The sequence below is a fragment of the Staurois parvus genome, unplaced genomic scaffold, assembly GCF_062004578.1.
Source record: "Staurois parvus isolate SC_StPar_1 unplaced genomic scaffold, SC_StPar_1.0 ptg000578l, whole genome shotgun sequence".
Taxonomy (NCBI): Eukaryota; Metazoa; Chordata; class Amphibia; order Anura; family Ranidae; genus Staurois; species Staurois parvus.
In genome coordinates this window covers 5,499,127-5,643,305 of record NW_028318374.1, presented here as the reverse complement: position 1 = coordinate 5,643,305, position 144,179 = coordinate 5,499,127, and the positions used below count along the sequence as shown (strand labels likewise).

Here is a 144,179-nt window from a genome sequence, read left to right as displayed (position 1 = left end):
CCTTCATCCCACTGACATAAATGCCAATCAGTCAGACTGACACTACTGATGCAGTACCATTTTTTCCCCGTGGACACTGATTCACCACCATTTTTCTTCTTTGTAACACCACTGGCGCAGGACCATTCTTCCTTCATGTGACACCACTGACGCAAAGACATTTTCCCGTCAAGTGAAACCATTATTGCAGGGGCATTTTTTTTTCAGTGACACCACCAATACTGACACCACTGATGCAGTACCATTTTTCCCCACTGATGCACCACCATTTTTCTTCTTAGTAACACCACTGATGCAGGACCATTTTTCCTTCAATTGACACCACTGACACAGGGCCATTTTCCTTCAAGTGACACCACCTGACGCTAGGGCATTTTTCCTTCAGTGACACCAGTGATGCAGGGACATTTTCCTATTAAATGACACCACTGTTGCAGGGATATTTTTCTTTTCAGTGACACCACCAATACTGAGACCTTTTTCCCTTCAATGACACCACTGACACAGGGACATTATTTTCCTTTGTCACTGTTAGCCCCATATTTTTGCAACAACTTTAAACAACTCAGTGTGCCACAACTATCAGTACTGTATCAGTGCATGTCACATACATTACATACATTTCACTGTATTCCCTGCTATTGGCCCCCATCCCCCTTAAATCCGAGATAGAGTAGAGGGTGGACAGAACATAGTTTGCCATCTTCACCCTGGACCCTGGGTAACCTTGTCCTAGCATTTGGTGGCTGCATTTGTTTTCCTTTTCAGGTTAAGAACCTTTTCGGCAAGTACAATTTGTTTCTGTAGCAAGTACAAGAAATACCAATGTATTCTTCCAGAAATGCAGTGTCTTCATCCCTTCTGGTGAGCTGAAAGTAAAAGCACAGACAGTGTTATCTTTCTTTTGTAAACTACTGATCTGGTCATCCCTTATGTATTGAAGATAAATATAGGAAGACAGGTTTGTAGTCCACCTTGGATATCAACCATAGCTCCATTCATAAATACATTGGAGGAATGAGTATAGCCATGGAGGGGCAGGAAATGTTATTATCAAGTGAAAATTAAGGGAAAAATCCTGAAAATGAATGTATCCACTGCATCTAAGGACTGGTAAGCTACAACATATTATAATTTTGCGTGTGGTTTTATAGACACTTTAAAGCTCTTCTCTGTGTCCTCTTAGGGTGGTCACTCCAGATGTTGGTTAAGCATTTGCATTTGGAGCAATCATACTACCCCTTAGAATCCCCCCAATTTTGGCAGTCCAGTACACACGTTGTTCAACATTGCAAAGCCCTGATAAAGGGGGACCCTTTGGACTTGAAACGTGTTGGGTTTTTACAGGGACTTTTTCTCAGAGAAAAGGTGCAGGAACTCCCCCGTTCTGAATCCACCCGTGTGTCCACCCCCTACTCACCTCCGAACACTGTTCCTTGGTTCAACCTTCTACCCACCCCCCAGTATTGCCCCTTTTACAGAACACAGAACCAAGTATAATTTTGTGGTGCTAAGTAATTTGTATGGAATATGTTAATGATAACAAGAAAAGCAGTAACATAGGTCCCCTGTAGCTAGCAACAATAACCCCCCCAAATAACAATGGACCCCCCAAACAACAATAGATCTATCCCAGCAACAAGAGACTCCCAACAGCCAACATCAATAGACCATTCAGCAGCCAGCAACAGTAGACCCCTCCCTCAACAGTAAATCCCTCCTAGCAAGGATTGACCCCCCAGCAAGGATTGACCCCTCAGCAACACAAGGCCCATGTTATGCAACAATAGATCTCCCACCAACAGTAGACCTCCACCACAAATACAGATCCCCTCCAGCAAAAATAGATCCCCCAGCAGCCAGTATCAATACTGGGCCCATGTTATGCAACAATAGATCTCCCACCAACAGTAGACCTCCACCACAAATACAGATCCCCTCCAGCAACAATAGATCCCCCAGCAGCCAGTATCAATACTGGGCCCATGTTATGCAACAATAGATCTCCCACCAACAGTAGACCTCCACCACAAATACAGATCCCCTCCAGCAACAATAGATCCCCCAGCAGGCAGTATCAATACTGGGCCCATGTTATGCAACAATAGATCTCCCACCAACAGTAGACCTCCACCACAAATACAGATCCACTCCAGCAACAATAGACCCTCCAGCACACATCAGCACCCCCTGCCAATACATACATTCGGTGCTGGAACTACATTCCCCCATCTTCCCTTGCGTTCCCCCTGAAAAAAGTTGTTTAGAATATAAGAATCTGAATAAATTCAAATCTGGACTTTACGCAATGTTTTTGGCATTTGCTACTAAACTGGTTCTAACTCCACTGTTACCTTTTTTAAAAAAAAAATATTTTTCTTTGTGTCTCTTTTGGAAATTGTACTAAGAAATTTATCTCACTTTCTGTTACATTGACACTATATAATGGGGCAAATATACCAGAGGGGACACTGTCCAAAAAAACTCACCTATCAGACCTTGTTCTTCGCTCTGTCCACATTGGCACACACACAAAAAAAGATTTGGATACAATTCCTGTTGAATATCAACTGAGGAAAAACACTGGTTCTAAGCTGTAAATGGAACTGTCATCAATTCATTCCATATAACTAGGTAAAAGACAACCGCACACCTAGCAGAGCCCTAAACCTCCAACTAAACTCTTCTTCTCTCCAGAACTTTTCTACAAAAACTTGGGGATATTTCATATGTTGTGTGACAAATAATGATTGGATTTGTATGCAGGAGAGACCGCCCCAGATCCTAGATGACTCTTTCAAAAACAATTATCAGACGAACAGTTCATTGTGCGGCAGAATGTTGGTGCTAAAGAGCCTCGTAAAATGTTTCCTAAAATCCTTGGCTTTAGCAGAAAACATTCATTCCAGTTCATTTGGAAAGACTTTAAAAATGTGTTTTTTTTTACACACATAAAAAGACGCTTTTCAAGCCAGACATTGAAGATGAAAGAACCTTCTTTTACTGAACTCTAGCCTTCCTTTCAGTCTTGCACAGTTGTACAGGCTCCTGACATGTACTGAAATTGCTTGCTTTAATTTCACTGCACACTGTGAGCTTCACGTTGTGTGCATTAGAAGCTGCAACAAATCGGATAAAGCCCCCTCATTTCCTGGTTGAAGGACGTCTAGCCATAATCTAGCCCTGCCCTTCTCAACTACTGGTACCCTAAGGTTCCTCCAGAGGTTGCTTGAGCAATGAGCAATTTCTTCCTCTCAGATAAGTAACTACTGACACCAGCAATCTGTAAGGGGCAGTCTTACTACTAAAAACCAATGTATGGTACATTCCTCCAACTGACAAGGAATTGTAATGGGCTCCCTCTTCCTAGGAGCACCAATGGAAGGTGGTAATTCTTCCACTGAAGACCAATAAAGTATCCCTTCTTCACTGACCACCAGTATAATGAGACAGCCTTTCTCAACCTTTTCAACATAGAGGAACCCTTGGAATAACTTTCTGGTTTCAGGGAACCCCTGCTAAAAATTACTATATCTGCAACTCAAGGTACAATATTGTGATTGTAAGTTGGAAGAATGTTCCTTACACTTCTGGTCACTGGGAAGAATTACCCCATATAGATAGCTAAGAAGATCAATGGTGTCAGTGGGAACTTGTCTGAGAGGCAGAAATTGCTTATTGCTCAAGGAACCCCTAGCAACCTCTGGATCAGCCCTATGATCATCAATGTAAGCTGGTAATTCTCCTACTGAAGACCGATTGTAAGGATCCCTTCTCCACTGACCACCAGTGTAATATGTTCCCTCTCCCTATGGACACCAATGGAAGCTGGTAATTCTCCCACTGAAGAACAATACTAAAGGATCCCTTCTCCACTGAGCAATAGTGTAATGAGTTCCCTCTCCCTATGATCATCAATGTAAGGTGGTAATTCTCCCACTGAAGACCAATCTAAAGGATCCCTTCTCCACTGGCCAACAGTGTAATGAGTTCCCTCTCCCTATGCACACCAATGGAAGGTGGTAATTCTCCCACTGAACACCATTCTAAAGGATCCCTTCTCCATTGACCACCAGTGTAATGAGTACCCTCTCCCTATGATCACCAATGTAAGGTGGTCATTCTCCCACAGAAGACCAATCTAAGGCTACATTCACATCGGCTATTACAGCTGGTGAGAATAGTAGTGACAGGAATCTTTGGATTCCTTCTGTGGCTCTAAGTGGATAGGTGCGGCCACTGGCCCATTTACAATAAAGGCAGGTCACCAGCGGTCGCATCTATTCACCTCTCTCCGCCCAGTCAATGATTACCTATGGGGATCTCTGCTGGATGCAGACAAAGTGCATCAAGCAGCAATCACTGAAGCTAATTGGTGGCTGTGCAGCCAGCAGTGAATAGCTGTGGCTACTGGTGACTTGTCATTATTGTGAATGGAGTCGGCAGCTTCATCTACCCACTGAGCGCCACAGCCGAAATCTGATTCCTGCCACTCCTATTCGCACCAGCTCTAATCTTTGGTGTGAATGTAGCCTTAGTGTGGATTCACACATTTTTCACAGTTAATTGACACAGTAGTACAGCGGTTCAGATCAGGTTTACACCAGGTTCAGGACAGGTTTAGATCAGGTTCAGATCAGGATTTTATCCTGTTCACAACTGATGACATGTGCGGTTTAGAAATGGTTCCCGTAGAAGTCAGTAGCCTGAAATCCGCACGTGAACCGGATTGCACTACTCAGAAGTTGGACAGGACTCTTTTTCAATCCGCACTACGAGTGCACCGGACATATGTGAACAGACACCATAGGATGCAATGTTATTTCACATGCCATGCGGATTGGATGCAATTCAAACCACATCTGATCCGTATATATGTGAACCGGCACTAAGGGATCCCTTCTACACTGACCACCAGTGCAAGGGGTTCCCTCTCCCTATGACCACTAATGTAAGATGGCCATTCTCCCACTGAAGAGCAATCTAAGGGATCCCTTCTCCACTGAACACCAGTGTAACAGGTTCTCTCCCCCTATGATGATCAATGTAAGGTGGTTATTCTTCCACTGACCACAAATCCAAGGGTTTCCTTCTCCACTCACCACCAACATATGGGTACACTTTTCTATGGACCACCAATGCAATCGCATACTATTTTTGGGGGCAAGTAATATTGTTTCCTTTCAGTATTACTGAAAATAATTTTGTTATATATCCCTGAGTGTCAAATATTGTAAGCATACCACATGGTTGCACCAATGTACCATGAGCTGTAGTTATAGTAATTATTAGCAGGGGTTCAGAAACTATGATCTAGCCCAGGGGTGGGCAAACTTTTTGACTTGAGGGCCGCAATGGGTTCATATATTGGACCCGGGGGCCGGACCAAGAGTAGATGAATGATGTGTATGTGTGAATTAATATAAATTAAATTAAAATGTGTAACATTAAATGTTTAGATTAATTTAAGGTAGAAAAGCATAAAAAGAATTATTTTACAAAACTTTTATGCAATGTATTTCTTTCATAAAATAGTGCCTTCAATCCGTACTCCCCCACAGCCCCGCCCCCCACTAGCTGCTGGCCGGCCCAGCCACTACCATGCCATCCATAGTAAGTATAGTAATATTCCCCCATAGTAAGCATAGTAATTAATCCCCCATATAGTAATTCATCCCCCATAGTAATTCATCCCCCATATAGTAATTCATCCCCCATAGTAATTCATCCCCCATATAGTAATTCATCCCCCATATAGTAATTCATCCCCCATATAGTAATTCATCCCCCATAGTAATTCATCCCCCATATAGTAATTAATCCCCCATATAGTAATTCATCCCCCATATAGTAATTCATCCCCCATATAGTAATTCATCCCCCCTATAGTAATTCATTCCCCATATTAATTCATCCCCCATATTAATTCATCCCTCATATAGTATTTCATCCCCCATAGTACTATTCCCCCCCAAGTAGTAAGCCAAGTCCCCCCTGTGTCAATTTACTTACCTTTGCTCCGTGCGTTCCTCTCGCCGTGTTCCCGCGCCGTTCCGGTCTTCAGGGCGGACTGTGAGAGGAGCCTAGCTCCCCTCACGTTAGTCACGCTGCCCCGCCTACACACATCCTGACAGCCAATGTTTGCCTGCCCTGGCTGTTTTTTTTTTGGATCACGCTCCGTGGGCCGGATTAAAAGGTCCGCCGGGCCGTAGTTTGCCCATTGCTGATCTAGCCTGTACTTCCCCAGCCTGACTGCCCCTGGCCCACCCTGTTTATTCGTTAGATTTCAATCCTTTCAATCATGGAGGCTCAGCATCACATGTAGGCATTACCTATGATGGTCTACATGCAAATGCAATCTTCCTAGGAACACCCACTCCTCCAGAGAAAAAAGGCATTTTGCTATTTGCATAACTCCTCCCAAGAGCCATCCCACTGCTGGTATCACAGCTGATGTTTCTCGAGGAGTACTGCGGCAGGGTGTTTTGATGTTTTCAGGAAACTATGTAAAGCACCCTGCTGGCTCCTCCCATCAGCTCTGATCTACCTGCATTGCATAGAGAAGCACAGAGACTTAGTAATGACGTCACTGGGTCTAAAATAAGATATTTATTGGAAACTGAAATGTGTTACTTAAAAATGTCATTAGCATGTTAATAAGGGGAGAAATGAGAAACCATGGAAGGCAAACTATAAGCAGATTAGACTTCAGCTTTAAGGTCCGTGGTTTATGGCTATGGCTGTAACTTAGTCATATGATGCTCTGAGACACACACAGTACCAGGAACCTAGCCACGGACATTACAGAATAATTGACATAAAGAAAGCAATTTCTTGACTTGATGTAATTACAAGTACACTATCCTGCCAGACTGCACTCCTATCCAACAGTGACATCTGGAGAGTTGGCTATTTAAGTGGTCCCTGCGAGTATTTAATTATCTTACCCTTTGATACTCGCTGGTGAGGGAAAATAGAAGTCTTATTATATTTTTTTTTTTTACTAAATTAAATCTCGGCAATCTAGGCTGGAAATTCCAGCCAGTGTAAAGAACAAATGTGAAAACCTTGGTGCGGGTCTCAAGGCTTTGGACAGAATTCCCGCAAAACTCAATTTTGATAAAGTTAATATGCAATAAAACAGGTTATGAAAACTGAATTTCATTTTATTTTAACGTAACACAACTTTATTTTAACTACTTGTTATTTTTATTAATTTTGTATCCTTTCTAAAAAAAACAGCCTTTGTAACATACCATTAAAAGGAACACTCCAAAAAAACAAACTATGTTTAATGCCCATATCTGGGCTTGTGACTGTTCCCTCACTATCCAATCACAAGCCGGGGCAGGTCCTCTTTATGATCCATGGGATCAAATAAAATATTTTTGTAGCTATTGAATACAGTTATATTACTCCGCTTGGATTTTCAATTAACCACTTTTTGCAGGCAGTATTGCTCTTGTCATATTGCCATATTTTTTACCAGGTCAATGATGACCTGGGCTCAAAGGAAGTGGGTTTAATGGTGCTGGCTATCAGACAGAGGACATTTAACATCACAAAAATTTACCACGGGGGAAATCTCTTCAGGAAAGCTGACTATACCAGGTTTTGATATTTTATCTTTTAATGGGCTATTCATTTGTATCGTGTTATTTTTGGCTGGATTTCTGCTTGAAATCAGAAAAGCAATTAAAACTTGAGAGCAGTATTTACTATTTCCAGGTCTTTCCAAAACTAAACTATAAAGCTTTGATTGGAGTTGGATTTTAAATATTTAGTTGACTGGGGCAAACAAGAAGCCTGAGGCAGTGCTTAGCTTCCTCAAAAATCAAAAAGCCCATCATGCTTTGCATTCTAAATCTCATATCTGTAACTTGTAAATAAAAAAATGTCATTTACTAAGATAAAGTTTACAAATATTTAAAAAAGACATAAAATTATGGGAATAATGGAAAAGGTGGCGCCACCATCTAAGTTTAGATTTTTATTAATGTACTTTTTTTTTAATTATTATTTATTATTCATTGTTTTTATTTCAATTATTTCTTTACTTATTTCATACTTTTCAGTAGGGTTATTATGCTAGTTTTAATATATTTCCCCTCAACAGATCCTCGGATATTACCATTATTTCTCCCTTTAAGCCCAGACTTATTTGTATACAATATTTAATATATCCGCAATGTTTTTGATATATTTACTTTCACCTTTTTTTTGGTCAATTTTCTAATTTTCATTCCTGATTTTCAATTTTTAACAATTCTTTTTCATTCAGATTGTGTATTTTGTGTCTAAGTTTACATCCAGATTCAATATGCCATATCTCCATGAATATTTATGAGGAGATCCGCCCATGTTCCTCCCCTATACATCCCGATGGTTCTTTCATGCTTCTAGGCTTGGGGTGTTTCAAAGCCCTGAAATGCGTAGCCATGCCTCTATGGGTGGCATCATCCCGCTTCCTTGCTCAGACACTTGACATCATCGAACCTCCAGTTTCTGGCCTGGCATTGCACTCCACGCTGACTTCATTGGCATCAGAGGCGGACTGACCATTCGAGCACTCCGGCACTGCCCAAGGGCCCGGGGTCAGTAGGGGGCCCCATGAGATGCCCCTGGCACCTTTCATAGGCTTTTTTGAGTGTGGTTTGAGTGTGGGCGAGGACACAGGGGCCCTATGATCCCCTATTGCCCGGGGGCCCCATGAGTTGTCAGTCCACCCCTGATTGGCATCCACACACCCTGCAGCTTCCTGCATCATACTCATTGCCTGGCAATGCTTCCCTGGGGAACTCTGCAATATCACTTCTAGATATTACTCTGCCATAACCAGCAGCTTCCCTGAGGAGCTACGCAGATGCCCGCATGACTGATGGACATGCAGAATATCAAGGCTAATACTTACCCCTAATCCATAACACCACCACCACCCTTCAAACCTCCCCCACCTAAATGACCGCGCGACTCTCTTTTTGGTGTAAAACCGGCCATAGCAGCCATTTATTTAACATAACTCTAACATAACACTTCTTACAGTACACTCAAATACTAACTGACAGTAATGATCCCAACCGGGTCCAAGGTCTTCGAAGGCACCATTACTCACATCACAAACTCGGCTGTATCTGACACCCAATGAAAAGGCCCCCAGCCGCTACTACACCGCCTCGGGGACAATACTACAGTTACGTAGTCCCAGATACAGCCAATGAACTCCCACCTTACCAACATGACCTTATAATTGGGAAGGAACACCCTACAATGGGCCCAACCCATAATCCACCAAAGTGTCACTCCAGCACTGCCTTCAAAGACCCATTGATCCCTTCCGGCTGCCATGACAAAACAAACAGACAAACACCTGGGGACACAAAAAGCCGTTCTGAACAAGAAACAAACTTAAGGAACCCACACAAAACAAACAACAGGGCAAACACAAAGAGCAAACCATAACCAAAACAGCAAAACAAAATACGAAACAGCTCCAGGGAGGGAGGGCGGGAGAAACCACCTCCGTGCTGGCACAAGGTCCGACTGACCTCCGACAAGACCCATCCCCCCTCCTAGTCCTGGCAAGACCACCCCTCATGGTTGCGTACTCCAATCAGGTAAGTATCCACCCCCTTACCTCCTGCATATATTCCCACCCAAATACACGCTCCGCCTCGTCTGCATGCCCCAGTCATGCTGGCCCTCCCTTTTAGCTTTGCTCAGTCCAGGATTTGACTGGATTGATTGACTGTGACTAACTGTGACTTAATTCAAGTGAATACATATTGGTTTTAATTCCTTTACTTTAACCCCTTCAATACCGGGCACTTATACCCTCTTCCTGCCCAGGCCAATTTTCAGCTTTCAGCTCTGTCGCACTTTGAATAACAATTGCGCTGTCATGCAACACTGTACCCATATGAACATTTTATAATTTTCTTCACACAAATAGAGCTTTCTTTTGGTGGTATTTAATCACCACTAAGTTTTTTATTTTTGATAAATAAAACAAAAAACACCTGAAACTTTTGAAAAAAAAAATTACTTTTCTTCGTTTCTGTTATAAAATTTTGCAAATAAATAACATTTCTTCATAAATTTAGGTCAAAATGTATTCTGCTACATTTCTTTGGTGAAAATTTGTATTTTTTTTACTGTTTTCTTTTTTAGCTTACTGTGACCAAAGCAATATAATGTTACCATAGTAACATTGAACTGTATTTCATTGATATTTGTATTCATTGTAACTGAATGAAACTGATTCATTCAGTCTTTTGTTGTGATTAGCTGTGATTGGGCAAAGCTGATCACATGATACAGATGGGCTGTGATTGGCCCTGTCTGTATCATGTGACTGCTTTGACCAGTCACAGCTAACATCATAAGTGTATACAATGGACGCCATGACAGGAAGCCATCCATTGTATGCAATTGACATGTGATCTGCTGTGATTGGTCACATGACACTGGCAACGGGCTCTGCTGTGTCCCGTGGACACAGCCCGTGACAGATCGCACCACTACGTGGCCCCACGGCCGCATGAGTGGCTTGTTTTGACAGGATGTCATATGACGCCCAATCACAATGGCGAGTGTCCTGCTCGGCCATCAATCTGCTATAGGCCGGGCGGGAAGGTGTTAAAGTGGTTGTAAAGGCTCAAGATGTTTTACCTTCATACATTCTATGCATGAAGGTAAAAAACCTTCTGTGTACAACAGCCCCCAGCCCCCCCAAATACTTACCTGAGCCCCATCACGATCCATCAATGCTCCTTCGTTCCATCCATCCATCGTGCACAACAGCCTTGGCTGTCTCGGGACTCTGCCTCCTCATTGGCTGAAGACGGATTACATTTTATACCACACACACCAACACTCTTGTATGGTATGAACAGGATACACAGTGCAAGTGATCAATGCAGGCTCAACGCCACTCAATGCACCCGGTGAGGATGAGCCCAGAATGTCCCCCTCCCCAAAGTACAGACTTAGGCAGGCCATAGACGGATCGAAAACCGTCCGTTTAAAAAAAAACGAAAAATCGGTCGTTCAATTTAAAAAAAAAAACATCTGATTTTCGTCCCATCTATGGCCAGCAAATATAATAGCGGTGTCCCTGCAGAGAGCTCCGCTATTATATTTGACATTTAAAAGTATAGCAAAGTTGCAACATTGTATCTGTTTGTATCCACTTCGGATACAGATGGTTCTATTCGGATACAAATAGATACAATGTTGCAACCGTAATACTTTTAAATGTCAAATATAATACTGGAGCTCTCTGCAGGGACACTCCACTATTATTTTTGACATTTAAAAGTATTGCGGTTGCAACATTGTATCTATTTGTATCTGAAAAGAAACATCTGTATCCGAAATGGATACAAATAGATACAGATGTTCTTGTTTTTCTTTGTCTTCATCTTCTGCTTCTTTTCCTTCTTCTTGCAGGTCATGGCTCATGCGCATTTTTTTTAATCGGTAAAAATATCGGCCAATTTGCCCATCATTGCCGTGAAAATCGGCCGATCGACAAAATCGGCGGTTTTTTTTCCAACATGACCGATTAAAAAATGTTAAACCACGATAAATGTCCGACAAATTCACCCACTAATGATCCGAAAATCGTCCGATTATACTTTTAGATGAATTTTTGGCCGATTTTCGACCCATCTATGGCCTGCCTTACTGTACCGTTCTTTCAGTTCTCTGCCTCTTCTTTAAGCTGCCAAGAGTGGGGAAAGTAAGCTCTGTGTAAATTCTAAATCAATCTAATCTGATTTGGCACAGGGCGAAGGACTCTCTCTGCCTTCATTTGATAGTACATCTAAAACAAGCCTTTAGCAGGCTTCAGTTAGCTGTAGCACTACTCCCACGAAAACTGTAATCTCCCCCATCCTCCCCCAGCGGATACAAGATTTAAAGTACAGTAGTCAATAAAATAATATGAAAAAAGCATATCCCTCTATAGTGTGTGCTTGTCTCATTCCAGAGCTTTAAGTGTCATTTCTCACTGCTGTCTTGTTCCTTTGCTATCAGCATAAGTCACTTTTGACAAGTTTTCCTGACACCAAGAGAAAAAAGGTGACAGGGGAGGTCCGTGTTCCTGTGTGATTCCTGTGCGACTCAGCGCGGTGCAATTTTCAACCTGTCCCAGGGAGCTGGGACTGGCCGATCTGCCATCTGATCCTCTGCTGCTCATCCTGTCATACCTGGACTTCTGGGAGCTTCTCAGATTTTTGTTTGGTGGCTTATTCATTGAGCTACTTAAGGTTGATACCCATTGTTACTAACCTAATTTGATGCCAGGCAGGGGTGGACTGACAACTCATGGGGTCCCTGGGCAATAGGGGATCATGGGGCCCCTGTGTCCTTGCCCAAACTCAAAAACGCCTATGAAATAGGTACCAGGGGCATCTCATGGGGCCCCCTACTGACCCCGGGCAGTGCCCGAGTTTCCAAATAGTCAGTCTGCCCCTGATGCCAGGTGTAAGTGATACCAAGGAGCAGTCCCTGTATGCTGTGAGGGTCCCACTAAGAGGTCTGGAGTCCTTCCCTGGGTGTGTTAAGTGCCAACGGAGTGCCTCATCCTTACGGGTTCCTAGATGACCACCAGTGCCCTTCTGATTAATACATACATGCGCAATAATATTGTGTGTCCGGTGAGTGTAAGCACCCCTCTTTTCCTTACCACGGAAGTCACGAGCACCTTAATATTTATGCATTTCTAGTGAGAGTGACCTGTACCCCCAAACACTGGATTGTCGATGCACCTATGTGAAATTTTCAACACGATTATTTCTGGACTTGTATTCATATACGTTTATAGTGTACGTTTATGTCATTTTATCCATCTGATCTAAGACGATACACTGTTGCCACTTGATAGCGCTCACCATTAGCGCTTGAATCTATCACTTATCACTTTATATTTTATTCATTTACTTATATATTGTAGCGCTGCATTCTTGATATATAACCTGTTTATTTGAATGGGCTGAAAATGCTCACAAGTAATACATGCCCTCCTTTTCAAAAATGCACTGCACCAAATTACATAGTACTGCGGTACAATGCGATCCGGGGCAGCCAAACGTACTGCATTTGGTATCTGCATTTGGGGTGTCACCCACACCAATTCACATGCCCAGCGTGTTTTGAATGCAGTGCAGAGAACATGAACAGAACGCGGGTTTCCCGCACTGCATTCTGGTGTGCACGAACCCTTAATGACGCACTTATGCCCGAGGCCTACACTATTCCAGATACAGGTGTACCTCAGTTTACGAATGCCGCGGTTAACGTAATTTTCAGTTTACGAATAAAAATCCATTCAAAATAATGCCTCGGTTTACAAATTTTTTTTGCAATACGAACAGATTAATTGGTTTTTAATGCATTTACAATTTTTTTTAATCATGTCCCTGTACAGTACTATGCCTTTAAAGTGCACTTTATAAAGTGTTTTGAACAGATAAGTCTTTTTTTTTTCACTTTTTTTCTGACCTCCGGAACGGATTAATTGGTATTCAATACATTTACAAATTTTTTTTAATCATGTCCCTTTATGCCTTTAAAGTGCACTTTATAAAGAGTTTTGAACAGTTAAAAGACTTTTTTTTTTTACTTTTTTCTGTCCTCCGAATTAATTAATTGGTATTCAATACATTTACAAATTTTTTTTTAATCATGTCTCTTTATGCCTTTAAAGTGCACTTTATAAAGAGTTTTGAACAAATAAAACTTTTTTTGACTTTTTTCTGACCTCCAGAACGGATTAATTGGTTTTCAATGCATTTACGATTTTTTTTTTTAATCATGTCCCTGTACAGTATTTATGCCTTTAAAATGCATTTTATAAAGAGTTTTGAACAGATAAAGACATTTTTTTTTACTTTTTTCTGACCTCCGGAATGGATTAATTGGTTTTCAATGCATTCCTATGGGAAACATTGTTTCGGTTTACAAATTTTTTTGCAATTTGAAAAGTCCCACAGAACGAATTCAATTCATAAACCGAAGTACGCCTGTACTCAAAGACCAAGGGGGGAAAAAACTCCTTCATTTATTTGTATTGAACTTTCTCCACATCCTTGAGCCTTTTTCTTGAGACAGTTTTCCTCTCTGATGCTCTAGAACCGTACATCATCTCAGACACGGCTTAGCATGTAAGATGTACAACACAAACACGTGTGGCATACAGCTCGGCCTAGTCATTTTTCATCCAGCGCTTACACTTGACATTCAAATTAGAGAGACAATGAGGAAACTGGGGAGCCACTAAGGGAGAATTATCTGCTGCTGCCGCTCTTCCGCGATAGAATGTAAAGAAGTTTTGCTGCATTGTCTCCTTCTGGGTCTGTCTAAGCAGGTTGCTAAGTGAAGACAGGTCTCCAGGGATGTTCTTGTGTGCCGTTCGCAGGTACCATATTTATGATTTAGGGAAATGGCTTGGGAACACTAACAGCTGCTGATAATATTACTGACCAAAATAAACTGCATTTATAACCTTTACTAAGTATGGAGATTGGAAAGAAAAATCTGCTGTATACTCATCTGCATGCACAGACCACAATGCTTGCACTATTAAGACACGCAGTGAATTCTGCCTACCAGGGCCGGGACAAGGGGTGGGCAAGAGGGACAGCTGCCCCAGGCGCAGAAAAGTAAGGGGGCAAAGAATAGATGCAAGGTGTTACACCCATTCTATTACATGCATTTACTGTAGGGGAGGTGGCGCAATTCTGGATCCTTGCCCTGGGCAATGGACACCCTTTTCTGGGTACTGCCGCCCACAGACTACATCAGGTCTATCAGTGACTGGGTGGTCTTGCCCAGACCCTGATTACTTACTGAAGTGGCCCACCCAAACTCTGCCTTTAATTTTTCAAGGACTGCTCACTTGGACCACCATTCACAGTAATGAATAACCCAAATAAGAGTGACACTGTGATTTTGTGGTATTGTTCGGGACCGAGATCATGGCCTGTCCCTGCAAATCTGGGAAAGCCACCTAGTATGTAGAGGACCCTGGCCATCTTTATGGCTCTTGCACACACTCCTCAATTATCCCTTCCCCCTTGAATAGTAGATGGCATTTTTTGAACAATCAAATTATATGAACTTCTATTACACCTCTTACCAGGGGCGGACTGACCATTTGGAAACTTGGGCACTGCCCGAGGGCCTGGAGTCAGTAGGGGGACCCATGAGATGCCCCTGATTTCTTTTTCATAGGCTTTTTTGAGTTTGAGCAAGGACACAGGGGCCCCATGATCCTATTGCCTGGGGGCCCCATGATCCCCTATTGCCCTGCCTCTTACTGTAAACATTAATTCACATGAAGCGCTGTGAACTTGGCAATAAGATATATAAATACATTTAAATCTCAAATATGAATAGCCACCCAGTATCCAGTCCGTGAAAGGAAAAGCAGTTGTTTCGCTGTGAGTAATAAATTCAGTGCATTCTATACTAATCTCCACTAGTGACACCCCAGTGCTCACAGACTTAGGATATAACGAAACGCGTTGAAACTTGACTTGGCGGATACCATACCCAAAATGACCTCTTGCATACAAGTGCCAAAAACTCCACATTTTTAGGAGTTCAGGTTCTGATCTAAATGCAGCTCATTGCCTTCAATGGGCCTTTATAAATTTCAGTAACTAGCTCCACAGATGCTTTAACCTGTCCATTGTGCTGAGCTGCTTTTTGCATCCACCTCAGAGCTGTGTGCAGGCAGCCCATAGAAGTAGATGCAAATGCAGTTGCTGCATGGACATAGTCATACGTCAAAATCTGATATGCGGGCAGGTGCAGGTTCATGGATCCAAACACAGACACTGCATTCGGATCTGAATACCCGCTGCTGCTCGCATGTCAAATGCAGAAGATCCGGAGCTCATACATTAATACTGCTTTTAAGGTCCAGGATTGACTGTCATAGTGGTCACATGATCAGAGCCTGGCTCCTGATCATTAGCAGAGACCGAGATCTGTCTTTGACAGCTTGGTCACTGTGCTGGGAGCATACAATAAGCGCAGGAAGCTCTGGATCAGGGGCAGACTGACAACTCATGGGGCCCCCGGGTAATAAGGGATCATGGGGCCCCTGTGTCCTTGCCCAAACTCAAAAAAGCTTATGAAAAAGGTACCAGGGGCATCTCATGGGGCCCCCTATTGACCCCGGGCCCTTGGGCAGTGCCCAAGTTTCCAAATGGTCAGTCCGCCCCTGCTCTGGATGCATATGTATGGGGCATTAAAGCCCACCCCCTATGCGTTATGTGAGTGACAAGAGGTTAAAGCAACTGTATGGTCATGGTCAGGGCTTTTTTTCCCTCGAGGAATAGGTGCAGGAACTCTCTTTCAGAGTCACCCCCTGTCTCCGTCCCGTACCATCCATGCAATGCACCCCTTACCTACCTTCCAGTACCACCCTTTTAGAGATTACAGAACCAAGTCTCAATTTGTATGAAATTTGAAATAATAGCAAGAAAAGCAGTAAAATGATCCTCTGCAGCCACCAACATTAGATCCCCACCCCCCAGCAACAATGGACCACCTGCTACAAAATACCCCCCAGCAGCAATAGTCCCCCGACAGCATCAACAGACCTGCCCACAGCCAGAATCAATAGACCCTCCAGCAGAGAGCAATGATAGATCCCTCCCTCAACATTAGATCCCTCCCAGTATCAATTGACCCCACAGCAACATAAGGACCCCAGCAACAATAGATCCCCCACTAGCTACCGTATTCCTCTCCAGTGTCAACAGATACCACCCCCCAGGGGCAGACTGACCATTCAGAAACTCGGGCACTGCCCAAGGGCCCGGGGTCAGTAAGGGGCCCCATGAGATGCCCCTGATACCTTTCATAGGCTTTTTTTGGGTGTGGTTTGAGTTTGGGAGAAGACACAGGGGCCCCATGATCCCCTATTGGCCGGGGCCCCTATGAGTTGTCAGTCTGCCCCTGACCCCCCCCTGCAAAAATAAATCCCTTCTACCCACCCACAATAGATCCCCCAACAGCCATAATCAATGGACCCTGCAGTACACCCCACCACCCCTTGCCATTACATACATTCAGTGCTGGAGGTGCCGTAACTGCGTTCCTGCTGAAAAACAAGCCCTGGGCATGGTAAGGCCTACCACTGCCTTATACCTGGGGCCCTAAACATCAGATTGCAATAGACCCAGGAGCCCAGCACTACAATGGAGCAGTCTTGATCATCATCCTCATCCACAGCATAACAAATGTTTTCCACGATGGATCCTGATTCCCTCCATCCACTTCCCTCATCTCCCGGCAATACTCCTCTCTCCCAGTGATTGCCGCACTCAGTCACTGCTCTGTATCTAATCAACAGATATCTGTTCACCAAGAAAATATCTACTAACTCAACGTGATTGCTTCATTATGGAAGAAATATGGAAATTCAGCCCCAATTGAGCAGCATCTCAATTAATGTCTGTTTTCTATCTTTTTTATGTCCCAATTTAAAGAAAAAAAAATAATGCTTACAATGACCTCTACCGACGTTTGAATTATTCTTGGTCCTTGGTCACCTTCCACCTTGGAATGTACATGCTGTAATAAGGAAAGTGTGACTCCGTTTTCTCAGTCTGCAGTTTTCTGACGGTGTTGTCACTGGTTAATTCCAGACTTCCGTATGCTTCTTAACCTCCCTAGCGGTCTGATTATGTCCATATTTCTGTGCTCAAAGCGGTACATTGTTTTTAATGGAAATATGTTGTTTTTTTATTGTAGGCCTGTAATTTTTAGGAATAACTCACTGAAATCTGTCCGAACAAGAGTCTAGTAAACATCCCGGGTATGATACAATTTGAAACACAAAATCCTAAATTATAATATAATAAATAATCATAAAAATAATAATATAATAATACATTTCATTCAATAATGTAATCAAACCAAAAACACTGAAATTTGAAATAGAGCGCCAAGTTTGCACATCACTGAGCTCAGTCGCAGAATCGTTTTCAGTGTCTGATGACGAATTTCCCCACAAATCATTATCACTCAATTCTGCAAGTGGTTCTAATTTACTATCGCTGTTCTCTAGCCGGTCTAAAACCACTTTGACCTAAAGGGACGCTTTTTGGACGCCATGGACGTTTCTCAGTTTGAAGGCAGAAAGAATGGTAAAAATGCAGGCAGGGCGCAGGACAAAGCACTCGGGACAAAATGTATGTGAAATGGTTTGATACAGTAATGTTTTACTATCAGATTTTAGTGTATTATGTGTATGTAAAATTTTGACATTTTTTAATTTCCCGCCGGTTCCGTCCCCCGTACGTTCCGTTCCAGGGAACGGAACCCAGAAGACGGATGCCGGCACCGGCCAGAGTACCCCCACCATCAAGATTCCCCCATCCTCCCTTACATCACAGTGCACCCCCTTATGTTGTGCTGCTGTTGAGAAGACACTGGGGGGGTAGAGCTGAGAAGCAAGTGCTGCAGCTGCGCAGAGAGGCACAGGATCTGCAGGAGGAGTTCTGCCCTCCTCTCTGCTGCCAACTGCTGAGACAAGGTGGAAGCAGAGACAAGGGGTGTGTCGTAGCTGCAGGACAGGTGTGAGGGCCACATGAAGGCAGCACACTGAAAATCCACTGGTGTGAACCTAGCCTTACACAACAAGAGTGTTACTAGCCGGATCTTCAGGTGAAAATAAAGGAAGAAAGACTAAAAAAATAGTCAAACTAATGCAGCCATACACATCTAAGGTTTAGTAAGCTGCAATATAATGTTTGTTTTTGGGTTTAATACCACTTTAAGTTTCCTGACGTAAGGATATGAGAATATATAACAAGCATGTTATATAGCCCTTCACGTTACATCCACGATAATTACAACACCGAGGGTGGATCTCATCATCTGAACAATTTCCTTTTAATTTCTGTGAGTTATCATTAACCACCCCTGAGCCCACATGGAGAAGATTGTGATCGTGGGGGGGAGATTGAGCTCATCAAACATCGCTGTATTGCTTTTGTTCTGTATAAATGGAAGAGATTTCTAATCCCAGGCCTCTGAAGAGCCGCTATGTGGGGATCAGGGGTCATGTCAAGGAAACACAAGGTTGAGAAGACGTTACTCTGACCATCTAGATGAGACCACCAGCCACCTCCGTTCACTCCTTCAGTGTCTTTTCTACAGTTCTGATTGTTAATGCATTATATCATCATCACCATCATTATAATGATACATAATTAACACAAATGTAAATGCTTTAAAGGCCAACCCCTGGCGAATTTATTTAAAGTAGGATTAAACGTTTCTATTTTTGACAGCATGCCAAACAGCCTGGTAAACATTCATCATTACTTAAAGTGGTTGAAAACCTCAGACGTGAAATATGAACAAAGCAAATCCCTCTATAGTGTTCACTTGTCTAAATTTAAAGCACTAAGTGTCATTTCTGTCTGCTGCTTCATTCCTCTGCTATCAACATGAACCACTTCTGACAAGTTTTCCTGACACCAAGACAAAAATGGTGACAGGGGAGGGACCTCCAGCATATTGGCAGCCTCAGCTCTGTTCCTGTGAGCTGTGTGAAGGGTTGGGGGGTCCCTTTAGTCCAATCAGCTCTCAGAGCACTCCTCTCCTGTAACTTCAGCTCTCCACTCCCTTTTTTCTGAACCTTCAGACAAGCTTTATAAATTCTGCACTTTGAGCAGATATAGAGGAGAGAAGATTGCAGATAAACAGGTAGAACTTATGAAGGAGGATTTGCCTAAGGCCAGTCACTTTGCTGGGTATATGTAAGGATTTACATATATAAACATAAGGATTTAACCCCTTCTCACTGATGCTTCCCGGCCCTTTGAGACGTTTTAAATGCCGGGAGGCATAGGCAGGCTTACTGCCATGATTGGCTGTCGCAGCGGCCACATGATCAGAAATCTCCCAATTGCAAGTAGACAACAGGAGATTTCCGTTACCCTCCAGCAACTGTGCTGGGAGAGCGCAGGGCGTGCACTCTGAGCACAGCATGGTGTACATTCGAGCAGCTTCTCGTCATTAAAGGCCACATATATGCGTACAGCCAGTGGGAAGAGGTTAATGTACATTATATGTAGGCAAAAATATACTACTAATAACTTTCTCTGGGAAGTTAAGGTCCATCAGGTCCATCAGCACAGTTTTAAGGTCCACTCCAGGTCCATCAGCACAGTTTTAAGGTCCACTCCAGGTCCATCAGCACAGTTTTAAGGTCCACTCCAGGTCCATCAGCACAGTTTCCACTTGGGTAGAGCGTGCACCAGGTCTAATGGTGGTAGGGTCAGCACATCAGCAGTCAGTTAGCTTGGAAAAGAGAAGTGGTTTTCACGGGCTTTCCCAGCCAGAAGTGTGCATGCAAGGATGACTCTGTAGGACCCTGCAAGGGAAAGGAATCACCCTAAAAACCAGGGACCTGCTGAAGCAGGGGCAAGAATGACTTTAGAGAATCAAGAGGTAGCATGTATGGTAGGTCATCTCCCGAGTAGCTAAATTAAAACAAGGCTTTAATATGACTCAAAACTCACTTCTTCTCCGTTGTTGCCCCCCCTCAGAGTACATTTTTTTCTGCCACAAGATGTCCTTAGTCTTTTGGGTTGAATGACACCTGGAATTGGGATTCAAAGCTTAATTTCTGGCAAAAAGGCTAAATACGTACAGTTGGTGAAATGCCCATACAATATGTGAATTAGTCTATCTGCTAAAGGATTTGTAATTTGGACCATCCACCTTTGGGATTCATACATCAGACAGGAGCCTTACCACTTTAGAATGAAAGCCCAACTCCAGGAAAGTGTAAAATGATCCCTCATAGCGGGGCGATCCTCCCTGCTAGGGTAATTCCTCTTTTTGTCTAGCAGAGACATTTATACTTACCTGCTCATTCATCATTCATTTTTACTTACCTGATCACTTTCCCTTGGAATCCTCACACTCAGTGTAGGGTTATGGACCCTCCTTTTTGGTCTTGATGATGTCAGGATCTTAGACTGCTAAAGTATAGAGGAGAAGAGGTTGTGGTTATTGGTTGGAGGAGTGGAGGACCGGGTTAGTAGGGAGTAGTTAGGACTGCAGTATATACAGAGGTCTCTTGACGTGGGCACTGTGTATTTGCAAATGTGTGCAAACAAAATCCTCTGTTTTTAATATATACTATTAGACAGACTCGGTGTAGAGCTATTCACCCTGAGGTCATCACAGAGGACAAGGGGGCACTCTTTACGTCTGAAATTTAATCTCCAAACACGGAAAGGTTTCTTCACAGTGAGAGCTGGGAAAATGTGGAATAGACTCCCTCAAGAGTTGGTTCTGGCCAGCTCAGTGGATTGCTTCGAAAAGTCTCTTAGATACACAGAAGTCTCTTAGATACACAGAATATAACTGGATACTAACATTTATAGGTAAAGTTGATCCAGGGAATATACAATTGCCTCTCGGGGGATCAGGAAGGATTTTTTTTCCCAGCAGGAGAAAATTGGATCATGCTTTGCTGGATTTTTTTTGCCTTCCTCTGGATCAAGTCTGGGTATAGGATTATACCTTTTTTCTTTTTTTTTTTAATGGTTGAACTGGATGGACTTTTGTCTTTTTCAGCCAGACTAACTATGTAACTTGCTTCAACTTCAACACACATTAAAGTGCCTAAAGCTTTAACATGTTTTGATGCTTCGGTGATGCCGCAATTCTGCTTTTTTAAAGCTTTAATGCAACTTGGAAAATGTCCTGCGTGAATGTTGATTTTTATAGGATTATAACATTTTTTTTTTTATGGTTGAACTGGATGGACTTTTGTCTTTTTTCAGCCAGAAGAACTATGTATCTATGTGACAGGGCAATTTAGTTGTTTTGCAGGCTGGCTGGTAATTGTACTGGGAAATCATTTGTTTGTTTGCGATGTGCATTGACTTTCCATGTGCACCTTGCTGTAAAGGCTAGTTATAGTTTGGGGTGGTTGCCGTTTTTGTACAATTGGTTGAATTGGGTGCAGGGACACACTGGATGGCTTTGCTGCCATTTAAAGGGGGATTCCTGCAGATTCTTGTTCAACATATTGTGCATTAATCATGCACATCTGGTGAGTGCGCATTTCTTAAATCTTTCGCACGGATAAAGCCACATGGATTTATTGGATATCACTTGTGCATTAGGACTTATTTGGAGCACTGTATGCTGACCTGATTTCATCAAGCCTTCACTATTTCATGAACACTTTTTTGTTATAAGACTTTTCACAGCTTCACAGAATCTTTTTGCGCCCATCATAGCGCTTCATTCTTTTATGTTGATTATCACTATTTAATAATGATTTATTGATCTAGTAATATAATTGATTATTATTCTATATTTATTTATATTATTTATTCCAACTTACACTGTCTAATATTATAGCGCTGCACTGTTTTTTTCTGATCATTGAGGTATTGGGCGTCACGTACCTCCCTGTGCATTTAAGGAGGGGTGGGCTCCCTCTAGGCACACCTCCCCTCAACCTTTCCATTGATATACAGTATGTCCAAATCAATAAAAAAAATGTCAGCGCTCAGTAATAAAGATTAGCTGCTAGCAAAAAGTGTTCATATACAAAAAAAACACCAAAATAACACATAAATACAATTATTTGCAGCGCTTAAAAAAAACACAAATTAAATAGTAACCAACAACACCTGTGACAAGTGTGTTAAAAAAAAATAAAATATATAAACAGTCCAAGAATTTCAAATATTTAAGCACAGTCTTTTCCTCTGTATGTTATCCACATACAGTGACGTGAATAATGCTTGCACAGTCCAAGTCCTTCTCAGCGTCTCAATGTCCTATATAATCCTTATAGTGAAACCAAACATGACATTTAGTCTTCCTATCCAGTGTTCTTCCTTCACCTGTGATACAACTTTCCTATTCCACTTGTAACCTGTCATGTATTGAGAGAGTTTGGATTATTTGAACTTTCAGCTTCTCTGCACTCTCTGGGACCATTGAGCAGCGCCCAAATCTTGGATAACACGGCAGTGACAAGGCTGAGTGCCCACTTCCCAGCGTGTGAAGTGCTCTCCCTCCTCTCCAAGCAAAATCCACTCCGGGTTTTCCCGCCAACCCGTGTCAGCCAGCTGACAGGGTTTGGGGTGCAGGACACCCAAAAAAAAAAATGCAGATTCTTTAAGATCAGGCACTTGGTAATTCCAAAACCGAGCTCCTGATTTTCCCCCCAGCCTGTGCCCCCCCCACCCTCTCAATCACGACCAACAACGCCACCATCAGTCCCACCCCACAAGCCAAAGTCCTAGGTGTCACTCTTGACTCAAACCTGTCCTTCCAACCCCATGTCCAATCATTGCCAAACTCATGCAGGCTCCACCTCCGCAACATCTCCAAAATACGTTCGTTCCTAACCCCAGACACTACTAAACAACTCATTCACTCCCTTATTATCTCACGTCTGGACTACTGCAACTCCCTCCTCACCGGCCTACCTCATCGCAGACTATCCCCGCTTCAGTCTATCCTAAACTCAGCGGCCAGACTCATCCACCTTACCAATCGCTCCCTATCCGCCACCCCCCTCTGTCATTCCCTCCACTGGCTCCCGACTGCCCAACGCATTAAATTCAAACTACTAACATTGACATACAAAGCCATTCATAACGCTGTCCCAAACTACCTCACCGACCTGATACCCAAATACCACCCAACCCGTAATCTTCGCTTCCTACAAGACCTCCTACTTTCTAGCTCCCTGGTCTCCACCTCCCATGCCCGACTGCAAGACTTCTCCAGGACTTCCCCCATCCTCTGGAACTCACTACCCCAATCCACCAGACTGTCACCTACCCTCCTCACCTTTAGGCGCACCCTGAAAACCCATCTCTTCAGGGAAGCCTACCCCGCCCTCACCTAACAGCCAATCTCCTCCACTCCTCCTACCACTCCATCCCCCACAGCTATTTCCTCCTGTACCACTATCCCCTACCTCCCAGATTGTAAGCTCGAAAGAGCAGGGCCCTTGAATCCCTCGTGTTTTGTTTTGTTACTGTATTGTCTCATGTACTGTCCCCCACTATAATGCACAGGCCTGGTTCACACCTATGCGTGTTGCAATTGATGTGTTTTCTGCTTTTGAACAAGCGTTTATGACACATTTTTACGTGTTTTTGATGCATTTTGCAGTTTGTTTGTTTTGTGTGTCTATGTTCTTACATGCATATACATTATATTGCCAAAAGTATTGGGCCAGCTCTCCAAATCATTGGATTCAAGTGTTCCAATCCCCTCCATGGCCACAGGTGTATAAAATCATCACCTAGGCATGCAGACTGCTTCTACAAACATTTGTGAAAGAATGGGTCGCTCTCAGGAGCTCAGTGACTCCAAGCGTGGTCCTGTGATAGGTTGCCACCTGTGCAATAAGACCATCCATGACATTTCCTTGCTACTAAATAAAAGTGGAATTTTTTTTAGTTGCTGGACAGAATAAAAATGTGAAACACGGCAAAAACGCACTACCATGCATTTCAGCAGCTTCTCCATTGAACTCTATTGTGGCACAAATGCTGCATTTTGCTTTTTAAAAAGTCAACAGTAGCAAAAACATTGGCAGCGGCAACAGTAATAAGTAAATTGGCAGCGGCAATAGCAGTGAGCAAATTGGAGACAGAAACAGCAGTGAGTAAATTGGCAGCGGCAACAGCAGTGAGCAAACTGGCAGCGGCAACAGCAGCAAGAAAATTGACAGCAACAGAAGTAAGCAAATTGGCAGCGGCAACAGAAGTGATCAAATTGGCAGCGGCAACAAAAGTGAGCAAATTGGCAGCGACAACAGAAGTAAGCAAATTGGCAGTGACAACAGAAGTGAGCAAATTGGCAGCGACAACAGAAGTAAGCAAATTGACAGCAGCAACAGAAGTGAGCAAATTGGTAGCGGCAACAAAAGTGAGAAAATTGGCAGCGACAACAGAAGTGAGCAAATTGGCAGCGGCAACAAAAGTGAGCAAATTGGCAGCGACAACAGAAGTGAGCAAATTGGCAGCGGCAGCAGAAGTGATCAAACTGGCAGCGGCAACAAAAGTGAGCAAATTGGCAGCGACAACAGAAGTAAGCAAATTGGCAGCGGCAACAGAAGTGAGCAAATTGGCAGCGGCAACAAAAGTGAGCAAATTGGCAGCGGCAACAAAAGTGAGCAAATTGGCAGCGACAACAAAAGTGAGCAAATTGGCAGCGACAACAGAAGTGAGCAAATTGACAGCAGCAACAGAAGTGAGCAAATTGGCAGCGGCAGCAGAAGTGAGAAAATTGGCAGCAACAACAGAAGTGAGCAAATTGGCAGCGACAACAAAAGTGAGCAAATTGGCAGCGGCAACAAAAGTGAGCAAATTGGCAGCGACAACAGAAGTGAGCAAATTGGCAGCGACAACAGAAGTGAGAAAACTGGCAGCGACAACAGAAGTGAGCAAATTGGCAGCGATAACAGAAGTGAGCAAATTGGCAGCGACAACAGAAGGAAGCAAATTGACAGCAGCAACAGAAGTGAGCAAATTGGCAGCGGCAACAAAAGTGAGAAAATTGGCAGCGACAACAGAAGTGAGCAAATTGACAGCGGCAACAGAAGTGAGCAAATTGGCAGCGGCAACAAAAGTGAGCAAATTGGCAGCGACAACAAAAGTGAGCAAATTGGCAGCGGCAACAGAAGTGAGCAAATTGGCAGCGACAACAGAAGTGAGCAAACTGGCAGCGACAACAAAAGTGAGCAAATTGGCAGCGATAACAGAAGTGAGCAAATTGGCAGCGACAACAGAAGTGAGCAAATTGGCAGCGACAACAAAAGTGAGCAAATTGGCAGCGATAACAGAAGTGAGCAAATTGGCAGCGACAACAAAAGTGAGCAAATTGGCAGCGATAACAGAAGTGAGCAAATTGGCAGCGATAACAGAAGTGAGCAAATTGGCAGCGACAACAGAAGTGAGCAAACTGGCGGCGACAACAGAATTGAGCAAATTGGCAGCGACAACAAAAGTGAGCAAATTGGCAGCGGCAACAGAAGTGAGCAAATTGGCAGCGACAACAGAAGTGAGCAAATTGGCAGCAGCAACAGAAGTGAGCAAATTGGCAGCAGCAACAGAAGTGAGCAAATTGGCAGCGGCAACAAAAGTGAGCAAATTGGCAGCGACAACAGAAGGAAGCAAATTGACAGCAGCAACAGAAGTGAGCAAATTGGCAGCGGCAACAAAAGTGAGCAAATTGGCAGCGACAACAGAAGTGAGCAAATTGACAGCGGCAACAGAAGTGAGCAAATTGGCAGCGATAACAGAAGTGAGCAAATTGGCAGCGACAACAAAAGTGAGCAAATTGGCAGCGATAACAGAAGTGAGCAAATTGGCAGCGATAACAGAAGTGAGCAAATTGGCAGCGACAACAAAAGTGAGCAAATTGGCAGCGGCAACAGAAGTGAGCAAATTGGCAGCGACAACAGAAGTGAGCAAACTGGCGGCGACAACAAAAGTGAGCAAATTGGCAGCGATAACAGAAGTGAGCAAATTGGCAGCGATAACAGAAGTGAGCAAATTGGCAGCGACAACAAAAGTGAGCAAATTGGCAGCGATAACAGAAGTGAGCAAATTGGCAGCGATAACAGAAGTGAGCAAATTGGCAGCGACAACAAAAGTGAGCAAATTGGCAGCGATAACAGAAGTGAGCAAATTGGCAGCGATAACAGAAGTGAGCAAACTGGCGGCGACAACAGAATTGAGCAAATTGGCAGCGACAACAAAAGTGAGCAAATTGGCAGTAGGTACAGCAGAAAGCAAATTGACAGCAGCGAGGAACTTGGCAGTAGAAACAGCAGCAAGCAAATTGTTAGCGGCAATAGCAGAAAGCAAATTGGCAGCAGGAACAGCAGCAAGCAAATTGGCAGCAGGAACAGCAGCAAGCAAATTGGCAGCAGTAACGGCAGCAAGCTATTCAGCAGCAGCCAATCCTACTTTTCTCTTCTGAAGGCCACCATCCATTTTTGCCTCTGCCTACCTCGTGTATGTAAATGAAGACATAAGTGATGGATTGCTGATAACACGCTGTATGCAATCAATAAGTAAACTTACTGACGCGTGATAGAAGCAGCCTGTTCATATCTCAGAGGAATAATTGTGCGAAGGAAAAATGACTAAACATCGACTGCAACAACATGTTTAAATTGATCTATTGGTCTGTCCAGATGTATAGCCGCGACTCAGCACCTAACTGGGCTTTGCCGCCATGGAGGGAAGAAAATGCTATTTCCATATATCTTACTGATATTTAAATCATTCCACATGGGAGGAATTGTGAATTATGCGGGCGGAATGGTAAATAGAAATAAATAAAGCATGATTTACAGAAATAAATATATTTGAAAAAAAAAAAAAAATCGCCAGCTTTTGTATACTGTACATATTCACTGGCAGTATTTTGAACAATAGTCTTTCTTTATGTTTGGAATGTCTTCATAATTTGAAAGATTTCTACAGCACTTGTAAAAAAACCCAAAAAACTAGATTTTGTACCATTTTATTCTGCTTTCTCCCGTACGCTAAAGCCCAACTAAAACCATTTTTTAAACTTTAGATGTAGTGGGGAAAACTTAAAAGTTGAACTTCAAGCAAATATAAAAGATACTTATGTGTGTCCCTGTACAGCAGAGATCAGCAGCACAAGGAGCTAATCAGGTATTCTGCATTGCGAAAAGCATACTGATAGGAGGACAGAGCAGGGAGACAGAGAGATAAGCTCATCAGTATGCTGCTTCTTCTTTCACTGTCCAATCACAGGCTGGGGGGAGGGAGGGGGGGTAAGACTTGTAAGTATAACTGAACTGTAGTAGGAAACAATCAGGTTTCCTATTCTACCATACAGAGCTGTATAAATGTCAGGACTGGGTGTACAGAAAAACAGACCCTTTGTCAGGTGAAACATTTCCCATGTGTGCATTATATCTGTGTATTTAGTCGTTTCCCCAGCTTTACATGTAACTCTGCTTTTGTTGGAAAAAAAAAACACTCCTCTCTGTCTGATCAAGGTACAGTACATTTCAGCAATTTTAACAAACTTAATGCAGATTCCTACCTGTTTCTGCTCTAAAGAAGTAGCTGTTTGTCTCGCCATGTCCATTGGATGTGGATTCTGAATGGGAAGGTCTAATTACATAGTTACATAGTTACATAGTTAGTCTGGCTGAAAAATGACAAAAGTCCATCCAGTTCAACCATTTAAAAAAAAGTTATAATCCTACACCCACAGTTGATCCAGAGGAAGGCAAAAAAAAACCCAGCAAAGCATGATCCAATTTGCTCCTGCTGGGAAAAAATTTCTTCCTGATCCCCCCGAGAGGCAATCGGATATTCCCTGGATCAACCTATAAATGTTAGTATCCAGTTATATTCTGTGTATCCAAGAAAGAATCCAGGACTTTCCTACAGCAATCCATTGAGCTGGCCAGAACCAACTCTTGAGGGAGTCTATTCCACATTCTCACAGCTCTCACTGTGAAGAAACCTTTCCATGTTTGGAGATTACATTTCTTTTCCTCCAGACGTAAAGAGTGCCCCCTTGTCCTCTGTGATTACCTCAGGGGGAATAACTACACCGAGTTCACTATATGAACCACTGATGTATTATACATGGAGATCATATCCCCCCTTATGTATTATACATGGAGATCATATCCCCCCTTATGTATTATACATGGTGATCATATCCCCCTTATGTATTTATACATGGTGATCATATCCCCCCTTATGTATTATACATGGAGATCGTATCCCCCCTTATGTATTATACATGGAGATCATATCCCCCTTATGTATTATACATGGTGATCATATCCCCCCCTTATGTATTATACATGGTGATCATATCCCCCCTTATGTATTATACATGGAGATCATATCCCCCCCTTATGTATTATACATGGAGATCATATCCCCCCTTATGTATTATACATGGAGATCATATCCCCCCCTTTTGTATTATACATGGAGATCATATCCCCCCTTATGTATTATACATGGAGATCATATCCCCCCTTATGTATTATACATGGAGATCATATCCCCCTTATGTATTATACATGGAGATCATATCCCCCCTTATGTATTATACATGGAGATCATATCCCCCCTTATGTATTATACATGGAGATCATATCCCCCCTTATGTATTATACATGGAGATCATATCCCCCCTTATGTATTATACATGTAGATCATATCCCCCCTTATGTATTATACATGTAGATCATACCCCCCTTATGTATTATACATGGAGATCATAACCCCCCCCCCTTATGTATTATACATGGAGATTATATCCCCCTTATGTATTATACATGGTGATCATATCCTCCCTTATGTATTATACATGGAGATCATATCCCCCTTATGTATTTATACATGGAGATCATATCCCCCCTTATGTATTATACATGGAGATCATATCCTCCCTTAATCTCCTCTTCTCAAGAGAGAATAAATTCAGTTCTTCTAATATTTCCTCATAGCTGAGCTCCTCCTTGTTCAAATGTTCAGAATGAAACCCTAGTCACATGCACATGCTCAGTTTAGTGTGTATTGCTATAGAGGTTTTTTTTTTTTTTCTTGGAAGAGTGCATTTGATCAGCACAGGGCCAATCAGCACTGTCCAAGCACAGGTCAGGGGTTCTGCATCCCCCTAGAGCAGAACAAAACTCCTCCTACAAGCTTTAACCAGTGCTCTGCTGAAGTCACAAGACTGCTCCAACTGCTGATGAGAAAAGGTATTTAGCAGTTTATATTTACTAAAATAATTGCATTTCCATGTTGTGTGTACTGTGGGAGACCAGATATAGTGAATGCAGGGTCCTGGGGTTAGTAACACTTTAAGGCTGCTTTTGCACTGATCAGTCTTTCTTCCATTTTTGCATTTTAAAAAAACAGAAGAAAAACGCATGAACATTAAATCCTATGGAACTTTTCACAATGGTCACTTGTGGGTCCATTGGTTTTTCAAAGTCCTGCAAATGGCACCAAAAAAGCACCTCCCCATAAATGGAAACTGCATCAAAAACGTGGCAAAAGGCATCAAAACTGCATACGCAGTGTGTTTTTTGAGTCACATGTCCTTTTTTCGCAGGTGCAAAACACACCAGAATTTCAGCAAAAATGCATATGCATTTTTACAACGTTTTTGCAACAGAGCAGTGTGAAAGTTGCCTTATACATTGCTTAGCATCAGGACTTTTTTTCTCAGGGAATAGGTACAGGAACTCACCCCTTTTGAGTCACCCCTTGACTCCACCCCCCAACCCAACTTTGAGCACTATGCCTTGATTCCACCCTCTACCCACCTACTAGTACTGCCCCTAGCGGTCTGATTATGTCCATATTTCTGTGCTCAAAGCGGTACATTTTTTTGCATGGAAATATGTTGGTTTTTTATTGTAGGCCTGTAATTTTTAGGAATAACTCAGTGAAATCTGTCCGAACAAGAGTCTAGTAAACATCCCGGGTATATTACAATTTGAAACACGAAATTATAAATTATAATATAATAAATAATCATAAAAAATAATAATATAATAATACATTTAATTCAATAATATAATCAAACCAAAAACACTGAAATTTGAAATAAAGCGCCAAGTTCGCACATCACTGAGCAAAGTCGCAAAATCGTTTTCAGTGTCTGATGACGAATTCACATAGGTGTGAACCGGAGGTTAGGCTCTATGAATGGCTCCTGCACATACTCAAGAAGTGACGTCATCCTGCACCCGCCAATGAAGATGGCTGAAGACCGGCACACAGGAGGAGATGCTGGCACCTGCAGGGGACGGGACAGTTGGAAGAAAGGAAAGTTCCGCACCCTATAGTCCCGCTTTAAGCTGCAATTGATGACATTTTCCTGGATTTAGATATACACGCCTTTAACAGACCTGCAACTTATTTATTCCTTACTTAGAAGCAATATATTTAACAATGAAAGTGAAAAGGAAGAGAGTAATGACTGCTTTTACCGTGTCTACATGCTGAAATTCCATTTGTGTAAATCTAAATTCCTCCATCAGTTTCACTTGGCGGTCCTCGGTTGTGCTTTGCTGGCAGTGGAAATCTTTTGTCTAGATCCACGTCTCGCTGGCAGGTAATTGAGCGGATTCTGTCCCTCCATCTGTATTCTCAGACCTGCACGTGGTCAGAATGTTAAGCGCGGCAGGATTTGGTTAATGCAACGCTCACCTGAGCCCGCACGGCCGCGCAGGCGATTGACTTTATTTAAAAGGCAGCAGGTCAGCCTACAACGCTGAATGTAGATTAGAAGATCAACTGCTTCTGCCGAAACCCATCCTCCAAATTGTGCTGATAATTACAGGTCTGTTGGCGGGAATACTAAACGGACACGAAAGCCCCGTATACACGATGAGAATATCGGACGAACGATCGCCCGTTTTTTTTCACCTGCTAGTCTCACATCGAAAGTGAAAAGGTTACTAAAGATACAAAAATTCTCCTATGAAAGAAAAGAATATCGAAAGTGATGTCATGTATTGTATTTATATTTGTATTGTATTTTCGGACGACTACTGTGCCGATTAAATGAAAATCATACGATCTGGTATCGCACGAGAAACATTTTTGCGCTTGTCCCTTCGGATATAGTCATACTAATTGTGATCGGCTCTCGAAAGCTGTGTACTAACAATCCAATTATTGGATGATCGGTCCTCGTATGAAAATTTTCGTATGATTTTCTTAGTGTGTAAGGGGCATTAGGCTGGCCATACATTATACAATTTTCTTGAGATTTTTGCTTTAGATTTACCAAAAAGCATATAATATGAGGTCAAACCTAAACAAAACTTTCAGTTGTATCCAATCAGGCAGGCCCTTACACTACACAGTTGAAGGTAAAGCTAAAGGAAAATTGTATAATCTATGGCCAGCCTTAGGCTAGGTTCACACCTACAGTGAAGGAAATGCATATTTGATCCCCTGCTGATTTTGAATGTTTGCCCACTCACAAAGAAATGATCAGTCTAAAAATCGAATGTTCGGTGTATTGTAACACTGAGAGACAGAATAGCAACAAAACATTCAGCAGAAATGCATATCTAACAAATGATGATCTGATCTGCATGTTCATGAGGGAAATAAGTATTTGATCCCCTTCACAAAACATGACTTAGTACTTGGTGGCAAATCCCTTGTTGGCAATCACAGAGGTCAGATGTTTCCTGTAGTTGACCACCAGGTTCGCACACATCTCAGGAGGGATTTTGGCCCACTCCTCTTGACAGATCCTCTCCAAGTCATTAAGGTTTGGTGGCTGACATATGGCAACTCGAATTTTCAGCTCCCTCCACAGATTTTCAATCGGATTAAGGTCTGGAGACTGGCTAGGCCACCCCAGGACCTTAATGTGCTTTGTGCACTGGTGTGCAGTCATGTTGGAACAGTAAGGGGCCATCCCCAAACTCTTCCCACAAAGTTGGAAGAATTAAATTGTCCAAAATGTCTTGGTATGCTGACGCCTTAAGAGTTCCCTGCACTGGAAATAAGGGGCCAAGTCCAACCCCTGAAAAACAAGCCCACACCACAATCCCCCTCCACCAAACTTTACACTTGGCACAAAGCAGTCAGGCAAGTACCGTTCTCCTGGCAACCGCTAAACCCAGATATGTCCACTGGATTGCCATTCCTTCACAAATGTTTGTAGAAGCAGTCTGCATGCCTAGGTGCTTGATTTTATACACTTGTGGCCATGGAGGTGATTGAAACACCTGAATCCAATGATTTGGAGGGGGTCCCAATACTTGGCAATATAGTTTATACAGTATATATATATATATATATATATATATATATATATATATAGTACACTGTATACTGAATGTGATGTACTTGTAATTCTAAAAAAAATTAATTAATTCTCTCTAGATCCCCCCAATAATATACTAATATTATCATCCACTGTGAATTGTTAATTGTGCAGAAAACAGAAAAAAATTCCCAAATCCCTCAACAAGAATGAACACAGCTCCAATAATGTGATTCTGTTAAAAAAACACTTTATTTAACAAGTTCCCGCATGGCCTATTGTCAAATGATGGCTGGGGGGAACACTCGTCGTTCTCGGTGGACAGTATATGATGTCCTCCCTGGAACGCAACTTGCGTGTACCCCACAGGCGGAGCTGCGGCACGATGTGCCACCAATCAGTGTACCGGCCACTGCCGGTACCATGTTATTACTGTGACCAGTCACAGCAAATCGCATGACAATTGTACGCAATGGATGACATGACATTCCATTGCATACAGTTGTGTTGATCACACTTGATCACATGGTACAGACAGGGTCAATCACAGCTAAGAATAGTAAATATTGAATTAATCCATTTAATTTAATAAAAGTGGTGGCTTATACCAGTGAAATAAAAAAAAAATCCTGATCACTTCTCCAGAGTAGTACAGTGTTGTTATGCTAGCATTGTATTGCTCTGGTCACAGTATGAAAAAAAAAATACTTAAAAAATTGAAAAACAAAAATTTAAAATTTTTGTTTTTTTGTGTCCCTGATCACTGCCAAACCAGTTATATAATGAGGCTGTACTGTACTGGTGACAGTATGTAAAAAATAAATGGGGGAAAATTTTTTTCTTTACTTTTCCAAAAAATTGTGACATAAAACTTACAACTTCAAAAAACTCGCCATGCCTCTTACTAAATACCTTGGACTGTCTACTTTCCAAAAACAGGTCATTTGGGTGATATTTGCACTGTCCTGGCCAGGGGTGGACTGACCATTCGGAAACTCGGGCACTGCCCCCCCACAAGTACCCCCCACAAGTAGTGCAGTGTCACCATGGTGACACTGTACTGCTAGGGTGACAGTATGTAAAAAATAAAAAAAACATAAATAATAATATAAAAAAATAAAATAAAAATGGAAAAAAAATGTTTAAAAATTATAATTTTGGGTTATAAACTAATTTGGGTTATTTATTTATTTTTACTAAAAAGATAAGGGAATACATTTTGGCCAAGATTTATGATGAAATATTATTTATTTGCAAAATTTTATAAGAAAAACACTTTTTTTCCAAATTTTTGGACTTTTTCATTTACATAGCAAAAAAAAAAAAATATCACCAAAATAAAGCTTTATCTGTCTCAAAATGCTAAAAAATTCATATGGGTACAGGGTTGAATGACCGTGCAATTGACATTTAAAGTGTGATAGCACTGAAAGCTGAAAATTGGCCTGGACAGGAAGGGGTTAAAAGTGTCCAGACTTGAAGTGGTTAAATAAATGGGTTTTTACACAAAAACAATCCCCTATGGGTGATCTATGCCAACTGCAAGGATCAAACGTTGTAGCCGATTTCTACCTTTTTCCGCTCTGAAGAAACAGCTGTTTGTTTCATGTCCCTTCTGCCTGGTTCTGAATGGGAGAGTCTGGTTTATTACAATCACCCGATGCACTCTCAGTGTTCTGATAAGAAAAGCTTGTGTAGCAAATATATAGCAATATTATTTTTTTATTTGCTATATTTTTTATGCGAAAGTGGAGTTGCCCTTTAAGAAAATCAGATTCCTTGTGGAAACATACATCTAAAGGGATCAGAACTGCTGATCTTTAAAAAATATACACATACAAGGAAAGAACATCAGGCTTACAATGAAACTCCATCTCATCGGGGTGTCCCAATTTTGCTCCGAAAATATCTGCTACTCAGACTCTGGATAATTAGCCTCGGGCCTATTAGAGATGTGGGTCATCCATCTTTCCTGTATATTTGGCTATTTCCTCTCCAATAAGAGGAAGGGAGTGCAGTAAATTGCACTTTGATTCAGTCTGCTGACAGTTTTGTGATATTAATGATATAACAGACTTCCAGAAGCTCTGACAACCAGCTGTAGCTCTTCAAAGTGGCATCCGACGGGCAATACAAAAGCTTCTCGCTGCCACTTCCGTCATCAGTCCCTTTGTCTTGGAAAATATAGAAGCACAAAAGGGTCTCAATCATTTTCCAAAACACAATGCGATGACTTATAGCATAGGCTGGTTCACACTCTGGTGCTATTATGTATGGTCAGGATACATAGCTCCTAACTGTCCCTGATTTCAAGGGACTGTCCCTCTGTCCCTCATCATTTCTCATTTGTCCCTCATTTCGGTCTGATATATAGAGTTGTATATAAAATGCACTATTTATCTTTCAAAATGTGTTTCACGGTGCTAAATCTTTTATCCAGTGTAAAGGAATAGTAGTGGTAAAAAAAAACACTTATGGGTTTAACTAATTTTTTTTTTGTATAATTCTCCTTTAACCACTTCCATACCGGGCACTTTTACCCCTTCCTGCCCAGGCCATTTTTCAGGTTTCAGCGCTCTCACACTTTGAATGACAATTGCGCGGTCATACAACATTGTACCCAAACTAAAATTTTATAATTTTCTTCACACAACTAGAGCTTTCTTTTGGTGGTATTTAATCACCGCTGGGGTTTTTATTTTTTGCTAAATTAACAAAAAAAGACCAAAAATTTTGAAAAAAAAACAAGTTTTTTCTTTGTTTCTGTTATAAAAGTTTACAAATAAATAATTGTTCTTCATAAATTTAGGCCGAGATGTATTCTGCTACATGTCTTTGGTGAAAATAACCCAAATTAGGATGTATTTTTTAGTTTGTAGGAAAGTTATAGAGTTCACAAACTATGGTATAGATCTGAATATTAATCAATCCTGAAGTACTGACAGCCAATCTAATTTCTTGAGGTCCAAGAATGTCAGAACAGTACAGATATCCCCCAAATGTCAGAACAGTACAGATATCCCCCAAATAACCCTTTTTGTAAAGTAGACAGTCCGACGTACTTCATAAGAGGAATGGCGAGTTTTTTGAAGTTGTATTTTTTTTGTTATAATTTTTTGGAAAATGAAAAAATAAAAACAATTATTTTCACTATTTTTTTTTTACATACTGTCACCAGTGCAGTTCAGTGTCATCATATAACTGGCATGGCGGTGATCAGGGACACTGACTGGTGACAGTATGAAAAAAAATATATATTTGCATGTGACCTGTTGTGACCATTCACAGCTAGACACTAGTATACAATGGATGGCATGAATGAAGCCATCCATTGTATACAACTGTCATGTGACCTGCTGTGATTGGTCACAGCAGGTCACATGGTACCGGCAACAGGGGTTGGTACTCAGATCTGTCATCGGCCGTGTCCGAGGTACACGGCCGGTGATAGATCGCGCCGCTCCGCGGCTCTGCAACCGTGCGAACTGCGCATGTGCGGGAGGACGCCAAATGGCGTACACCCCGGAAAGCTAATGCATTTTTGCGGCCGCCAAACGGCTATAGGCCGGGTGGCTAATGGTTAAGGGGGCGTGGCAGGGGTGTGTGTCCTATTCCTACATACTTTTGCTAATAGGTGTCTCTCGTTCCCATTTCAAAAAGTTGGGGGGTATGAGGATAGGTCATGCAGCAATAAAGTGGAACACCAGCCAAAACTCTCCTGACCTCTTCACTCCATACATTATGTTGTTCATTACATACTCCTGACCCATGCACTGTTTATGCTATATTGTACATTACATGCTGCTGACCAAAGTGTTCATCGTCCCAAAGTGGCAGGTTGCTAAATAGTCCCTGACTATTTTAATGGAGTTCTATTTTAACCCTTTTGTACGGACCTGATGGTGGGGGGTTTTACACACATTGGGGGAGATTTACTAAAACTCGAGCACTCAGAATCTAGTGCAGCTGTGCATAGTAGCCAATCAGCTTCTAACTTCAGCTAATAGGTGTCTCTCGTTCCCATTTCAAAAACTTGGGGGGTATGAGCATAGGTCATGTAGCAATTAAGTGAAACACTAGCCAAAACTCCCCTGACCTCTCCACTCCATACACGATGATGTATATTACCTAATCCTGACCTCTGCACTCCATACATTATGTTGTACATTACATACTCCTGACCCATGCACTCTTTATGCTATATTGTACATTACATGCTCCTGACCAAAGTGTTCATCGTCCTAAAGTGGCTGGTTGCTAAATAGTCCCTGACTATTTTAATGGAGTTCTTTTTTAACCCTTTTGTATGGACCTGACAGCGGGGGGGGGGGGGGGAGATTTTCTAAAACCAGTGCAGCTGTGCATAGTAGCCAATCAGTTTTTAACTTCAGCTTGTTCAATTAGGCTTTGGCATTAAAGCCTGGAAGCTGACTGGTTTCTATGCAGAGTTGCACTAGATTTTGCACTCTCCAGGTTTAGTAAATAACTCCCACTGTGTGTAAATCTGATAAGCAGACTCCTGCTACACTGCAACCCAAATTGCTTCCACACCCTTCCCCCCTTTGGCATTACCCCCCCCCCCCCCGATTGCAAGCCCCTGTGTATCCCAGGCTCCACTCTTGCCCAGGTTTGCACGAGGAGGAGATGGTGTTGTATGTGACACTGAAAGTACAGTTAGGTAGGGGAACCAGGAAAGAGCAGACTCATGGAGGCCAAGGGAGTGGAGTTTGTTGAGGAGGAGCGAGTGGTCAACTGTGTCAAAGGCAGCAGAAAGGTCGAAGAGTATGAGTATGGAGTGCTGGTCATTGCTTTTAGCAGTTAGAAGGTCGTTGGTGAGTTTTAGTAGGGCAGTTTCAGTGGAATGTTGTGGGTGGAAGCCAGACTGTCGGGGATCAAGAAGGTTGTTGTCAGTGAGGTAGCAACTCGTACCTTTGTGGACAAAGCACTCAGTTAGGAGGCAAACGGGAGCAGGGAGATGGGAGATGGGTCCTAAATTATTCAAACAGGTGGGGTCCAGTGAGGGTTTTTTTAAGTATGGGGGTGACCAGTGCATGTTGGAGTGGGGAGGTAAAGGTGCTGGAGAAGAGGGAAAGGTTAGAGAGAAGATGTGGATTTGAGAGTTTAGGATGGAGTAGGAATTGTGAGGGGACAGGGTCAGGGGACAAGTTATGAGGTGGTCAGCGGAAAGGAGTTTGGCAACTTTCTCAGTGGTAAGGAAAGTGTAGTGTTGGACCTGGTGTGTTGTTTGGGGGAGAAAGCTGGATGCTGGCTATCTCATCACGAATTGTGTCAATTTTGTTTTTGAAATGATTGGCAATCTCCTAGGCAGCAAGCAAGTTGGTGGGTAGAGGCAGTGGGGGACGAAGTAAGGAATTAAGGGTGAAAGGAATTGATGATGTTTGGATGAGAGGGGTTTGACGAGAGTGGTGTAGTAGGTTTGTTTAGCAGTGTGGAGGCAGGAGTTGTATTGGGGAAGGGCAGATCTCTAGAGTGTGAAGTCTTGCAAGGATTTCATTTTATGCCATGCTCACTCAAGAGCTCAGCTGCATCTCTTGAGACTTCTGGTGCCGTCTGTTTGCCAGGGTTGTAGCAGGCGAGGCCTGGTTCTGCACATAGAGAGAGGAGAAAGTGTGTCCAGGGAGGATGACAGCATGTTATCGCCAGGTGTGGCCAGGGAGGATGACAGCATGTTGTCACCAGGTGTGGCCAGGGAGGATGACAGCATGTTGTTGTAGACAGAAGTGGCCAGATCTAGGCAGGTCTAGGCCAGGGGTGCAATTTTATCATAAATGCAGTAAGTAGCAGAATGAGGAAGGTAAGAGTTGAGGTTGGGACGCTTTCTGAGGATAACCGTTTGCAGGTTGGCAGCATGGGAGGTAGGAGACAAGAAGCATGTGAAACTGATAAGGTTGAAATCTGAGAGAGGAAAAAGCGAGGTTACAGGGAGTGCAGAGGTTAGAGAATACAAGGTTGAGGGTGTTGCCATTGGGCTGAGTGGTGGTTTGTGTCCATTGTGTCAGGTTAAAAGAGGAGGTTAAGTTGAGTAGTTGGGAAGTGTTAGCATTGATTGGAATGTTAAAGTCATTGAGGATGATGGTGGGTACCTCAGAGGAGAGAAGTAGGGTAGCCATGCGGAGAAATCATCAAGAAAGCATGACACAGGGCCAGGAGGTTGGTAAATTACTGCAATCCTCAGACAAACTGGAGAAAAAAGTGGCATGCAAAGTGGCTTAGTGTTGCAGGGAAGAGTGAGCCAGTTTTCAGTGATTACAGAGAGGCAGGTGTGGATTGCAGGCATGGAAAGTGGCTACGTTCATTCTCCATGGCCCCACTCCATATAGAAATGTAGCCACCTTCTATTGTTTGCTCCATAAATGGAATATGGGATTTGCAGTGTGCATAGAGCAGTGTACATGAACGCAACTAATGTGCACTGTTCATTCCAAACAAATGGAAGCGACAGGGAAAATGAGAGGTTCAGGAGCTCACAAAGGAAGTTACAAGGAAGCAGAAAAACACAGTAAGAAATAACTTCATGAAAAATAAAATAATCAGTGGATGTCTGTGGAGTTTTTTTTTTTAAAATAGGGCAGCACTGTGGCTAAATGGTTAGCACTTCCACCTGGCAGTACTCGGGTTGTTGGTTCGAATCCCAGCCACGGCACCTCCTGCCTGGAGTTTGCATGTTCTCCCTGTGTCTGTGTGGGTTTCCTCCGCGTACTCCGGTTTTCTCCCACACTCCAAAGACATGCTGGTAGGTTAATTGGATCCTGTCTAAAAAATTGGCCCTTGTATATGAATGTGAGTTAGGGACCTTAGATTGTACACCCCCTGAGGGTTAGGGACTGATGTGAATGTACAATATATATATATGTAAATTGACAGCGCTATATAAGTACCTGAAATAAATAATATTGTTTAGTGTCACTTTAAGTCTTGAAATAATCCCTTTTGATGACCCTATTCCACGTCTTACTACAAATCGCTGCACTGACAATTCGTGCCGTCCGCCTGCAGATGCAGATATCTGGATATTTATAGCCCAATGTGTAAACAGAAAGCATAGCATGATCATGGCTGCAGAGTAGGCTCACAGATTCCGGTGGATCGTCATTACAGCTTGGCAGTTGGGACTGATAGATACAGGCATCTGGCTGCAGTAACAGATCAATAAACACACTCGAGCCTAAAGTGGGGGCGATCCTCACGTTTCATCATCCTGAACTCCTGGAGGCTATCCAATCTTCTCACTTGATATGAAAGGCACGCTTCAGCTACATATTTTGTATTTAGACTTAGGCTGGCCATACATTATACACTTTTCTTTGGAAAATTGCTTTAGACTTACCAAAAACCATACAATATGAGGTCAAACCTGAACAACACTTTAAATTGTATCCAATTAAGGCAGGCCCTTGTACTACATAGTTTAAGATAAATTTAAAGGAAATTGGGCAGATATTGGACAAAAAATTGTATAGTGTATGGCCAGCCTAAGCGAGCTGTGTGGTTTTCACACCACCACCCATCTTACTTAGATACAAGTTGTGGCACTTGACCATCATGTCTATATGAGCTTGTTGAACATCCCTTTATAAAACCATGGACATCATTGTGGAATACCCCCCCACACACCTTTGAGTCTATAACTGCCTCCACTACTTCATCATTTTCTCAACGAACTTCAAAGGAAGATTGCCTTTTGACAGAGCTGTGTTCAGCGGCATGCGCAGTGGAAGAGGTAAGTATTTCCTGTATGTTATCTCTTCTTTTACAAGTGGATCTATATTTTTGACAGGGTCTCTTTAAATTTGAATTCCAGACATGTTTATATATATATATATGGTTTTTTTCACTTGGTATGGATCCATTGAAGTCTACTACATGCAAAATGCATTCTGGTATGGGAAAAAAAGTCCCCGACACTTAAAAAAAAAAACTCACCAGGTCAAAACACACAAATGTGAACTAGATAAATTGGAAACTATGTTAAATGGACTGTAGTGTGTTTCTGCAACACGCATTAAAAAATGCATAGGTGGGGCAGTGGGGTAGTGGTCATGGCACCAGCTTAAACTGGAACCAGGGGCAGACTGACCATTTAAGCATTGGGCACTGCCCGAGGGCCCAGGGTCAGTAGGGGGCCCCATGAGATGCCCCTGGTACCTTTCATTGGCTTTTTCATAGACTTTTTTGGGTGTGGGCCAGGACACAGGAGCCCAATGATCCCCTATTGCCCAGGGGCCCCATGAATTGTCAGTCCGCCCCTGACAGGAACATAGATAAAGATTCAGGCTGGGTTCACACTGATGCGGTGCGGAATTCGCAGCGTTTTCTGTGCAAATTTCGCACCGCATCACAATTGCACCCCATTCGTGCAAACCGTTGCGGGTGTGTATGTTAAGTTAACAACACCCCGAAATTGGTCCGCAAAACACGGTGCAATGTGCAGAATCAGATCACATAGGTGTGAATACCCATGCGATCCGATTCTAGTGCAGACTCAAAAAAGGGTCCTGCACCTTTTCGGTGTGGGTGCGGTGCGATTTGAGCCATACAAAATGTATGGTTCCAATTGCACCGCACACAAATAGCATGTGATTTGCACAGGAATGCGGTGCAGTTCCTGTGTGAATCACATGCGATGTACTGCACCGCATTAATGTAAACTTAGCCTAAAGATAAAGAAGCTGCATACCCAGTAAGAGACTCCCACCTCTCCTTCCTACCCCACATCCAACTGCTATCTAGATCTTGCAGGCTCCACCTCCGCAATATCTCCAAGATACGCACATTCCTCACCCCAGACACCACCAAACAACTCGTACACTCCCTCATCATCTCACGCCTGGACTACTGCAATTCCCTTCTCACTGGCCTACCCAAACGAACGCTATCCCCACTCCAGTCGATCCTAAACTCAGCGGCCAGACTCATCCACCTCACCAACCGCTCCACATCTGCCTCCCCCCTCTGCCAATCCCTTCATTGGCTCCCGATTGCCCAATGCATCAAGTTCAAGCTGCTAACCCTGACCTACAAAGCCACTCACAATGCCGCCCCGAACTACATAACTGACCTGATACCCAAATACTACCCTACCCGTGCCCTCCGCTCCTCACAGGACTTCCTGCTCTCTAGCTCCCTGGTCTCCTCCTCCCACGCCCGATTGCAGGACTTCTCCAGGACTTCCCCCATCCTCTGGAACTCCCTACCCCAATCCATCAGACTGTCACCTACCCTCCTCACCTTCAGGCGCACCCTGAAAACCCTCCTCTTCAGGGAAGCCTACCCCAACCTCACCTAACACCCGACCTCACCTAACAACTAACCTCCTCCACTCCACCCACCACTCCATCCCCCACAGCCATCTCCTCCTGTGCCACCTTCCCCTCCCTCCTAGATTGTAAGCTCAAAAGAGCAGGGCCCTCGAACCCCTCGTGTAGTGTATTGTTACTGTCTTGTCTCATGTTCTGTCCCCCTTGCTACTGTACAGCGCTGAGCATACCCTTTGGCGCTATATAAATACTGTATAATAATAATTAAATCAGCTACCGGAAGTTTTATTTATTTATTTCAGGTACTTATATAGCGCCGTCAATTTATGCAGTATATATTGTACATTCACATCAGTCCCTAACCTTCAAGGGGCATACAATCTAAGGTCCCTAACTTACATTCATATAAATATTAAGGACAATTTAGACAGGATCCAATTAACCTATCAGCAAGACTTTGGGAGGAAACCCATGCAGGAACAGGGAGAACATGCAAACTCCAGGTACCATGGCTGGGATTTGAACCGGTGACCCTAGTACTGCCAGGCGGAAGTGCTAACCATTTAGCCACTGTGCTGCACCTAGGAAGTGCCTAATAATTGAGGATTTAATCTATATGTACAGTATATTTGTACATTTCTCACTGGGCTGTTGCTCATGTATTATATTTGGCACTCTTAGTTTACTTTTGGTTCAAGTCCTCCATGAAAAACTTTTCTTCATTTTAGGACTTGTAAAAACTTTTCAAATTAGAGTAAAATAGAGAGTTCATCAGTCGCAGTATATGCCTGCTAAAATAATGATAGGGATATGTTTAATACAATCACTGTTAGATTGGCCATAAAACTGCGCTGTGTTTAATTACATGCTCTCACTTTAAATCCAGCAGGGTTTAAATAGCTTAAAAGACTTCCTTATTTTAATTGGTGTGCGCAGCGTGTGTTGATACTTATTTCAGTGTAGAAAGGAGGGAGATCCAGGTTCCCCCAAAGGGGAATGTCTAGAAATCTGGTTAATAGGGGCACCGATGGCATTTCTGATGTTTGTGAAATGAAACTCCAGACAAAACTGTTTATTTTTAGTTATCGAATGAGTGGGTTCCTGGTCGGGGGTAAATTCCAACACAGAGGAGAAGAAGAAGTATAAATTCTTTATGTAAGGCCCCGCTCAGATCTCGTGTAGCGGAAATGAGTGCTCCCGCTTGCGATTTTTTTAAGCACGATTTACACACATTTCCATGCATCACGGCAGGCCATTCACCTCCTTTTTGGGCGACAACCTTCATGCCATTTTTAAAGGCACATTTTGCATGCAATTGTGTTCGGGGAAAAATCACACCACATTAGTGGGGCCATTAAAAATAAATGGTACCCAAAACGCACAGCGAGCGTTTTACCGTGCAGATAGAACTGCTGCGATTCTGACAGTGGTTACTAATCACAAAGAGCGAATGGGGTCTAAAGGGTTTTGCAAAAATGTTGTGCTCTGTCTCTGATTGGTGGACGTGTCTGGATGCAACCCAAAAGAAAAACAAACGAAACCAGCGCTCCAATCTTCATGCAAACCAAGGGATTTGTCAAATGCCAACCGAAGAGGTGCTGCCCTTCTGAGATCGGGAAATCTGACCACTGGAGAATAAAAACAAACAAGGGTGCACTCTCATCGTGCATTACCGTGGTATAACATGTAATTTATTAAATAAAAAGGATGTATACTCACAAACCAACGTGATAATGGACAGTATAGGTGATCCACAAAAACAGTCACAATACAACTGTGTCTAATGATGCGGATAACTGACGCGTTTCGGGAGCTGAACCCCCTTCCTCAGAGCCTCCAGAGTGTCTGGATGCAAACTACTGCATGCAGCGGATTTCTCATGAACAATCAGGAATTTTCAGGTGGAGAAAAGAAGATTAAATTGAAATTCTGGGATAACCCTAACTACTCTTAAATCTCAATAAACAATAAATCACTCGGCAATTCCTTAATTACATAAATCACATAAGGACTAAATGTAAAATCCCCTAAGAAAAGTCACACTTTGACCCTTGAAAGCAAAAATCAATGCTAGAACCTTTTCTCTATAAAAACTCCAACCCCTAAACCAAAAATAACAATAAAATAAAATAAATAAAATATAGTCCAAGAAATAATGTCCAAAAATTACTATCCAAATATGAATCGTCCACCAAAATATTCCAATATAGTGCATCCAACTTTATCCTCCATTCCAGATCACGTGATCATCAATCATATCCCCCTGATGAAGTCACGTGACCCGGTGACGTAACGCGTAGAGGAGGGGTTCTGACATCACGACGTTGTCTTGGACACAGCACAGCACGGCAAGCATAGCAGAAACTGCAGGACAGGCTGAAATTGCCTTACTCTGAAGCCTATGCTAGAAACTCTGTATGGAACTTGCAGCAACAAATAAAGCCTTAGTTTTAAAAGGATAAAGCACTATGATGGTTTTGTTTCTTCATACAATCATCCTGTGATATATTGGAGAGAAATCAGTATAGGAGGAAGGAGACCTTTGGAAGAAAAAGCGAAATATCCATCCAGCCATCAAATCCTGATCAGCAGCAGGCATAATCACTCCAGAGATCCCAGGTGGATTAAGATCGAGCATAATCATCCCATTTGCCATCAGGAATATCCTAAGCAGGAGGATCATCCCAGCAGTCCTATAAGGACAAAAAGCTAGTTTTCCCTTTTTATAAGGCAAAACCTGAGGTGAGCGCATAATAAAATCACACTGCACGTGGATTATGGGAGCGCCATTGCATCATCATAATTTAAATTGAAAGAGGACTGTATGAGCACTTTTTTCATATATATTGTTTTTTATCACTATCACTATTTACTATTGTCACCAGCACAGTATGCGGTATTTATTTATGATGTTATAAGCAGAAGATAATTGTACACTAGATATAAGTATATATATAATTTTATTATTTTTTCATATAATTTTTTTTTTTTTTACTTTGGATTGTCATTTGAAATAGTGAATAGTGTAATTATTTATACACAGGAGCGCGGCACAATTTATATATTTAATTTTCTACCAGATCACATGATACCTCCAAAAAAATAACTAAAATAATGTGTTACCTTCAAAACTACCTTCAATGTATATACTTTTAAATTTAGTATATACTTTATTAATGAAAAAATAATTATTAACAGATTCAACTGTGAGTGACACGTGGATCATGCAAAAATCACTCTGTACACTCCAATAAATATGTATACTAAAACAAACACACAAAAAAAAAATAAAAAAAATAAAAAAATAATAATAAAAGGAAATTAAATGAAATAAATCAAATAAACCACATACAGTGACAAACAACAAATCAGTGAAGTGAACACTCCGTGATCACCCGTATGGTAAGATTAAATGCAATTACCCTCATGGAGTAAAACCAAGCTTATCAGGATGTAACCAGCAGTCACTCCCAAGCTTCCATCCACCGTACATATAGCACCTTCAATTTCCCAGATTCCTCATGAGGTAAAAGTAGAACCCATGTAGCATGTATATATGAAGAATATAAAGACTTTTAATACATATCTTACTTTGGGGATAATGAATTGCAGCATCACATATTTAAACCAGTCTCATGTTTTTCCAGTTTACAAAAAGGACACAACATGGTATTAAAGGAAAGTAAAGGTTGTCCCCGAAACAAGTGTTCCCAATGGAAGACTTACCCTCTTTTCTGGTTTTAGAGAAAACTCTAAATTTTGTATTTTCCTTCCCTTCTAGTCCCAGTGGCCATTTAGAGTGGGTAAAACACGCTAGTAGGACACAGACAGCAATAAAGGCCTGTAGAAAAAAGAATGGAAGTGCTGGGAGCCTAGGGTTGTCATTTTATTGTAAGGGTATCTGGAATATAGGTAATATCATGGTCAGGGATAAGGCTTGGAGATCAGTAACTATAGGAGTAGAGAGACTCACATCAACCAGCAAGTTAGGTATACAAGCATGTCACCACGGTGGATGAAGCGGGCTTACCCGAGGTGCAGGGTCTAAGTACTAACCAGTATTCACCACAGCTCCTGATGGTGAAGATAGATCTGCTGTGTGTTAGTACCAGGTCCCGGTCCCAGTCCTCAGGATTGCCCACTTGGAGGTGAGCAAGCCGGGGTACAGTAGCAGGTATAGCAGGCCAAGATCAAACAGAAACAGTAAGTAAATAAGCCAAAGGTTGGAAATAAGTAGTTGTAGGTTGGGATCAGGTAGATGCAGGGGTGGACTGACCATTCGTGCACTCGGGGGCCCCATGAGATGCCCCTAGTACCTTTCATAGGCTTTTTTGGGTGTGGTTTGAGTGTGGGTGAGGACACAGGGGCCTCATGATCCCCTATTGCCCAGGGGCCCCATGAGTTGTCAGTCCGCCCCTGGGTAGAAGCATAGTCAAGAAACAAGCCAAAGGTCGGGAACGAGTGGTAGCAAATATATGAATGGCAACAGGAGAGGCAAGAGAGAGATATTGGCTAAAGAAAGCACAACAATCTGGCAAACAGAAAGTTCAAGGGCATAGCTTTAATAGGAAGATCATCGGAAGAGAAAAAGGGTTCAAGATTTAAGACAAACAAGGTTCAAAGCAGGGTCATTCAAGGAATTGTCCAGGGAACTGTCCAGGTGGCTCAGCAAGAAGAGACATCGCCAGACACAGCAGAGCTTGCAGGTTCAGAGCCAGGTCCTGGCACGCAGATAGCTTCTACATGACATGGGATCTTTACTATTTCCCTGGCTTAAGTTTAAAAGAAAGCTTTAAACACCACACCAAAAATTTGAATGTCCAGATGTAGATTTGTTCCAAAATGAGTAAAAAGAGTTTATCACAGATCCAACGCATTTGGGGGTTAAAAAGTGCACCCTTCATCAGGGTTAGTCCTGCCCAGGGGCGGACTGACTATTTGAAAACTCGGGCACTGCCCGAGGGCCCGAGGTCAGTAGGGGGCCCCATGAGATGCCCCTGATACCTTTTTCATAGGCTTTTTTGAGTTTGGGAAAGGACACAGGGGCCCCATGATCCCCTATTGCCCAGGGCCCCATGAGTTGTCAGTCCGCCCCTGGTCCTGCCGGCTACAACTCCTGTTCTGCTCTCCCATGGCCTGGCTCCAGTCCTCTTGTAACAGTACAAGAGGGCTGGAGCCAGGTCATGCAAGAGGTGGGGTGCATGACCAGCCGTGATTAAGGGGGTCTGTGACATACTGGGTTTTTTTTTTCATTTTAGAATAAATCTATATCTGGATAATTAAAGGTTTTTGGTGTGGCACTTATATCTTTTTTTTGGAAATAAAGGGCTGACAGGGTTTCCTTACCTCGCCACCACTATATTCAACCCCTCAAAAAAATGCTTTGAATACACTTGGAACTCCAATGGAAAAATCCCCCCATTGCCTTTTACATAACTGTTTGCTTTATTGAAGAAGCTGATAGCTATTCTCGGTAACATTATTGGCGGTGTTGTCACCCTGCTTTGGCTACTGTGGTTTTCGGCACATTGCAGTTTACTTCATTGAACTAGCCATGTTCTCAGTTACACTATTGAATGTTTTGCACGCACTGTTGTGGTTGGACTATCCAGGTAATTATATTGATGGGAAACCCATTGATCGATAACACAGCAAATACCACGTTTCCTATTAGTTCATTACATTCCACTTCATTACCCCCATTGGACGGATCACGTTTTAATTGCTTCATAAGAACACATTGAAGTTACCTTGAAACCTTCCTCTCTCATTAATTAATCAAAGCTCATTTATACCGCTAGCATTTTACTCAGTATTATCATCAATTAAAGCGGCTGGGCTCAGCAGCTGCTCTGGACAATGGAGGAGGAAATGAGCAAACATTTTCTAAATGCATGGTATTTCATATGTGATAGTTGTACAGAATGAGTCACCGAGAAGAAGAAACCAGAGAGGATGTGATACTTGAACCAGTCGCATTCTCAAAAACAAAATCTGAAAAATGGGAATAAATGGTAGCTGAGGCTACGGAAATCTTAATATGACTGAAAAAACGGGACTCTAGACTCCTCCATTGTGTTGGTCAGGGTGGACAGTACCAACAGCTAAAAATACTGTAATAACCTATACACATAACCAGGTGTGTCCCCAAAAACACCAATATAGTTAAAATAGACAAAATACAAAAGGGTTACAGCACAGGGAGAATAATTATTTGCTCCTGTTAAACCACAATACAGAAATTTCAGGCATGCCTGCCCTTTTTTTTAAATTATACTGTATATAGAGTGCAGACCCCAAGCTGGTCTCGATGTTTGTTCCAGGTTCTATTCCCTATTGGTTGCAAGGCAGCCAGGCACACAGCAGTTTCTCAGCCTCTCCATGTAATAACCAAGCAGAAAGTGTTGTTTTATGATTTATTGCTTGAAGAACTAGGATAGGGTATAGGATAAGCCTTGGTATATTCCAGAACTAGTGCAAACTTTAACAGATGATGCCTTTAGTAGTAGTCCGGTCCAGACACTTTTACCCCCTTCCTGTCCAGGGCAATTTTCAGCTTCCAGCGCTATCACACTTTGAATGACAATTGCGCGGTCATGCAACACTGTACCCATATGAATTTTTTACCATTTTTTTGAGACAGATAAAGCTTTATTTTGGTGGTATTTATTCACCGCTGGGATTTTTATTTTTTTTGCTATATAAATGAAAAAGTCCAAAAATTTTGAAAAAAGTGTTTTTCTTATAAAATTTTGCAAATAAATAATATTTCATCATAAATCTTGGCCAAAATGTATTCCGTTATCTTTTTAGTAAAAAAAAAATACGCCAAATTAGTTTATAACCAAAAATTATAATTTAAAAAATTTTTTTTTACATTTTTATTTTATTTTTTTTATATTATTTATGTGTTTTTTTTTTTTTACATACCGTCACCCTAGCAGTACAGTGTCACCATGGTGACACTGTACTACTTGTAGGGGGTGATGAAGATTTTTTTTTTTTCCTACAGTGATTGCTTTTACACCCATATAGGCTGTAAAAGCAATCATTTCTTTTTCTCTCTGTCTGCATTCTTGCAGCCATTGAGTAATACTGTGTGAGCTGTGATTGGTCAGAGCTTATCACACAGTACAAGGCTGTTGTGAATAGCCTTGTACCATGTGACCTCTGTGATCATTCACAGATTTCACACGTAGTAAGCAATGATGTCACAAGTGACATCTTGCTTACTACTTTGCATGTGATCACTGATTGGCCAATCAGTGATCACATGAGCGTGACCTCGTACAGAGGTCCCGTCCGACGATCGGTGTTTCACTGTGTCCGGAGGACACAGCGGGCACCGGAATGCGGTGCTGCGCGCTCCCAGGGAGAAATAGCACAACTAGAAATAGCAGGTGCTGTTTATGAATGCAACCCACCCCTGGAGTGCCACCGCCCTGCCGTTTAAAAACAGCAGGCGGACAGCAAGTGGTTAAAGCAGAGGTCCACCCAAAAGGGGAAGCTCTGCTTGTATGCCTCCTCCCTCCTCTGCTGCCACATTTGGCAGCTTTTGGGGGGGAGCGGGTACCTAATTTTGACGGGTACCTGCTCCCACTTCCGGCTCAATTCACCACGGCGAACTGACCCAGATCGTGTCGTATTTTTCTCAAAATATGCAGTATTTTTTGGTTTATAGTGGAAAAAATAAAAAACCCAGTGGTGATTAAATACCACCAAAAGAAAGCTCAATTTGTGTGAAAAAAAATATACAAATTTCATATGGGTACAGTGTTGCATGACCACGCAATTGTCATTCAAAATGCGACAGAACTGAAAGCTGAAAATTTGCCTGGGAAGGAAGGGTGTAAAAGTGTCCGGTAGGCAAGTGGTTAACCTCTTCAAAGTAGGCATCTAGTGTAAAAAGATGTGGACATATAGCTCAGGGAGATCTCACGCTGGAAACAACCCTAAACCAGAAAATATGGAACACTCTCTCAATAGAAGGTGAAGTGTATATGGATACCTCCTTCCAGTACCAGCCAGACCCTGTACTGTGAGCCTCCAAGCCAGATCCTCAGTAGACTTTCTCCTGACTCTTCTCAAAGCTTTGGTAATAGACTCCCCCGCTCTCCCTGAGCTGGGACCTCGATGAACCTCCTACAGTCTTCAACTAGATGGCCCAGGGGGGCCGAAAGCCCTTCCAGGCTAGGTCTCTCTCCACCAGTTTTAGGTCCCAGATTCTTTATGCACACCTCAGCCCCCTGCTAGTCACTCTCCTGACCAGGGATTGGTTGAGGCTGCAAGAATATTCAGCCCAGTGTATATCACTATCAGTTCATCACCAGCGTATATCCAATTGCCAGAGGTAGCCTAGAGTCAGTTCTTCTGAGCAAAGATACCTTTACATCGTCTTAGTTACTATTTTTTGTCATTATTGAGCACACTATATGGCCACACATCTATGACCTGATATCTGTTTGAGCTTGTTGGACATTAATTTGGAAGTGGTCGCCCTTTAGTTGCTATAAAAGCCTACACTCTTCTCGCAAGAATTTCCAAAAGATTTTGGAGTGTGTCTGTGGGAATGTTTAAATTGTGATGGTTGGGCAGGCCCAGACTGGCCATAGGGTGCACCAGTCATGTGTTCGTTGGGCCGGGGCCGCATGTACATGAAGATGATGTGGGGCTGGGGCGCAATGCAACGCAGATGCGGTGGCTCAGCTGCCTCCCGCCTGGAGCCTACCCTGCTCCACGGCGTGGCACGGTTGCTCAGTCCCTCCAATATGGCCGATGGAGCAGGGGGAGGGAGCTAGCGGTCAGCTGATCACTTTTGCCTTATGGCAAGGTGCTTCATCATGCTGGAAAAGGCATTGTCCGTCACCAAAACTGTTCTTAGATGGTTGGGAGAAGTTGCTTTCGGAGGATGTTTTTGTTCCATCCTTTATTCATGGCTGTGTTCTTAGGCAAAATTGTGAGTGAGCCCACTCTCTTGGATGAGAAACAACCCCACACATGAATGATCTCAGGATGCTTTACTGTTGGCATGACACAGGACAGATGGTAGCGTTCACCTTTTCTTTTCCAGACAAGGTGTTTTCTGGATGCCCCAAACAATCTGAAAGGGGATTCATCAGAGAAAATGACTTTACTCCAGTCCTCAGCAGTCCAATCCCTGTACCTTTTGCAGAATATCAATCTGTCTCTGATATTTTTCCTTGAGAGAAGTGGCTTCTTTGCTGCCATTCTTAACACCAGGCCATCCTCCAAAAGTGCGTGCTGATGCAGTCACACCTGCCCAGTGGCGGACTGACCATTTGGAAACTCGGGCACTGTCCGAGGGCCCGAGGTCAGTAGGGGGCCCCATGAGATGCCCCTGGTACCTTTTTCATAGGCTTTTTTGAGTTTTGGCAAGGACACAGGGGCCCCATGATCCCCTATTGCCCAGGGGCCCCATGAGTTCTCAGTCCGCCCCTGCACCTGCCTGCTGCCATTCCTGAGCAAGCTCTACACTAGTGGTGCCCCGATCCCACAGCTGAATCAATTTCCTGGCACTTGCTGGCATTTCTTCTGCGCCCTGAAGTCTTCTTCACAACAATTGAACCTCTCTCCTTGAAGTTCTTGATGATCTAATAAATGATTGATGTAGGGTCAATCTTAGTAGCAGCAATATCCTTGCCTGTGAATCCCTTTTTGTGCAAAGCAACGATGACCACACATGTTTCCTTGCAGGTAAATTAATATTTATGTCATTCTCAAAACTTTTGGCCAGAGCTGTATGTGTAGCTCCATGCTAGCTTGTGGGTGAGACTTGTAGTGAATGCCTGAATACAAACAGTCTGTGGTAACCACAGCACTCTCCCTAGCATACATTAAGCCAGTAAAAATAAAATGACATCAACAAAATTTTGAACATCAAGGAATTAAAAATGAGAAAGTACTCAGGCGTCAGATTTATAAGTCAGATATGCCATTTACCAAATGAAGGGAGAATATGCCCCAATCCTACATTACATAAACTATACAAAAAATTCGTCATCGTTTTGCGGCTTGTTGGTTGTGCAGGATGTAGGTTCTCTGTGACTGAATACCCTATGGGCTTGATTTATACTCGTTTGAATACACTTACATATTGACACAAGTCCTCCTTATTTATATTTGGCATCCCCCACTGGGACTTTAAACTTATATGGTGTTTTTTTTTTGGCGTCCCTTGTGTTAACGTTTGGATAGTTATGGATCTTTTTTTTTTAATCCAAACAACTTTTATTGTCAAGATAATAGAGAAAATGGAACAGTACTTACAGAATCCGCAATGACATTACTGCATCAGCAGGATTATGCATAAATAGAACAACGTGAATACGCAGATCCCGTAATAAACAGAATAACAGAAATGGTAATCAAACAAAACAGAGACCACAAGGATCCAAAACTTTCTTGAGAATAGCTTGCTTTTTTCTTTTTACATCTTATGCCTTCCCGACCAGATGTAAACAGAAATGGGGGAAAGGAACAAAGCCCAAAACATGTCTTCAAACAATAAAAAAAGCCACATCAACAACAACCTCTGGTTCACCTGAGACGTCTCATCAGAAAGAATGGAAGATACACATGAACTCCCCCAAGGGGAGGAGTGGAGCCATACACCTGATATAAAATGTCACACCTGCAGAAGTCGGTCCACTATGAAGTGAGGAGGGGCGAGCCCAGGTGTATCCAGCCAACCCTGCCATACCTGCTGGAACTTCCGATAAGCATGTGATGTTGGTATGTGAGTTTCTCCCATGGGAGTAAAGAATTACCATAATATATCCATTGCTTACCAGTCGGAGGAGCTGATGATAACCAGTACCTTGCTTTCAACTTCCTAGCCAGATATAAAAGTCTAGATATTGTGGCAGTGCGGTATCCTGCCACGGTGGAAAGCACGATGGAGACCCAGGATTCTCAACCATAGAGGATGAGGGGCTCCAGGCAGATCTCCTAATGCAGAGGAAACTGGTTTATCAGTTTCCTCTTTGGTTGATAAAGCCTGTTTTGGGACCTGTAGCCTGGAGATTTCTTAGAGATTTGGGAGGGATGAAATCTCCAATCCTGGGCCCATATTTTGGGAGCAGCCAGCGTGCTGATTGCACAGGTGTGTGCAGGCCTTTTAGGGGAGGCCAGGCCATGGTTCTGGGCTCCACCCCGGCAAACGGAGTCAGGAGGGCTCCACCCCGGCAGACAGGAGGTATCTGCCTTGGAGTCAGGTGGAAGCCAGACTAGCTGTGTGCTGGTGCCATATTTTGGGAAGAGTCTGCAGGAGGCAGACTTAAAACTGCGTGCAAGCCAGGAGGCTGAATACTATTGATTTGCTTGATGTTGGATACCCCTGCGTGGGAAGCATTTGTGTTTCTTGAACTTTCTTGTAAATAAAAGTGGGCAAAAAAACCCTTAAAAGAAGCGAGTTGCTGTGTGCTTTGAAGAAGCTCTACCACGTTGAAGCGAGTTCCCACATAATCATAATATACCCTCCTGGTTGGAGCAGTTCTTGGTCAAGTGCCCCCAACAGACAATGCAAGGGATCCTGGGGAACAGTATATTGCGATACTAGAGAAATAAGTTGGAGAACCTCACTCCAATATCTATGTAACTTGGGGCAACCAAGTTACATATAACCATATGCCAGAGCATATGAATGAAATCACCCTGTTGGACCCTACACAATCAAATGAATAGTTATGGATCTTAGAATACTGTACTTAATGATAAAGAGACAATGGTTCATATAGAGTACAATTTTTCAGGCCCTTTCACACCTCAAGGCTCAAAGCTCAAAAACACTGAACAAGCAAAAACCTATTGTATTCAATAGCCCTTGTTCACATCTGAGCACCCTGTTGCTTGTAGCTGAACACTTGTCACTCAAAAAAAGTACATGATCTACTTTTCAGGAAGAATTTAGTGTTTTGGGCCCCATAGACTTCAATGGAAACGCCTGAAAACAGTTGATTTTCAGGCATCTTTTAGCCTATATTAACTGATCTCCTCCCCCTAGTGATTCCATTGGCTAAAGTGAAAAGCTTGAAGCTTGAATATACATATAAAATGCATGTAATACTCTTCTAAAAACGTCTGTATACACACTTGCAAAAATGCTCAAAAAAGTTGATATAAAAAAAAAGTTGACTGTGATGATTTTGTCCACATGCACTCCTGAAAAGATAAAGGTGTTTGAAACGCATTGAGTTGCTCATGTGGATCTTTCTATCTTCTAACAAGAAAAAATGTGAAAAATTTGTCTGAAACATGTAGCTATAGCAATATGTATGTTTTTTATCCATTTGTAATAAACAAATTATTTTAACAAATACTTTAGATTGTAAGCTCCATGAACAGGGCCCTCCTATTGAACTGTATTGTAATTGTACTGTCCCCCTTTTATTGTAAAGCGCTGTGCAAACTGCTGCCGCTATATAAATCCTGTATAGTAATAAAATAATAATAATAATTAAAAAAACTGTATGAACCTAGCATTACCACATTTGTTGTAAATGTGCCACTATAATTTCTCTGCTAGATGTATTATTTTTTTTTATGCTCAGATGTGTTTTAACCACCTCTGGTCCGGCCGTTGTATATAAATGGCCGGACGATGGCAGTGCAGGGTCGGGTGGCCATTTATAAATGGCCTCCCCGCCCCCTGTTTGTGCATGCTCCCTGTGTCCTCCAGATCATTGTACGGGACCTCTGTGTTAGTGGACAATCAGTGATCACATGCAGAGTAATAAGCAAGAAGTCACTTCTGACATCATTGCTTACTACGTGTGAAATCTGTGAATGATCACAGAGGTTACATGGTACAAGGCTATTCACAACACCCTTGTACCATGTGACAAGCTGTGACCAATCACAGCTCACACAGTAGTTCTCAATGGCTGCAAGAATGCAGCCAGAGAGAAGGAGAAATGATTGCCTTTACAGCCTTTATGGGTGTAAAAGCAATCAGTGTAAAAAAAAATAATAAAATCTTCATCACCCCCCACAAGTAGTACAGTGTCACCATGGTGACACTGTACTGCTAGGGTGACAGTATGTAAAAAAAAGAAAAACATAAACAATAATATAAAAAAAAATAAAAATGTAAAAAAAAGTTTAAAAATTATAATTTTTGGTTATAAACTAATTTTTTTTTTTTTACTAAAAAGATAACGGAATAAGTTTTGGACAAGATTTATAATGAAATATTATTTATTTGCAAAATTTTATAAGAAAAACACTTTTTTTTCAAAATTTTTGGACATTCATTTCATTACATAGCAAAAAAAAATAAAAATCCCAGAGGTGAATAAATCCCACCAAAATAAAGCTTTATCTGTTTAAAAAAAATGCTAAATAATTCATATGGGTACAGTGTTGCATGACCGCGCAATTGTCATTCAAAGTGTGATAGTAGTGAAAGCTGAAAATTGGCCTGGACAGGAAGGGGGTGAAAGTGTCCGGACTGGAAGTGGTTAAGAAAGAATGGCTTGCTTCTCCATAGTTTTGTTTGTATTCACATCTACATGTGGGGGGAGAGGGGGTCTAAAAATTTGTTTCTAAATAGCACAATTAAACATATTGCATTTGCAAATAGGCCCAGAGAAACCTGTCAAACAAGTCAGCATTGCTCCATAAGATCCAAATAAAAAAAGAAGCCTTAGAGGTGCTTGGACATGGCAGCGTGGCTTTACATGTATTTGCAAAAAGATGCAAACTTTTACTATTATATATACGATTAAAATTGGTTAATTAGGCTTTTGTGCTGAATAGCGGGAGAGTGTGGTGGGGAATTTTTTTTTTTTTTTAATAGAATAAAAAAAAATGAGTCCATCAAGTCTACCCAATCTTTTCTTTTCTTTTTTTTGGTTTCTATTTTGTGTTTTTTCTTTAACCTTTTTGTTTGGCATTAGATCTAGATTTGTTCCAAGTTGGTGTGCTGCAGCAACTGCCTATGTATATATATATATATATATATATATATATACATATGTATGTTGTAAACCGGCTCTGTATTTCTATGTTTCTATTCCAGCTCTGAGGAAGGGGAAGCAGATTCTCAAAATGTGTTGGCTTATTTGCTTTAAATAAAAGTATAATCAATACCATTATACCTTCTCAATCCTAAATATAAGGGTGGGATAGCTTACATTTTGAGTGGTGTGTCCATTATTTTCATTTCTTTTGTGTCTCCTGCACACACGACCAATACTTTGGCATTTAATTTAGTAGATTGACGGCAGAAAAAGACCAAGTGGTCCATTAAGCCTGCCCCCCTGTTTTTTACCCTTTTGTTTGAGTATAGCTTTGCAGAGGCGTCCCTAGGGTTGGTGTCACCTGGTGCCTTAACAAATTCCAAGCAGGATGGACACAAGATATGGCAAGCTGTTTGATCTCAGCTAAGGCACTATGAGACTAAGTTAACCTATTACAGGATTCATGCATGCGTGTGCTTGACGTCATCACGCCGACGTTGCGCCTCAACGTACGTTCCAGATGCCATATTTAGGAGATTCCAGTTGCCACTATTCCCTGAGCGCAGACACAGATGTCACAGTCATTCTTCTACTCCTATGAGACTGCACCTTATTAGCCTGTTTTATTATGAATATATGTGAGTTGTTCTACATTTGATACTAAATGTTGTTCATACTGCACTTAGAGGAGCTTCTTTTCTTTTTCACCTGGTGCGGTAACACATGGTGTCAACCCTCCAGAGAGGAAGGAGTGGTGCCCCTGGTATAGCGGTAAAATGAGTATCCCGGACCAGGGGCGGACTGACCATTTGGAAACTCGGTCAGTAGGGGGCCCCGTGAGATGCTCCTGGTACCTTTTTCATAGGCTTTTTTGAGTTTGGGCAAGGACACAGGGGCCCCATGATCCCCTATTGCCTGGGGGCCCCATGAGTTGTCAGTCTGCCCCTGTCCCGGACCCATGAAGATATGTATCCCCTGAAGCAACTGCACATGTGCCGGTTTTAGGCCGAAGAAGCCGATCTCCAACTTTAGCACAGAGCTGCCACAATTAACCCCTTACAGCTTGCAAACCACTGAAGCTGATCACGTGGATCACTATGGGTTGCAAGATCAGTTAACCCCGTATAGGTTGAACCTATACGGGGTTAACTGATCTTGGAACCCATAGTGGTCCGTGGGATCAGCTTCAGCGGTTTGCAGCCTGTAAGGGGTTGACTGTGGCAGCTTCGGCCTGAAACCGGCACATGCGCAGTTGCTTCAGGGGATACATATCTTCACGGGTCCGGGATACTCATTTTACCGTTACACCGGGGGCAACTGTCACCGTGCCGGGAATCTCGGATCACCCCAATAACTGGCCAGGACCTTCACAGGGCCCAGAAGCTCTGCTGGCATCCTGCTCCTGCATCCCCATGTGGTGGTGTCACCCGGTGCGGCCCGCACCCCCCTAGGGATGCCACTGTAGCTTTGTGTATGTCCCAAGCATATCTAATTTCATATACTGTTGACTGACTCACTACCTCTGCTGGAAGTCTATTCCAAGCATTGACTACTCTTTCAGTAAAAAATTACTTTCTAAGATTAGTATTGAACCTTTCTCCTACAAAGGGAGGTCAAGCCCTGTCACTTTCTATTACTTCTCTATAAAACATTGGAATGACTACAGTTTCCCTTTAAAGCTTAGTTGATTAAGGCTTAACAGCTCCCAGTATCTCAGGATCTCTGCTAGGCCAATATTGATCACACTCCCACACTCTTCTGCAGATTCCAGAACCTCTAGATTGCTTGGTTTGAAGGCACTGAATTTTTGCCTTATCATTTCTGTTTATAGCACCAACATATTCAGTAGGGTTGTAGAGAGTGCGGAGAACCATTCACTTTAATGTTTCCCCCGTGATGAGTTGATGCTCCTACTACAGCCAAACAGAAAGGTCATGACTACGGCATTAAAGATGATTTGCCAACGATACTGATTAACCAACACTCCAGTTATCAATATCTAAGTAACCCGCACAGAACACAAAATGGTGTTTAAAGTGTTACTAAACCCACAGCAGTAAAATCAGTCTATATATGCAGTAAAGCATGCTTCTTATACTCACTGTGGAACCTAAGGGGTTAATCCTCCACATTGTGTAAAAAGGATGGTTGATCCTGTCTTCTCTGATCCTCCCCTTCTTCCATTGTCCCCTAAATATCGTCTGATACAGCAGAGGTTTGGAGTCACTCTGCACAAGCTCAGTTTGGTGTGTATTGCTAGAGAGGTTTTTGATTCTTGGGAGAGTGCACGTGATCAGCACAGGGCCAATCAGCACTGTCCAGACAGAGGTCAGGGGTCCTGCATCCTCCTAGAGGAGAGGTAAAACTCCTCCTACAAGTTTTAACCAGTGCTGTGCTGGACACTGCTAGAAGTCACAAGACTGCTATATGCTGCTGATGAGAAAAGGTATTTAGCAGTTTATATTTACTAAAATAATTGCATTTCCATGTTATGTGTACTGTATATTTTAAATATATTCTCTTTTCTTACTTTCTTTTTTTAAGATACTGTGGCCAGAGCAATACTGTGTTGCCATGAACTACTCTGGGGAAGTGATCAGGATTTTTTTTTTAACACACTATGATTGCTTATATCAGTGAATTTCTCTGGTATAGTCAATCATTTCTACTGAATGAAATAGATTAATTCAGAATGTATTATTGTTGTTAGCTGTGATTGGCCATAGCTAATCATATTGTATAGATGGGCTGTGATTGGCCCTGTCTGTACCATGTGATTACTATGACCAATCACAAAGATCATCAGAAATATTGTAAGCTGATACCTTTCTGTGCTACACTCTTATCAGTTACATTGTTCCTAGCTATCTCTGTGGACTACAAAACCACTTCCTTATTTGTAATGGAGAAAATGATAGGCACAGGGGTCCCCTGGTCCTGTCCAAGGGTGACAATGGTGCTTCTCCCATAAAGCAGCTGTGAGCATACAATGCTATAGACCAGTGGTCTCCAAACTGCGGCCTAGGTGCCGGATGCAGCCCTCTGCTTGTCTTTATCCAGCCCTTGGGGCACAATTTCATTCAATGATACCAACAATGGGGCACAATTCCCTCCACTGATACCAAGGAAGGGGTACAACTCCTCCCAATGATATCAATGATGGGGCACAATTTCTCCCAACGACACCAATTTGGCCCAATGACACCAAAGATGAGGCACAATTCCTCCCACTGACACCAAAGATGGGGCATTCTTTTTTCTAACTGATGTTGGGACATTTTCTGCTCCTGATGGCCACAGTCTGGCCCCCCTAAATTCTGAAGTCTAAACTGGCCCTTTGTTTAGAAATTTTGGAGACCCCTGCTATAGACACTGCCTAATACAGTTATAACTATGCAGGCACCATAATTGCTTTTTTTATGCACCTCTTCCTGATAATGGGGGAAGGCGGGGTTACAGGACACTGTGCAGACACACAAATGTGCCTGGCTGTGATTGGGAGGCTGTGACTGGGAGGGGGTATGAGCCAGGGGCAGGCTGCGATTGGAAGGGGGTATATGCCAAAGGCAGGCTGTGATTGGGAGGAGTTGTGTGCCAGAAGCAGGTTGCGATTTGTCAGGGGGTATGGTGGCTGAACAAACTACCCAATACAGGCATGCTGTGTGTCTGCACCTGTACCTCTGAATGGCCAGCCAAAGGATAAAAACTGACCACACTAACACAGACAAGCTTCTCTGCTTTGTGTGGTCAGTTTACAACAAGAAAAAATGGTGACTGGCGGGAACAACCAGGTACTTCAGATGGAAGAAGTACATGAAAATGATAGAGACTATGATTTATAAAATACATATAGGTGACCACACATATAGGAAAAAATTATTTACGGTAACAGCCCCATGGGGAAGTGTTTCCTGCTAAGCAGGATGACCAGGTAAAAATAAAAGGAAAAAATGTACAAAAAAAAAGCAAATGCAGCGACTACATCTAAGGACTGGTAAGATGTGATATGTTACATTTTAGTTCTCGGGTTTCTATACAATTATAAGTATTCCATTGTCAGTCCCAAGATGCACCAGAGTGCTCAAACCCCATTTAACAAAACTGCTTTGCTTTAAAATGCCAAGGGAAGGCTCACATGGCAATATAATTGTGCAGATTATATAGATTATACATCACCAAGTAATCAATGCAATACACCTTGTTCCCAAGATATCTCCCTGGCTGTCTCTGTAAGTTATACAGTGATAACCCTCCAGCTCAGGAAGGCAATGCAAAATTAACGCCTCTTATTTATGCTGCCGTGCTAAAGCTGCAAGGCAGACACATATAATTTAACTGGAGAGAGAGGCAGATTTTTCTCTTTTCTTTTGTCCTTTTTCACTTTTTTTATGTCTTTCATTTATTTCCCTTTATTTCCTTTTTTTTAGCATTTCCAGTATTTTTTTTTTCATTTGTGCTTTTTATCATCTGACCTTACAGTAGCCAAATAAACGTAATAAATTGGATGATAGATGGAAGCGGGCCAGCTAGCATTTCATGTTTTTACCTTCTGTCGGTCTCGGCATCTTGTCTGACGAGAACGTGCCATTATTTTTTTTTTTTTTCCCTGTGAAAAGACTGATTGAAACATTAATGTCTTCTATATTGCGCTGCTTTGTGAAAATGTGATAGATTCCTCAATTGTTTGGAAATGAAATCTTTCAAAACATTTCATAGCACTGACATTCATTTTTCACCAGTAAATCTTACTGCGAGTGGGATCCTAATCAGTTTAGATTTTCCGCTGGCAAAGTAGAAAATTGCAATAACGCTAGACAATCCGCAAGTTTTTTTCGGAACACCGAATTATGCATAGGTGTACGCATCTGAATGCAAGGTGTACTTATTAAAGGCGCTGTCACTTCTGCATTCATCAATCAGTTTGAAGCAAGCTAGGAAATTTTCTAATATATTGTATTTGCCAGAAATGTCTATTACCTTGTTCTACAGAAAACGTCGGCCCAAATCTCAGCTGAAAATGTGGAAATGTGTCCTAGGTGACATTTTTCTCTTCTTCAGCTAATGTAATAAATATGTTAAATGATGTCAGACAGGGGAAGAGAGGAGAGGTTGAGCATTCATTTAAAGGGCAACTCTTTAGTGGCCAAAAATGAGCAAATAATAAAAAAAAGATATAAAAAATCACTATAATCCCACCAACACCCCAAACCAAAAGCACTCCACCACCCCACAAACAAAAAAAAAAAAGAAAAAAACTGAATGTGGCATATACAAATACTACACAAGCCATATTGTATGTGAATGTTAATAAAATGTACTTTTCCTTTTCAATCTGCAGTGCTGTAGTTTTCTGTAAATTCCAACACAATATGGCAACCTGGAGTCACACCCCCAGAAATGTAATTTCCTGGTTTGTGTGCTTAGCTTACTGATTTTCCCAGAACCCTGTATTAAGGTACAAATCAGATTTTAGCATCATCTGCAGCAAAAAATTCATTTTTGGTGAGATACTCCCAAAGGGTTAAAGCAGTATTAAACCCAAAAGCAAAAATGTATTATATTGCAGCTTACCAATTCTTAGATGTGATGGCTGCATTTATTTTCTTTTTAGGTTTTCTTTCTTCTTCTGATTTTCTCCTGAGGATCTGTTGTTTTCAGAAGCTCAAGCTTAATCTGGTTATATGGATGAGACAAACCATTTTACATTGTCAGGGGTGCTTACAATAATCAGCTTTTATTTATTCAAGTAAAACCTTTATCCCAAAAGCAAAAAAAACTGATTATTAAGTGTACCATGTGATTACTATGACCAATCACAGAGATCATCAGAAATATTGTAAGCTGATAACTTTCTGTGCTACACTTTTATCAGTTACATTGTTCCTAGCTATTTCTGTGGACTACAAAACTGCTTCCTTATTTGTAATGAAGAAAATGATAGGCACAGGGGTCCCGTAGTCCTGTCCAAGGGTGGCAATGTTGCTTCTCCTTTAAAGCAGCTGTGAGCATACAATTCTATAGACCAGTGGTCTCCAAACCGTGGCCTAGGTGCCGGATGCAGCCCTTTGCTTGTCTTTATCCAGCCCTTGGGGCACAATTTCATTCAATGATACCAACAATGGGGCACAATTCCCTCCACTGACACCAAGGAAGGGGTACAACTCCTCCCAATGATATCAATGATGGGGCACAATTTCTCCCAATGACACCAATAGGTGTACGCATCTGAATGCAAGGTGTACTTATTAAAGGCGCTGTCACTTCTGCATTCATCAATCAGTTTGAAGCAAGCTAGGAAATTTTCTAATATATTGTATTTGCCAGAAGTGTCTATTACCTTGTTCTACAGAAAACGTCGGCCCAAATCTCAGCTGAAAATGTGGAAATGTGTCCTAGGTGACATTTTTCTCTTCTTCAGCTAATGTAATAAATATGTTAAATGATGTCAGACAGGGGAAGAGAGGAGACGTTGAGCATTAATTTAAAGGGAAACTCTTTAGTGGCCAAAAATGAGCAAATAATTAAAAAAAGATATAAAAAATCACTATAATCCCACCAACACCCCAAACCAAAAGCACTCCACCACCCCACAAACAAAAAAAAAAAGAAAAAAACTGAATGTGGCATATACAAATACTACACAAGCCATATTGTATGTGAATGTTAATAAAATGTACTTTTCCTTTTCAATCTGCAGTGCTGTAGTTTTCTGTAAATTCCAACACAATATGGCAACCTGGAGTCACACCCCCAGAAATGTAATTTCCTGGTTTGTGTGATTGGCTTACTGATTTTCCCAGAACCCTGTATTAAGGTACAAGTCAGATTTTAGCATCACCTGCAGCAAAAAATTCATTTTTGGTGAGATACTCTCAAAGGGTTAAAGCAGTATTAAGCCCAAAAGCAAAAATGTATTATATTGCAGCTTACCAATTCTTAGATGTGATGGCTGCATTCATTTTCTTTTTAGGTTTTCTTTCCTCTTCTGATTTTCTCCTGAGGATCTGTTGTTTTCAGAAGCTCAAGCTCAATCTGGTTATATGGATGAGACAAACCATTTTACATTGTCAGGGGTGCTTACAATATTCAGCTTTTATTTATTCAAGTAAAACCTTTATCCCAAAAGCAAACAAAACTGATTATTAAGTGTGAGCTGGAGTCTGGCTTCAGATTGTTAGTGTATTTAAATCTGCTAATACATTTAACATTCTCCTCCCCCCAGACCAACAATGCTGCTGTTTGCTGTGCCTGCTGTGCTCGTTCATCCAGAGTGGGGGCACACTAATACAGGAGGTGTGTTACTGGCCAGGTCACCAGGTGAAAAAGAGATGGAACAAAATAAAGAACAAAATGATGCAGCCATCACATCTAATGATCGGGTAAGCTGCAATATATTGCATTTCTGGTTTTGGGTTTAATACTGCTATAATCACATCTAAAGGGATGCAGGCCCTGCAACTTTACTCATTAGGGGTATAGCCTGCCCAATTTGATTGAAGAAATAAAAGAATGAGGAGGTTTCCTGCTCTAGCACACTTAGTAAAAAAAAACAACAGACACTTAACTGCATCCCTGCCAGAACCATTATAGTCCTTAGTAGGAGCCTAGTGTCCCCTGAGTGGATTTCTAGAAATGGGACAATGTGTAGGAGCTCTTGGTCCCCTCGGTGCACAAAATACCAGTCCACTTGACTGTGGTATCTGATCCCAGGACAAGAGATTTGGAAAGCTTTGAACTATCCCCTGAAGACTTGCCAGACCTTGCATCCAGCAGACCTCTCCCATCTAGGCCCTGGGGTGTAGAGGTTCTCACACTGTCCTTGTCCTGCATCTGTGGATAGAACTGCTTTCAGGCCTTCTAGCTGGGCTGGTTCCTCTCCAAGCTTTGCAGGCTGTCCTTCACCGTTGGACTGCAGGGCAGTGGAGCTCCCTCTTTCAGCTTCTCCTCAGCTTCCAGCTTTCAGCCTGGAAGCAGAACACCCCCCATCTCTGGGGCTCCCTCCCTGGCCACACAGCAACACCTCTCAGTAATCCATCTTCCATCCAACTCTCCTGCTAGCATGGCTGTATGACATCATTGAGCTAATATGTTAACATGACCATATTAGGTCAATGACATTGACCAAGAATGGCCATGTGGATCAATGACATTGACCCGATATGAACATGTGGCCATCTTGGGTCAATGATGTCATGAGCATCCCTGTCCCTTTATGTATGTGCAGAAGATGATTGGGCGAGCACTGACAGCTTTCTGAAGGGTTTGACCAAACATGGGTTCAGACCCAACCCAAACTCATTCCTAATGGCAATAAATTCTCCAACAACTCTGTAATCCAAAAGGCTTTACCAGAAGAGATGGAAATAAGCACTCTTTGCAATAATATCTTCATGCATACTCCACATACCGCTGAGCGAAAAAGAGCTCATTAGTACAATGTCATGCAATGTAATCCACAAGGCATATATTTTTCTAAAGTTCTCGTTTAAGTAAAAATCCACGTTTTTTTCTATCTGTTGCCTAACTAACCATCAACTCTTCAGATCCAGCTGAGCTGAAGCAACGAACGTTGTTCAGATATTCCATGCCTTTCAACTACAAAGCAAAGATCTGCCTGACTATCACAGGAGGATTTTACTGAAAGAGACCTACACTTACATCCAACAATAATCTCATGTGGTGCCTGGGTCCCAGCTGGTGAAATTCTATTATACAAGGCTGGATGCTTTACCCAAAAGGACAAAAATCGATTAAACATACCTTGTAGTCATATCAGGAGGGCTATCATGCTGGCCTGCAGAGCACGGCGTACATTGTGTAAACAGTCAAAGAAGCCTCATTTTCAGTAATTACATACAAACTTTTGCCTTTTGTGCTCTTCTCAAAGAACTCTGGTAAGAAAGTCACTCGGGATTCTCGACATTTGAAAAGAAAAAAAAAATGCTGCTCACTTTATTGATCAGATTATTTTGAATTCCTTCAGTAGTAGCTTAATACCATGGTTTTATTTTAAGAACCTTTTCAAAAGATCTTGGACAGGTCGGAGAATCGGAGGTCCTGTGGGGAGGAAAAGAAGGATGGGGAAAAGAATATGCCGTCTTTGTACTTCTTCCGAGACAGGTGCCACATGTGAAGAGTGCTCAAAGAGATTATAGATAAAAAACAGAGGTATTGTGACACGGAAAAAAGATTAAATGTATTTCAAAGAACTATAATGGTTTTGTATAATGTTTATTTGATTTTTGTTTTTAAGCTGAACTCCAGCTAGATAAAAAGACATAAATGAATGCAGCTCTGTATTGATCAATACATCATTAAGCCCCTTAGCGCCGACCGTCTCCTGGCCCTTTAAGAGTTCTAAAAGATGTGAGCCGGAGGTGGGCATTCGAGTCATGTGACCACTGTGATTGGCTGTCACAGTGTGATTGGCTGTCACAGTGGTCATATGATTTGAAAGCTCACAATCACAAGTATGCATCGGGAGCTTATCGATCCCCACTGGCTACCTGCATGCTCCCAGCACAGAAGTGCGCTGTCAGCACAGTAAGTTGTTTTAACAGGGCCGCATATATTTGGTGTTAAGGTCTACCAGCCGAGTGACCGCATATATGTGTACTGCTGGCAACAAGAGGTTAAATGTAAGTTTTAAATGCACCGGCTGGACCAGGACAACCTGGGCTCAACAAAAGTGGCTTGAATGATGAAGCAGAGAGACCCAGTGATGATATTAGTGGGTCTACAATAAGGTATGTAATGAAAACTGAATGGTTTTATACAAAAAAAAAAAAAAAAAGAAATTAGCCTGTTTAGGGTGACAAAGAAGAAACCAGGGAATGCAAAATATTAGCAGATTACTCTCAGCTTTAATGTGTTAGTAAAGCCTAACTCTAGCAATTCCTAAAAATGTTCCTCTCTCCTCCTACTTATCCTGCTTACCCTGTACAAATAAAGTACTTACCTTTTTGTTCTGCACCTTTGGCTTCCTCTGTGTAGGGGAGCACTTTTTAATCCCAGGACCCGTGACATCACTCAAAGACTCCCATGCTCAGCTGTTATCAGTGTTCCCTCCTCTACCCTGCAGCAGCTGCTCACTAAAACAGGAAAGCTGGTGCTGCAGGATCACATGACTAAGACAAAGTCAATTAAATATAGGTATGTACACAGATTTTGATATAGGAGATGCAGGTCCTTTGCTAACTATAATGTTTAAACCTATCACAAATAATTTTATATGTTGGTAATGATTTTATTTTCCTACTACGACATGTGGTTAATATCAGTTGCTATGAGACAGAGTAGTATTGATGAAACGTGTCAATACATTCCACGAGAGTGCTTGTAGTAGCATTTTAGCTCAAACAAGGATTGATTTATTTTTCATACGTTATTAACTTTTTCCATCCAGGGAACTGAATTAGTGTTGAAAGCCTGCTTTGGAGTTGAATTGAATTGATAAAATTTGTAGGAGGAGGGGGGAAGGAAAGGTTTTAAGAATAGTTACAATAAGGCTGGCCATACACTATACAATTTTCTGTCCAATTTCTGCCAAATTTTCTTTAGATTTACCTTCAACTATGTAGTGCAAGGGCCTGCCTAATTGGATACAACTGAAAGTATTGTTTAGGTTTGACTTCCTATTATATGGTTTTTGGTAAATCTAAAACAAAATTCTCAAGAAAATTGTATAATGTATGACCAGCCTAAGGCTGGCCATACACTATACAATTTTCCTGAGATGTTTTGCTTTAGATTTACCCAAAACCATATAATATGAGGTCAAACCTATTGTATTGCAATTAGGCAGGTCCTTGCACTACATAGTGGAAGGTAAATCTAAAGGAAATTGGGCAGATGTATGGGCCTTAGGCTGGGCCTTAGGCTGGCCATACATTATACAATTTTCCTAAGATTTTTGCTTTAGATTTACCAAAAACCATGTAATACGAGGTCAAACCTAAACAACACTTTCAATTGTATCCAATTAGGTAGGCCCTTGCACTACATAATGGAAGGTAAATCTAAAGGAAAGTGGGCAGAAATTGGACAGAAAACTGCAAGAACATTGTAAAATGTATGGCCAACCTTAGGCTTTTCTTTCACTTTAAGAGGGGGATGAGCATTCTAATCAGTGAGAGGCTCTCTGGAGTTTCAGTTTAATTTTATGGCAATGAGTCTCATGTGCCTTTCCTGCACGGCAGAACACCGCATATAAGTACATCATTTCCCAACACTAACATTTTAATAATACATTTGCTTAACCAATATCTGACAGTGCAACAATTAAAAGTTTTATCAACTCAATTCAACTTCAGGCTCCAAACACTATTTCAGTTCCCTGGATGGAAAAAGTTAATAACGTATAAAAAATAAAGCACAATCAATCCTTGTTTGAGCGAAAATGCTACTACAAGCACTCTCGTGGAATGTATTGACACGTTTCATCAATACTTCTCTGTCTCATAGCAACTGATATTAACCACATGTCGTAGTAGGAAAATAAAATCATTACCAACATTTAAAATTATTTACGATAGGTTTAAACATTATAGTTAGCAAACGTCAAATGGTCAGTCAACTCAAAACTGATATTTTGGATATTTGGACGCAGATAGATGGAATCACTTCCCAGCATTTTTAATTAATCAAGGACTTCAGTGACAAAACCAATGCCCTCTCTCTGGCAGGAGAAGACAAAGCTGGAAAAATAAATGAAAAATGGTAATGCTGGAAATTAAAAAAGGATAAATTAAGCCAGTTGGCGTTTCTACTGACCAGTATCCACCTATATCTCACATACAATTTTTCTTTTTTTTTTGGTGCACCAGTCCTGGAAGTACTACAATACCAAGTGGATGATTTGGACTGGACAAAGCATGCTCTCCTTCCATCTCCCTGTTCTAAAATCTATTTTATATATGTCCTTAGCTATCAGTAAACTGATAACAACAGATACTAAACTTGATCTTAGCCAAAAGGCTGAGAAGGGATCACATATCAGTTTTAAAGACAATGATACTTAACAGTGCCACATCACTGTAGTGACTACATTATGAAACTGATTATACCTACCAACTATCAGTCTCTTGGGAAGACAGCCATGATTTTCAAGCTCCAGGACAGGGGTCTCCAAACTTTCTAAACAAAAGGCCAGTTTATTGTCCTTCAGACTTTAGAGGGGCTGGACTGTAACCAGCGGGAGCAGAAATTTTCTTTGCATCAGTGGGATTAAAAATTGCCACACTTTGTATTAGGAGGCAGAATAGTGCCCTACCGTTGGTGTCATTGGGAGTAATAGTGCATCATTATTGGTGTCAGTGGTAGAAATGGTGCCCTAGTGTTGGTGTCAGTTAGCAGAATTGTGTCTCGTATCAGTGGGAGGAGTAGTGCCCCAAGGGCCAGATAAAGGCAAGGAAAGAGCCACATCCAGCCCCAGGGCCATAGTTTGGAGACCACTGCTCTAGGAGGTAACATGCAAAGTGTGGTTTGTCCTAGACATGCATATAGTTTAAATCAGCCAGGGTTCCATCAATGATTGCCAGGGGTCCCTTGAGCTGTGGCTGAATGATCTCCTAATCAATGGTGCCTGCATAGTTCCAGGGTAGAAACCATTTGGCAGAGTCATGCACATGACCACAATGATATTTTTTTGTTGTCTGTAAGGATGGCATTCTGACCACTACTGTAAAGGGGCATTTTGGCACTGACAACCAATAAATTGGTTTTAGCAAGGCCTGAAAAATATTTTCTAGGGTTAATCTGGGGTAAAAAGGGTGAGAGAAGGCTTGTTTGGTCCACCTGAAAGTGTTATTTCAGAATGGATAAAGCTTGAAAACAACAAATATATGTTTCTTTATACAAAGCTCATAGGTTAGTTTTGGCAATGTAACATATTTGCTGTTCACCCACCAATTTTGTCATTTATATGTAATTACCTCTCCCCCTTCCCTTTTCAAGATCCTTTTCTTTTGCTGTCTCCTTAGAGCCGCATTCTAAATTCTTCCACAATCTATCTGCCTTGTAGCTGTTGTATAAAAAATGACAGTGTAATTGCATCAACCAGGGCTTGACTGCTTGGTTGGTACAGTAGATGAGTTGATAAATGTCATGTCAGTAGACAAGTTGATAAATGTCATGAGAGCTACTTGACAACGATAGTGAAACCTACTTAATACAGAAAGCAAGGCTTAGTTGGTACAGGAGGTGGTAAGACCTAGTTCATACACAAGATAAGACTTGGTAATAAAGTACATGAGACCTACTTGATAAATGAGATGAAAGTTTGTTGGTATGTAGCACTCATTCCTGAAGGAACAACTAAGTGTATTGGGCCCTTCTAGTCTGTCTAGGGTTAAACGGTTCCATAGTTGCCCCAGTTGCTGAAGCACCAATAATAGATTATAGTGACTAATAGATTGATTTTCACATTGTGGATTTTTGCTTTTAATGTATTCAACATTTTTTGAAGTAAAGAGGTTTCAGGTCATATCAGACTCCAGTGGTTAAACTAAAAAGTGAAAAACATACTCTTGACCTTCATTGATATCGAACCTTTAGGCTAACCTGGCTTTCTGTGCGTTTACGATTCTGTCTGCTGAATTAGTAATGTAGTAATAAGCTCTTGGGTAAGACACCTTACTTCAGACAAGGTCCCATCTGTTCTTGCCAAAGTTCCTCCATGGTGTTCTATATTTAGAAACAGTTTCACTCCCCGTGGGAAGATCACATCCAGCAGGGTGGTGAGAGACTAGGTCCTAGACTCTGGCCTAGTCTCTTGAGCACAAGGCCGCTCTTCCTAGGCAGCAAGCCTAGGAGGACGAGATATCCAGTATCTACCCTCCCCAAAGTTGGAGTCTGATGGGAGAAGAGAGCATCCCAAGATCACACCAAATGATCATGTTCTCTTTCATCCTGCACCCCGAGCAATAAACCTCCTAGTGGTTGGTCAGGGGGAACATAAATATTCATAGCTCTGCATTATTATTTGTGCTTTAATGCCAGGGTCACTTCACACCAGCAGGCATAAGCAAACAATTATGCTGGGCTTAGGGATGGCCAGTTGAATGCAGAACTATACATCTCAGCCTAGGCTGATTTCAGCCAAGCAGCATTAAATTTAAAGAGTCACATGAGGTGAGACCTAGCTATACTTGATACAAGAGGTGGGATTTCAATGGAAAAAGAAAATGGTTATGAAACTTTGTTGATATAGGATGTAGGATTAACTAATAAAGGTTGTGAGACACAGTTGATTTAGAACAGGGTTCTCCAAACTCTCTAAGCAAAGAGCCAGTTTACTTTCCTTCAGAAATTAGGGGGCCAGACTGTGGCCAGCGAAAATAGAATTTCTTTTTGGCATCAGGAGGAGTAAACAATGTCCCATCTTTGGTATTGAGGGGGAAATAGTGCACCATTGTTGGTGTCAGTGGCAGGAATGATGCCCATTTTTGGGTTTTAGTGAGCAGAATAGGGTCTCCTATCTGTGGGATGGCCCGGATAAAGACAAGCAAAGGGCTGCATCTGGCCCCTGGGCCACAATTTGGAGACCACTGATTTAGAAGATGAGACTTTGCTGGTACAGAAAATGGAAATTGCTTGGTCTTGGAAGTAAGACTTAGTTCTTACAGGAGGTGATAAATAGCTGGTAAAGGTAGTGAGATTGTTGGTACAGGATATGAGAGTTACTTGGTACAGAAGGGAAGATTTAGCTCAAGCAGAAAGTGAAATCTAGATAATCATACATCACTTCGTTAATACATGAGTTAAAACCTTGTTGATACAGTAGATGAGAATCTAGTTGAAGGTTTTGAAACAGTGTTGGTACAGAAGGCGAGAGTACATTATACAATAATTGATATTCAATTGGCACAGGATGTGAAACCTAACTAATGAAGGTGATATGATTTAGTAGATACAAAAGACAAGATTACTTGTAAAAGGTGGTGAAACTTTGTTAGTACAAGAGGTGAGAATTAGCTTATAAATGTGGTGAGACTATTAGTACAGGAAATGGATAGAACTTGATTCAGAAGGTGAGATTTGGTACAGGATGTGAGATCTAGCAGATAAAGGTGGTTGGTAGGACCAGCTAGGTGATACAAGATGTGAGAACCAGTTGATACAGAAGATGAGAATTTACTGATATAGGAGGTGAGACTTAAAGGAGAAGTATGGCCAAAGCTTTTTTGGCTATACTTCTCTTATGGATCACATGGGTGCAGCCAGTTGAACACAGTGGGGGCAGAGCAGAGAGCTGGAGACTGATTTACCGTCTCTCTGCTCAGAGCAGAGTGGAAGAACTAAGTGATCGCCATCTTTGATCGCTCAGTTCCCTATACAGAGCAGGTGGGGGACAGTTGCAGCATCCACCTAGGGGAGGGTAAATTCATTTGGAGTTGCTATCAGAACAGGAATATTCACCAGTTCCTGTGTCAACTGTCTAACAATGGACAACTGTCCCTCACGTTTGAAAGATATCCTCTTACTTCCAGTTCAGTCTACAGGATGGGGCGTTAAGGGAAATCTCCCCAATGAGACAAAGATGTGATCAAAGAAAAACCAGGATTTCAACCCTTTCCTACTCTATTAACAAAAATGGCTTTAGAAATCAGACCGGGCTGATAAATGGTGATGAGGATGTTGGTACGGGGGACAGGAGTTTTTTGATAAAGGTGAGATTTGTGAGATTTAGTTGACACAGGAGGTGAAACCTAGTTGTTACTGAAGATAAGGCCTAGTTGTTAAAGGCATTGAGACATTGTTGGTACAAGAGATGAAATTTGGTTAGCATAGGAGTTGAGTAAATGAGTATGACAGAAATATTTGTATAGTTTTAGATTCGTTAGTTAAGTTGCTAGTTTCCTCATACTCGTTATGTTACAATGATTAGTTTTCGGAATTTATTTCATATATTCAGATTCATTTTGTATATTCATTATTTTCAAATTGATTTGAAATTCAAAATTGAAATTTTGAAATTCAAATTGTGGAAGACGGCTATATTTGTTCTATTTTATTCTATTCTAATTTATTTTTTTCTATTCTATTCTATTTTCTAGTCTATTTCTATATTTTGTATCTTATCTATTCTGTTTAATTATATTCTACTTTTAATTTTTTTTTTTTTAATACCAAACTTACCTACTGTGTGCAGTGGGTTTTGCACAAAACAGCCTGGATCCTCCTCTTCTCAGGTTCCCCGCAGGCTCTCCTGGCTCCTCCTGTCTGTTGGGTTCTCCCACAATAAGCGGCTTGCAATGAGGTCACCTGCTGCTCTGTGTCCATTCACACGCAGAGCTGTGGCTTGGCCCAACCCCCTCTCTCTCCTCATTGGCTCATACTGTGATTGACAATGGCTCCCGCTTGCTGTCTCAGCCAATAAGGAGGCAGAGACCCTGGACAGCTGAGGCTGTCATTCACATCGCTGGATTGCGATGAGGCTCAGGTAAGTTGGCTGGGGGAACTGCTGCACACAGAAGGTTTTTTTACCTTCGTGCATGGAATGCACGAAGGTAAAAAAACCTTTGCCTTTACAACCACTTAAATTCTGTTTAATTATATTTTATTCTCTTCTTTTATATTCTATTCTGTTCTGTTTTATTTTATTCTGTTCCTTTATATTCTGTTCTATTCTGTTTTATTCTTTTCTATTCTTTTATTTTATATTCTATTATATTTTATGCTATTCTATTCTATAAAGTAGCCTAAGTAGGAATCATCTTATTTTACTTTTATACTGTACTGAATTTATTGCAATATGTTTCCATTTTGAATTTGAATTAATTTTCAAATTCAAATTCAGGTAATTCCATTCGTTCTAATTTATTTTCTATTTGTTGAAATTCGTTACTATTGTGAAATTCTGATACATCTGACTCTCCGAATATAGAAAATTTCTTCAAAATTTCAACTTGTAACAAAAAAAATGGCACATGTCTAATAAATGTGTTGAGGCCTTTTTGGCACAGGGGGTAAGACTTAATTGGTACAAAAGGTGAGAAAGTCTTTTTACAGAATGTAAAATCTAATTGATTAAGGTAGTAAAACTTTGTTCATACAGTTGAGGAGTTTAGCATCATTATTCCAAATTCTTTCATAATTGAAACACAGGGGCATTGCCTACTTCCATAACTACCTCCTTTGTAGTTGATTACTTGATCCAGACTTACAAGTGCTCATTAAACATCTTCCAGAATTCCCATCACCTTTTAGAAAGGCAGAAACAACAAAAAGGAGGGGAAAAATGACAAGTTTCAGATTCAGATGTTAGCAGCAGTTAGGCAGTGTTTGAATAACAGCCACATTCACGTAGGTATTCTGATGAAACATCCCATTGTAAAATGTTTCTGTAGTGGAGGAGTAAAGATTTAGCTTAATGTTTAATGCTTGCAATTATGGCAAAAGAATAATGAACCTATTAGGTGGGAGAATTGGCAATTACTCTGAAGCTTATTGGAATACAGCTGTGAAGCAGTTATTCGTCTGAATACTTAAAGGCAGTTATTAAATAGAATAATGCATAGTGTTTATAGTCTAACAACCGGTGCTTCTTCCGAAGACATAATGGGACTTGTAGATGTTCCATCTGAGACAGGATAGAGATCTCTATGAGTAACTACCTTAGCGCAAAGACAAAAACTTCAATGTCAGGACAATGAGCAGTTTCTTCAAGAACAAGTCCAGACAAATAAAAAATATTTCCTTCAGTTTTATAGGTCAGCCTTTTTCAACCAGGTTGCCTTGAGATTTATTCAGAGGTGCCTTTGCAAAATGCTCAAAAATTGTATACAAGCCAGAGGTGGATCAAGCCCGCCTTTTAGTTGCACAAAGCCACAGGTTCTCATTGTGCACCATTAAGACCTTCTAGCCACCGGCGTCCTGACAACCAATGACATCATCAGTTAATAAGGAGGATGTTGGTTATCTGCACAGCATCCTTGTTTGACCCTCCCCTTCCTCTCTCTTAGAGCGCTGGGGTCACATTAGCTGAGTGAAGGAAGAAAATTTAAGAACAGAAACACTGGAACACTGGTCAGTACCAGTGTGCAGAAGTGTATTTGATTTGGAAGAATAAATTGCCTCTAATGTTAGGTATCCTACATGTGTGGATGTTGATGCATTATGTAAACTATTAGAATAGGGTTTTTTTTACATTTTAGAATGGGGTGCCTCAAGACTGTCCATAATTTTAGAGGGTGCCTTGAGATTGACCATAATCTGAAAGGGTGCCTTGACTGAAAAAAGGTTGAGGAACACTGGTATAGGTCATTGACTAAAGCAGTTGGATCTTGGTTGTGTATGACTCTTCATGTCATACATCTACTTCATGCGGATTCAGTTTTCTCGAGCTGCCGTTATTTGTGTGGTGGTTGTCCTCCACCCTCATCCTCATACTTGCTGGAGCTTTTTGTGTTGCCTAACATTCTCCAACCTTTTTCCACTCTCTGGAATTAGAATCTGTAATGCAGCAGTGGTCAACTTACGAGTTATAGAGACTATGGTCACTGATATTACCATGGTGCAACAAATTATATTCGGAATATGCAATGCTACAGAAGACTGCCAGAAACTGTGGAAATACTACAGGAGATGGTCAGAGACTGTGGACATGGTGCAGATGTGGTTAGAGAATGCAGGACATCATCATATGGGACTGGGAACTTGTTATAAGAGATTGCTAGAGATGCAACTAATGTGCCCACTCTTACTACTGACTGCTGGGGTCTTGGGGGCACACAGCAAGTACCAATGGGCTTCAGGTGGCCCTCAGGCCTCAGGTTAGGCATCATAATTATAACATCTTTGACCTGTGTACTTTAGCCATCCCTACTGGGAAATGGTTAGAGATTGATTGAATCCAGCACTTTTTTCTTTTCTTTCTAACGGTAAGGGCCCTTTCACATTGGTGGACTCCACCAAGCCGATCCACCTGCTCATTGGGGGATCTGTCCACTGATCCCCACTGAGCAGGCAGATGACAGGTCCGTGTCCACTTTGCTTGTGCCCACTGTTCTCTATGGGGAGGATGGATGTAAATGGACTTCCTGTTTGTTAACATCCAACTGTCATCCAATTCGCTATACGGATTGGGAATGGACCCCCATCCAATGGACCCCCATTTTTAGAGGACAGGATCAGACCGGATGATGGCAGATGTAAACAAAACAGACACATGTCCGTTTACAACCACCTTCCCATATAGAACAATGGGTGGTCCAATCAGATCTGCCTGAATGAAGACAACCTCTGTCTGCAAGATTTAAAAAATTTAATCTGGTGGACAGGAGATTTTTTTTTTTGGAGAAGGATGACGTCATCTTAAAGGCACTAGACAGCAGTTCAAGAACAGATTTTTATTGATAAAAGCTAGAACATTTTTCAAAAATTATATTTTTTTAAACTTTATTATTGAAGTATAGAAGTGTACATAGACTAAGTGCCTGCCAAGGCCCTCATGGGGGTACGACACACGCACCGAAAATTCTTGGAAACAGAAAGCTACAAATAAAATAAAAAAAAAACACAAAATACAACTGAGATCTGGTGTGAGGCTATATGGTAGGAACCAGGAAAACAATGCATACATAATACACATCTGTACACTGCTGGGCGGACCCTCCGCATAAATTATCCAGGAAGGAGAAAAAAGTCTAGTAGTAACCTGAGTTATAATTCTTAGGCACAGGATGACAAAACACGTCAGATCAGGGCTATACGATGACCGAAAGTGATGCCAACCATAGGAGGTATGCTTGGCAGAAGCGGTGAAATGCTGGAAACACCATTCGACCTTGAGAGTGATCCTGATGATCTTCCAAAACTGATATGCTTTGCTGATTTTTTATATTTGTGGGTGTGATTTTAGCTGGGAATTCAGTATTTAATAAATGGTCTGAATGGGATTAAGCAATTTGGGCTGTTCTTTCTTTGGAGGATAGAGACCGATGGTGTGGAGCCGGTTATCCTAAGAGAGATCTATGAAGGTAAAGGCTGTGCCAATTATGCGGTGTATGCTGAACAGTAAACTGAGAGGCAATTGTTATCGGTGAGTCTTATGGGGTGTGGGTGTAATCGAGTGGATAATTCAAAGGGGATGTTAGGACTGTGATCTATGAACATTTCATTTTGACTCTCTATTTGTTATATTTAACACAAAGGTGGACTTGGGCTTCTCACGCTTGCACATGTAGTTGTAGAACACTGCTCAAGAGCTGTTATAAGTCATTGTGAACTACTCTTTATTGTTATTTTTCATGTTTTAATTGAGTATGGTAGCTGCTCACTATCATTAGGAGTTGTATGCACTGTTCATTTCTCTAAGCGCAGAGTTTTGTTGAATTATTCCTATTTAAGATAGTAAGTTAATTCAGCTCCAATCAAGAAATATTATTGAGCATTTGACAGTGTAGCCATAGAGGGGTCTTCAAGCCAACCTGCCCATACTCTATCGAATTTTTTAGAGCATCCTCTATTACTGTAAGTAGCTCTGTAAAGAAGTGAGGTAAAGACTACTAAGTGCTTCCAAAAGTGAGGAAAAGCAGCAGAAGGCTTTTTCCAATGTAATGTGGTGGCCTTTCTCAAATAAAATAACAGGAGGCAAAGCAGAGTCCAAGCTGAATTTGTGGGAACCAGATTATCCACTAATCCAAGTTACTGTATGTTGTGTCATGTTAAGAACTTAGGCCAAGTCCCGACTTGAGCAGTGCATTAACACACATTATGTTGTGCGCTAACATGGTTGCATTCAGGCAGTCCATTTACTGTTAAGGAATTGCCAATGCCAATGCACCTAATCACAGCCCAAATTGTTTCTCCCCCTGTATATTTGTGTGACTCAGGAATGAGAAGGTAAAGTGAAGTCCTTAGGGATATATTGTATGTATATATATATATATATATATATATATATATATATATATATATATATATATATATATTGAACACCTTCTGGGTGTGTGATGCCTGTTTTAGGAATGCTACACATAGTAGTGTGTCCCATTATCAATTCAAAAACTAAAAACATTTTCAGCAAGTACATAAAATACCTGTTGAACCTGCCAGAAAAGTAATGTCCTTGTCCCTTCCTTTAGGATGAAAGATAAGCAAAAACAATGTTATATTTATTTTGTAAAGTTCGATCAATCAATGTAATGGGGATGAACAAAGGCAGACATATTTGATGCCTAACCTTTGTAAAGAAAACCATGGCTGTCCCCCATAAATGCAGTGGAGAAATGTAGGGACCAAAACAAAGGGGACAAACATTGGTTATTGCCATATCACCAGGTAAAAATAAAAGGGAAAAAAAAGGTTGAAATAAAGAAAACTAATTCAGCCTCTACATCCAAGCTGCTATAAATACAATTTTTGCTTTCAGGTTCAAATACAGTTTAATTGACCAAAGAGCCTGCATCCACCTTTCCTGTGTTTAAAAAACAGAAGCCCATCTCTAAAGGAAGAATGGCTAATGGAATGGATGCAAGTTTCCTCCTGCATTTTTGTGTGACTCAGGAATGAGAAGGGAAAGTGAAGTCCTTAGGGACATATTGTATATATATATATATATATATATATATATATATTGAACACCTGCTGGGTGTGTGCTGTCCTGACCAGTTTGTGTATATATTTATATAATTATTATGATTATATTATTATACAGGATTTATATGGCGCCAACAGTTTGCTCAAAGCTTTACAATATAAAGGGAGACAATACAGCACCGATACAGTTCAATACAAGAGGGCTGGGAGGGCCCTGATCCTTGGAGCTTACAATCTAAGATATATAAGAAATATGTTTTTATATATATATACAGTGGGGCAAAAAAGTATTTAGTCGGCCACCAATTGTGCAAGTTCTCCCACTTAAAAAGATGAGAGAGGCCTGTAATTGGCATCATAGGTAGACCTCAACTATGAGAGACAAAATGAGAAAAAAAAATCCAGACAATCACAGGCTGATTTGGAAAGAATTTATTTGCAAATTATGGTGGAAAATAAGTATTTGGTCACCCACAAACAAGCAAGATTTCTGGCTCTCACAGACCTGTACCTTCTTCTTTAAGAGGCTCCTCTGTCCTGCACTCATTACCTGTATCAATGGCACCTGTTTGAACTTGTTATCAGTATAAAAGACACCTGTCCACAACCTCAAACAGTCACACTCCAAACTCCACTATGGTGAAGACTAGAGAGCTGTCGAAGGACACCATAAACAAAATTGTAGACCTGCACCAGGCTGGGAAGACTGAATCTGCAATAGGCAAGCAGCTTGGTGTGAACAAATCAACTGTGGGAGCAATAATTAGAAAATGGAAGACATACAAGACCACTGATAATCTCCCTCGATCTGGGGCTCCACGCAAGATCTCACCCCGTGGGGTCAAAATGATCACAAGAATGGTGAGCAAAAATCCCAGGACCACACGGGGGGAACTAGTGAATGACCTGCAGAGAGCTGGGACCAACGTAACAAAGGCTACCATCAGTAACACACTACGCCGCCAGGGACCCAGATCCTGCAGTGCCAGACGTGTCCCCCTGCTTAAGCCAGTACATGTCCGGGCCCGTCTGAAGTTTGCTAGAGAGCATTTGGATGATCCAGAAAAGGATTGGGAGAATGTCATATGGTCAGATGAAACCAAAATAGAACTGTTTGGTAGAAACACAACTCGTCGTGTTTGGAGGAGAGAGAATGCTGAGTTGCATCCAAAGAACACCATACCTACTGTGAAGCATGGGGGTGGCAACATCATGCTTTGGGGCTGTTTCTCCGCAAAGGGACCAGGACAACTGATCCATGTACAGGACAGAATGAATGGGGCCATGTATCGTGAGATTTTGAGTGCAAACCTCCTTCCATCAGCAAGGGCATTGAAGATGAAACGTGGCTGGGTCTTCCAACATGACAATGATCCCAAACATACCACCCGGGCAACGAAGGAGTGGCTTCATAAGAAGCATTTCAAGGTCCTGGAGTGGCCTAGCCAGTCTCCAGATCTCAACCCCATAGAAAAACTTTGGAGTTGAAAGTCCGTTTTGCCCAGCGACAGCCTCAAAACATCACTGCTCTAGAGGAGATCTGCATGGAGGAATGGGCCAACATACCAGCAACAGTGTGTGCCAACCTTGTGAAGACTTACAGGAAACGTTTGACCTCTGTCATTGCCAACAAAGGATATATAACAAAGTATTGAGATGAACTTTTCATATTGACTAAATACTTATTTTCCACCATAATTTGCAAATAAATTCTTTCCAAATCAGCCAATGTGATTGTCTGGATTTTTTTTTCTCATTTTGTCTCTCCTAGTTGAGGTCTACCTATGATGCCAATTACAGGCCTCTCTCATCTTTTTAAGTGGGAGAACTTGCACAATTGGTGGCTGACTAAATACTTTTTTGCCCCACTGTATATATATATATACTTTTATGTTTTTTTAAGATTATTATTATTAACAGTTATATATTACTATATTACTAATTATTATTAACTTCACTAAGATAAATAATTAAAAAAAATAAAAATAAGATTATAAAATGTTTTAGATTATTATTATTGTTATTGTTAATAATAATAATAATAATAATAACTGATATTATCATTGTTGTTATTATTATTATTATAAAACTTTTAAAATCTTTTTTCTTTTTTAATTATTTATTTTAGTGAAGTTGGCCTTTATGCTGCAATGTCACATTTGCCGTTGGTGTTTTTAATGTGGCCATAATGCAACATTTTTTTTAATATTTATATTTTTCAGCGCGGTAACAAGAAAACATTACAAGCTGCCACCTTTGCACTAAACAATATGCAACATCATTAAACTGAACTGAAAAAGCTTTATATTTATATAGATCCAGTACTTGAGCACTAGAAATCAGCAAATCCAGCAATATGTGTCATGTCTCCTTGACACTAAGTCGTTTATTTAGACGCCTGTATATTTTTATAAATGTCTCCTTTGTTGCCTTAGTGGCATCCATATGACTAATATTCCTTCCCAGAGATGGCTGACATGTTTTCACTTCTATGTATTACTTAAACAATGTTAGCTTAAGTGGATACCTCTTAGGGGTATGTTGGATGATGACAACACCTAGAATTACATCCTCTGGCTTGTCGTAGTAATGCGCTGTAAGAGGCGCTTGACTCAAGATGGATTTCTGCATCCTTGCTCACAAATACATTTTCATAGTTTAGAAGGAACTGGGCAATTTCCATTAAATCGGCTCAGAAGGACAGAGCAGAGCCTGTTCATTACCTCCGCATCTGCAGCTCTGGGAGGGGATGCTTTAAAGGCCACTAAATCTGCCAAGCTGCCATGTGTGAAGCTGTTATTACAGGTTATTAACGAAAAATCCAAGAGAAGCTAAATCTTCCATTTAATACGTATAAGATTATTATCTGCGCACCAGCCGAAATTTTAAATCTGGCTGACGGTGGGAGCGCATGCACTGGGTGCTGAAAAAAAAACCCAGGAGATTAAAGTGGAACTCCAGTTTAAAATAGAAATCCAGAGGCCGGCACTTTTGAAAAAATAATAAAATATTAAAACCTGAATTATTGCTTTTATCTCATATTATACCTGCAGTGATTCCTATCTGACCCTATGTTCACACCCAAGCATTTTCTGCAGCGTTTTGCATTTTCCAGAAATGCACCACAGTCCATTTAACATGATTTCCTACGGGACACATTCAAATCTCCGTGTTTTCACCCGGTGCATTTTTGCAAAGGGTCAGGGACTTTTTTAACCACTTCAAGTCCGGACACTTTTACCCCCTTCTTGTCCAGGCAAATTTTCAGCTTCCAGTGCTATCACACTTTGAATGACAATTGCACGGTCATGCTGTACCCATATGAATTTTTTAGCATTTTTTGAGACAGATAAAACTTTATTTTGGTGGTATTTATTCACCACTGGGATTTTTTTTTTTTTTTTGCTATATAAATTAAAATGTCCAAAAATGTTGAAAAAAAGTGTTTTACTTATAAAATTTTGCAAATAAATAATCTTTCTTTATAAATCTTGGCCAAAATTTATTCAATTATCTTTTTAGTAAATAAAAATAACCCAAATTTGTTTATACCCAAAAATTATAATTTTTCTAAATAGTTTTTTACATTTTTATTTTTTTTTATATTATTATTTATTTATTTTTTACATACTGTCACCCTAGCAGTACAGTGTCACCATAGTGACACTGTACTACTTACGAGAGATGATGTTTTTTTTTTGTTTTTTTTAAACTGATTGCTTTTACACCCATAAAGGCTGTAAAAGCAATAATTTCTCCTCTCTGGCTGCATTCTTGCAGCCATTGAGAAATACTATGAGAGCTGTGATTGTTGTGAATAGCCTTGTACCATGTGACCTCTGTGATCATTCGCAGATTTGACATGTAGTAAGCAATGATCAGGAAGTGACATCTTGCTTACTACTCTTCATGTGATCACTGATTGGCCAATCAGTGATCACATGATCGGGATCTCACACAGAGGTCCTGTGCAACAATCACTGTATGTGTGCTTCCAGGGAGCGTGCACAGGCAGGGAAGTGGGAGGACGTTTATAAATGGCCACCCACCCATGCACTGCTCCTGTCCGGCCCATGTATATAAACGTCTGGACGGGAGCAGTGAAGGGGCGGGTGGCCGGACAGGACGGGAATGGGCCCGACGGGAAGTGGTTAAGGGCCGGTTCACATCGGGATTGTATGGAAATTGGCTGCAAAATGCACTGCACAATAGAAAAATAGTCCTTGCACTACTTTTAAAAATGCACTGCAGCTTGCTATGGGGGCACCCGCTGCTCCGTGTGACCATTCACACATGGAGCTTGGCCCGGTCCCCTCTTTCTTCTCATTGGCTTACTGGCTGTGATTGACAGCTCCCATTTCTGTCTCAGCCAATGAGGAGAGGGAGTCCCGAGATAGGCAAGACTCCAGTGCACATTGCTGGACCGAGAGGGGGCTTGGGTGCTGGGGGGGATGCTGCACACAGAAGGTTTTTTACCTTCATGCATAGAATGCACGGAAGCAAAAAATCTTGAGCCTTTCGAATCACTGGCAGGCTATTTATTATAAAAGGGAGTTCAATGCATCACAATGGATGAAAAAATGTACATGATCCAATTTTAGTGCACCAAGGGGAGCCGCAGTGCATTCTGTGTTGGGTTCTAATGTACAGTGTGTTGGGATGCCGCAGCTCACAAATGAAAATGGGCCTTCAAAGTGCAGCCCACGGATGAAGGTGAGACCGCAATATGGACTTGAGTTTGACATGCTGGATTTAAGGTGTGTATAAATAGAATTTTTTGAATAGGCGTGTGTGTGTGTGGGGGGGGGGGGGGAATTACAAGGTAGAGGTGGTGGTGGAAAAATCCAGAGATGAGCTTTAACTAACTCGAATTATGACGGAGCTGCGCTGCTGGATGGAGCCATGCACAACCAGATTCCTCGGCACTGTCAGACGCAGTTCATTTTTTGAAATGCTGGCAGACACTTATTACCCATTCATTTGATCAATGTCTTTTAAAACACATTTCCACCTGGCAGGGAATTGGAAGATATTTTTTTTACAGCACTTGAACTGAGATACTTAATGGTTTTGCTCTGAAAAATGACAAATTTTGTTATCTGCTGTGATCTAAAAGAGGATTCTTATTGACAGTAAAGAAAGTTTTCTTGAAGCTTTCAGGAAACATTGAGCAGACTGGAAACTAGGCGCTTGCTGACCTTTAGTAAAAGTACACAATTTTTTGAATTCTTGGGTGTAAATAAAGAGGGAGCAGTTGCTACAGGACCACGAAAAATGAGGAACCCAAGCCCAAAGTGTATATCTAGCCATATTTGCCTACCGTTGGGTAGCATTGGGAAATGTTAGCAATCTTGTCTTTTTTTTCTTGTCAATGTGACCGATGAAGAGATCCACTCTCTCTTTTTGCCCCGTTGATCATTGTAACAGGAGCAACAAGTAATGGGAATTCCAACATTTTACAGTTGCTATCAATACAGAAGATGATGGAAAATATTCCATTGGCGATACCAGTGACAACGTTGTAAGAGAGCATTTTTCCTCTCTGTTGTGTCTCAGGAAGTGAAGGAAAATCTCAGGACAAAAATCATTATCTATTAATCCCTCATGCCACCAAACAAGCATCACCCAACCAATTCACAATAATAATAATAATAATAATAAAAAAATGAAACCCCATTTTTACTTAGCTAAGTCCACAATGAGGATCTCTTCACTCTCTAGGACCCTTTGAGGTCCAGCCAAATGGAAAATATCATGTCTTCATTGTGGGCACTCAAAGAAGGAGTCTCCTCCACTACAGTAGAGAAGAAAAAAAATCAAGCCTGGCCTGTTGTGCTATTCATATGGGTGAGCACATTTAAAAAAAAAAATTATACTAAATCCTGACTTTAAAATTCAGAATTCTCTGTTCAAAAGTCAAAATTCTGCATTTAAAGTTAGAATTTTGAGAATAAAAGTCAGAATTTTTAAATTAAATGACAAAAATGTGAGACTGAAAGTTACAACTCTGAGATTAAAACTTCTGACTTTATTATCTAAGAATTCTGACTGAATAAGTATTCTGTAATTAAACTCAGAATTTTGATTCAAAATCAGAATGAAAAAATTAGAAGTCAGACTGAGTTTTAAAGTCAAATTTCTGAGATTAAAATTCAGAATTCTGCATTTGAAAGTTAACATTCTAAAATTAAATGTCAGAATTTTGACTTATTCTCAGAATTCTTATTTATTGAAAGGTCATAATTCTGGGATTCAAAGTCAGAATGCTGAGAATAAGTCAGAATTATGTGTTTAAAAGTCAAAATTCTTCATTTAAAGTTAAACTTTTGGGATTAAAAATCAGAATTCTCAGAAGAAAAACTCTGAGTCTGAAAGTTATAATTTGGAGATTAAAACTTAGAATTCCGACCTTTTTAACTCAGAATTCAGGCTGAATAAAAACACATACATTCTGTAATTAAAGTCATAATTTTGAGATGATCAGAATTCAAAAGTTAGAACTCAGAATTCTGATTTTTGAGATTAAAAGTCAGAATTCTAAAATTAATATTTTTACTTTATTATTTGATAATTCGTATATAATTAAAGGTGAGATTTCTGTGATTAAAATTCAGAATACTGACTTTCATAGTCAGAATTTTGAGATTGTAAATAAAGAGTTTCGTGATCACAAATCAGAATTCTGCGATCAAAACTTGAAATTCTAAATTTTAAAGTCAGCTGTCTAATATTAAAACCCATAATTCTGAGTTTTAGCCTAGAATTTTCAAAGTCAGAATTTTATTTTAAAAATCTCTATTAGTATGGCTACAGGTTTCCTCCATAGATTCAGTTTCATGTATGGTAGGTATGTAATGCTTGGGAAGGGGTGGGGGAAGTTCAGTAGGAGGGGCCAGAGTTCAACTTTAACTATTCCCAACTATATCCAAAACAAACGTTTTGGCTTTAGATAGACTTGAGGGAATGGATACAAATCTGTTTAAGAATTGCTGTAATCAAAGTATGGAACAAATACGTAATACATGCTGATGGTGTAACTCCCACACATAAACATTTGAGTACACTGACATGTGCTGAGAATGTACATTGAGCTGCACATGCACAGCTCAGTTTATATTCAAAATCATCTTGCAAAGAGGACAGTAAGAAGCCTTTATATCAGAAAATATGGAGTGCTAATATAAAACGTTTGAATAGCAATTTGTCCAGCAAAACTGCTGGTACATTTCTTCTGTGCAAATGGAGCAATAGCAAATGTTCTTCTATTTCCTAAGCTGTTTGACTGCTATTCATTCATAAAAAAATAGAGTGGTTTGGGAAAATGCTACATTATGGCCACTAGATGGAGCTGAAGATCATATTTATCACTCCATCTAGCGCCACCTAGCAGTCACAATGCAGTATTTTCCTGAACCACTCTATTTTTTATGAATGAATAACATTCAACCTGTAGAGGAAATAGAAGGGGAACATTCGCACTTTCTGAATGTATCATTAGTTTTACTGAACGAATAGCTATGCAAACTTTTTTTTTCATAAATACGCTTCTTTTGCAATAGAAAAAAACTTCCTTCTTGCACGTTTTTCAGTTCCTCTTTAATTATTGCAGTGGTGACTGAAAACATATATTTATTAAAATGACACTTCAAGAGGTATCTGTTGATGTACAGCGAAACTTAATGATGTCATGTAACAATGCCTCAAATTGCCTGGAATAAGTGAAGAACCTGCCGTGAGCTGTTAATTTCAATCTTCCTCAATATGAGGCTTCAAACATAAACCGCGTTCCTGCCCTCTGTGACTCGGAATTGATGTCTCCGCAGTGGAAGAACAGGGAGAGGCATTGAGTGAGTGCAGTTGGTAAACGAGATTTATTGTAATAAAAGCGTAATGGGTGCACCTCTGCCAGAGCTTGCAGAGAGCAGCACAGCGGGTGAGAAGGCGGCGTGTTAATTGGAAAGTGCTTAATGAAAACTGTTGTGTTTCCAGTTTATTTCTTCACAATTTCCAGTTGCTGGGGAACTGCAGGTACTGCTAAGGAAATCCAAATCAACTGCAAAAACAAGCTTTTTGTTTATCATAACTTAATCTGGAAGTGTTGTGATTTAATCTAAAGGGGTCTATTTATAAACATTAGTTGGACCAATGTCATACCCATCTCTGTAGGCTGCAAACATTTCTCCCATAATTTCTGTAATAGATTAATTCCCCTATTCAGCTCCATCTAGTGGTTAAAAGTGGTATATTTTCTCATTGTGGTATGTCAGAAACCTATATCACATTTTGGCCACTAGATGGCGGCGATGATCATAGGAATCAATCTATTACAGAAATTACAGCCACAATTCATGCAGCCTGCACAAATGTGATGTTACAATGAGACCCCAAAGGGTCAATTCAACCAAAATAGATATTTTAGTTCTAGCTGCTACTTGGTGGCTGAGATAGCTCTTCCCTTCTTATATGTCTTGGGTACCCCAACATCGAGATCTCCCTGCCGTACTTCCTATGTTCTGTCCACTTTGCAGTTTTGGATGACCTTGCCCATCTTCGTGCGTTTTAACTCCTCCTCTTTTACTTGAATTGTGTGAATTGCGGGATTTTTTTTTATAATATCAGGACAGGGTTGTATTAGTCAACACATTAAACTGTCAATAATATGCCTCATATAGTGTAGTAGAGTAATAAAACTTCCAATATTTATTAAAATTGCACTTACATTCAAAATAAAAGATTCGCTTTACAGATAAGAGATCGCGACTTGTGCTTCCTTTATCTGCCTCCACTTACGCACCACATGTTGCGTCACTGTCGCGTGACGTCATCAGGGGATCATCTTTGCCCATCTTTATGTGTTTTAACTCCTCCTCTTTTACTTGAATTGTGCAAATTGCAGGATTTTTTTTTCTTTTTATAATATCAAGACAGGGTTGTATTAGTCAACACATTAAAGTGTAAATAAAATAAGTGAAATAAACTTCTGCGCCTACTGAGTAATATATAAAGAGTGACTGCTATTGTGAATGCTGCTGCTGTCATCAGTTGTGTTCCCACAATGCAACTGAAATAAAATAAATAAAATGTGATGTAGTGCTGCTTGCAGAATATTAACCCTTAGACGCCGATCGCACACAAATATGCTGCCTCTCGGCATCTGAGCCTTGACGCTGAGCAGCCACATATTTGTGTACCCTTTGAAAATACATATACTCCCAGCACATATGTCCGTGAGTCATGGAAAGGTCCCGATCCCCCCTTGCGATTGGGACCTTTTCCGATCATGTGACCGCCGTGACAGCGAATCACATGACCCTAAACCCCGCCCCGCCTCCCGGCTTCCGAAACCTCTTAAAGGGCCGGGAGGCGCCGGCGCAAAGGGGATAAATAAACATCAATAAATCATAGTTAAACAAAGTGAATAAACTGAATACAAAGTGCTCATAATGCATAGATAAATTGTAATAAATTAATATAGCTATCGTCCATTACTACACAATCAATATGAACTGATATCAAAGTGCTCAAAAAAAAAATGTGTAAAGTTCATATGATTCCAAATGTAACATTATCCAACACCATAGAATGAGAATCTGTGCTTAATGTGAATTCAATGCATTAATTGGTGCCACTTTTGTGCTCTCTGAACTCTCACCTCCAACGCATGGAAAACTGCATGTTTAATGAGACATCTCCATAGCAGATAACTATCTACTTTGGCCACTAGGGGCTATTCACTCCTTCTCCCATATGGTAGATGTTAAGGTAGCCTTAGGAATCCACCGTTTCACTGAGTAACAGTAGCCTCGCCCCAAAGAGAATACGCCTCATATAGTGTAGTAGAGTAATAAAACTCCAAGAGATTTGCTTTACAGATAAGAGATCGCAGCTTGTACTTCCTTTATCTGCCTCCGCTTACGCACGACACGTTGGGGTTTATTTACTAAAGCTGAAGAGTCCAAAATCAGACTCCCTTCTGCATAGAAACCAATCAGCTTCTAACCTCAGCTTGTTCAATGAAGCTTTGGCAATGAAACCTGGAAGCTGATTGGTTTCTATGCAGAAGCGAGTCTGATTTTGCACTCTCGAGCTTTAGTAAATAAACCCTGTTGCGTCACCGTCACGTGACGTCATCAGGGGATCATCTTTGCCCATCGTTGTGTGTTTTCTTTCCTCCTCTTTTACTTGAATTGTGCAAATTGCAGGATTTTGTTTTCTTTTTATAATATCAAGACAGGGTTGTATTAGTCAACACATTAAAGTGGATATCCAACAAAAACTCTTGTTCTAAATTCTAGATAAAGTGGGGAAGGGTCAGAACTATTCATGGCTCCACTAGAGAGATTTACTCTTACTTCCTGTCTTGCTGGCAATGATTAACCAGACAAGAAGTGGAGGGGAGTCTCCAACCTAGAATAAAAATATATCTTAACCCTTTGAGGACCATAAGATTATGGACGCCAAAAGAATCAATTTTTTGTTTTTAAAGTTTGTACACTTCAGTTGCTGTAACTAAGCCATTTCATGAAATAATTGGCAAAAAGCTAGATCCATTTGTTGATAAGAACTACTTTTTTTTTTTGGTTTGAGTCAAAATATTATTTTAAGTTCTTAATCAGATGATACAGGCAATTAAAAACATGGGACAAATACATCCCTTGGTCCTAGAGAAGAGGAAGGGTGAAACTCATGTCAGATATGTATTCCCATCCATGTCCCCACTGCAGATTTCTTAACACTTCCTGTCTGGGGAAAACCATAGTCAGCAGGACAGGAAGTGAGGCTAAACTTCTCTCTTGGAGTCGCAAAAAGCTGTAAAGAATCTAACAGGAATTCTAATCCTTCCCCACTCCACCCAAAGCTAGAAAAAGCTCTTCGCTTGACATACACTTTAAAGGGTATTTCTACTTTTCCAGTCAAGTTTGAGAAAACCCCATTATAGGCTTTGTTATGTGTTCCCATTCACGCAGCATGCCTAAAAAATATGTCATACCTTTTAATATTTCTATAAATAAGTAAATATATATACTGCATGTTGAAATGCATTTTAATGACATAATAATTGAAAAATCCAGATCCCATCCATCCTGCGGAGATCGTTGTCATGCAACCTATACGGGGTGACACCGGACCCGCTCCATGAAAAGGTAAGTTGTAAAGAAAGCCGACGATCCCCGCAGGATGGATCCGATCCATCCTCAATGATCGTTGGCTTGCTTTATAACTTACCTTTTTGTGGAGCAGGTCCGGTGTCACCCCATGCGGTAGGTGTCACCCATTGTGGCGCACACCCCCTGCGCCTGCCTCGGGACGCCACTGTTTGGACTGCCAACTCGCTTTCACCCTTTGGAAAGTAACTTGTAACCTTCAGGATGGGCACTTCTGCATATCCCAGCCACAGTTATGATATCTGTTGTTCTTCGTGCAGATAAATCAATCCATGGGGAGTCGGTGGTTCTCTTGATTTATGGGAGCAGAACCTAAAAAAACAATCGTAAAAAAAGAGATTATTTCACTAATGTGTTGTATTATTAGCCTTATCTCTCTAATTGCGTCCCAGTAATCTGCAAAATTGAAGAGTAATGAGCAATATTTCTTTAAAACGCACTAAACAATACTGTCAAAATGCAAATTTATTCATTAAGTATAAATGAGGTTGGTAAATATTCATGAAGTGTTGCTCGCTGTGTATAATTAATCCTGCGGACTGTATGTCTAAAGCCATTACAAGGGGGGCTGAGGTTCTGCTGTAGATAGACCGCAACGGCGGGAATAGAGAACGCAATGGAGGTTATGGCGGTCTCTCTCCTGGGCCTATCATCTTTTCTGTTTGTCTGGGAAACAAGAGAGCCATGGCGACTTCTTTATACACAGGAAACAGACTCCAAATATGAGACAGAATTTTTATTATGTCAGGTTAGATTTTAGATGAAAAGTGCAAATAAATGAAAATTTCAATCTAATTTAGATCCTGGCTTCCCAATGCTGACCTACTTTTGAAATGACTATTTGCCTGGCTGCTTGATACCAGTATGTTCAATACCAACACTTACTGACCTGGGTAAAGTGACACTAAATAAAATCCTTATACTCCACAGATAATCCATACACAATAAAGCGATTATAAAGGCACAATTTTTATTTTTTATTAAATAACAAACATGTTATACTTACCTGCAATGGTTTTGCACAGAGCAGCTCCGATCCTCTTCTTCACAGGTTATCCTGGCCCCTACAGTGTGGTTCTCAGTGCAGGCAGTGTGCCATTAAGATTAATGGCACCCATCCAGGGGTCCCGCATTTTGTGTGCGGGTGGTTGCAGCTGTGGGACAAAGTGTGGGTCCCGCAGCGGCTTCAACCCGCACTACTGTGAACCGAGCTTAATCCAAATTTCCCAATCACAAACCTAATCTGTGGTCATGTGAAACCCCAGGTCTGCCCCCAGTGCCTACGTCATTGCATGGTGACACTGATATCTCCCATTAGATTCTATTGGGAAGAGATAATCATCTGTGGCAGTGGATTTTGGCAAATGAAAAAATTGTTTTAAAAAGTTAAAAACAAAAGTAATTTTGAATGTGTGTGTTGGAAGGAAGGGCTTTCAATATATTACAATTATTTTTTTTTTGTTATTATCACACTATTATTTTCCATGTCTGTATAAATACGTTCCTGACATTTCACAATATACAGCACAGTATATTTTTTAAAAAAACTTTATATCTATGTGTAGAACCAACCTAGATAACTAGGGGGAGCTAATTATTTTTTTAAGTTAGAGGCTGAGTGTAATGCCTGTGTAATAGTCAGAAGATCTAATTTGGGTCAGGGCTGAGAGGCTCTGCAGATCAGCTCCCTAAAACCTCCCCCTGATCTAGAGACTTGGAGAAGTCTCTAGAATTCAGTGGGCAGGGGTGAGGAGAAGCTGGTCTGCACTCTCAAGGGATACTGGCCAATCCCCAAGCAGGAGGCATGGCATGGGGTCACAAGCCCTTAAAGTGTGTTTGAGCCTACTCAACAGCAGGAGGTGAGTTTGGGTGGAAGATGGAGTGAGCAGGATAGAGTGTGGAGCCTGGGAGGGGTTCCAGGAGAGGGGCCTACCTACAGGTGGAGGAGCTGGAAGGGAGGATCTCTCAGCCTCATCTCTCAGCCTCAACTGTTCCCTGAGAAAGGACAGCCTGGAAGGCAGGGAAGGAGCCAGCCCACGGCATGAAGGCAGCAGCCAACCCACAAGCTTTCAGGAGAGGACTGAGTGAGTAACGCCACACCCCCTGGGCCGGACAAGAGGAAAGGGCATTTGGGTGGGAACCCTGACTAGCCCTCATATGGGACTGCTGATCTTGTCCAGGGGTTCCCTCAGGCAGCTGGGTAAAGAGGAGATTTCAACTGGGGTCTGAGGTGGTACACCAGGAGAGGCTGAATAGCTCTCCAAAAAGAGAAAACCCTTCTGAGCATTTGTACATAGTTCCAGGAAGTTGTCCTCAGGTCAACAGTTCCTTGGGCATCCCATGTATCCCTCCACCCTATCCAAGTTCAAATCACCTAATGAAATCCAACAAAACAAGTTCAAGGACTGTTTACTGTCGCTGGAGTGCAAGTCTGGAAGGAAATGCGTGTTGCCTGGCTGTGCAGGACTATAGGGGGACCCAAAACTTCAGTGACTCCTAAGGGGGTAGTCATACATATGAAAAGCAGTCCGTGAACTTCAGTTCAGTGGCCTCACTTAGATTAAGATGATGGCATTAGTCTACTGCAGGCAATAGGAAGCATTTTCTCAGTCTCCTTCCTCTACATGACCAGACTGTAACATTAGAATTAGAGACTGACCCAGAATGATGCCTGAAGAAAGATGGTGCCATTCTTCTGCAGAGTAAAGCAGATGAAGGCATTAGTGGTGGAGTACTTTGACCTCACTGAGAATTAATAAGTATCTGGAAATGTTACACATTACCCAACATCCATGCACTTAATGTGAAAAATATGTCTGATGCTAGGTTCACGTTAAAGAAGCAAAAAAAATTTGCGAGGGTTGGAATGATTCATATTTCACAACTCTTCATATTCAACTAAATGCTACATCAAAGGGTTCCATGAGAATTCCCAAGCCTTATCCCAGCCTTGTAAGCGGAGCTGGTCTTATTGATTAGGAAGATGTTGTAAGTCAGCTGATGCATCTGTCTTCATTTAGAGTTGGCCTCAGCTGAGTCAATCAGAACATATATATAGCCGCAGCTTGGTCTACTCAGCAAAAGTATACATCATCAATAAGCGTAGAAGGCCCACTTTTCAATCACGGAATGTTCTCCGCCTTGTCTTGATTGCTTATTCATTTCCCTGGATATATTCGGCCTTTCTAATAATACATTGAATTTCATTTGCTTGTTAAGTACTTTGCTATCAATGCCTTCAGCTATCCTCTTCCATAATTTTGCTCATTAGAGGTGTAGCTCCTCTATATATATATAGGAATGCTGTTATGTGTGATTCCAAGACACATTGACACCCAAGAGGTTCTTGGAAAAGAAAATCCTGAAGAGCTTGTCAATCTTGATTGTGTTCCCTATCTGTAACATATTTAATGATTGTAATTTATTACTACAATTATACTTAATCGCCTTTCTTCCTTTTTTTTCATAATTCAATGTGCCCTTCTGCTCCCCCCCATACTTTCTGCTGGATGATATGGATCAATTCATAGAACGTTTGGGTGATTGGATCAACCCAACGTACTTGTAGCATGCACTAATGTCACCAGTGCAGGTCATATATAGTTCAGAAAACAAGCAATATTAGCCCTCATGCACACGGGACGTTTTGATAACGCTTGTAAAGTTAGCTGTGTAAAGTTAAAAACGTGAGTTTTTTAGAAACTTTGCATTAGTATTTAGCGGTGTTTTGCTGTGATTAGTGGCATTTGTCAGCGTTTTTTTTTTGCCTTTGCATTTTTTAAAGTTTTGTTTACCAAAAAAAGAAGTTTTTTTTTACCCAAAAATAATAGTTTTTTTTGGTCAAAAAAAGTCCAGAAATTCTGGTTTGCAGTGTTTTAGCGCATTTTGCCATGTTTTTCAGCATTTTTCAGTGTTAGAGCGTTTTTACAGCTAAAAAACTCCTCTAGAAATCCACTAGTTCTGGGGTTTTTTTCCAGCCAAATACAGTCTATGTGTGCATTGACACATAGGATAACATGCTGGGGGGGGGGTTTACTGGCTGTAAAAAAAAACGTCAACAGCAGCTGTATTACTCTCATTACTCTGTATCCTTCTCACCTGCGACTTATTAGAGCCTTCTGGGGCAGAATATGAGCTCTGATAGGGGTGCAGATTTCAATATAAACCTCTAAATCTAAAAACATGGTGCACGACATACATGTTATCCAATTCTTAAGCTAGAATAGAAGAGAAAGAAGGGGGGGGGGGGTGTTAAAAACGAAGGGGTCTATGTATTAAAAATTATTTCCCCGGACCCTGCACTCACTATATCTGGTCTCCCCGGACCCTGCATTCCCTCTATCTGGTCTCCCCGGACCCTGCATTCACTATATCTGGTCTCCCTGGGCCCTGCATTCACTATATCTGGTCTCCCCGGACCCTGCATTCACTATATCTGGTCTCCCTGGGCCCTGCATTCACTATATCTGGTCTCCCTGGGCCCTGCATTCACTATATCTGGTCTCCCCGGACCCTGCATTCACTATATCTGGTCTCCCCAGACCCTGCATTCACTATATCTGGTCTCCCCGGACCCTGCATTCACTATATCTGGTCTCCCTGGGCCCTGCATTCACTATATCTGGTCTCCCCGGACCCTGCATTCACTATATCTGGTCTCCCAGGACCCTGCATTCACTATATCTGGTCTCCCCGGACCCTGCATTCACTATATCTGGTCTCCCAGGACCCTGCATTCACTATATCTGCTCTCCCCGGACCCTGCATTCACTATATCCGGTCTCCCAGGACCCTGCATTCACTATATATGGTCTCCCCGGTCCCTGCATTCACTATATCCGGTCTCCCCGGACCCTGCATTCACTATATCTGGTCTCCCCGGACCCTGCATTCCCTATATCTGGTCTCCCCGGACCCTGCATTCACTATATCTGGTCTCCCACAGTACACAGAACATGGAAGCGCAATTATTTTAGTAAATATAAACTGCTAAATACCTTTTCTCATCAGCAGTATATAGCAGTCTTGTGACTTCTATCAGTGTACAGCAGAGCACTGGCTAAAGTTTGTAGAAGGAGTTTTCATTGTGCTCTAGGAGAATGCAGAACCCCTGATCTGTCGGGACAGTGCTAATTTGCCCTGTGCTGATCACATGTAATTTTCCAAGAAAAAAAAAAAAAACCCTCTCTAGCAATACACACCAAACTGATCATGTGCAGAATGACTCCACATGATATGTCTTATCAGGAGATAAGAGATGGACACTGGAAGAAGGGGAGGATCAGAGAAGACAGGATCAAACAGCCTTTTTACACAGTGCAGAGGATTAACCACTTACTTTCCACAGTGACTATAACAAGCATGCTTTACTGCATATACAGACTGATGCAGGGGCAGACTGACCATTCGAGCACTCGGGCACTGACCGAGGGCCCGGGGTCAGTAAGGGGCCCCATAAAATGCCCCTGGTACCTTTTATAGGCTTTTTTGGGTGTGTTTTAAGTGTGGGTAAGGACAAAGGGGCCCCATGATCCCCCATTGCCCGGGAACCCCATGAGGCCCCTGGGCTGATGTTACTGTTGTGGGTTTAGTAACAGTTTAAGCATTTGCATGAGCACCATGAATGACTGCTATTTTTTTTCCAATGTATTTATTTTTTAAAATATTTTTATTTTATATATTTTTTTTTATTGGGGTTTTATAGTAAAATACGGCATTATGGCCACTAAATAGAGTAGACGATCACAGAAATGGTACTGTTACACACATAATGGAAATCATACATGGTGCCTACGTGGATGTTTAACATCCTTAGCGGTATTCCCGAGTGTAGCTCGGGGTAAAATTTGAGTACCAAGAGCGGTAACGCCGAGCTACACTCGGGCTTACCATGCGGCGTTGCTCAGGGAGTCCCTGCAGCACTTACCTTGTCCTTCACTCCCATATTGTGTCCCCTGCAGCGTCCCCGGCCATCTCCTCCGGCCGATGCCGGCATCCGGCTTCCGTGTTCCGGTCCCTGTGATGTCGGGACGTACGGGCGCCTGAACCGGCGTCAAATTAAAATTTTTAAAAAATTTCATTTTTTAATAATAATTATTACATAGTAAAACATTACTGCATCAAACCATTTCACATACATTTTGTCCTGAGTGCTTTGTCCTGCGCCCTGCCTGCATTTTGACTGTTCTTTCTGCCTGGAAACTTAGAAAAGTCCATGGCGTCCAAAAAGCGTCCCTTTATGTCAAAAGCGGTTTTAGAACAGCTAGAGAACAGCGATAGTAAATCAGAACCACTTGCAGAATTGAGTGATAATGATTCGTGGGGAAATTCGTCATCAGACACTGAAAACGATTTTGCGACTTTGCTCAGCGATGTGCGAATTTGCCTCTGTATTTCAAATTTCAGTGTTTTTGGTTTGATTATATTATTGAATTAAATGTATTATAATATTATTTTTTATGATTATTTATTAAATTATAATTTATGATTTTGTGTTTCAAATTTTATCCTACCGGGATGTTTACTAGACTCTTGTTCGTACAGATCTCAGTGAGTTATTCCTAAAAATTACAGCCTACATTAAAAAACTACATATTTCCACTAAAAAAAATGGTACCGCTTTCAGCACAAAAAATCGGAAATAATCATACCGCCGAGGAGGTTAAGACATCTGAACAATGAATTTGTTATACATAGACAACCAAGGTAGATATGAAGCCTTCTGTACAGGAGAACAGGAAAATTGAAAATATTGGGCATAATTTTTAAAACCCATCTACTCCATCCTTATAATGTGGATTCAGAAGATACAATGTTGTTTGTTTATGAATAGATTTATGTAAAAGAAACAAGCCAACACGTTTTGAGGAACTGCATCCCCTTCACCAGGACTACAACAAAAACATATAAATGCAGATTTAATTCACAGCATACACATGTGTATATATTTTCAGTATATATATATATATATATATTTCTGTAATGTATATGCAGTGGTGTATTTAGGTTTTTTGCTGCCCTAGGCAACACAAAAATTAGACGCCTCCCCCCTGCGGAGAGAGCCTGACACCGACAAACACCAGATCCCCCAAACCCCATCCCCCGCAACAGAGAGAGCCTGACAGTGACCAACAACACCCCTGCTCCCCCACTGGAGAGAGCCTTGCACTAACACCCCCCCCCCCCCATGTGAGAAAGACACTCACCTTAACAGCTCCAGACATCCCCGGGAACGAGAATCAGGCTCTGCATATACCATCAAGCAGCCCGCAGCCTCTTTCGGATCCCACCTGGTCCCCATGCCACTTGTGTTGCCCTAGGCGAATGCCTTGCTTGCCTTGTGGCAAATACACCCCTGTGTATATGTAATATATATATGACTGTCAGCTGCTGTGGTACAGCCACTCAGCTCAGTACCCTAATCTATTCCAGTGTTTAGAGCAGACTATCTCAATCTTTTCAACACAGAGAGACCCTTGAAATAACTTTTTGGTCTCAGGGAAGCCCTGATAAATATTACTATATCTACAGCTCTTGATACATTTGTGATGGTCAGTGGGAAGAATGATCCTTACCCTTGTGGTCAATGGGAGGAATTACCTCCTTACAGATAGCTGAAAAGATCAATGGTGTCAGTGAGCACTTATCTGAGAGGTAGAAATAGGCCATTGCTCATCGAACCCCTAGAAACCTCTGAAGAAACCCTGGATTACAGAATGCTTGTGCAGGTCAGCACCACCTCTCAAGGGCCCTCCTTTAACTGTCCATCTGAACAAATCCTGAGGCCTAGTCTCGACTGATTTATCTCCTTGATCTTTGGCATCTACCATTGCAACAGTAGTAGGATAGTCCATAAAAGAGTTATGGGGACATGTTTATCTGTCATCTGGCACCTCAGAACATTTCAGAAAATGGTACCAAAACTTAACATTACAGGGAATCCATGTATTGCCTATATTCCATAACAGTTTACCTTACAGTATTTTATTTGTTCCAAAACTGACGGTTCTTATAAAAATCCAGGCCTGAGAATTATCTAAGAATTTACCGAGCTTGGTTGTACCTATAAATATATTTCACTTTTGGAAAGCGGAGATGCATGCAGATGTAAAATCTCTGCAGGACATAATTGAATCTACAAAGGCATCTGATATCGCCTCGCTTCCCTCTCCTCTCTCCGCTCGCAGGAGCTCAGGATGAGCACCGCTATGTCTCGTGGCTGATCTGTGGCCTTAATCAAGTAAAGAGCTTTTTCATTTTTCTTCTTATAGCTGGATGCATTTACCGTTGTTCTGAAAACTCTCTGTGTCAAACTTCATTTCTGTAATGGCAGCGAATGAAAGTCAGTTCAATACGCTCAATTTATCATTCCTGGTCAGGAGCAATGGATGCAAAGTCCATCAATTTGGAGATTCGAGAGAGAGAGAGATAAAAGTGCTGATGCTGGCAAACAGATATGCTCTGGTGTTTATAGAGTGTCTGCAAAGCATTTCTGGGTCATCGGGAAAATGGTCTGACCCACATGTCACATTTCCATACCTTTCAGCTTCTGAGATGAGTGGGAGGGCACCTTTTAGCGCCAACACTTATGTGCAAAAGACATGCCCTTGTCACCCCACCAGGTAGCCTTTCCATCATTTCAGACAGAAATCACACGCCATTAATATGTCATGTGTTGACATCATGTTTTCACGAGTTTACAACCATCTAATGGCCTAACGCAAGCAACAAGGCATGCTGAAAAAAAATGCAAATCACAAACATATTTTTTGCTAGTTATTTCTTTTTGCAATATATGTATTTATCTGTAAAGAATGACTTTTAGTTCTAAGGGAGGACAGTGGTTAAAGAGTGAGTGCCAACAGCATGGAGGCCAAAAAATGGATAGTTGGGATCTAAGCATATTTTTTTCAAGTGTATGGCTATATGTAGCATATAACTTATGGACCATCAAAATGGGGTCCAGAGGACGAGGCTCTATTGGAATGAAAAGAAATTTACTGTTTTTTGTGTTGGCATTGGTATGGATTTGTCCTTCGATTTGGTACTACAACAGCCTCCACTCTTCCTGGAAGGATTTCTATAAGATTTTGGAGTGTGTCTGTGAGAATTTGTGCAATTTCAAACAAAAGAGCATTTCTGAGGTCAGGTGCACATATTGAACGAAAAGACCTGGCTCACGCTAGATGTTCTGAAACCATAGATGTTGAATAGGGTTGCTGTCAGGAAACTGAAGAGTCTTTGAGTTCCTCTACACCAGTGGTTCTCCACCTTTGTGAGACCAAGGCCTAGTACATTTTTCAAAAATCTTCCTGGCCCAACAGTAAAAAAAAAAAGTGTATGTTCCTTGGTTCTATTATTATGATAAATAGTATAGGATTATGTAGAGTATACAGTGCAGCTGTCAGGACTATGTAATATGCAACATTCCGCAGTCACAATGAAGGGGTCAGGACTATGTAATTGCAAAGTACAGTTGGCAGTGAGCAGTGGTCAGGGGCAAGTGTACCCTTACATTGGTGGTCAGTGTGCTACCTGTACTCAGCATGCTCCTTTACACCTGTGCTCAGAATGCTCCCTTACAATGGTGGTGCATCCACTAATTGGTTAGTGCTTTGCATACTCCCTTTTGTTGGCAGTCAGTGCCTATCGTACGCCCTTAAGTTGGTAGTAAATTATCAGTGTTCTTCTATATATTGGTAGTCAGTGCTCAGTGTGACCCCGCACATAGGTGCTAAGTGCATCCCCTTATACTAGTAGTCAGTGGTCAGCCTGTCCCCTTACATAGGTGGTCAGTGTGCCCCCTTACATCGTGATCAGTTTGGTCCTTTACATGGTGGTCATTGTGCCCCCTTACATTGATGGTCAGTTTGACCCCTACCATGGTGGTCAGTGTGCCTTTTACATAGTGGTCAGTTCGCTTTTTTATATGGTGATTAGTGTGCCCCGTTGCATGGTCATCAGTGTGCCCAATTACATGATGGTCAGTGTGAATATGATGGAGCAATACCCAACTAAGGAAGAATAGAAGCAGACAAGTTGGCTTATTTTTGCCACAGTTTTTGGAAATGAGAAAACATGCTGGTATTGAGCTGGTTAAAAAATGAATTAAGGTGCGTTTGTAGGGGACTTGGATTGGGCAGTTGTTGACGCCAAGTGGTCCCAGGTCCTGCCCCACTTCTACTTGGATAGAGAGCCCACATACCTGTCTTTGAATCCACCATTGGATACACTTCTCCAGCCATAGGCCCACTGAGGACATCCCTGACTGGAGGCCCATGTTGCATAAAGGAATGTCCACTCACAAATATATTTTACTGCAATTACTTCCTTTCTGAATAATACATTGACATGCTGGCAGATCTTTAGTGCAGAATATCATTGGCATTCATATTTCATGCAGCAGGATAAGTGCAGAGCACAATTACTCATCTTTAGCTAATTCCCCGGATCTCTTTTCTAAGAAGAACCACATAGTGGGACAACCTCCCAATAATATATAAATCAGTGACTATCCCAAAGCTACTCCTAATCTTCTTTTTTTTTTATATACACAGGCAGTCCCTGGGTTACAAACAAAATAGGTTCTGTAGGTTTGTTCTTAAATTGGATTTTTATGTAAATTGGAACAGGTACATTTCTTAAGTGTAACTCCAGCCAAAAATTATTTTTAATTTTTTTTATAGCATAAGGAAGGGTTAATTGGCCATGCAGTGATGTAGGATTGCTGACAGGTCTTCCGGACAGTAGGTGGACGCATTCAGGGAGAAGCAAGATGGCCGCCTAGTGGTTTCTGGGACTAGCGTGATGTCATGCTGCCTCCGTTCTTAAGTACGAGTCATATGTAGGTCTGATTTAGTTGAAGACTAAATTGTCCAGTGCTTATCTGCTCCTGTCCTAATTTATCATTCTAGCTTTGGAATGTGCGCACACTGGAAGAGACTCACGCTGACACACAAGTTCAGTCTATGAACACTTTTAGTTTATTATAATGAGAAAGTGAGCTTATATATGCACAATGATGCAAGAGTCATGTGAGAACAGCATAAGCATTATATTAGTCTTTGATTGGTCATTTCTACACGAAAACAGTCTCCATCATGGTATAGGTGTGATCTTCTTCCAAGTCTTATCTTATAGAAAGAAAAACATTACTTTGTCTCAAGTTGGCACGATGGGAGGGGGTCGGTGCGTGTGAGCAAACATTTCTTAAGCAAGGATTTCTTAAAGTACCACAAAGCCCAGCAGGCAGAAAATATTCACACAACATATGTATTCATACTAAACATTTATAAATATTAAGAAATAAATAGTATTAAAGTATAAAAGTAAATATGTATAAAAATGTGTAGAAAAACGTATATATATATATATATATATATTCAATAGGAAACCAAATAGGCATTTTACCATATCCATCACAGGTTGGAAGTTTGTAACTTGGGTACTGCCTGTAATACTGTATAAATAAATAATTTATAAAAGCAGCTCCCACTAAAATGTGCAGTCACATGTGAAAACTTGCAAACATTGCAAACCAAGTGCTATAAACATTCAATACATCTCAGAACATGCAATTACAAAAACCGTACGAACATAAAAATTATGTATTTATATGAACATGTATATGTGATGAAAATAATAAGGATCTTTAATAAAAAATATGCAAACAAGTGCAATATGCATACGTCCCAATTAGAGATGAGCGAATCAAACATGACGAAGTGGAATTCGTTCCGAAAATTTGGAAAAATTTGATTCGCGACGAATCCGAAGATTAGCAAACTTCGGATGCACGAATCGAATTTTCCCAAAAATGGCGGCGACATGTGTGGCGACGGAGAAAATGGACAGAGAAGATGGGGCGGGGATCTCTGGGAAGGCGCGCAGACAAGGCGCGCTGACCCATAATGCATTCATGACATGTGATCGCATTAGCCAATCAGCAGCCAGCCAGCACTGTGTAATGGTGGAGCTATAAATCGCGGCCATCTTAGAATTCTCCATTAGCCTACGGTCATTCAAGAGAGACAGACCTGTGTGTATTAAGGGACAGAGTTAGGGCCACAGAGACTTTAGGGCCACAGAATCGTTACTCAGGGACACAGAATCGTTACTCAGGGACACAGAATTGTTACTTAGGGCCACAGCTATCAAAGAATCGAAAATTTAAAGTGACATACACCCTTTTTTTTTTGGTGGCTGTCGTGCACAGTTGGTGCTGCAGTTTGCCGATTGTGCAAAATAAACTGACTTTCTGCTTCACAACCACTATTGTACGTTCAAAGAGTTAAATCCATTTACACGCCGGCTGGCGGTAATATTTTTTGGGTGATTAGTGCATTCCAGTGACAGAAACGTACAGTTTCCAGCCAACGGCAAGCTGCAATTGACCGATTGTGTACAATAAACTGACTTTCTGCTTCACAACCACTATTGTACGTTCAAAGAGTTAGATCCATTTACACGCCGGGTGGCGGTAATATTTTTTTGGTGATTAGTGCATTCCAGTGACATAAACGTACAGTTTCCAGCCAACGGCAAGCTGCAATTGACCGATTGTGCTAAATAAACTGACTTTCTGCTTCACAACCACTATTGTACGTTCAAAGAGTTAAATCCATTTACACGCCGGCTGGCGGTAATATTTTTTGGCCCCCTGTACCGGCTCCTCACGAACGTGGTTCAGCGGGTTTGCATCACTTAACGGCAAATCGTTGACAAACGCTGGGACGTTCAGTGTTGTGCGCATTAAGCCAGACACCAAAGGGCAGCACAGACCTGTTATTACTCGCTCAAGCATGGCTGAACAAAACCAGTCTCTACCACAAATTGGACCCAGACCTGCCCAGGGTCTCGTAAGTAGATTGCACGGAGGAGTAGAGTTCGTTATTGGAATTAACTGTGAGGGACTTTTAAACCTAGGCCTGTGTATGGCCTTCAATTGAAGCTGCTTCTGCTCCGCCACTCTGCCATTGGACTCTTGATAGTCGTCTCCCCACGCTGCTGCTGGGGGGACTTTTTAACATAGGCCTCTGTATGGCCTTCAATTTTAGCTGCTTACGCTCTGCCACTCTGCCATGGGCCCCTGTACCGCCTCCTCATGCTGCTGCCAGGCCCGTAATCTGTCATGGGCCCCTGTACCGCCTCCTCATGCTGCTGCCAGGTCCAGAGTGTGTCATGGGTCTCTGTACGGCCTCCCATTGCTGCTGTCTCCATCGCCACACTCTGCCATGTGCCACTTTCAGGTCTCCTCACACTGCTGGTGGGTTCCATTTTGTCATAGGGTGCTGTATGGCCTCCCATTGCTGCTGCCTCCACCGCCACACTGTGGCTCCACACTCTGGTTTTGGCCCCGTGACTGCCCAAATGAGTGAAGTGTGCGGTGATTCTAAGATTGACGGCACTCATCTGCATGTCATACTGACTGACAGTATTATTTCTCTTCCCCAGCAGGCTCCAAGGGCATTTAAATTAAAGGTACAGTGTTCTGCACTAATATAAAGGCTCTCTGAAGCCTAGAAACACCCTTTTTATAAGTTAAATTCGCAGCGAATATATTCGGCTCGAAGCAAATTTATTCGGCGAATTCGGCGAATCAGCCGAACCGAATTTTTGAATAATTCGCTCATCTCTAGTCCCAATAAACAACATGTAAGTCACACCGGTCCAGTTCTGTGGACTGATCTGTGCACATGTGCAGTTCTTTGAGCATAACATAAGCTCGGTCTTCCTGACAGTCCCCCTACGCTGGAGGTCAGTGTGCCCTATTTACGCTGGTGGTCAGCGTTTCCTTTTATTTGGGTTGTCCATGTGCTCTCTTATACTGGTGGTCAGTGAGCCACCCTATGATTGTGTATGACGTGTCCACATGGGGAACTGCATACAGCCAACATTACAGTGTTCTGTAATAACACTCATTTAGGTTGACACCATCTCATGGCCGGAGGCCGAACTTCATTACCAGGCCCCACACCTAGGGATCATGTTTTAACACTTGCCAGTGTAGCACTACCCCCATAGGAGTCACTGAGTTATTTTCAGGCTCCCTGTCATTCTGCATCCCTCTCTGAAAGTCAAACCCCTGCTGACACCACACGATTCCTTTAACCAGAGTAAATTAACACCAGAAAGTAAACTCACACACAGATTAGAGTAAACTGATAGGAGGTTTATAATAAACTGCAATGTAAACTTGGATGAAAAATACAAACTGGCATTGATGCTTGGAATGGCAATGATTACTCTTAGCAACTCTAAGCAAAGAAGTAACATATAAAGCAGAAGTTCAATGTTAGCAGGCCTGCTTTTCAGAAAATAACCCAATGCCTCTGATCTGAGGTGGTGGCAACCCCAGTGAGCAATAAGGACTGGCAACACTGGGACTAGCTCACTTTGGACCCTCAGAGTTTGATGGCAAGGTTTAAATTTGAGATAAAAGAGCTCTTTGACCAGGGTAATCAATGACCTTTTAAGTGTAGTATGGACTCTTCTGTGCGCTCGCTGGGGCCCAGTTAACAAATAGGTGGGACTGTAGGTGATGTAGGTGATAGTTCCTGACAGAATTGATACAAAGGGGAGGCAGAAGAAATTGTAAGGACTTTCCCTTTAACTAACACTTGACTTGCGGGTTGTCTCCTTTAATGTGCTGGGAAAAGAGCAGCTTTTAGGCAAATAAAGTGTTAAACTGGCAAACGGGCTTGTTTAACGCTCCCCAAACGCCGCATGCGCGGTTTAGCGCCTGTTGCTAGGCATTTGCCAAGCGTTAAAAACGCCTCACAAACGCCTATAATGAAGTTTGAATGGTGTTACCGCTCCGCAACCACACCGCAAATGCCGGCCGGGCGTTTGTGGAGCGGCACCATAGACTTGAATAGGAGGCTTCAACTCCTCCTGACTCGACCAGAGGCATCCGTTTTGCAACACTATATGCTACAATGTGCAGAATTTTCCCAGGCATTTGGGAAAAGGTAAAAACGCTTCCCAAACGCCTGTCTGCCCTTTGCTAACAAGGCTAGTGTGAACGTAGCCTTAGGAGGGTAGGCCAATGGTTCAGGGAGCACTGATGTGAGCTGGCCTGCAGAAGGTGTGCACTGCGGTCAGCTCTGATAATTTAACTGTACTGCAAATGTGTTCAATAGTTGAGGTTATGGAAACCACAACATGTGTTAACTAGATGCAATGTCCACAACTATGTGCAGGTAAAGTAACAGGTATGGAGAAAATGTCAGTGTTCTCTTGCTTACCTGGTGTATGAGACTCTCTCATCTGATCAGTGACTTCCAGCAGGTCTTGGCTGTCTCTCTCTCAGCGAATGGGGGCCCCACAGGTTCTCCGGGCCTCATGGGCAACATTTCGTCTGGTCACTGTGCTCCAGGTCACCTGCTGGGTCAGCGGTCAGTGGCTCCTCCTTGATTCTCCTCTCTCCGACTCCAGTGCGGTTCTCCAGCAGTAAGCACTTCTCTCTCTCTTTGCTTCCTCTCTCCAGCTCTCTCTACTTCATGTCCAGTGCCCACATGCCACATGCCAGCACCTCTGGGAAATATAGTCCCCTGATTCACTGCTCCCCAGCAAAGTCCTCAGGTTCAGCATACAAGGTCCATGGGGCTGCTCTGCAGAATGTGAGTGCCACTGAATTTGTAGGACACTGCCATCCTGTGTGCAAAAACCAAACAAATAAAAATTATTTTATCCACACCACCACACCATCAGGGATAATGAATAATAGGAAGTGGTATTGAAAAGTACAAAAACAAAGAGTCCACGCAAGTCCATGTATTGTTGATAATCAATTCACACAGTGCAATCCATATAAATACTTCATAATTCTCATGTACACCGAACACTTCCAAAGGAGCCCCCGTGCTGTGAATACTGTATCTACTGTACAGCCGTGTGTAATGCCTATGAATTGTGTTGGCCTTGGACCGTTTCTTGGGGAATTTTTACAAAAAAGCATTGTTGCCCAAATGCCAGAAGCACGAGAAATGACATTGATGTAATTTCTCTAGGCTAAAGAAACAGAGTCACAAGACATTAGACTGCTTAAAGCAGATAAGAAGTGTTTGTGACATCTAGAAATGTTACATTAGACTGCTTAAATGAGATAAGAACATGTTTGTGCATTTAAAGATGTCTATTTGTTTGAGAAGTTAGAAATCTTTAAGTTTAGGGTAGATAAGAAGCTGATTTGAAGCAAAAAGTGTGACATGGCTAGATAACGTTGTTTGCTAGTATAGTGGTTGGGCGTTACTCTGTTATCCTCAAGGAACCTTTCGGCTAACTCCTCCTAGAGTGGGCGTGGTGCCCACCTACTTCAGGAAAGTGCCAGAAACAGCCTTCCTATGTGAAAGGGGACGGTTCCTATGGGGTCTGTTCCTTCCCATCTTCCCATAGCTTTGGTAATGTATTAATTCTATGCTGTGACGCTGTCAAAAGATGTGTCTATTTCATGCTGTAATGCTCACATTATTATTGGTGTGTTATTATGCAGATTGTGATGGCTATAAGATATATCCTCCTGTGTGTTAATAAAAGTGGAGGTTTTGACAGTGCAACAATATTGCAGTTGGATTCTGTGTTTCTTGGAGTGCCGAGTGAATGCTATGATGTGCCAGGGCAGGAGTTCATTCGTTAGTGGGTCTCTCACATGCTTAGAATAATTATTGGTGTAAATGCTGGTTAAACGTACCTGTGTGTGTGACTACCTGTATATTGTGTGTATATGACTTGCTTTTGGTTATTGTGTCCAGCATTGCATTACACTGTGTAACCACCAGTTTATGATCTTGGGTGGCCTCTCACCTTAAAGGAAGACCACACAGGTCTAATAGCGCTTTGCTCAGATCTCTTCAATGCTCCCGAACCACCTTCTGCTTCCTCTCACCACTCAGGTCATTAGATAGTTTACCAGCCAAAGGTTCTGAATGCTCAAATCATAGGATGCCCACCATAGTGTAGACACACACTTTATGCTTCAAACAAATCCAGCAAAGACAAAGAGTGGAGCTGCTTACCTCACACTTACGCACTTGCCGACCACCTAACTGGGAAAATACGTAATGTTTTTATAGTGGAATAGTGGGATTGTGGTTGCAGCTAGATTCCCTAATCCCAGTATGAATATTTTCAGCAGATCTTTCTGCTAAATGTGATCAGAGTGGCTGGTTAGCCGCTAAATCACTTTTAGATGCAGAGGGAGAGGTCGACTTTCCCCACCACTGTCCGGAGGTTCTGGGGCTTACCTGGCTCATCGAGAAACCCAGAAACTGATCCGACGGTTACTGCGGCTGGCCATAGAGATTAGCAGAGGAAAGATGGCCTCCACTCATCTCTATGACCTAGGAGGCTGAGAGCGATGTCACTTCCGGTTCACAGTCAATGTAAACAAGGCCTTTTTTTTTTTTTTTTTGGAAAGCATTAGATCAATGTTTTTTTTTAATCTGATGCTTTCCATTGTAGAGGAGAGATGTGGGGTCTCTCTATAAAAGGTACCTGTCATGCTTTGGATGTTTACCTTTCTTGTGACAACAATAAAAGTTATTAAAAAAAATTACAGTGACAGCTTAAAAATAAAAAAAAAATTAATAAAATAAATAAATAATAATACATTTTTTTTTAAAGCACCCCTGTTCCTACCATGCTCGCACGCAGTAGTGAAAGCATACGTATGTCACACCCATATACATAAACAGTGTTTGCACCACACATGTGAGGTATCACCGCAAACGTTAAAGCGCTAGACCTCCTCTGTAACACTAAACTGGGAACCTGTAAAAAAATTTTAAAGCGTTACCTATGAAGATTTTTAAGTACCATAGTTTGCTGCACAAGCATGCACAATTTTAAAGCATGACATGTTAAGTATCTATTTACTTGGTGTAACATAATCTTTTATATTTTCCAAAAAAATAGGTTGTATATTGTATATTTTTTCTACTCATTAAAGTGTATTTTTTCCAAAACAATTGCATTCAAAAAATACGTATGACATAAAAAATTGCAAGGCCCGTCATTTTATTCTCTAAGGCCTCTCCTAAACAAAATATATATAATGTTTGGGGGTTCTAAGTAATTTTCTATCAAAAAAATACAGATTTTTATTTGTAAACAAAAAGTGTCAGGATAGGCCTGGTCCTTAAGTGGATACACATGGTTCCAGGTCCAGTCTCTAGGAGAATTCCATTATGCAGCAAGCCCTCAATCAGGGACCCTGCCGCCCACCTCTACCTATAGAACCTCTGTCGCTGGCCACCATCGCTCCACACCTGGCCCGGATGCTCTAACTTTTTGACACACCTTACTGCAAGGGTTAACTGTAAGGCTCCATGTACACAAGCCTACCCTGACCACCAGCCCTGGGAAAATGCAAAACGCAGCAATCGCGGTACTGCAATTTTGCCACAGTTTTTCCACGTTTTGCATTTTCCCGCGGTTGGCGGTCAAATATTCCTATCCTGAAAGCGATTCTTCCGTGTTAAGGAGAGGGAAGTTTAACCTCACCTAAACGCATCAGCTCCTAAATTCTGCTAAAAGTCTATGCGTACATGGACACCCAGGCATTTATTGAGTTGAGTTTAGGAACTTTGACAAAAAAATGCCAAAAGCTCCTAAAGTTGAGTTTAGGTGCTGCTCGTGTACATGGGGTCTAATCAGGGGCGGACTGACCATTTGGAAACTCGGGCGCTGCCCGAGGGCCCGGGGTCAGTAGGGGGCCCCATAAGATGCCCCTGGTACCTTTTTCATAGGCTTTTTTGAGTTTGGGCAAGGACACAGGGGCCCCATGATCCCCTATTGCCCCAGGGCCCCATGAGTTGTCAGTCCGCCTCTGGGTCTAATACACACTTTGTTTCATAACTACAAGGGTTAACTTAGGATGGTACTCTTCATTCCCCGTTTATACATACTGTGATTACAATTATTCTTCCTTAAGTAACTCAGACCTGAGAGTTCCCTAAACAGTAAGGCTACATTTGTATAGGCAACTAGCGTCGGTGTGAATGATAGCAGCAGGAAGCTTCTAATTCATGCAGCTGTTTCTGCCACCCGGGTGCTGCTATTTGTGACCGCCGACCCCTGTACACTTCGGGTCAATAGCAACCTCAGCTATCCGTGGCTGTCCACCCTGCGGTGATCACTGCTTGAAGCACACAAAGTGTGTCCACAGCAATCACTGCAAGTAATCGTTGGCTGGGGGAACAGCCACGGATAGCTGCGGTCACTGCTGACTTGTCTTTGAAGTGTACAAGACTCGGTGGCTGCAGCTAGCTGCTCACAGGTGTCAGAAACAGCTGCAGGAATTAGGAGATTCCTGCCGCTATCATTCACACTGACGCTAGTCACCCATGTAAATGTAGACTAATGTTTACTGAATACATGAAGTTGATTATAGTGCAAACAACATAGTATGCCCCCTTACACTGGAAGTGATTGTGCCCCCTTACACTTGTGGTCAGTGTGCCCCCTTATGCTGGTGATCAGTGTGCCCCCTTATGCTGGTGGTCAGTGTACCCGCTTACACTTGAATTCATTGTGCACCCTTACACTTGTGGTCAGTGTGCCCCCTTATACTGGTGATTAGTGAGTCCCCTTATACTGGTGATCAGTGTGCCCTCTTATACTGGTGATCAGTGTGCCCCCTTATACTGGTGATTAGTGAGTCACCATCAGTAAGAGGGGGAAGAAAAGGCTTGTTGATTTATCAGCTCCCCCTAGGCCACCGGCACCACAACAGTGGATGCAGAGAATTATGTAAATATATACTCTGGCATAAATAGATATAAGTATCCTAATTTGAATAATAATGGCCTTAGAAAAGAAGAGGTCCCTTTAACTAGAGATTGCAACAGGAATCCTGTGATGTTTAAAGCTCCTTATATGGCGGTGTCCGTCTTCTGCTAGCAATGGTGGGGCCCATATACACTAGTGAATACTGGTAATTCAATTAAATTAAATAGATAGACTGTGGTACTGCCCAAAGCAAAGATTCTGAGGTGTAAAGGTGTCTGCATGCAGTGTCTCTAGAGTGATGACAGAAAGAGGTTGAGCATTCACCCCACTCACCAATCCCTTGGATAGCATGGCCTCCTAGGAACAGGGTTCTTACATAGGCTCTTAGCTGTTTGCAGGGATGTGCAGAGTTGCAACCTGACAGTCTGTCAGTGCAGCAAGCAGAGATGTCTGTGTGCAGATAGGGACAGTCCCAATGCAAAGAAGCTGGTGTGGAGATCAGTGTCACTGCTGTGCTGAACTGATGTGCAGAGCTCCGCAGCAGTAGGCCAACAACCTATCTCTGCAGGAGAATGGCAGTTCCCCTGTGTTCTGCTCTGCGATAGACAGTTCCTTGCTGTAGAATATATCTACTCTCCCAGCAACCTTCTGGTTCCCCAGCTCTCTGGTAGCAGTAGCTGTAGTTCAATAAGCACTCATAAATATAGTATGTATTGGATGTAGGACTACAGGGCCCAAGATCCTCTGCTGTCAGAAGAACTGAATCCACTCTGCTAACAGGAAGTGATGTAGCAGTCCCAGTACTGGGCACTAGGGGTAAAAGGATTAACCATAGTTTCATCTGTAAATGTCCCTGAATGCCATAATGATATAGCCGGCACCTGGCTACACATGGGTGGTCAGTGTGACCAACCATTCCAGTTGTGTACTCCCTGTCGATTCACACAGATATGGCTCGGCCCTGCCTCGCTCTCTCCTCATTGGCTCACTGGCTGTGATTGACAGTAGCAGGAGCCAATGGCTCCCGCTGCTGTCTCAGACAAAGAGGAGGGAGAGACCCCCGAGAGACGCTGCTCTCGTGCACACTGCAGGATCGATATGGGTCTCAGGTAAGTATTAAGAGGGGCTGGGGGGCTGCTGCACACAGAAGGTTTTTTACCTTCATTTGCGGGGGCCAGTCTGTTCATAACATGTTACACGCTGAATACGGGTGTAACATGTAACATATTACAAAAGGTAAACTTATCCTTTAATGGTTCACATATATAGCGTAGATTCTTTATTGAGTTTGTATGTCTCTATGGAGCTGGCTTTGTGCACATCAACTCAATAATTTGGCCAAAATAGTGTATGTAACTATTGCTGGATAGTGGAGTTGACTACTGGGGAATTTTATGCATATACAAAGAGCCCCCCCAATGTACACCTCCTTTGCTATATATAAATTGAAGAGCCTCTTGACCTTTTCACTCTTTCCTGGCACCTCTATCCTCTATCATTCACACCAAATATTAGGGTCTTAGCTGCATCATTGGAGTCTCTGGGAATAACTTATTGGAATACATGAACACATTATTTTGTTCTTTTTCAGCTTTTGAAACTATTTTATCATTACTAACTCCACAACTCATTGAAATGCTCTGTTCATCTTTATGAAGTTTATGGAATTTTAGGCTGTTCTACAAATTTATTATTTGGCTCAGAACCATGAAGTCCTAATCTAAGTGGCGTGCTCGCCATGAGAACAGCATCTGGTAGGTGCAGTACGCATTCTTAGTTATTCCTGTGAAGAGGTTTATATTGATCGCGGTAATCAGCAGAGAGTCAAACCTCTCCTCCATCGTACTTCGTTATGTTTACTTTTGTATAGTTACTTGAACTTTTCTGTTACTTTCAAACTTCTCAGAAGGATTTTATTGGAAGCTCACCGCCTAAACGTTTTAGGTGACTGCCGTTTCATTGTGCTTAATTCTTCTTTGGAATGGGGAATTCGGCAGCTCAGATTAGTTAAATAAAGTCCTTGCAAGTTTCGAGAAACCTTTTAAAGGATCAATAAACACAAATTGGCTACGGTGAATTGCAGTCAGTAGATATAACTGTTAGAGTTTCAAGTAAATGTATCGCAAGCCTCGGCAAGTCAGACTGGACACAATAAAAATGCATAATGGGTGGTAACCGTCAGCTAAGGCCGTATGTCAAATTAACAGCAGATCCAAATATAGAGGCAACCCTATTGGTCAGTGATGCTGCTCATCATATTAAAGGGAATGCAACATAGTTTTGTACATACATTTTAAGGCCAAATGTTTACTGATTATTAATATATGAGTAGCGCTACCCCCCTTAGGAGTTGATAAAGATTTGGGTCCCCCTATAGTCCTGCACAGCCAAGCAACATGCATTTCCTTCACACTTGCATTCCAGAGACAGTAAACAGCCCTTGATCTTGATTTTTTAGGTTTTATTATGGGTGTTTAAATTTGGATGTGGTAAGGGGTGTATGGGATGCTCAAGGAACAGCAGACTGAGGACATCTTCCTAGCAACTATGTACAATTCCAAAGATAGAACTTCTCTTCTTGAAGAGCTCTCCAGCCTCTCCTGGTGTACCACCCCAGAACCCAGATAAATCCTCTTCTTTACCCAGCTGTCTGGAAGAATCCCTGGGCAAGGGGATCCAGTGGCTGCCACTTTAGATAGAACAGTCCCGGGTAAGGAGCTAGTCAGGTTTCCCACCAGAATGCCCTTTCCCCTTAACTGGCCCAGGGGATGTATGATTACTCACTCTTTTCTGTGAGCTGGTTTAGGTAGGTGGTTGTCTTCAGGCCTTCTGCTAGGTTGGCTCCTTCCCTGGCTCCACAGGTGGTCCTTCCTCTGGAGTCCGGTGAGACTGAGTGATTATCCTGTCCATGCCCAAGCCGGTAGGTAGACCCTTTCCCTCTGAGCCCCCTCCCAGGCTCCTACATCTCAGCCTTCTCTCACATCTTCCACCTGAACTCTCCTGCTGCTGAGCAGGCTCAGTCATACTTAAGGACTGTCTTGACCCCACTGCCTCCTGCCTGGGAATTGATCAGGATCCCCTACGTATGCAGATCAGCTCCTCCCCACCCCACCCACTGCTTCTAAAATCTTCTCAAAGTTTCTAGAACAGGGGGAAGTATCAAGGAACTGATCTGCAGAGTCTCTCGGCCATGACCTAAAGTTGACCCAGCTGACTGTTGCCCAGGCTGCTAATCAGCCTATCTAACTAAAAAAATCTAGCAAGCTCCCCCTGGCTATCTAGAGAGATGATATATATGTATTTAATAAAGTGCCACACAGTACAAATGTGCAAGTATGACTGTGTAATTTCATAAAACCAACTCAATATAATAGAACATTAATAAATCAAAGTAAATCATGTATCAATCAATAACAGAAAAAGGTCCTAGTCAATAACAGTAAAGAAAGTCCCAAATGTCCATATATTCTTGCAGACGTGTATTTGTGTTACTAATATCTTTCCGCCCATGTAAGGCGTTTTCTTACTCCCAACAGTTATAATCTTCCAAAATCTTACTTCATCATGTGCAGTTATCCCTTCACCAACATCTATATGCGCTTACCCTATGTTTAGACCTCACAAGTAGGTCTCATGAGCTTGTCCCTTTCAGTGGGGTCTCCTATGCCACAGTTGTAATATCTTCCTCCATCTTACTGGTGCCTCTCAATCCATCTCCATCCTCTGTGGTCTTATGGTGGATGTTGATAAAAAGCTGAGAATAAAGAATATAATGCATTCCATATAAAAGTCAATTTTTTTTTGTTTAAACTTTTTCTACTCAAGTTTTCATGTGCACATACAAGGTGCACTGCTGTACGGCCAACCGTACACTTCCAGTTTTTGCAGCTCCTCCCAACGTGTTGCGTCATCAAATCATGTGACTTCATTGGGGGATAAGGGCCACTACATGCTAATTGTCCTTTATACCACTCCATTCAAATTTGTTTCCTTGGAAACCCACTGAATGTAAATTGCAGCCACCATCTTACTGGACACCAAATAGCACACTATAATTGGATACATCAATAGAACAGGTCGCCATTTTCTTGGATTCAAATACAACATGAATATAAGATAATTTACTGATATATATACATCAGCTGCTATTTTACAGATGACCAAACCTAGATATAAAAAACGTATTATAAAAGGGCAGAATAGATCGCCATTTTCTTTAATTTATATAAAACGATACTTTATCTTATTCACTAACTTATAGTATATAAAAAGACAGAGAGAATGCAACCAAGTGGCTATAAGAGTTGTTTAACCCTTTCCACCTATATTACATGAGACATCACCTACATCATAATTTCAGCTGCTAAAACACTATGATGTAGGCAATGTCTCATGTTATTTAGGTATATATTTTGGTTTTACTTTAGACACACAGAGTGCAAAATCTGGTGCAGCTGTGCATAGAAACCAATCAGCTTCCAGTTTTTTTTTTGTCAAAGCTTAAGTGTTACTAAACCGACAACAGTAAAATCAGTCCATATCAGGGGCGGACTGACCATTTGGAAACTCGGGCACTGCCCGAGGGCCCAGGGTCAGTAGGGGGCCCCATGAGATGCCCCTGGTACTTTTCATAGGCTTTTTTGGGTGTGGTTTGAGTGTGGGCAAGGACACAGGGGCCCCATGATCCCCTATTGCCTGGGGGCCCCATGAGTTGTCAGTCCACCTCTGGTCCATATATGCAGTAAAGCATGCTTGTTATCCTCACTGTGGAATGTAAGGGGTTAATCTTCCGCATTGTGTAAAAATGCTGTTTGATCATGTCTTCTCTGATCCCCCCCTTCTTCCAGTGTCCCCCTCTTATCTCCTGATAAGACATATCATGTGGAGACACTCTGCACATGCTCAGTTTGGTGTGTATTGCTAGAGTGTTTTTTTTTCTTGGGAAAGTGCATGTGATCAGCACAGGGCCAATCAGCACTGTTCAGAGGTCAGGGGTCCTGCATACTCCTTGAGGAGAATGAAAACTCCTCTTACAGGTTTTAACCAATGCTCTGCTGGACACTGATAGAAGTCACAAGACAGCTCTAACTGCTAATGAGAACAGGTATTTAGCAGTTATCAGGGAGGAGCCTATGTGCTGATGTCACAGATATAGTGAATGCAGGGTCCGGGGAGACCAGATATAGTGAGTGCAGGGTCTGGGGCGACCGGATATAGTGAATGCAGGGTCCGGGGAGACCAGATATAGTGAGTGCAGGGTCCGGGGAGACCGGATATAGTGAATGCAGGGTCTGGGGAGACCAGATATAGTAAATGTAGGGTCCGGGGAAAGCGGATATAGTGAATGCAGGGTCTGGGGAGACCAGATATAGTGAATGCAGGGTCCAGGGAGACCAGATATAGTGAATGCAGGGTCTGGGGAGAGCAGATATAGTAAATGTAGGGTCCTGGGAAAGCGGATATAGTGAATGCAGGGTCTGGGGAGACCAGATATAGTGAATGCAGGGTCTGGGGAGACCAGATATAGTGAATGCAGGGTCCAGGGAGACCAGATATAGTGAATGCAGGGTCCAGGGAGACCAGATATAGTGAGTGCAGGGTCTGGGGAGAGCGGATATAGTGAATGCAGGGTCCGGGGAGACCAGATATAGTGAATGCAGGGTCCGGGGAGACCGGATATAGTGAATGCAGGGTCCTGGGAGACCAGATATAGTGAATGCAGGGTCCTGGGAGACCAGATATAGTGACTGCAGGGTCCGGGGAGACCAGATATAGTAAATGCAGGGTCCTGGGAGACCAGATATAGTGAATGCAGGGTCTTGGGAGACCAGATATAGTAAATGCAGGGTCCTGGGAGACCAGATATAGTAAATGCAGGGTCCTGGGAGACCAGATATAGTGAATGCATGATGAAACCTTGCAATGTATATAGTTTCCCTAGAGGGGATTGTTTTCCCCCAACAGAACTGGAGTTACACTGCAAGTGATTGAAAGACTTTATAGATGTGTTATGGAACCATTTGTTTAGCAGTTAAAAAGCATCTTCTTCCTTGCTGTGTGACTACTAAATTATTTACAATAATAAGAACGCTATGCCATTCAAAAGAACTCATGTACAAAGGAAGGAATTAAGGGCCAAGGACAGTACTTTCAAAGTGTTCAAGTCACGACTCTTCCTTTCAACTAGTGAAGCAAAAATAATTATGTTGCTGTTACAGTCAGGAGTAGAGATCCCTAACTAGTAAAGTCCAAGGACAGCAGCCTGTTGAAAAGTCATATTGTTATTTCATACCGGCATGTCAATTTTTCATTTTGATCCATTGTTAAAGCTGAATTTCAGGCATATATAAAAGACACTAATTAATGCAGCTCTGTAATAATTACTACATCATTAAATGCAAGCAGTATAAGTACCTGAAGTCGTTGTTTTTCTTATCAGTCTCGTGCAGTCCTTGCACAGCAGAGATCAGACTGGGAGAGAGAGATGCAGCACAAAGGGCCAATTTGTTGTGCTAACAAGGAACCTGCTGATAGGAGACAGCAGAAAGACAGAGAGATGAGCTCAACAGTCTGCTACTTCTCCTTTCACTGTCCAGTCCAGTCACAACCTGTAGGTGCCATTAAAGCGGAGCTCCATCCAAAAGGGGAAGTTCCGCTTTAAGGATTGGCACCTTTGGGGAGCGGGGGGGGGGGGGTAAGGGGTACCCGAATTTTACAGCAGGTACCCGCTCCCACTTCCGCTGCGATTGCCTAGGCGATCGGAAGTGGACGTTTTCCTCCCCCCTCCCTCCCCATAGTCTTCTTGGACACATGACAGGTCCCAGAAGACTACGGGGCCATTCACAAAGCGCAGCGATTCTCACCGATGCGCAGTGGGCACCCACAAGCTGTCACAACCGGGTGCCCACACTGAAGGTGCCGACACCAGGGAGAGAAGATGGCCGGTGAAACCAGCTGTGCTGAGGACACCGCAGGACCGAGGGACAGGTATGTGTCTGTATTTTAAAAGTCAGCAGCTACAGTTTTTGCAGCCAGTCTGCAAAAATTTGGCCCTGTCTAATAGTTTGCATTAAAAACAGAGGGTTTTGTTTGCACACATTTGCAAATACATGCGTAAGCCACAGTCCCACGTCAAGGGTCCTCTGTATACTGTGACATAGCAAAAATGACCCTGGTCATGAAGGGGGTAAAACCTTTCAGGGGTAAAGTGGTTAAACTTGTTTTTACATTTTTTTAGTTGTTTCCTGGTTTCTGGCCTTGGCCAAACTGATGTAATTCATCCCAGGAGTCTTCAGGAGGGGAAGAGCTTTTTCAGCTAAGTAAGCCCTGCTGCCTGCATGCCTGAGCTAAGGGTAGATAGATTCCAGGAAGTAAACACTTTGTGAATCATCTGCCCTTACTCAAAATGGCCACAGCTATAAATGCCAGGGGGTGTTTTTCAAAGTGATTTCTCGACAAAATAAATCATGGAGACCTGGATGGATGGAGAGTTTGCATTGAATATTAAAAAGGAATGAACAGCGTTTTCAGATTGTGGTGCACAGATACAGTTTAGTTCCACTTTAATTTTGGGTGGAGACAGGGTTTAAAAGTCAAGGAAATATACAGAGTCCTCCCTTTAAATGTGAAATGGGTCTGTGTTTGGGGAAAACATTGCACAATTCCTCTTCCCTGTAAACAACAAACAATTTGCAAAGTGGCTGCATTAGCCGATGAAAAGATGCTTTTAAAGGGAAGATTGGATGCCAATTTATGAATGCAGATTGTTTAGTACAGTCTGTTATACAAATAACTGCCGCCTGTGGGAAGCACTAAGTCATCCGCCAGACACTTGTGGCAAACAACGCGTGGCGTTAGTGAACTTGGCAGCAGCATGCAGCCGACATTTTTCAGAGGATGAATTGTTATTGAACCATCTCTTTGATTGATTGGGCACAAATGGGCCCTGGGCCGCTCGTAGCATCGCACAAGCACGTCCTTTTACATCGCCAGAAGGGATCCGGAGGAAGACTGCTCCGTCTGCTCTCCCCGTGTATCAGAAGACAGAGATTCATTCATTTCGTTGCTTTTATGCATTAATATGTCATGTAATCTCTGAGCTCATTATGGATGACAGCAAGATAGGTTAATATTGGGGGAATTATTTATATGTAGGAAGCAATGATGCTCTTCAAAGATCTTTTTTCTTTTTTTTAAGAGCACCTGTCACCGACACTTGTACACTAAATGAACATAATGATGTGCATTCCATGACCATGTATTTATCAAAGGATAGATAGATAGATAGATAGATAGATAGATAGATAGATAGATAGATAGATAGATAGATATAGATCAATAGGTACAGATAGACAGATACCTACAGATAGATAGATAGATTAGATAGATAGAATAGATAGATAGATAGATAGATAGATAGATAGATAGATAGATAGATAGATAATATGCTGTATATTGGATAGATAGATAGATAGATAGATAGATAGATAGATAGATAGATAGATAGATAGATGGATGGATGGATGGATAGAGATCAATACCTACAGATAGATAGATCATGAGTAGGGATTAGCTTGGGTTCACTTAGAACCAGGCTTGGTCCAAACCCAGAGGGAAGCTGTCAGTGCCAGACAAATGAGTTGTTGGTGGGAACTCCCCACCCCGCAGCTACACATACACAAAGGGGCGGGGATGGTAGTGACATCATTGACCTCATATGGCCAAATAAGGTCAATGTCGTTGACCTCGGTGGTGGGGGTGGCACAGGGGAACCACATGCCATTAAAGTGGGGCAGCACAGTGGCTAAATGGTTAGCACTTCCCCATGGCAGTACTAGGGTTGTTGGTTCGAATCCCAACCATGGCATCAGTGGTGTATTTAGGTTTTGTTCTGCCCTTGGCAACACAAACCCTCCACCCCCCCGGAGAGAGCTTGACATTGACCAACAACACACCTGCCCCCCCCCCCACCCGAGACAGCCCTCCACCAGCATTGCCCCCATACTCTGGCCACTTCCCTCCCAGCAGAAGAGAGAAAGACACACCTTTACAGCTCTGGACATCCCCGGGAACGAGAGTCAAGCAGCCCGCAGACTTTCTCAGATCCCACCTGGTCCCCAAGCCGCATGTGTCCCTTCTTACATCTCTTTTTTCAGGGGGGCGGTGCTGCTCTCCTGAAAAATGCCGCCCTAGGCAAATGTCTTGTTTGCCTTGTGGTAAATACGCCCCTGCATGGCGCCACCCGCCTGGAGCCTGCATGGTCTCCCTGTGCCTGTATGGGCTTCCTCCGGGCACCCCAGCTTCCCCCCACACTCCAAAGACATGCTGGCAGGGTAATTGGATCCTGTCCAAATTGGCCCTAGTACTGTATGTATGAATGTAGGTTAGGAACCTTAGATTGTACACCCCTTGAGGGTTAGAGACTGATGTGAATGTACAATATATATGTAAAGCACTGCATAAATTGACGGCACTATATAAGTACCTGTAATAAATAAAAAACTGGGTTTTTTTTACCTTAATGCATATTCTGCATTAAAGGTTAAGCTCACCTTTTACAACATGTTACATGTTAGACCCGTACTCAGGGTGTAATATGTAACTGTTGCAGCAGTCCCGCACCCCCTTCCCGATCCCCCATTGTGACAGCAGGCTGGGGATCTCCTTCCCGCACCCACTGTCACAATTAAAAAAAAAGCAGCCGTGTGAGAATCCACCCACCCGGCCGCTACATTCATTCACACAGTTCTGTGAATAGGAGAACTACAACTACTATCAGCCATTGCAGCTGACAGCTTGTAGTTCTCAATGAACTACCAGGGCACTGATGAGCACTCTAGATAGTTAATTCATTCTTCCTGTCATTCAGTAACTGTCTGCCTGTATGAGGTAGAAGCAGGAAGCTACACTGACAGTCTGCAGGAGCCTAAGATTGCTCCCGCCATCTACTGATTGCGGGTGCAATGCTTTACAGGCTCAAATTAAAAAAATAATAAATGCACATTTTTTTACCTGCAAAAATATTTTTTTTAAGTGGAACTTATCCTTTAAGGTTGGGGTCTTCAAACTTTCTGAACAAAGAGCCAGTTTATGTCCTTCAAACTTTAGGGGTGACCAGTGGGAGTAGAAAATGTCATTGTTAGTGGAAGTAAACAATGTCCCATCTTTGGTATTTGAGGGAGGAATATTGCTCCATCGTTGGTGTCAGTGGGAGGAATAGTTCCCCATCATTGGTATTGGGGGAAGAATAGTACCCCATCATTGTTGCCAGTGGAAGGAATAGTGCCCCATCATTGGTATTGGAGGAAGAATAGTACCCCATCATTGGTGTCAGTGGAAGGAATAAATAGTGCCCCATCATTGGTATTGGAGGAAGAATAGTACCCCATCATTGGTGTCAGTGGGAGGAATAGTACCCCATCATTCATCTTGAAGGAAGAATAGTACCCCATCATTGGTGTCAGTGGGAGGAATAGTACCCCATCATTGGTATTGGAGGAAGAATAGTACCCCATCATTGGTGTCAGTGGGAGGAATAGTACCCCATCATTCATCTTGGAGGAAGAATAGTACCCCATCATGGGTATTGGAGGAAGAATAGTACACCATCATTGGTGTCAGTGGGAGGAATAGTTCCCCATCATTGGTACTAGGGGATGAATAGTACCCCATCATTGGTATCAATGGGAGGAATAGTGCCCCATCATTGGTATTGGAGGAAGAATAGTACCCCATCATTGGTGTCAGTGGAAAGAATAGTGCCCCATCATTGGTATTGGAGGAAGAATAGTACCCCATCATTGGTGTCAGTGGGAGGAATAGTACCCCATCATTCATCTTGGAGGAAGAATAGTACCCCATCATTGGTGTCAGTGGGAGGAATAGTACCCCATCATTGGTATTGGAGGAAGAATAGTACCTCATCATTGGTGTCAGTGGGAGGAATAGTACCCCATCATTCATCTTGGAGGAAGAATAGTACCTCATCATGGGTATTGGAGGAAGAATAGTACGCCATCATTGGTGTCAGTGGGAGGAATAGTTCCCCATCATTGGTACTAGGAGGAAGAATAGCACCCTATCATTGGTGTCAATGGGATGAATAGTGCCCCATCATTGGTATCAATGGGAGGAATAGTACCCCATCATTGGTGTCAGTGGGAGGAATGGTGCCCCATTGTCAGTGTCAGTGACAGCAACTTTTCCCCACTTTTTTTTTTTAAAGGGAAACTTATTCTTTAAGGCAGGGGTATTGGAAGGAAGAATAGTACCCCATCATTGGTGTGAGTGGAAGGAATAGTGCCCCCATCATTGGGCAATCTTAGGTTCCTGCAGACTGTTAGTGTAGCTTTCTGCTTCTACCTCATAAAGGCACACAGTTACTGAATGACAGAAAGAATGAATTAACTACCTAGAGTGCTCATCAGTGCCCTGGTAGAATAATGCCCCAAGGGCCCAATATAAGCAAGCAAAGGGCTGCATCTGGCCCCTGGGCTGCATTTTGGAGACCACTGCTTTACAGATTAAAAAAAGCTCAGTTTCAAACCAAACCCAAACTCATCTCTACTAAGGCTAGGTTCACCCTATCGCAGGTTTGAGGGCAACGCACACTGGAAAAAGGTTCCGGCAGCATTTGCACCATGCGATTTCTCTGCAGTTCCCGTACCCGTAAACATGCAGTGTTTTTAGATGCAGGAGGGTGCCATTAGGAGCAGCTTATTTTGGCTGCGCGTGGTTGCGGTGTGGGAACAAATATAATTCCGGCACCTGCAACCACCTGCAATAGTGTGAATCTAGCCTAACAGTGAACAGTTTTGGACGTTTATAAAGAAGAAGAGTTACAAAGTAAAACTAAAGATTCAATAAAATAGAATAAATAGGTTAGCATGGCTGAGGAGGTCTGGCTTCGTGGACTGTACCAAAACATTGCATCTACAAAGTAACACAAGCTTTTCGAGGCAGTTAGCATATAAGACCTCCTTAAAACATGAACTTGTGAAGAATTTGCACAAACAGCACACATAACATTTACAAGAGTTATATTTTCTGTTATTATCAGCTTAACTGGGACACGTAGCCTGAAATTCCTCACTGTACAATATTGACGGCACAACGTGACCTTCCAAGGACAGTAGAACAATTTGTTCCCAGGACTGCAAAGTAAAAAGCATTTTAGCGATAAAACCTGTTATATTTTGTAATCCGGCATTAGCACGTAGGCACTTAATATTGTCATTTAACCACTAGTAAAACCATGGTCATAGCATCAGGGGTCGCAGGGGCCACTACCGCAACCTGCCCATTCTTCAGGGGGGCCTGCACAGCCTCCCTCTCACATTAACTTGTCACTGTACCTGTGTGGGTGGCAGGTTTACGAGAGGCCAAGCCAGCTGGGATGGGGCCACTGAATGGAGGAGGCAGGTCACTTGCACAGAATGTCTTATCCCCCTGTCTCCCAGCCCGTGTCCTCCCTGTCCCTCTATGAGCTGGTCCTGCCCCCTCCTCCCTTGTCTCATCTCCTCACCTCTCACTCCAGGTCAGTCCACCTCTGATCCCTTTGCCTTGGTGTTCTATTATTGCCCTTCCCACCTGTGCTCAGTCATGGCAGGGGACCAGTGGGGGGGGGGGGGTTACATGCCAAAGATCCTACAAGAAAGTTCATCAAATGGTGAGCATGGGGGGAGGAGAAGGGGATGTGGAGGGACTGAAAACATTTTACAGTCAAGGACACTGAGAGGGTTGGGGGATTCTACATATTAAGGGGGACTGAGACTTCCCTGGACTCCCCATGTACTGAGGACATCCCATGTGTGGGGGAGTGACAGGAGCCAGCATGGGGGAGGGGTGAGTCCCTGGCATACTGGGACTTGTAGTGTACAGGCAACAGGGAGATCCCTGTGTAACATGAAGGAATCCCAACACTGTTGTAGTGTTGGGAGCCAGAGGGGTCATAATGGCTATCCCACCCATGCTCCATGGGGCCTCCCTGTCACATTTGGTTCTACACCTGGATAGGGACAGCATATACAGAAACTGGCCCCGTCCATTTTCCTCCTGCAGCCGCTAAAACCATATTCTGCTCTCCCTTCTGCCGGTCCTATCCAGGTTACTCTCATTTCTGCCACCAAGACCCTCTGTGACTCCCCTGTCCCTGCCACAGCACTGCTGGCTAACCCCCTAACACCAGCTGTTGAAGGGGATCGTTTCAGGATGGAGAGCAGGGAAGGCGCCGGTAAATATGTAATTTACAAGCCCCTTCCTTTTCTGAATGAACACAGTGAGTGATCAGTACCAGTCACTCACTGTGTTCAATCATACTTGAAGCATAGTAAACAGTGTTTACTATGCTTCAGTTTGTGAATGAACAGGAAGACAGCTGTCACGTACCTGATTGGAGACTGAAATGACGAGGTCGGCCTCACTTGTGTCACTAGCCCTGACTCCACTGGAAGTGGAACAGAGGGTGTCTAGGGACCAGGGGGACAAGAGCGCCAGCAGATGTTGTTTGCAGCTCTTGCAGCTGGAGACTTTGGAAGACTGATGAACCTCCAATTCAGGAACAGTAGTGATATGCAGGGCTGGTATGGTGGGTCGCCAGGTGTGCACCAGAGTAAGACAGGAAGCTGGGATGGGAGACAGGAGCAATGTCATGGAATAGCCAGGGTCATCAACAGGCAGACAGAGAGGTACCAAATCATAAGCAAGCCAAAGTCAGGAGCAGAGCCGAGGTCAGGAACAAGTATCAAGCAGGAGAGTAATCAGAGTCAGGTCAGGAACAAGCCGAGTCAGCAACAAGGGAATCACACAGGAACCAGCAGGAAACGGGGAACAACTGAAGACCAGTCAGCACTCAGCACAGGCAGAGGCACTTTTGAAATAGTCCATCTGGCGCCAATCTTGCATGTGCGCGATTGCACATTTCTGTGCGCATGCGCACGACCGATCACTCTTCTCCAGACATTTCTATGCGCATGCACATTTCTATTTGCCAATCGTCTCACCGGGATTCCCTTACAACAGCGCAGAGCTCTTCTTCTGCGAAGCTGAGGCTGCAGAGATAGAGATTGAGGGTTGTGTTTTCAGTCACTTTCTCTGTCTCAAAAGTGAGACACCTGATGTTCCAGCAGAGGCCCCCCCAACAGGTTGCTAAAAACAAATGGTGAAAAAATAAAACTACTGACACTGTCCACTGCCCTACTGATCCCAGAGGTCAGGACTCTGTGCAGCCCAGTCAAGTTCCTCCACCCCAAACTCCCTCATCCATGTCTTTATGGACCTTGCTTTGTGCACTGGTGCACAGTCATGTTGGAACAGGAAGGGGCCATCCCCAAACTGTTGAGAGCATGGAATTGTCCAAAATGTCTTGGTATGCTGATGCCATCAGAGTTCCCTTCACTGGAACTAAGGGGCCAAGCCCAACCCCTGAAAAACAACCCCACACCATAATCCCCCCTCCACCAAACTTTACACTTGGCAAAATGCAGTCAGGCAAGTACCGTTTTCCTGGCAACTGCCAAACCCAGACACGTCCATTGGATTGCCAGAAAGAGAAGCATGGTTCGTCATTTCAGAGAACACGTGTCCACTGCTCCAGAGTTCTGTGGCTGCATGCTTTACGCCACTTCATTCAACGCTTTGCATTGCACTTGGTGATGTAAGGCTTGGATGCAGCTGCTCGGCCATGGAAACCCATTTCATGAAGCTCTCTACGCACTGTTGTTGTGCTAATCTGAAGGCCACATGAAGTTTTAGAGGTCTTTAGCTATTGACTCTGCAGACAGTTGGCGACTTCTGCGCACTGTGCGCTTCAGCATGCACTGACCCCGCTCTGTCATTTTACATGGCCTACCACTTCATGGCTGAGTTGCTGTTGTTCCCAGTTGTCATGGAATATTTAGTAGCCAGGAAATTTCACGGATGGACTTATTGCACAGATGGCAACCTATCATGGTACCACGCTTGTATTCACTGAGCTCCTGAGAGCGACCCATTCTTTCACAAATGTTTGTAGAAGCAGTCTGCATGCCTAGGTGATGATTTTATACACCTGTGCAGGCCCGGACTGGCCATAGGGCACAGAAATGAACAGAAATTTTCAGAAGGGGACACAGACAGGAAAAAACTGATATGGGTGTTAACTGATCACTGCTACACTATCCAAAACACAATGATTTGCCTATATACCCACCCTAAAGAGTAACTCCAGCAAATCCTTCTTTGTCAGCGCTCTGTCTCAGTGGCCTATGTACAGTAATGTACGTAGATCACCCTGAGGTGAATGGCTCAAGAAAAGTGAAGTTACTCTTTAACCACTTGCCCTCTGGAACATTCCCCCCCCCTTCTACTTTTTGTTCTGCGCTACTTTAACTGACAATTGTGCAGTCATGCAATACCTGTCTTGCTGCATATCTATACTGATATGGACGGGGTAATGTGTTAGTAATGTAAGAATGCCCCATTGTTTGATGATAATGAAAATTAGCAACCTACAAAGGACTGAATGCAAAGACACCCCGAAAATCAAAGTGAAAAAATGATGCAGCAGGCGAGTCCGTTTTGCTGAAATTTCATTGCAGCAACTCAAAATGGTCCTGAGTAGTCTCATTGGCCCCCACATGCTTGTATGCATGCCTGACAACATCGGGGCATGCTTCTAATGAGACGATGGTTGGTGTCCTGGGGTTTTTCCTCCAAGATCTGGACCAGGGCATCACTGAGCTCCTGGACAGTCTGAGGTGACACCTGGAGGCGTTAGATGGACCGAAACATGATATCTCAGAGGTGTTCTATTGGATTTATGTCAGGCCAGCGTGGCGGCCATTCAATGGTATCAATTCCTTCATCTTCCAGGAACTGCCTGCATATTCTCACCACATGAGGCCGGGCATTGTTGTGCACCAGGAGGAACCCAGGACCCACTGCACCAGTGTAGGATCTGACAATGGGCCCATGGATTTCATCCCGATACCTAATGGCAGTCAGGGTGCCATTGTCTAGCCTGTAGCGGTCTGTGCGTCCCTCCATGGATATGCCTCCCCAGACCATCACTGACCCACCACCAAAACGGTCATGCTGAAGGATGTTACAGGCAGCAGAACGTTCTCCATGGCTTCTCCAGACCCTTTCACGTCTGTCACATGTGCTCAGGGTGAACCTGCTCTCATCTGTGAAAAGCACAGGGCGCCAGTGGAGGACCTACCAATTCTGGTGTTCAATGACAAATGCCATTCGAGCTCTATGGTGCCGGGCAGTGAGCACAGGGCCCACTAGAGGATATCGGGCCCACAGGCCACCCTCATGAAGACAGTTTCTGATTGTTTTGTCAGAGACATTCACACCAGTGGCCTGCTGGAGGTCATTTTGTGGGGCTCTGGCAGTCCTCATCCTGTTCCTCCTTGCACAAAGGAGCAGATACCGGTCCTGCTTATGGGTTAAGGACCTTCTACGGCCCTGTCCAGCTCTCCTAGAGTATCTGCCTGTCTCCTGGAATCTCCTCCATGCTTTTGAGACTGTGCTGGGACACACAGCAAACCTTCTGGCAATGGCACGTTTTGATGTGCCATCCTGGAGAAGTTGGACTGCCTGTGCAACCTCTGTAGGGTTCAGGAATCACCTCATGCTACCAGTACTGAAATTGACCCTAGCCAAATGCAAAACTAGTGAAAAACAGTCAGAAAAGATTAGTAGGGAAACAAATGTCAGTGGCCTCCACCTGTAAAACCATTCCTGTTTTGGGGGTTGTCTCATTGTTGCCCATCTAGTGCACCTGTTGTTAATTTCAGTAACACCAAAGCAGCTGAAACTGATTAACAACCCTCTCTGCTACTTAACTGACCAGATCAATATCCCAGGAGTTTAAATGACTTGATGCTATAATCAAAAAGCGTTCCTTTATTTTTTTGAGCAGTGTACATGATTCTGCACTGAACGACCGTCCTTTAGCATTATACCTGCTATAGGGCTGGTGACAAGTGGTTAAAGCTTAACTCCAGGCACAAAAACATTCATTTAACTGTGTTCTTCAGTAGCCACAGTACATTTAAAACCATGTTATGTGCACCAAGGTGGGGCGGAGTCATGTACGATTTCTGAGCAGTGCGGTCTGGTTCTAAAGGAAAGATATATTTTTTTTTAATAACACACATTGATGTTACTTTGTAAAAGAAGCAGTGACATCACCATCATTGTGCTGTACATAGCCTGAGTAGAGAGCAAAACTGTGGGAGGGACTCAGCAGGCTCCACCCACTAAAGGCTATCTGCAGAAACTACAGGTGGGGGGCGGAGACAAGACCAGTCACCCTGCACAAGGAAAGAGAACAGCACTGACCGGTCTTCAAACCAGGAAGCTGCCAAACAGATTATTAAGAGAGAAAAATGAGACACTCAGCCAGGGGCGGACTGACAACTCATGGGGCCCCCGGGCAATAGGGGATCATGGGGCCCCTGTGTCCTTGCCCAAACTCAAAAAAGCCTATGAAAAAGGTACCAGGGGCATCTCATGGGGCCCCCTACTGACCCCGGGCCCTCGGGCAGTGCCCGAGTTTCCAAATGGTCAGTCCGCCCCTGCACTCAGCTATAGATAGGAAATGTGAACGTGTGCTTTAAGAAATCCATTTTGTCACTGCTCATCTTTCCCATTTGTATTGTAAATGTAACATTTTGTTTATCTGCCGATGTAAATGTGAGTTACAGCGACGTCCCCGCAGGCGTTGGGCTCTTCCGTGACTTTACCTTTCCGCCTCTTATTTGCAGCTTTAGAGAGAGAAAGAAACAGACAATTCCCATTATTTTGACTTAAATACTGCAATCCATCTCCCACCTGCTGCCTTCCATGACAGTCCTCCGGCTAAAGTGATAAAGACTTTTAGGGCACAACTGTAACTTACGTAACAAATATTCCGCTGCGGTTGCTGCCACAGCAAGAAAACACCTAATGAAAAAAAACGGAATTTCATTTGTAACTTGACAGCTAGGTGACAATAGCTGCGCTCTCAGCGTTTTTTGGCATGAGTCTGCAAAGCTGCCAGATTATGACGCTCATCATAAAGGTGTCAAAGAGGCTCCAGATCCGTGGCATCCAACCTTTTTCCACAACGGGACGATGGTTCTGTAAGATCAGGAGGGCTATCGGGAAGATTGAAATATGAAAATGAAATACAGATTTAAAGTGAACTTTTGTTGGGAGAAATGTGGAGGTTGTCATCATTGAGCTTTTTCTGAAAATACTAGTTAACTGGCAGCCCTGATGATACTGTGACTTCAGTACTTGCTCAGTCACTGACCCGAAACCAGCATGTAGTCAGTGAAGACAGAAATCCTAATTTGAAGACTTGATCCAGGCCATCAACTGGGGAAGTATTGAAGCCATTTAATCAGCTAGAAAAAAAAATCAGCAGGGAGGTGGATGTCTATTTCAGGAGCACCGTTTATAAACAGCAATTCAGAAAAAAGTCGCAGGCACTCAGTGTGCCCTTTAAATGTCTTTGTTGAAGCTGTTGTTAGAGAATATGCATCACAGGCAAAACACACAAGGGCTCTGCGACTTATGACTGCTGTAATGGCCTCCCATGCTAGACTCCAGGACTTCTCCAGGGCTTCCCCCATCCTCTGGAACTCCCTACCCCAATCCATCAGACTATCACCTACTCTGCTCACCTTTAGGTGCACTCTGAAAACCTATCTCTTCAGGGAAGCCTACCCCGCCCTCAGCTAATACTGAACTCCTCTACTCTACCTACCACTCCATCCCCCACAGCTATTTCCTCCTGTACCACTATCCCCTCCCTCCTAGATTGTAAACTCCAAGTAGCAGGGCCCTCAATCCCCTCTTGTATTGAACTGTATTGTATTACTGTACTGTCTCGTGTACTGTCTCCCACCATAATGTAAAGCGCTGAGCAAACTGTTGGCGCTATATAAATCCTGTATAATAATAATCACAGGGATCACAAATGTAAACAAAGCTTGTGCTTACATCTGAGAGCCCACCCCTCCCTCCTCTGCTTGCTGATCTTCCTGATCCTCTTCATTCTTCCTAAGTGCTGGTTCACATATATGTGGTTTGGATGCGGTTTGAACCACATCCAATCTGCATGACATGTGAAAAAACACTGCGTCCTATGGTGCCCATTCACATATGTCCAGTGAAGCGCGGATTCAGTGCAGTTTGAAAACGAGTCCTGTACTATTTCTGAGCAGTGCAGTCTGGTTCTAGAGGAAAGATATATATATTTTTTTAATAACGCACATTGAAAAAAAGTGAAGGTGGTCTGAATAATTTATGAATACACTATATATATAGATACAACTAGGTCCATATATATTTGGACACAGGCACAATTTTAGTTTTTTGCAGGTATTTACCAAAACATATTCAAGCTCTACTTATATAATGGATATGGGCTGAAAGTGTGCACTCTCAGGTTTAATTTGAGGGTATGTACATCCAAATTGGAGGAAGGGTTTAGGAATTACAGCTGTTAAGAGTAGCCACCCCTTTTTCAAGGGACCAAAATTAGACAATTGAATCAAAAGCTGTTTCATGGCCAGGTATGGGCTACTCTTTCTTCACGTTATTTCTTCATCAATTAAGCAGGTTAAAGGTCTGGAGTTGATTCTAAGTGCGGTATTTGCACTTGGAATCTATTGCTGAGAACCTACATCATGCGTTCAAAGGAGCTGTCCATGCAAATGAAACAGGCCATTGTAAGGCTTCAAAAATGAAACAAATCCATCATAGAGATAGCAACAACATTAAGAGTGGCCAAATCAACAGTTTGGAACATTCTGAGGAAAGAAGAACGCACTGGTGAGCTCAGCAACATAAAAAGGCAAGGATGTTCATATGTCCATATATATATATATATATATATATATATATATATATATATATATATATATATAAATATATTTATTTTTTATTACAAGTTCTTTTGTTCTGAAAGCAATTGTGTTTTTTTTTAACTCATGTAGATTATTTGTATACTTTAAAGTGGCTCTAAAGAAAATATATTTTTTTAATAACAAACATGTTATACTTATCTGCTCTGTGCATTGTCTTCTTTATGGGTCCCCTGCAGGTGGTCCTAGCTCCTCTCCCCTGCTGAGTGCCCCCCTTAGCAAGTCTCTTGGTCATGCTTGGCCCCACTTCCCCACTCACTGGCTGTGATTGACAACAGTCAGAGAGCCAATGAGAAGACAGAGACCTGGGAGAGCCACTGCTCTCATGCACATTGCTGGATCAAGTTGGGGCTCAGGTAAGTATTAGGGGGGCCTGCATCCAGAAAGCTTTAGAATAGAATGCATTCAGGTAAAAAACCTAGAGCCTTTAGAACCACTTTAAGGCTCCATGTACACAAGCCTACCCTGACTGCCAGCCACGGGAAAACGCAAACCGCGGTACCGCGATTTTGCCTGCGGTTTTGTGTTTCCCACAGTCGGCGGTCAAAACGTTCCTATCCTGAATGAGATTCTTCTGTGTTCAGGAGAGAGAGGTTTAACCTCACCTAAAGGCGTCAGCTCCTAAACTCTGCTAAAAGCCTATCAGTACATGGACACATAGGTTTTATGGAGCTGAGTTTAGAAGCTGCTCATGTACATTGAGCCTAAAAGCCCCAGTTATTCTCAGCAGTTTTTGGTTTTAGTACAAATACAATTAAAATTTCTTTCTATCAAACCTAAAAAATAAACACAAATGAATTAAGTGACCACCGGTAGTAAGAAAAGGACATTTTTATTTATTATTTTTTTTTACGTAATCAAATTACAAACATGATTCATGGATGGTCCCAAAGAATTTGTAAAAGTAAACGGCAATTCCTATAAAATTCTAAATAAAAATACAAAAAAAGTGTCAACAGTAAGATATTCAGCCCAACACGGCAACAACAAATGCAAAACTGGAATGGTACATCATCGGTACACAAACACTGAACAACCAATGAGCATTACAAACCCACAATGTATAGTAATAACAATTGTTTGAAGGGTCACACCACACAGTTCTAGATGGGTATGAAACAGGGGCGGACTGACAACTCATGGGGCCCCCGGGCAACAGGGGATCATGGGGTCCCTGTGTCATTGCCCAAACTCAAAAAAGGTACCAGGGGCATCTCATGGGGCCCCCTACTGACCCCGGGCCCTTGGGCAGTGCCCGAGTTTCCAAATGGTCAGTCCGCCCCTGGTATGAAACTTAAATTACTCTCCGGGTTCTTATGTGTGTCCATGGGTCTGACAGTGAGATTTCTACAGCTGCTCTTCCCCCTGCCAAGGTTCCTTTGGAGGGGTCTCATTTTCTTTGTTAACCTATGTTACATTACAGATAATGCTACAGGAAGAGATGTGATGGTAAGGAGAAATATCCAGCAAAGAGCTCTCACTAATAGAGTCAGGACATATAACAAGCCATTTGGTAATTTAACCCTCTAGTATCCACCCTTAAGTAAAATGCTGGGGTACAACCCCAAAAAGGATATACAAACTCTAGAACAAAAATTGTATATATTAGTTTTCTCGTCTTTAGATGTGGTAGCTGCATTAGAATTCTTTTTTCGGGCTAAGAACACTTACCAGAAATGCAGTGCCCTTGTATAGAAATTAATACAATATCTTCCATTCAAGCTATGATCTGTAAACTACAAACTTCCCCAGCCTTGGGCATTGGGGAAGAGAAGAGGAAGACATGTCTGTAGTCCAAATCTGTAGAGCAGCTTAGGGTGGTTTCCTCCATAGATAAGCATAGGACAGTAAATGTGTTATCCACAAGATCACCAGGCAAAAATAAAGGGGAAAATAAGAGAAAACAAACGCAGCTAACACATCTAAGAATTGGTGATATGCAACTCAACGCAATTTTTTTTTGGGTTTAGATATGCTTTCAAATATGTTAAACACAATGCTGCAGTAACCTTTTAGCAATCAATAAGAATTCAGTTGTTAAAGAAGTGTTAGAATACATCATTCTTTTCACTAAACCCACAGTGGGGGAGACCAGAAGCGTTCCTAGGCTTTGTGCTTCCCAAGGCAGCACAGGAAATGCAACACCTGACCCAAGTGACGAGCCTTTTAACTGTGATATTCCCTGCACAGTTGCAGCAGAATTTGACAGTTTAGACTTGGCAGGTCAAATTGGTGGTGTCTGGAACCCATCCCACCCTCTACACGTCTTTTTTTTTTTATTTAGGGAGCATACATGAAATGGATGTAACATCATGTTACTGTTCAGGTTCTTCTGCAAACTAACACTATTGATTGGAACTCCAATGGTTTGTATTTGAACTTAATGGAGGCTGTGGCAATGAACCTTCATCAGCAGTGCACCACCGTTAACGGCCCCAACATTAGCCGGCAGAAGTAATCATCCAGATACTGCCCCTTTCTTTTCTCACCACAGTCTATATAATTTCCACCATGTATGCCCTATTTTGGATTGCTTTGTCTAGTAAGAAAGTCCTGCAGGTACACTTGGACCTAGCATCATGGTCATCCCCAGTACATTAGCGGCAGCGTAGCTCTGGGGTTTAGACGTATCCACTGTTAAGCTGCACTTGCTGCACCTTGGGTGGCCCTGTTACATTTTAAGCTGATTGTAGTTGCAGCAGAATTTGACTGTATAGATTTGGCCAAACCTGTACAATTCAATTGTTTTGTATTAAAGAGCATACGTGGATTGAGGTCAGGAAATGTTCTATAGTCATTAAAACCATGCTTTTTTGTGTAATTTTGCAGTCTCCCGCATACACACTGCACTATCCAGAGACAGAACTGCGCATGCGCCAGTCTTGGGAGGGGGAGAGCGATTGTCTCAGTGATGTTGAGAGTGCACCCAACGCATGGGACATCCCAGGTCACAGGCAAGTCAGAGATGATTGATCCCAGTAGTCATTTTTCATCCAGGCCACAGATAAATCACAATGGGCCTACAGGCATGACAATTAAATTTGAGTTTTTTTTAAAGCTCCACAGTGTTTTTAAAAGTACAGGGGCACCCTTGACTGCATAGCGCATTTTACTGCAAAGGTGAACTAACCCTTTAAGCTGACCTCCAGGAAGATATTAACGGCCCATTATGGGGAAACAAATTGTGTTCTGGTAACTGGGTGAATTTATACCCGCAATGATAGTATTCAATATATAAATTGCTTTTTATTTTACATGTCTTTCTTTATATACTTGTCTCTACATTTGTATGCAGGCTACACTGTCCAACAAAAATGACAGCTACAGTGGTTGGAACACACTGCCAGGGGTGCTAATGATGGTCAGCTTTTAGTCATATGGTTTGAAGCATTTCCAAAAAATGTTGCCCCTAATTTTTGAAAAAAAGTGTTAGCTGGAGTTAAGCTTTAATTTGTTGCTTACTTAAAGAGGAGCTTCAGTTTTTCTTTTTTTTTGGACAAATACTGTAGCTGTAGTACCGCCTTCTTGCAGCCAGTTCTTCTTACCACTGCGGGTACCCAGCACCATCAACTTGGTATGGGAGCTGGCTTTCTCAGGAACCATAGTCGGGTCCCCACTACACAAGCGTGAGCTTGCACGGTGCTCTGTAAGGGGTCATGCAGCCTGGGGAGATGAGGACGCAGCAAAGGGACATCTACCTTGCCTAGAAAAGGAATGGAGAAGTGGGAACCCCTCAAAAAAAATCAGTTCTTGCCCCCCTCCCACACCCCCAAAAGAACCTCTGACTCATTTACAGGCTGACAGAGGGTGCAAATTGGTTATACTTCACTTTTTGAGTGAAGTTCTTCTTCAAAGTCTATCCAAAACTACATGTCTATGTTATATTACCCTGTCCACAGGGTGACAACCAGGCCTTTTTTCAGTGGGAACGCAATTCCAGCACCTCCAACACCAAATGTATAAAATGGCAAGTGGTGCTGGGGTGTTCTGGAGGGTCTACTGTTGCTGGCTGCTGAGGGATCTATTGTTGCTGGGGAGGTCTATTGTTTCTGGCTGCAGGGGATCTATTTTACAGCTTTTCTTGCTATCAATAATAAATTCCATATAAATTAGCACCAGAAAATACTTGGTTCTGAGTTCTCTATAAGGGGCAGTACTGCGAGGTGGGTAGGAGGTGGGACCAAGGAACAGTGGTTGGAGGTGAGTAGGGGTTGGAGAAAAGGAAAGACTCAGTAAGGAGTACCTGCACCTATTCTCTGAGAAACAAAGCCCTGGTGACAACGCATGGGTAATTATGTTACAGAAAACAGTGTTGTCACACTGTTACAGGAAGTGGTGAAGCAATTGGTCTTCTGGCAGGATCATCAGGTGATAAAAATATGTTGCATAGAGGAGGGGGACAAAAACTGTTGTGTTATTGCTATTGACAGACTATATATACAGACTATATATATTTTTTTTCTTATAGTATGACTTTAAATTTAACTTTAAATGTAAATGGTATAAGCCCCTGAATCTGCATTCATGTTAGGAATAGTGGACCAATAGTTCAATAAAAGTGCCTTGGTGGTCACCGAGCCAGTGTCATTGGACAGTAGAATGACATTTGCTGTGGCTTACCCATGAAGTCTAAAGCTGGCCATACACATGTAGATTTTCGGACAAGAATATTTGTAAGAAAAAAGTCGTATGAAAATTCATTGAACATTCAATAAATGGATGAGTGTCATTCTAAAATAGTTTTTTGCATTTAACATTTGATTTTAAAATGAATGTCATTTCTAAACGATGACCACATACACTGGCCGAAATTTTGTTTGATCGAGAAAAGTTTTCCATCCTGCCCCTTTGAATTTTGCCGTAACTGCTGTTGAAAGCGAACATCAATTTGAACCCACCAATGATTTAGAAAATCAAACGAATAATCTTGAAACAAAAATTCTTGAACAAAAATCTATATGGGTATGGCCAGCTTAAGGGAATCAACTCCCAGTAAGAAAGTGAAACTAGGATGTAATGGCGTTCGGTAGGATGTAATGGCGTTCGGTATTGGCGCTCTTGGACCCCTGCTCTTTGCCCCCCTTTTTTTTTTTTCACCTCTTTCTTCCTTTTTCTCTCTTTCTCTGTTTTTGGTGTGACTGGACAGCTGCATTTAGTTGTTATAGTCAGTTACATTAATGTTTTGTAACTTATGTGCCATTGATATCCCCTGCGTGGGCGTACCTTTTGCCCTGTTGGCGTTAGAGCACTGTTTTTCCTTTTTTTTAATTTTGCATTTTGTTTATCTGTGCAATTGATAGCCCCTGCGTAGGCGTGTTTTATTGTCTCTGTTTTATACTGTTTAAAAAATTAATAAAAACCATTGAAATAGAAAGTGAAACTAAATCAGAGAGGCACACAGAAGAGGCTTTTCTAGTTACCAGTGGGCATCTTGTGATGCTTTTAGACAAGACTTTTACTGTTTACATTTTTAAACACTGCATATTGATTCACATTAGGCAGCACTGTCCATGGGGACGCTTCTGATCTACAAGTCTCTGCATACATAATAATACATAGGTATGGATGTGTGCTACATACAAATGAGGCACTATGTGCCGTACACTAAGAGGTATTGTGTGTCTGAAGTAGATATGTATAAAATGAGCCACTCGCTACAAACTAAAAAAATAGATAAGTAGAAAAATACTTACATTATCATTTTTCTCATGCATCGTAAAAAAAAAAAACAGCAATTCAAAAGAGCAACTTCAGTTATTTGTCTACAAAGAGGAATATTATTTAAAGCATAATTGTGTCAAGTATTCCTTCACAGTATTGATTGCTTATTACAACAGTGATCATGAGATGCTTGGTACATGGATGAAGTCCATTGACTGGGCCAAAGGGGTTCCCATTGCTGCTCCCAACCCGTGTTTTATATCAAGTCCATAGCATCTGGATTAACTATTGTATTCTTTACATAAATACGTTTTCAGTTCCACAAGTATAATGAATTACCTTTTTATTTGTGTTGTTTTTGAAATGTCCATAATATAGCTGAAAACTAAAATCAGACTAACAGTGATGAGGGTGACAGCTCTGTAAACTGATGGGTGGGGAGAATTTATGTGGGCTGACGGGAAGGAGATTATGGTTGGATATTTTGCAAATGAAATAAACAAAGGAGTAAATTTTGGCTAAAAATAGTAAAATACTATTTACAAAGAAAGGTATGACTGTAAAATGAACCTGTTAGATATATCGGGATGTACGGACAAATAATAATGCCATTGTACACACCTTCCAATAATCCTGTGATAGCTTCGTAGGGAGTTCCTGGATAACAGGCCCATACTACACACAAGGCCTTGACTTCTTTCTTTGAGTTTAGCCCGCCCCTGCAGAACACCTCAGGGGCCAATAGAGGCTCTCCGATTGGCTGTAATACTGTGTTGGCAAGGACAGTTCCAAGAGGAGTGTGGCTTAGCTGATAGTCAGGAGGAAGTATGTGTCTGGGTTACAGGAGCTACTTGGTGGACTAAAATAAAAGGTACTTCCAGACAAGGTGACTACATTTTGGCTGTATTGTTAACCTTTTATCAATGAAATGGGTCTATGTCCATTGAGAAAAGGACAGTCTGAGTGATTGCAGGAGCATACCAGAGGATAGAGGAGCAACATAGGGTACTGTTGGTGAAGCATAGAAAGCCGAACTACTACAGAGTGAGCCACAAACTGCATGGAGACATGAGGGTTACAGAGCTGCACAGGGCGCCCTAGTAGTTGCCAGATGACACATGATGCTCTGTGTGCACTGGAATCATGGGCCACAAGGGCACACAGGGGTCACTACATGATGTTCTGGAAGACACTGGAGTCATGGGCCACAGGGGCACACTGGGGTCACTCACTAGATGATGTTCTGGAAGACACTGGAGTCATGGGCCACAGGGGCACACTGGGGTCACTAGATGATGTTCTGGAAGACACTGGAGTCATGGGCCACAGGGGCACACTGGGGTCACTCACTAGATGATGTTCTGGAAGACACTGGCGTCATGGGCCACAGGGGCACACTGGGGTCACTCACTAGATGATGTTCTGGAACACACTGGAGTCATGGGCCACAGGGGCACACTAGGGTCATTCACTAGATGATGTTCTGGAAGACACTGGAGTCATGGGCCACAGGGGCACACTGGGGTCACTCACTAGATGATGTTCTGGAACACACTGGAGTCATGGGCCATAGGGGCACACTAGGGTCATTCACTAGATGATGTTCTGGAAGACACTGGAGTCATGGGCCACAGGGGCACACTGGGGTCACTCACTAGATGATGTTCTGGAAGACACTGGAGTCATGGGCCACAGGGGCACACTGGGGTCACTCACTAGATGATGTTCTGGAAAACACTGGAGTCATGGGCCACAGGGGCACACTGGGGTCACACACTAGATGATGTTATGGACAATACTGGAGTCATGGGCCACAGGGGCACACTGGGGTCACTCACTAGATGATGTTCTGGAACACACTGGAGTCATGGGGTGCAAGGGGCGGACTAGGGTCATAAGATGACACAGGTTATTCTGTGATGCACTGGTATCACAGGGTGCACTGAGGTCACTAGATGATGCAGAATGCTCTGGGATACAGTAAAGCACACAGGGTCATGAAGTCACAAGAAGACACAGGATGATCTGAAGCTCTGGGGTGCAATGGTGTCACAGTGTTTGGGGGCTTGCAGAGGGTCACAAGAAGACACAGTATTCTCTAATGCTTTAGGGTACAATGGTGTCACAGATGCACAGGGGCATGCTGCGGGTCATGAGAAAACACAGAATTCTCTGGATGTGTTGTGTCATTGGCACATGGTGGGTCACAAGAAGACAAAGGATGCACTGGGGCTCACTGGTCTCATGGGCACACAGGGGCACCCTGGTGGGTCACAAAAATACACAAGATGCTCTGGGTTGTGCTGGTGTCATAGCTGCACAGGAGCTTGCTGGGGGTCACAAGAAGACACAGGATGCTCTGGGAGTGTTGGTGTCATGGTTGCACAGGAGATTACTGGGGGTCAAAAGAAGGCACAGGATGCTCTGGGGGGTGCTGGTGTCACAGGTGCATAGACGCACACTGGGGGTCACAAGAAGACACAGGATACTCTAATCTTCTGGAATGTGCACACAAGGGCACATGGGGGGAGGGTCACAAGAAGACAAAGAATGCACTGAAGTGCACTGGTGTCATGGGCGCACAGGGGCAATCTATGGGTCACAATAATACACAAGATGCTCTAGGTGTGTTGGTGTCATGGGTGCACAGATGTTCGTCGGGGGTCACAAGAAGGCACTGGATGCTCTGGAGTGTGCTGGTGTCATGGGTGAACAGGAGCACGCTGGGGGTACAAGAAGACCCAGGATACTCTGAGATGTGCTGGGACACAGGAGCTTGCTGGGAGTCAAAAGAAGACACAGGATGCTTTGGGTGTGTTGGTGTTATTGTTGCACAGGAGCTCAATGGGGGGGGGGGGGTCACCAGAAGACACAGGTGAGCGCTGGGGTTCAAAAGAACATGGAGGATGGGGTGCACTCGTGTTACATGTGCACAGGGGTACACTGTGGTCACAGGATGCTCTGAAGATTGGGGGTACACTTGTTAGGTACTGCAGCAGGGAGCTCAGCTAAAGTGTAGCATTACATTACCTGAACCCTGAGCCACACACATCACTCTGCAATTTAATCACGAGAACTGTCCCCCTATTGGATATAGCATTGATCAGGAGAACTGTCCTCTTATTGGATATAGCACTGATCAGGAGAACTGTCCCCTTATTGGATATAGGACTGATCAGGAGAACTGTCCCCTAATTGGATATAGCACTGATCAGGAGAACTGTCCCCTTATTGGATACAGCATTGATCAGGAGAATTGTCCCTTTATTGGATATAACATTGATCAGGAGAACTGTCCCCTTATTGGATACAGCACTGATCAGGAGAACTGTATCCTTATTGGATACAGCACTGATCAGGAGAACTGTCTCCTTATTGGATATAGCACTGATCAGGAGAACTGTCCCCTAATTGGATATAGCACTGATCAGGAGAACTGTCCCCTTATTGGATACAGCATTGACAAGGAGAACTGTCCCCTTATTGGATATAGCACTGATCAGGAGAACTGTCCCCTTATTGGATACAGCATTGATCAGGAGAACTGTCCCCTTATTGGATATAGCACTGATCAGGAGTACTGTCCCCTTATTGGATCTAGCATGGATCAGGAGTACTGTCCCCTTATTGGATCTAGCATGGATCAGGAGAACTGTCCCCTTATTGGATCTAGCATGGATCAGGAGTACTGTCCCCTTATTGGATATAGCACTGATCAGGAGAACTGTCTCCTTATTGGATATAGCACTGATCAGGAGAATTGTCCCTTTATTGGATATAACATTGATCAGGAGAACTGTCCCCTTATTGGATACAGCACTGATCAGGAGAACTGTATCCTTATTGGATACAGCACTGATCAGGAGAACTGTCTCCTTATTGGATATAGCACTGATCAGGAGAACTGTCCCCTTATTGGATATAGGACTGATCAGGAGAACTGTCCCCTTATTGGATATAGCACTGATCAGGAGAACTGTCCCCTTATTGGATACAGCATTGATCAGGAGAACTGTCCCCTTATTGGATATAGCACTGATCAGGAGAACTGTCCCCTTATTGGATATAGCACTGATCAGGAGTACTGTCCCCTTATTGGATCTAGCATGGATCAGGAGAACTGTCCCCTTATTGGATCTAGCATGGATCAGGAGAACTGTCCCCTTATTGGATCTAGCATGGATCAGGAGTACTGTCCCCTTATTGGATATAGCACTGATCAGGAGAACTGCCCCCTTATTGGATCTAGCACTGATCAGGAGTACTGTCCCCTTATTGGATATAGCACTGATCAGGGGAACTGTCCCCTTATTGGATATAGCACTGATCAGGAGAACTGTGCCCTTATTGGATATAGCACTGATCAGGAGAACTGTGCCCTTATTGGATATAGCACTGATCAGGAGTACTGTCCCCTTATTGGATATAGCACTGATCAGGAGAACTGTCTCCTTATTGGATATAGCACTGATCAGGAGAACTGTCTCCTTATTGGATATAGCACTGATCAGGGGAACTGTCCCCTTATTGGATATAGCACTGATCAGGAGAACTGTCTCCTTATTGGATATAGCACTGATCAGGAGAACTGTCTCCTTATTGGATATAGCACTGATCAAGGGAACTGTCTCCTTATTGGATATAGCACTGATCAGGAGAACTGTCCCCTTATTGGATATAGCACTGATCAGGAGAACTGTCCCCTTATTGGATATAGCACTGATCAGGAGAACTGTCCCCTTATTGGATATAGCACTGATCAGGAGAACTGTCTCCTTATTGGATATAGCACTGATCAGGAGAACTGTCTCCTTATTGGATACAGCACGAATCAGGAGAAATGTCTCCTTATTGGATATAGCACGGATCAGGAGAAATGTCTCCTTATTGGATATAGCACGGATCAGGAGAAATGTCTCCTGACTGGCCACATTGCAGGTCCTGTGGATGAAATCCAGAATTGCCAGCAACTACATACAGGAGTGGAGAGCCATGGCTGGATCCTGGAAGAGGTATAAGTGACACTCGTACGCCTCGATATTTCTGACAGGTTCACTTTGACAATTGGGTATTCTATCACCTCGTAGATCCTTCAATGTAGGCAAATCAAGCAAGTTTTTAAAGACACATTCTTTTCCTTTCTTTTGCTGTCTTTGGACAGTTTCATTTGTGTTTTCTGCCATTGGCTAACCTTGGACAACACAACAAACAAAACTACAGGCCATGTTCCTACTTTTGGGGAGCCTGTATGCAGCAAGCACTACACATACGCTGTCAAGTCAGTCTCTGAGATCACAGTGGAAAAAGAGGTTGACAGAAGTGGCTACAGCAACAGTGAAAGCAGCTGAACATTGCATCAGAAATAGGTTGAGTTTTGCATTTCATAGAGACTTTGTTGGCGTCTCTCAGGCTGTATCGGTGTAATGAAGGCTAGCAGAATCACTGGCATAATGGTGGGGACAAGGGGTGACGCCTTGACCAGGCTCAGGAGGACAGGTTGAACCTGGGCTATCCTCCACGTGACCCCATAGTAGGGGATCTGGAGATGCCACAAGTGGAGCAAAAGTTCTCCTAATAGACATGGGACAGGACAAAGTGGCAGGGATCATGTCCCCATAATAATACTCAGCAATCTAATGCCATCACTTGCCCTGTCTGCTGGAAGCTATGCTCCTAATTCCCAATGACTTGCCAGGAAATGAGGTTGTCACTTTGAACCGAAATCTTGCTGCATAAAGTGCTTTCCGTGTACAGTATGAGATTTCCTATGAATTGTGTTCAGTATTATTCCGGTTTTGACACTCTGAAAGATTCATTGTCATTTTTTGAATTATTTCAAGGTAATGTCCAATCCGGATTGGAGAACGTTATATTATGCACCTTGGACCACTTGGCAAAGACACGTTTTTCCGTGATGAACCGGTGACCACCATATGGAGCATTCTCATGTAGGATGTACTCATCACATTCGTATCTTCCTGGTTCATAATAGTGATAGGGAACCTTCCGGAAGCCATTTGTTCTGAAAAGGAAACAAGAAGAAGGTTAGTTCAAAGTGGTTCTAAAGGCTCAAGGTTTTTTACCCCCCCAATCCTTCTTTGAGCCCCTACTGATCCAGCAACGTTCTCTAAAGCCTCTGCTGTCTGGGGGCTCTTTCTCCTCATTGGCTGAAACAGCAGCAGCAGCCCAAAGGCCCCCGCTGCTGTCAATCACAGCCAGTGAGCCAATGAGGTGAGAGCGGGAGGGTGTGTCTTATGGACACATAAAGCAGTGGCTCTGGGGCGAGCATGCAGCAGTGCCCCCAGGGCAAGCAGCTTTCACTGGGGGACTGCTTAAGGGGGAGGAGCCAGGTGCATCGACGGGGACCCAAAAAGAAAAAGGATTGGGGCTGCTTTGTGCAAAACCATTGCAAAAAGCAGGCAAGTATAACATGTTTGTTATTTTTTAAAAATTTAAAGCTAAAGTGCATACCAGTGCGATTTGAGGATTGAAATCGCATCTAATGAATGTGAATGTCAGTGTCTTAACATGTGCGATTTGCTGCAGCAGATTTCTAAAGTAGTTCTTGCATTACTTTTTCTGCAGTTTTGTTGCGATTTCAAATACATAGAATATAATGGAAATCACACAGTAAATTGCAAGAAATCGTCAAATTAATAAAGTCTTCATAAATCGCACCTGAAATCGTACTGATATTACACACAAATTGCGCGATTTTAATCGCAGTGATGTGACCGGTAACTCAGTGGCACTTTAATTACATTTCTTTAAAGGGACACTAACTTCAATTTTTTTTTTATTGTTTAAAGCAGAATTAAACTCTCTCGGTCAACATTGACTATTTTTAATCCTTATGCTACTAGCATTACTAAACAGATAGGAAAGTATATCATATTTATTTGTTGTATTCAAATCATATGTTGTTGTTTTTTTTTATATTTACTTCTTGATTTGTGGACTAGGCCAAAATCACGTCATACATCCCAAGAGTCTTCATGGGCATTTCTTTTACCTGGAGGAGGGGAGAAGGGGCTTCCTCAGGCCTCAGCTAAGCACGCCTACCCAGCCTGTATGCCTGAGCTAAGAGTAGATGGATTCCTGCACATAAATGCTACATGAAATTATCTGCCCTTACTCAAGATGACTGCAGCTAAAAATGTGTTTTTTTAACCACTTGCCCTCCATAGGATTCCCCCCCCCCCCCACCCCCCTCCTTCCTGACCAGGCCATTTTTTGCATTACAGTGTTGTGTTCCTTTAACTGACAATTACGCGGTCATGCAACTCTGCACCCAAATTAAATTTACATCCTTTTTTTCCCCCACAAATAGAGCTTTCTTTCGATTTGTATCTGATCGCCTGTGCGTTTTTTATTTTTTGCACTATAAAAAAAAGTCCGACAATTTTGAGAAAAAAACTATATTTTTGACGTTTTGATATTAAACATGTCCAGTAAAAAAATTAAACAAATCAAATTTTATCATAAATTTAGGCCAAAATGTATTCTGCGACATGCTAAAAAAAAATCCCAATACGTGCAAATTAATTGGTTTACGTGATAGTTATAGCGTTTACAAATGGCGGTATATATACTGGGATTTTTTAATTTTTTTTAACATTTTTACTAGTAATGGTGGCAATCAGCGACTTGTAGCAGGACATTCTGACACTGGGGGGAACTGACTTGGTGTCACCGACATCCCCAGTGCAGGGGCGGACTGACAACTCATGGGGCCCGCGGGCAATAGGGGATCATGGGGCCCCTGTGTCCTTGCCCACACTCAAACCATACCAAAAAAAGCCTGTAAAAAAGTACCAGGGGCATCTCATGGGGCCCCCTACTGACCCCAGGCCCTTGGGCAGTGCCCGAGTGCTCAAATGGTCAGTCCACCCCTGCCCCAGTGACACCAATACAGTGATCAGTGCTACCAAAAAAGCACTGACACTGTACTAATGGCACTGGGAATGAAGTTGTTAACATCTGGGGCAATCCAAGGGTTAACAGTGTGCTGTATGCCGTTTTACATGCCTCACTGTAAGCACACTGCTTTGCATGGCTGTGTTTTTACTGTTTTGTTTACTAACAGATCCCCCCCTCTCCACCATCGGAGATGCTCGGCAATCACCAGGCGCTGGCGAGTAATCACCGGCTGGGACCCAGTGATAGACAGCTGTGGCTGCAAATGGCAGCGCGGGTAGGGCGCGTGCACGCCTTGTTCACGCCCCCTACCTGGAAATGCGAAATCACGTATATATACGTGATTTTGCACACCCATGCCGTCCTCTAACAGTACTTATACTATAGAGTGGGCGGGAAGTGGTTAAGCTCCTAGAAGCCAAATAGTGTTCTCCTATGTGTCCATGCACACTACTTCAGGCTATGAGCATTTTTTTGAGTTTCAGGTTCTAGGAGCAGATAAAAATTGTTTTTGTAGAGGTTTTTTGGAGCGTTTTTCCAGCAAACATATACGCTGAGCGTTCCTAAACACTACTAAAACGCTCCCAACAGCTTTTTCTAGCTTTTTTTTTCTATATGTACTGTAAAAACACTAATAAAACATGAACGCTTCTAAACACTAATAAAACACTATTAAAAAAAACGTTCTTACCAGTGTTTTTGAACTTATAAGAACTGCTGGTTGCATGGAGCCTCAAAGTGATTATTGAAATAAAGCACGGAGCCATGAATGAATGGTGGAGTTTGCTTTGAATACTACAAATGAATGAATTAGTGTTTTCAGTTTGTCATGCTCAGATACAGTTGCGTTTTGCTTTAATTGTGTTTACAGCACGGAAAAGTATATATATACATAATGATTTGCATCATCTCTTTTTACAGGTAATGAGTATAATTACCAAGTTTAATTAGTATTATCTATTTTTACAGGAAATGTGCCGTGTTCCTCTCCCTGCTCCCTTTCATGTTTATGGACTGTACCAGGGGCGGACTGACAACTCATGGGGCCCCCCGGGCAATAGGGGATCATGGGGCCCCTGTGTCCTTACCCAAACTCAAAAAAGCCTATGAAAAGGGTACCAGGGGCATCTCATGGGGCCCCCTACTGACCCCGGGCCCTCGGGCAGTGCCCAAGTTTCCAAATGGTCAGTCCGCCCCTGGACTGTACATAGCAGGCCTCCCCCATAACAAGGAAAATCAGGATCTTCTCCAGCACTCCTTATCTTTTATTCACATGAAGCAGGGGTCTCTAAACTATGGCCCGAGGGCCGAATCTGGCCCACTGCAAGATTTAATCCGGCGGCCTGCTTTTACAGAGGTCTCACTTCAGGTCAGCAAGGGTCCACTTCTACCCCCACCACCACCAGTTTCCAGTGCAGGTTCCCCCTGCTAAGCTCTTTGTCCCCATTGTTGTTTGCTAGGACTGTCGGAGTCGCAGCAACCAGTGAAGTTCTTGCCCCAGATCTGCTCCAGCTCCAGTTCCTACCCTGCTCTATAACTATGCTCACAGCTCTCAGCTCCCACCCTGCTGCTACAAGTGTACTCTAAGGAAGGATGGGGACCCTGATGTAAGGAGGACTCTGGTAGGTACTCTGATGTAAGGGTGGACTCTGATGGGAACCCTATTGTAAGGGGGGACTTCAATGGGAACTCTGATGTAAGGGGCGATTCTAATGAAGACTCTGATGTAAGGGGGGATCCTTGTCAATCACCGGGCGCTGGCGAGTAATCACCGGCCAGGACCTGGTGATTGACAGCTGAGGACGCGAATGGTGGTACCCGTGAATGCAAAATCATATATATACGTGATTTTGCACACCCATGGCACTCTGTAGCTGCTATAGAGTGGTCGGGAAGCGGTTATAAAACACAAAAACAGCTGGAACTCCGCTTTACAATCTATAGTATAACTTATATATTTGCCATCACATCACGGATCTCAATATGGTCCAAAATAGGTTTTTATTCAATAAAAAATCACAACACAAAGGAAAGTGCAACATTTCGGATCCACGCAGGACCCCTTCATCAGGCATGTGATGGCAATCAATGACAATCAATAGTATCACATAAAGGATGGACTGGGGATCACCTATTTTATTATTGTGTGCGGTTGAGCAGGAGGATTAATGTTCA

The 144,179-nt window shown here is 42.4% G+C and overlaps 2 protein-coding genes and 1 pseudogene across 2 annotated transcripts in view; all 3 read right to left on the bottom strand.

The window, feature by feature from the left end:
- Positions 1-26,308: 26,308 nt before the first annotated feature.
- Positions 26,309-80,263, bottom strand: LOC149450235 (uncharacterized; the record flags this gene model as incomplete). The annotated part of the gene is made up of 2 exons (XM_089692211.1): positions 80,160-80,263; positions 26,309-26,837 (listed from the first exon to the last, which is right to left on the bottom strand). Coding segments are annotated over exons 1-2 (633 nt in total), but the record flags the coding sequence as incomplete, so codon positions are not given.
- On the bottom strand, positions 67,904-68,080 carry LOC149450236 (U2 spliceosomal RNA; annotated as a pseudogene).
- A 48,976-nt stretch (positions 80,264-129,239) lies between the features above and the next one.
- ST6GALNAC3 (ST6 N-acetylgalactosaminide alpha-2,6-sialyltransferase 3) overlaps positions 129,240-144,179 on the bottom strand; it is a 518,012-nt gene continuing 503,072 nt past the window's right edge. The window contains exon 5 of the mRNA XM_089692183.1: positions 129,240-140,109. Within this exon, the coding sequence (XP_089548309.1) occupies positions 139,923-140,109 (187 nt within the window). The 3' untranslated portion in view covers positions 129,240-139,922. The remainder of the gene's footprint in view (positions 140,110-144,179) is intronic.